At 36.3% G+C, this 144179-nt stretch overlaps 3 protein-coding genes across 5 annotated transcripts; 1 reads left to right on the top strand and 2 right to left on the bottom strand.

Moving 5' to 3' along the window:
• Nucleotides 1-41805: 41805 nt before the first annotated feature.
• LOC129283632 (uncharacterized) lies at nt 41806-123306 on the bottom strand. Of its 3 annotated transcripts, XM_064096142.1 has the most exons (13): nt 123182-123306; nt 96369-97304; nt 90881-91063; nt 90117-90363; nt 89697-89773; nt 89070-89274; nt 87028-87276; nt 86181-86358; nt 77401-77603; nt 75457-75764; nt 50224-50426; nt 47927-47991; nt 41806-45940 (listed from the first exon to the last, which is right to left on the bottom strand). In XM_064096142.1, exons 6-9 carry the CDS (start codon nt 89091-89093, stop codon nt 77527-77529), a joined length of 528 nt encoding a protein of 175 aa, XP_063952212.1. In that variant the 5' UTR covers nt 89094-89274; nt 89697-89773; nt 90117-90363; nt 90881-91063; nt 96369-97304; nt 123182-123306; the 3' UTR covers nt 41806-45940; nt 47927-47991; nt 50224-50426; nt 75457-75764; nt 77401-77526. The 3 variants fall into 3 exon arrangements, with proteins under 3 accessions (XP_063952212.1, XP_063952210.1, XP_063952211.1); XM_064096140.1 differs by lacking the exons at nt 41806-45940; nt 47927-47991; nt 50224-50426 and having other exon boundaries at nt 73303-75764; XM_064096141.1 differs by lacking the exons at nt 41806-45940; nt 47927-47991; nt 50224-50426; nt 96369-97304 and having other exon boundaries at nt 73303-75764.
• LOC135153081 (uncharacterized) lies at nt 96649-100423 on the bottom strand. The gene is made up of 3 exons (XM_064097877.1): nt 100404-100423; nt 97006-97238; nt 96649-96884 (listed from the first exon to the last, which is right to left on the bottom strand). Exons 1-3 carry the CDS (start codon nt 100421-100423, stop codon nt 96649-96651), a joined length of 489 nt encoding a protein of 162 aa, XP_063953947.1.
• Nucleotides 123307-134022: 10716 nt separating the features above from the next.
• On the top strand, nt 134023-140775 carry LOC129257984 (uncharacterized). The gene is made up of 4 exons (XM_054896436.2): nt 134023-134232; nt 135052-135348; nt 135687-136069; nt 137728-140775. Exons 2-4 carry the CDS (start codon nt 135186-135188, stop codon nt 138184-138186), a joined length of 1005 nt encoding a protein of 334 aa, XP_054752411.1. The 5' UTR covers nt 134023-134232; nt 135052-135185; the 3' UTR covers nt 138187-140775.
• Nucleotides 140776-144179: the final 3404 nt, after the last annotated feature.

Genomic DNA, 144179 nt, shown 5'->3' with positions numbered 1-144179 from the left:
CACACAGCTAACAAAAGGATACAGAAATAAGAGTAAAGGTAAAAAGAAGGGATTACAGTCATTAAAAGAAAAGAGGGAGAAAATCCTGATTTGGGGAAAATTGCCGCCCACTATTTTCACAAATGTTATTGCCCTCAGTAAAAAAATTACTGAAAAACCGATTGCATTGTCTCATATACTTTAGGTCATACAAAATATCATTATTAAAGCACTCTCATTGTGGCAAGTTGTATACCATGCAGAACAGTATCCAGCGCCCTCTTGTGTACACTGAAAAATAGGTCTCTCAGTAGTGATGTTACATATTGTGTGATTTTGTCAAGAAGACTCCAAGCTAAGATCAGGCTGCTGGCCATTTTGTTAGGGTGGGGTTTGCCCCATTGAATCAAGAGGTCAGCAGCTGCTATGGAACCTCCTTACTTGAATGAATCTTCTTGGCTGCTGGTCATTTTTTTTTTAAATAAAAAATCTTGGAAAAAAATTTGCTTGTCAGTTGTACGTCTGTATACTGTGGAAAGTGTAGAATGACCTTTTTAAATCCATTTTGGACCCCCCCTCTCCTCTAATTTTCTGTAAGCCAAAGGTGACATCGTCCCCCCCCCCCCCCCGGGCCCTGTTGCATAAATTTACAGGAGTAACTTGCCTCCCAATGTACCATTTGATAGCTGGTTTACTATAATAGTCATGGCCGTAAACAAGGGGGGAGGACCAGAGATTTTGAAAATTTTCATGAAATTCAAAACTGTGCATGAAACCTTTCAATATTTACTTTAGAAAAAGCAAAAGTGCTCATGACAAGCTTTATTGCCTCCCTCCATCCCTTCAATTTTGTTTATATTTTGGCTCCCCCATCCCCCTGCGTACGGCCATGAAAATAAATTATGCACATCATTTTGCTTGAGCATTAGTAAGAATTACACACCCAAGGTACCTTCGGAACAGCCTTAACTTTGTCTCGGGCATTTCAAAGGCAACAAGTGTGTATAATTTTTTCAATGCCTGGGCAAATTGATGCGAGTGGTACGTTTTATAAAAAAGTGATGTGGATCCTTGTTATTTTCAAAACCATGACGTGATCACGTGATCGGTTTTAGCCAATCATTGGATTAGGATCCATATCACTAATTTATATTATCTTTTATGCAACAGGGCCCAGGGCCGGTATACTGAAAATTGTGTCATCTTTACAATCATGTTGTTTTGCTCATGCGCGGGTCATATACTCATGTTGCGCAGTTCCGTCCAATCATTCATTCCATTTTCTAATTTGTTATGACAGAAAAGGTACATGTAATACAAAATATAACACAATTTTCAGAATACCAGTCAGCTTTAAGGTTTTTATTGTTGCAGTACAATGTGAGAAGGTAAACCAAATTTAGAGAGCTAATTCAATGACTAATTTCATTTTTTTTAAAAAACAAAATGGATTACATTTTCTAGATACAATTTCGATCTTTTCCAAATTTGACAAGAAAGCCCAAGATGAAACATTACCCTAACCAAGTGATTCGTCACTGAACATTTGGTGATATACACTTGACATCAATAAAAAACAGAAATCTCTTCTTTTTTTTTATTCACCCTCACGATTTGGATTACCTTTTCGAGGAACATGTCACACTTCGGCTTGCAGAAGGCCAGGCTCACCCCCCCCCCCAAAAAAAAAAAACACACCACACACACACCTCCCATCCATATTCTAGACTTGACAAAATGTTGCTAAGTGGATTGAAATTGATGGTAAACTATTTGTCTGTTAGAAAAAAACAATGATTTATACTGCCATGGCAGCAAATACCACACTTTCCTTTTATCTTAAGATGAAATACACTATGTCCATATCAACCCAAAAGAAAGTAAGTTTGGACAGCCCCGAAGTTTTACTATAATCCAAAAGAAAAATCTTAAAGAGTAAAACAAAATTGAGTCATTAGTGAATACCTCAATAACAATGCTCTTAACAACATTCCTGGTATAATTTCATTTGAAAATATGGGATATTTAATTGTTTTATTTTACATGAGTGAACTTCACACTTTGTGGAATAAATATTGATTTTGAAAACAAATTCTAGATTTATTTCAATAGTGTTATTCAGATAATGTGCTATTATATTTTTCACACATTTGTTTAGTATTTTTGAACAATAATCATCAATGGGCTATTAAGAGATGTAATCTTATAAAGAATATTAAAGGTATTTACAAATTAAGAATAAATATTTCTTCAAATTGGCAATGCTTGAGGTTATACATTTGTAATCTTTGTTGGAAAGTGAAGTTTTCAAATGTTTCTTATATCATAAGAGCATTTGGATCTGAGAAAAATTTGGAAGTAATTGTTGGACAAAGTTTATCAACATCATGCACTGGGATTTGTGGAAATTAGGGAAGGGGGCCTTCAAAATTGGCCGCAATGAAATTGTGTGCAAAATAAATCATAACCAAAATGGTTGCACAACAAAGTGTGAAAGTCCCTTCACTGGGTGATCATCATCATCTTATTCTCTGCTCATGTGCCATGAAGAGCAAGATCGAATCGGGGGGGGGGGGGGGGGGGGGAGGGAGGGGGGTAAAGAATGGGAAGGAGGGTGGGAGAGACAGGAGACAGACAAGAGACGGAGGAGGGACAGGAAGAGAGAGGGAGGAGGGACAGGAAGAGAGAGGGAGGAGGGACAGGAAGAGAGAGTAAGGAAGAGGTAAGAGGAGTGAGGAATGGAAAAAGAGTAGGATCGTCATAGAGAAGGTGATGAAAGCGTTTTACAGGGGAGAACGAAGGGCCATGGATTAGTTGGATGTGATTGAGCTGTTATAGACCAACAACAATTGAATTTCATGTTAAACAGAAAAACAAGAAGGGGGTTGAGAATTTAGTAATGACAATGCAAATTTAAAGAGAGAGGGGTAGGGGGAGAGAGTGATAGATCTTACATGAAACTGGTACGAGAATAAATACAAGTAGCCAAAAAAGATGTCACACGATCATTTACTGATCAAACGACTAGGCAAATTAAAGAATTCTAAAACATGTAGCCTAAATGTCGTTTGCATAGGAACTTCTTGTTAGGATTTACCAAGTGCACTTCAGAAAATATGCCTTCCATAATTTATTCTTAACCCAGGTTTTGTGAGAAACCAGCAGTTAAATGCATTGTAATTCAGATATAGTGAATAAACTTAAACTAAATGACTAAAAAAATGAACTTTTTGTAGCTGCTTCTACGAACAATCTGCGCACACTCATTAGACCCTCAGAGAAAGATATGAAACCTTGGTGTTGTATCAGATGACCTTGGGCAATACAGATAATTCCCTTGAAGAGGTAAACACATCAAAGCTCAATGGTCTGAAAGAGCGATCAATCTTACGTTTGATATAGGCCTACATCAGAAGACATAAAAAATTACATTCTCTTTTAATTTCATTTTGTCCATTTATTTCTCAATATTCATTCATTTATTCAAATCGTAATTCATATTTATTCATACATTCATATGAATGAATGAATGCATAAATCAATGAATGGGTGAATGAAGAAGTAAAGTTATTCATTCATTCACTCATTCATTTCCTACAAGTTTCAACAGATTATACGTGCAGAATAATCATGACCCAAGAGGAAATCACTGCAGTCATTTACAATTATATAACAGACATTGAGAGGTATGACAATTCTTAAAATATTGGAAAAAATCCAAAATCCAAATTTCTGATTGAGCTATTCTCGTCACAATAAAAGATTAATACCTTTGCCACGCATCCAAATTGTAGGCATATACTGTTATTAAGAGAGTTATAAACAAAAACACCTTGTAAAGTTCTTATTTAAATCAAATGACTATACAGGACATTGCTTTTTAAGTTTTGAATGTAAAGATATTTTGTATCAACTATGATTGCAATTTCTTTCTTAACCTGATGATCGTCATCAGTTTGTTGGTAGTGGTAAGCTTGATACTTATTTATATCAATCTAAGAAGCTCTAAAAAATGGTAAAAGACAGAGGTTTAATATTCTCAAAGCTCTTTGGTGACATAAAAGAGAGAATACTGGCAATTGCTTCAAAAATGCATATTCCAATGCAAGCAATACTTATACTTGTGATCAACCTTTACATCCAAAGCTCAATCTAATTATTGCAACTCAATAGAATATTCACATTTCATATAATATTGTGCAGTTTAATCATACTTATCATTGGACTATGACACAGTATCAACCTGATGACTCCCCCCATCTCGCTTGATGATTAGAAATTACATGGGATTTGTACATGAAATCATGTTTTTGAGCAATTTGGGTCAAACCATGTTCAGAACCATGTTCCCAAGCGTCAAAATCTAGTCTCATTAGTTGTTCGAGATTTAAAAGAAAAAAATTAATAAAATGTCACTTTGCGAGCTTTTCACATGAGATTTATCATGTAGAATGTGGAGGGTGAAACTGTAATGCCCCCCCCCCTGGGTGGGTGTTTCATAAAGCTGTTCATAATATATAAATGACTTTACGCACGACTGGTAACCCTTTCTCATGCTAAGTGATATATCCCTATGTAATTGAGTTAGGACCTAAGATCATGTTCCAGTCGTGCGTAAAGTTAGGCGTAACTTTACAAACAGCTTTATAAAACACCCACCGGGGAGCCGTTTCACAAAGATTTAAGTATGACTTAGAGTCGCACTTAAATGCCTAGTTGCGAGCGTTATATAAGGCATAACCGCATTGGTCAGAAGATGCGCACTACTGTGTACTGATCAATAATTGTGTGTTGTATTTCAGATACACGTCCGCATTTAAGTGCGATTTAAGTCATACTTAAGTCTTTGTGAAACACCCCCCTTTACTGATAGGGTTATTTCAATTTCCTCTTGGGATGTCCTGACAATACAAAGACAAAAAGTTTGGATGTAAGACTATGGAATATCAGGCATTAGTTTTTTTACCTCATTACCCTACAGCCACACCAATGAATGAATCAGACTTTAAACAAAATGATGGTACCTAATTGGTCATAACGTAATGGAGTACTGAAACGATAACATCACCAAAAAAAATTCTCTTTTTTTTGCATAACAGAGTTTTGGATACCATATCTCGGCTGAGCATGATGACTAAAGTTGGTGGGAATAAATCACTGATCCGAATACTATTTGGATGGGCAGTTGCACACTGATTGGCTATTCAGAAATGAAGACACTAAAAAAGAAACAAGGGAGCGAATACGAATGGATTGATAGTTCATAGATTAAGGCTTATACAAAAAATCAGAACTATTTGAGCAATAAGAAGTATGAGAAGTGGGAAGGGCTATTAGCCTTGTCTGCGATGCTAAAACACGGGAAAAGGCATGACAATCCTGCCCACAAGTGCAAAACAAATAGCTTTGTTCGCTGTGTTAATGGTCCCAAGATGGCGGACGATGGCTTCAGTCCGTGAAGCTTCACCGCCCATCCAGACAGTGTACAGATCTATGGAATAAATCCATGACTCCATGGGGGTGCAACATATGAGTACAATTCATACATAATTAGCCCAATAAAACCAATGTATTATTGGCCTGGTTGTAAGAAACATTTGTACAAATTGTAATTTGATGATGTCACACTTTGGTACTCTACAATGTATATAATGCATATGACATAAATATTATCATACCTTATTAAGTAAAGTTAGTATTTAGCCCTGCAGTTTACATTCCTCTCTGTCTCATTCCTTCACTTTTTGGTACTGCAAGTTGAGATTCAACATTAACATATTAATTGTAACTTCGGAAAATGAGTTGCATGATGATATACACATGTCAGAAGAATTTCTCTTATCACACACGATTCTATATCTTTTTTTGTATCATATGCAACAATAATACCAATGATTTCAGTCTATATTCTCCAATCTTACTTAAATTATATAGAATAACCTATCATATTTTTTCCTACCCTTAATATACATGTATTTCATTTTGTTCATGTAAATTCAATTACATACACTTATTCTACAAGTATCTTCTGCATAACTCTATTTTAGCTGAACTCCAGAACATACATGTAATAACTATATAAAAAAAAATTATCCATTACATTTCTATTTCAGACATAAAATATGCATTTTCATGTTTTCTAATTTTTCATTTAAAAGGAGTTGGGCATGTATCTCATCATTTCTATAAAATTGTGTATTCCACAAAGAAAATATATACCACCTACTACCCCTGAAAATTCTATGAAAATTGTACACTTGCCAAACATTCTTAATTTGACTGTATTCTGAAAATAATATTTGTGCTATCATGACAAGTCGAATTAATGAGTTCATCAAGCTCTTTCATCACATTGACTTGTCATCAGGAACTAAAGAATATTTAGAAATTTTTTCTGAAATCATTCACATTTAGCAAAAAAAAAAAATGAAAATCTTGGCCAAGACATTATATATTTATTACTGCTTCTTTAATACCACAAACCGTTAAGGTTATATTTTTCGTTTAGTGGTGAAATATGATCGATGACAGCATCAGAGCTGCCAAGTTATATTTTGCATTTTCAGTATTCTTATCCCCCAAAATCAGTATTTTTACCGTGTGAGATAAATATTTTGTATTTTTCCCAAAAAAAGTGTATTTCATAATAAAATGCTAGGCGCACTCGCCCATCACGGTGCTCAAGGTGCATGCAAGCTAAAATGTGCACTGCTCTTGCAGATGAAAAAAAAAAAATTGAAACTTGTGTATATCTCACCCTGGTTTTACAAAATGATTGAAAAAAAAAACAAGTTACCTGAAATTACATTGATCTAATAACCATATTTATGTACGTTTTATGAAATAGAGACATATAGAGATGATTTTTCTCAATAAATTTCGATTTTGTAAAAAAAAAAAATATATATATATATATATTTTTTGTTAATACAAAAAACATATTTTTTAAAGAAAAAACGTACTGCCATATTTTGGTTGCAAAAACGTACTAAATACGGAAAAAATCGTACTACTTAGCAGCTCTGCAGCATCCATTCACAATAGTCAGGCTCACCACCGGTTTCCTGAACAAAGTCTCTACTATCCATGCCAACTAAGGTAGGCATCTCTGCTCTTTGACAATGTATGACAGCAGAGCACCCATCTACAATAGTCAGACTCTTAACTAGTTTCCTACACAAACACTCCACTGTCCTTACCAACTCTACCAATCTAGCCGTTGAAGGAGAGCATCAGTTCATGACAGTTTGCCGTTCTATCAGCTTTCTGAACAACCCATCAGGTATCCTCATCAGGTCCTCGTAGAATCAAGGTACGAATGGATAAGTGGTTTTTCTCTTTCAGTCATGAAAAAGGAAAAAACGGAATTCAGCTCTGTGGTTCTGTTTCTAAAAGAGTGAAAAGTAAATCGTAACACGCTTTCCGCTCTGTGATTTTGTTTTTGCACAATCGCATCGCATCATCAAAATTGACGTCAACTCTCCAATTTGCTCTTCGTTCATCAATATTAAAGAGCACCATCTACGTCAACTAAAAGGTTAAAAGCGTCATATTTCATAATTATCTTGATAGAATTCAAAGTAAACCAACATTATAGCATATATACACTGGCAACCCATGGGTGTCGATCGGTTTTCATGGTTGGGGGGCTGTTTTGTTCTCTTACGAGGGATTTTTAATATTTTTTCATTTTACTTTTAGTTTGGGCGGAGGTCAGTGGCGTAATGAGTTTTAGGGGCAAGACATGACAAAAGGGCAAAATTAATTTCAAAATGCTGTGAGCGAGGGAAGCGAGCGAGCCAAAAGTAACCTTTTTCAATACAAAAATCAATTTGTTGTGACGAATTTTGACATGAGGTTTAAAACAAATATCATATCAAAATCAGTTGCAAAAATTTGATTATGTATTGAAAAGGCTATTTTTGGCTCGCCTGCTTCCCTTTCTCACAGCATTTTGGAATTAATTTAGCCCTATATGTCATGCATTTCCAACCACGTAGCCTTGATTTGCATCTAGATGCAGTATATGAGCACTATAAATCTGTGTAACAGAAGAAATTTGAATTGTAAAAAAAGGTTAATTCGCCAAATGAATAATCATGTATTGATGTCTTGTTTCCCCCTTCTGTGTGTTCAGTTTGAAATCACGATCAATAAGCCAAGAAACCGACGTTCTTGTTGAATGGAAACGTGGAGGACAGAACGTGGTCCCGGCCAAGGATCGAGAATGGGAGGGGAATCTACAGAAAGGTGGTGTTGTCATCATGGAATGGGAGGGAGGGAGTTCAATGGTATGGCATAGTAAAGGACTATGAAGAGCACGATTCTTCTGATGAACTGCAGCAGTCTATGTTCATCAAACGAAGAAAAGGTAAGGTATGTTGTTTTGTTAATATATTCCTTCAAATTTCCATGTAATTTAGTAGTATAAGTAGCAGCAGCATCAATGACAACAATAATGATGATGAATACAATGATGATTGTGATGATTGATACTAAGAATATACTAAGAATCTTGCTGTAGGATTGGTCAAAAGTTAATCACATGATTTAGTGTAGTATCCCCATTAATCATGGTATTTGTTTCGATAAGCCCATATGGAGTATCGCCCAGAGGGAAGATAGAAGTTAGAGTGAAGTTCAGAAATGTTGATGACAAATTGATTGTGTATGTCGAAGACACAGAATTTGTATCATTTGGTAGAGAATGGTTATACATTGTGAAGTAATTAGATTGGGCCTCGATAGTTCATTATGAGATTGGTCAAACTAGTGGGTCAAGACAAGCAGTCACAGAGAGATGCTGCTAATGCAGTAGTACGCAGTTTGGATGATCTGTTAGATAGGCATGTGCCCTTTTTGAAAAGCGTTTGGAAGAAGCTCCAGGAAGATGGTCACGCCGTAATTCAGACACCTGGAAGAGTAAGTAACACACATTTTCAGCACTTTGAATTAAATGAGACAATTATCTTAATTCACAGCTCATTGCCTGTACAAATGTAATACAGGACCTGATAATTTCTTTGGAAAATCATAATTTTAAGAATGGTTTACAGTCCTTCACGTTTATAATTTTGTGGAGCTCTATAAATCGCTCTCCTTATTTTTTTGAGGAGCTCAATTGAGCTCCTCAGAATCGCTCTCCTTGAGGAGCTCAAATCAATTCAATACAATACATATATGATAAATTGTAGATTTTTCTTAACATCTTACATGTATATGCAATAGCTGTGTAGCTATTAATTAAAGGAGAATGAAACTCTGGGAGCAAGTTAGCTTTTGTGAAAGCAGAAAAATCAAAGAATAAGATCAACAAAAGTTTGCGTAAAATAGGACTAGCAATAGAAGAGTTATGAGCATTTGAATGTCGAGATCACTAATGCTATGGAAATCCTCCCATTGGCAATGCGACCAAGATCTATGATGTCACAGATGAACAACTCTCCCCTTTTGGACACTGAAAATATACCCCAAAACATCTCTTTAATACACATAGCAGTACGTGCAGACGCGCACCCGGTTGTAACGAAGCCATACCGGGTACCATATGCGATGCAAGATCCGGTTGATAAAGAATTGAAGCATTTTAACTCCGATCGAATACAGCCAATGGAGTACAGGAACAGTTGCTATACCCAAGAAAGATGGATCAGTACGCATTTGTGGCAATTGTAAAACCACGGTAAACCCAAATTTGGAGAAGCTACCCCTTCCCAACATTAATGTGGAAGATATTTTGGCAAACCTTAGTGGAAGTAGTTTGTTTTCAACCCTTGACTTAGAGACACAAGATTGACAAGACAACAGAATTAAGAAAAAGTGTGATGGCATGTATGAGGAGGCTAGCCTAGCTCCCTCTATGTTCATTTCAAAGAAGCAGAGTAAGTTCTGGCTGGGCCCATATGACAGGTTTCACATAGTCATTAATGGGTGTTTTCAACTTCAAAAGACTGGCTTATTAGCTCACAGCCACATATGTCTGTTCAAAGCACATACTTATACATGGCTTTAGAAAGATCTTAATTCTAGAATTTCCTGTGGACCATCTGATCTACATGTAGGTCTATTTCTGCCAAGTTCTAGAATTGAAGCCACCCCAACTTTTCTTTTTTGAAGTTTTCCAATATCTGGTGATTCCTATGAAGATGCTAATCCTTTTCCATTACCTTCCCAGATGTTGAAGTCTTGACTCTGTCATTTGACAGTCCTTTTAATCTGGATGAGACTTTTTAAATGAAATACAGAGATGATAATGAGCTTCTATCAAGCAAACAGTCTTCTTCATGAATATATATATTTCTGTCACTCTCGCAGCTGAATGCAGAAGGCTATTCTTGTGGGATGAAATGTAATAATTTAGTACATATAATATCTATACATACATACCAAAATGGTTCAGCATGACCCATTTTATTGAATAAGATATATTTCTGGCATACATGCAATAATAATGAATTTGCCATATACCATCTCTGGTAAATTTTGTATTTGTCAGTTTTTCTAGGGTTAATAATGCAGCATTTAATCATTTCTATAATGACTGTTCTGAGTGGTGCAGAACTGGAACTGGAACAAGGTAAACTGATAATGTAGGACTTATTTTTCTTCTGAAAGTTACTCAAGTAAAAAAAAAAACTAGCTGTGTCTTCATAACCACTTTACTTTTTTGTTGATGACTGTCTTCTCTGACTCAACAATGGCTTGTTTTTGTGCGTAAAAAAAAAACAGCCAGCATTGTTATTGCACCGATACATCAGTGGAACAAAAAAAAATATATAAATAATTGTCAGCATGGAATAAACTAATTTTTACTGTCGTGTTTTTTTGCAGACACAAAGGATGATTTAAAGATGCCGCTGGCCAGGGCCTTAGACGGAAAGGCTATTAGTTCCCTCGATGTGGAATCGCCCTTGGGAAGGGGAAAAAGGCAACATGTTCCGAATGGAAAATTTACCATTTGCGACTCCTCGGACGAGGATGTTATTCATCAGGTTCCCTTGAAGACGGAAAAGGTTAGTGATAATCTTGCATCTTATTTTGACATCAGTGGAAAGCAAAATAATTGGAGAAAAAGAATGATGGTAGATCAGACACATAATCAAAGATATTATTAGCTCTTAAAGATGAGAATCTCATCTTTAAGAGCTAATGATATCATGAGATTAATTGTGATAGGGAGAAATTCCCTTTTTTTTATTGCCTCGCTAGAATAAAATTTTGGAGAGACCTACATGTAGTAGCCATTTTTCCTGATAGTCTGTTGGTCTGTTCCAAAATGTTAGTTTTTGTTGAACCTGCTGTTATTTCTTTGTTTTCTTCAGATGCTACATGTATCATATGAGATTATTATAATGAGAAATATCTTAACATCTTAACATTAATGGAATCAGGTGAATGGTGTAACTACATATAGTATGAGAGTTCAGCTAATTTGCCACTGATTTTCTTCTTAATGTCAGCTTAATTTAGCTTTCGTCTCATATCAGGTGAGTAATAGACATTGAATGTGTATTAAATGAAAAAAAAATCACCTGTAGCAAGACAAATCTGGAAATGCGTATTCCATTTTATGTACTCACAACCTTTTTATACTTCCAATTTACAAATTGTTTTCATATTAACAGAAAGAGAGAGAAAAGGCAGTAACAAATGGTGATGTGGCAGAGGCAAAAATGCTCGTGCAACAGATCCTCGGTACCAGCAAGAAAAGTACACGTAACACAGCACAGGTAAACAATGATACACCTCTGTATATGTACATGTTGCTAAAGGAATGATTTTTGCCTCCATGGGCAAGACAAATTGATGAATAATTGAGCATAGAGAGTAAATTTGAAATATTTCCAGACTTCAGACTTTCACAGTCCTTCAACGGTTCTGGCCGCAAGGTGTATATGGATAATTCTACTCCTCACCCGACCTCTTCGAGTACCTGCAGGAGCAGAACTTACTGCAACAGCCAGGGATAGTATAGTAGATGACTTTTACTCTCCAGAAGCCTCCAGGCTTGTCTGGTGTGCCCGAGGCCATTTAGTCATCGCACTCGTAACGTTAGTCATGTTAGTCGTAGACATGGCTTGGGCTGTGTTAGACTGATGATAAATCCGCTGTTTTGGAGGAGTTTTATTTTTTTTGTCCTCCTTTGTTAATAAATTGCTGGAAATAACCAAAACAAGGACTCCATACCATCCATCATCTAATGGAATGATTGAAAGATTCAACCAAACACTTGTCAATATGATATCTGCTTTTGTCGATAAGAAACAAGAAGAATGGGACATGAACTTATCGTTCTTGACTGCTGCCTACCGTAGCACCGTTCATGAGACAACTGGATTTTCGCCAAATTTTCTTATGTTGGGGTGTGAGGTTAGAACCCCAAGTGAAATTTCCCTCGGTGTGGACCAGCCCGACATCAATAACTATGACTATGACGAGTTTGCCTCCAATATCGTTTCTACTATGAAGGATGCATACAATATAGCTCGTGAGCATCTGTCCTCATAAACCCAGAGATAGAAGAGGAACTATGATTACCAGCCAGGGGACTTAGTCTACTATCTAGACACCACAAAACAGAAAGGACTTTCTCCTAAGTTAAAGTCTGCTTTTTGGATTGGACCATGTATCGTTACCAGAAAGCTAAGTGATTTGGTGTTTGAAATCAAATCTCAACAGAAGGGCAAACTTAAAGTCCTTCACCATGATCGTCTCAAACCCTTTCGAAGCACCGACATCCCAAAATGGGTAAAAGAACATGCTGATAGGGTCAGGAATGAGAATACTCTTTCAAACACTGCCTCTACTAGTACACAGACTAGCAAGAAGGACACTGTGACCCCTTGTCGGTCAATGAGAAGACGGCTAGTCCTTAAAAAATTTGGACATGAGGACATAAAAATGACCAAAAACATTCCCTCTGGGTGGATGGGTCACATTCTCCTTCATCCTTGCATCGGAGGCAGACTTATTTTGTTTTAGAGCACACTCAAAATCTACATATACAGAAAGTGTAATATATTCTTCTTCTTTTTTTGAAACTGTGACATTGAGGTTTCATCGTCCTTACCATTTGTGCTGTAACTTTCTTATTTTTTCTGGATCTCCTCAAGCTCTGTACTTGTATCATTATCATGGCGATCGCGACCAACTTCAATTGCTTTGGAGATGAACTTCAAATTGTGCACCAAGTTGGGCCACAGGGGCAGGACACACCTCTCCTAGATGAAAATTATTCGCCCATATCGAATGCTGGTGACGTGGCAGACCGGTTATTAAGTCAAGACACTCGGACGGAGATGGGGGAACATAACAATATGCCAACGTGTTTCCAACCGATACCCCTGCCAGTCGGCAGAAAACCACAAAAGCGTCAGAGAAAGAAAAATGAATCAGAGGATGTGCCACCAAACAAGCTAATCAAGAGGATTGAAAAAATGGAGTCAAAACTTTCGGGGGAAATGTCTGCGCTGAAAAGTGATATTCAGCGGCTGCAGAGCACGGTGAACAATCTTACTGAACTTATTGAGGGCCGGGAGGAGCAGCAGAGACTGTATATTGAGCACATCCAAGATAATTTATAAACCTTAGGTGTAAACCACATAGCGGCACTAGTAGGAAAACAAAAGAAGATACACAAAGCAAATTGGATTTCACTAGTTGTACGGAGGTGAAAGATCCAAATGTAAGAAGTCTAGTGTACCTTATCTATTTGCAAAATGACAGATTGATGATGTGAACTAAATAAAGTTTCAAATCACTTGTGAATTATTATGAAATCAAATTATTGCACTCTGTCAGTAATATTTGAAAATTGAGCAGTAACTTTTACACAATACAATATTTGCATCATGGAGTGGAACTAGATCTAGGCCTACCAATTCTGATTTACCATCTAACTTTAACTTAACTCTTACCCGTTCAGCGTGTCCAAAATCGTTCATATATGAACGATCCAAATGTAACACGAAACTAAATCTTGAGTTGAATAGCCATGTATAATCGTAAATAGCCGAATGACATATCACTCTCTTCTGCTATTTCTAAGCTTTCCGATGGTACACCATATATGGAAATAGCCGGAATACTTCGGAAACGATCGGCAAATACGTCAACCCCGAACCCCTCTAAAAGATCATTCTCAGCAAGCGGTAATAAATTCACACACTACGCGCCTGTATGTGCGATGACTGTACGGGTTTCGGTGAGACATAAGCATCATCTATCGTAAAAATTTACGCTCAAATCATCAAATATGGCCATGAAACTGGGATTATTGTCAAGTAATGACACCAATTTACCATCGGATGACATCGACTATGGAAATAATGCCCCAGATTTGTCAAATTCAAGCGAAGATTTGAGTGATTGTTGCACTAGCAGTAGTGACGATGATGATAACTCTTCAGTAAGTTCAGCTTCACGTGACGGGACAGACGTGTTGTCTTCAAAACGGCCTAAAATCACGTAAGTAAATCGCTATATTTTATTGAAAAAAGCTATACAAATTATTCGAAATGTATTTTAAAACTTCGATTTATGATCTTTTGGCAATATTCCTGGCCAAATTGTAGAAAATGTTTGTTTTTGTTTGTTTACATTCGAATGTGTCAACCCGGAAATGGGGCTTTTGCATCAGCCAACAGCTGTTTTTGTGTACGATCGATCGGAATATTCAGTACGTCTAGAATGTTCTGAAACCAGTTTTTTCTTTATTTTGGAACTTATTTCGAGGTCATAAGTGACATGATTCCGCTGAGTAAACATTGATTTTCATATTAGACCCACTATTCCAGGTTTGTTTTAAATGTCTGACAGTAAATTATGTCATTTCTTCACTGTGTTCATGATGCATGGATCAGATTGCTGTATCACAGTAAATGCCATATCACGGTCCCATACAGTATGTAGTACATTGTGTAAGTTATGGTCAGATTAACCACAGCGCTAATGCAGTATCGTATTTTGAATTTCACCAAACGAAATTCCACCCAAATTACAGAAATTCCTGAATTTCTCATTCCCAATCACTTTAATAAATTGAACCTAACTCGGACATTGGGAAGAATCAAATCTGAGGTTGTTTCAGACTACGGTAGTTGTTGCTCTTCATTCTTGGCCATCCGCACAAAATGAAACAAAATGTATTGGCCATCAATTTTACAAGAATATGATAAGGCATCGTGTCTTTCAAATAACGGCTTGCTTTACTAATCCTTACAGTGACTTCTTTGCTTCCCATATTTAAATGCCAATGTAGGCCTACCTCAGCATATTCCCATGAAATAGCTAATTACAGTTTCATTTTGCGCAGACAGCGGCCGTAAGCCACGCCGGCCGAAAGTGAGGAGAAGTGACAAATAATGTTCAACACATGCCGATGTCCGATTTGATTTCAATTTACTTGAGTGATTGGAAATGAGATCATGGAAATACTGAGTTGTTTACTTTTTAAAACTTTATCAATAATAATAATAATAATACTTTTCTTATATAGCGCATAATAAACTGTAAGTTTCTCTACGCGCTTTACAATAAAGGTTACAAAGTAAACATGCTACAAACAAAGAAAATAGACTTGTGAATTACAGAATTACTTAATATTTAAACTTACAATTATTACCTATAAAATAAATACCTATACTACACCTAGTTATGAGTTTCGGAAAAGATGGGTTTTGAGTAAGGATTTGAAAGTTGAATAAGTTTTTCTATTTTCTTTTTAATTTATTATCAGAATCAACATTGGGGACAAAAGCTACAATGAGACGGATCATGCAGGACCATCAAAAAAGGAGGTTCGGTTTTTCCTACCCCATCGTCAAGCAGGCGTACAAATTTCAATTAGCACCCGAAAATCAGCATCATAGTTCACCAAGGCAGTTGACTTCTTCAAGTTGTTTTTTACTCTCTCAATAATTGAAGAAATCTGCTATTTCACAAATGCCTATGCTCTCATCAATGCAAGAAAATATCACGGGCAAAGTTATCTAAATAGTGATGGATCTTTCACGTATGTTACACCGGATGAATTGTATTCTTTCATTGGTCTTCTGATATATATGGGCTTTGTCCAGCTGCCAAATATAGAGCGTTACTGGTCAACCAAAACGCTCTATCATGGGATGTGGGCGCGTTCCTTTATGACTAAGAATCAATACAAATGAAGGGGAAGGTGATCCCTTGGCAAAAGTCTGCTTCCTTATTGACCACATTAACAACATGTGTCAGGAATTGTATCAACCATTTCAAAACATCTCAATTGATGAACGAATGTTCCGTTCAAAGGGACGTTCAAAGTTCAGGATGTATATCCGCGATAAACCAACAAAGTTTGGATTTAAAATTATGGGTCCTCGCGGATTCGGCAAATGGTTATACATGCAAATTTGAGGTCTACACGGGTCGCAAAGCTGAAGGGGTGCAACATGGTCTGGCATATGATGTCGTCATTCGTTTATGTGAGAAGTTTATCAATCAGGGGTACCATCTGTACTGTGACAATTTTTACACTACATCAAGACTTTTCAGAGATTTGAAAGCTAGTGGTATATTAGCATGTGGCACGGCCCTCGCCAACAGGAAAGACATTCCATCGCATTTCAAGAAAACATTTAAATCATGGGCAAAAAAATCAAAGGGACAAATGCGATGGGACAGGGATGGACCTGTTTTGACTATGCAATGGAAAGACAATAAAACGGTGACCTTAATGTCTACAATTCACAAAGCTGATGCAGCCAGTCATACTCTCCGGAGGGTAAATGTGAATGGTAAATTTTCACGCCATATTGTACGCCAACCTAATGCTTTCCAAGACTATAATCGTTTTATGAATGGCGTTGATCGCTCGGAACAGTTAATTGGTAAATATGATACTTTGAGAAAAACAATAAAATGGTGGAAAACCTTGTTTTACCATATGGTGGACATAGCAGTTGTGAATTCATATATCCTATTCAAATTATTTCAACAGCAGTACCCAAATAATGTTGAATTACAACGTGGATCCGACTATCTGCAGCTTGAATTTAGGGAAGAGCTTGCTCGTCAGTTAGGAGACATTACTGATGAAACAGAAGTCCCTTTGTTTTCACAAACCAAACATGAAAAACAGGACAAGGATGATGCTGAGCCTAAGTATATGCCAGATTATGACGCGAAGAAACTGTCATGTGTGCTTTCGGAAACTAAAGGTTGAGGTGAAGTAAAGTGTAAAATGTGAAACTTGTGCTGTATTTCTCTGTTTCAATGCCAAAAGAAACTGCTTCAGAGAGTGGCATAAATCCCAGGCTCAGCATCATGAAGTTTGAATTTTGTTACATGTATGTTTGCATTATTTATGGTATCAAACTGGGTTATATTTCATTCCAGATTGAGGAGGTTAAAAAACCTCTCAATTTAAAACATTGGTAGTCAAGTTCTTTTCAGTATGTGAATGAATGGATTTTAGAATTCTTCGTGTGAATTGGTACAACTCACATTATACATCATCAATGATTGTAAATGTATTGGGATTTCTGCTTAATGTGACATTACTAATTTGATTTATTCTGAAGAATTGTTACAGATATAATGACACAAAATGGTACTGTAATTCAGGAATGATAGTAAAAGTTTATTACATAATGCAAACTAATGTTTGAGGTTAAAAAACCTCTCAATTTAAATTTTAAAACATTGGCAGTCAAGTTCTGTTCAGTATGTGAATGAATTAGAATTTTTCGTGTGAATTGGTACAACTCACATTATACATCATCAATGATTGTAAATGTATTGGGATTTCTGGTTAATTTATTCTGAAGAATTGTTACAGAAATAATGACACAAAATGGTACTGTAATTCAGGAATGATAGTAAAAGTTTATTACATAATGCAAACTAATGTTTGTACGAGTGTATACAGGACATACGTTTGTGCACATGGAGACGGTTTATGAATATTCATATACATGTACATTATGTATCGTAATTTGCATAAATTTGCATATACATGCAAATATTTGTCATCAAAATAACCTCCTTATCTTGCAGAGTTAACTTAAAAGAATAATTATTTTATTCCTAAGAGTTCAGACTTAATTGTACTGTTATAACTGACAGGCCTTATTTCCATCATTGGTTACAACACAGTTTATGACAATCTTTTACCCAAAAAAGGTGAAATATTAAATTTAAAAAAAATATGTTTAGTCAAAAGTATGTGATAATTGTGACATGCATGTATTGCTGAAGAGTTGCTCTAAAATCTTGTAATGCTTGTGTGAAGATTTTCTAATAATAAAATAGTTGTCAACAAAAGTGGAAAATCTGAAAATTTCTATATATTTTGTGTATTATAATTAGCTCATTAATATTCATAACTTAATTTGCATACGTAATTATGCAAAAATATTCATATTTTTAAATTCTACACATTCTAAGCTTTCATATGACACATAGGTTTACATACTCTGCTCCATAAATTTTGCACCCTATACCCACTTTAACAGGAGTAAGACAATTACATATGCAAATTAGCAATATACCCCTGAACAGTTAAGAGTTAACTGAAGAAAAAAAAAAATGAAGATAACCCCATCTTATGACAATGTCAAATGTCAGGTTACAATTTATGAAGACCATTACTAACAAAAAGGAAGGTTAGTCTTAATCTGCTATGTTTACATCTAATGAAGATCAATATAATAGATCAAGTAATGTAGCGTTAGGTTTGTAACGTTACTTAAGCAAATTAAGTTAGACCCTATAACTAAGTCTAATTAAGCAAACAAGAATCACACAGTCACAGGCATAGTATATTTTAGATCTAACTAGGTCTATGTCACTCATAAGAACCTTTTTGTCGTTAGTAAGATAGATCGAGACCTAACATTAGACCAAACTTTGTTTAAGTTGAATTAAGTAATTTGGATTGGCAGGACTAGATCAGAACTAGAAATGTTTAGCCTCCCTTACTCCTTCGCCTAAACAATTAGATCTAGGCCCAGTCCAAACTAATCAAACTTAAACAAAGTTTGGTCTAGTATCAAGACAACAGTTAGTAATTTGGAGTAACATAGTGGTCCACATCTACTAACGACAAAAAAGGTTTTATGACAAAGACCTAGACCTAGATCTAATCTATGCCTGTGTGAATCTTGATTGCTATAGGTCTAGTCTACTGTTAAACTTTAGTGACCCTAAAGTTTAGGGTCCTTAAACAGTTGAGTTAAGATGTAGGCCTAGTCCAAATTACTTTGTTTTACTTTTATTAATTAGGACTAAAGTTAGATCTAACTTACTGTTTAAGCTTAGTTGTCCACATTCAATTCAATTCAGCGTTTATTAAAAACACGGGTCGCAGCCTTGGCTGAATTATTCATGTGCAGGCCCGGAACTAGGATTTTTATGGGGGGGGGGGTAAAAAACCCCTGAACCCCCCCCCCCCCCCGGTTACGGGCCTGCATGTGTACAATAAAAGACTTCTCTGTAAATAAGGCTACAAGTGGTAATTTAAGAAAAATGATTGAGATTGAGCTTCTTTTATTTGAGAAAAATAATCAACAAACTTTAGTATCTGTGAACATGATTGAAGAAGCATAAAGTGTAAAATATGGATTTTTTTTCCATTGGGGTTATACATTTATTACATTAAGTAGATCTGTCAAATATGGCATAGGGCTATTTTGAAAGAGGTTGATTCTGCATTTGAATTGTTTGTATTTGGCAGTATGGCGCAAAGATATTGTTATTTCTCTCAGGAGAGGCAAGGAGCTTCGGTCCAACAAACCAGTGTGTGGGTGGCAGCCGCCTATGAGTGTAGCATTTGTCAGACAGGACATGTCAATAGTGGGCATCGGGGCATCCACCTGCTCCCATGAATTGCATCTTCCTTTTCCTCAGAATCATACACAATCGCTACCCTCCAGGAATGTTTTCTTTTCGCTATTCTGCGCATCCTTCCCTGATGAGTTTTTTGGAAAGGATTAATCCTTGCACCATCACAATCCAGTCCGAAGAAAGCCCCTAATAAAATCCCCTCCCCAAGTAGGGATTATAGATGCTGCCAAAACATTCCATGTTGATAACTCATTGTTCTGTTGCAATTTTGCCAAAGATTGGCTGTTTTCTTGCCTGGAAATATATTTTGATAGACATGTATTTCTTAACATAGTAATACAGTATAGTGTTATGAAACCTAATTTGTAAAAAAGATTATTTATGCCTCCAGATGGTTACATGTGGATCTTTTGGGGCAGGGAAGTTCTTGGGTACGTCTGTCTATAGGTACAGCCTTCTCTTCCACTTTCCCATGATGATATATTTCAGGAATCATTTGAATTAGGAAATGCCAGATTCCAAATTCATCTCCACAGGTGACCCACAGGGGCCCACAAACCTCTTGTTCAGTATTCTGATTGAAATTTTGGTACATGAGCTTATTTTCATTTTGCATGTCACTCCCATTAGAGACTAAGTCCGAAGTACAAACAACTGTACACTACTTGAAAGCTACAAATACTCAGAATACAACAATGCAAATATCTTCTGTGTCCCAACATTCAGTGAGGCAGTTGTTATGCAGTTTTAGAGTATAAACCAAAATGGATCGAGAACACTCAGGATTATGTGTATCGAAAGATCATTACTGTTGATGGGTGCATTTCATTTAGTGTTGTTTCTGAAGACACTGAAGAGTACTTGTATGTAGCTGCGCATACCTGGATTTCAAATTTCCATGCAGGCCTCTTGTCCTTTCTTGCTTCAAGGAATTTACAATTTAATTCAAAAGGTCAGGCTATGTTGTGATCTCGGATCTATTTCCATCTTGTACTTTATACCTCTGTCATTTCTGAAATATTCTTGTGTGTTTATGCAACCAAATACCTCATTACCTGTGTTTATCAAAACTGTATCAAGGACTAAATATTTTAAATAGTTGTAAATAGTAAATGTAGTGGGAGAATGCAAAATGACACAAATTCTTTGTCAAGTTCATTAAAGGAAAATGAAACCTTTGGAACAAGTTGGCTTGTGTCGAAACAAATCAAAGAATAAGAACAAAGAAAGTTTTAGAAAAATCGGACAAATAATGAGAAAGTTATGAGCATTTGAATATTGCAATCACTAATGCTATGGAGATCCTCCTATTGGCAATGCGACAAGGATGTGTGATGTCACATGTGAACAACTTTCCCTTTGATCGACTATAAAACGGGCTTTAAATACCCCCAAAATGTCTCTCTTTGCATTTTCTTATGGTGATACAAACTCTTCATCCATGATGTATTCTTTAAAAATCTGTATTACATGCTCTCCTATAGAAAGAACACATGATCTACTGATAGATGTGATAAAAGAGGCAGTTTAAGTGAAATATATACTAAAGTAAAGTTTGTCGCATTGCCAATATGAGGATCTCCATAGCATTAGTGATCACAATATTCAAATGCTCATTACTTTCTCATTATTTGTCTGATTTTTCTCAAACTTTCGTTGATCTGATTCTTTGATTTTTTCTGTTTTCACACAAGCTATCTTGTTCCAAAGGTTTCATTCTCCTTTAAGACTGCTGTAAACTATATTTCACTCTCCTTCAATCGACCCTTTGCTCTGGTGGTATCCTTGATTAGTTTGAATCAAGTCAACGTACACTTGCAAGTGAACCGTGTTATGGGACTCGGTTTTATAATTATAAGGGGAGCAATAAAAAGCTCTCCTAGAACTTTTAAGGAGAGCGGTAGAGGAGCACTTCAAAAAGCTCTTCTTCAACATACAAGGGGAGCTTTTTGCCCAATTAACAAAATGGATGGAGGAAATGTATGTACTATAAAATTACAATCAACAACCAAAGGAAGTATTTATAATTGTTTTACAATGTATTGTAATTAGATTGTGTGTTGTAAAACCTGTTTTAGTTAGGTTTTGACTTTGGCTAAAAGTTAAGTCACTGACAATTTTTTTTTTTTTTTCGGGGGCTCCATTTTAATTTTTTTGTCAAATTTCGGGGGCTCTTTTTAAATGCTACTTTTTTGTATTTTGAGGAATACCTGTTCACTTATTAAGGAATTATTACTTTTTGTTTAATATTGTATGATTTTTAAAGTTATTTATCATGTTTAGAATCTTGGATGTGGGTGTGTGTGGATGGGTGGGTGTGTGTGGGTTTGTGAGTGTGTGTGTGACTGTGAGTTGGACTTGGATATAAATGAATTCAATATCTAATTTATACTCCATTTATTCCAGTACAATACCCTAGTCAGCCATGTACATGTAATAAAGGCCCACAAACCCTAACTTTTCCTGAAGTTCTTTGAAAACGCAGATCTCCATGAAAATTTAATTTCTCTATGGGGGAGTCTAAATTTGGTGAGAATGTATTCATTAAGAACTTAAATATACATGACAATGAAGAAATCATCAAACTTTATTGGCAGTTTTGAATAATATTCCTGAAATGTAAACTCTGTCTGAAACAGAAAATCACCATCATTGAGGCCTTTACTGAGCGAATTGTCCCCCAGAGCTCTGGCAGAGAGACAGAGCTCCAACTGGCTAGCTAGTAAAAGCGCCAATGCGTGAGCCTGCCGCCGTCCTTGTAAAAAAGATGGAGCTTTGTTTGATGATTTATGGTCTGATATAATACCTCATCCCCTAGAAAAAGAAAACAAATGATTTTTTAGTTATAATTGATAAATTAGATAACTTATTTTGGAAGTTAATAAGCCGTTTTGAAAAGCAAAGCCGAATGACAACTCACCAATGCTAGGTTACTAGACTCTGGGATTTATTTCCTGTGTAATTCGAATTATTTTATCACAGAATTGTGATATCTGTAGGGGAAACATGTGCATTCGAAATGGCACACGGTGGTAGTCATAATGGACCCCTATACATGCAACTCTTTCCCGACCGTTGCGTTGATTTTTTTTTTCCATACCTGGTATACCATGTGTATGGAAATACGTGGTACAGAAAAAATAACGCAACTTCGGAATTTGAAACTGCGCTACTCGCTACTTTTAAGGCTTATTCGTGATTTTGAGTGTGGATTTTGGATGGTTTTTAAATGGTAAGCGGAGCTCGAGCATATGGCACTAGTGGGCCGTTGAGTTGTTATCACTCGGCAATAATTTCGGGGGCGACATTCAGATTTTATGTCGTTCCCGAAAGCATGATTTTGGGTGATTTCGAGGGCGACTTTAGGCATTTTCGCGCAGGTCAGCTATCGCGAGGCCGGGCGCGCTATTAATCGCGCTACCAAAAATGGATTAAGGCGCGCATGTAGCGCGCGATCGCTCTCGCGCGCCTTAAAATCGAGTCCCTGTTAAAGTTATCTTGTTTTCATATAAACTGTATTGGTTCTTTATCAATAGCCATGTTTGGACATAATTTATCATACAAAAGATAGAGGGAGGCTATAAGGCCTTCCCCATCCTTCGGATTGATTTTTCTAAGTTTTAATTATTTGATGGCAATATCATGAGAATGTCTAGCTTGTTTATTTTTCAATATTTTTTACTAATTCATGCATTTCATTTATAACAGCTTCCATGTCAAGCTTTTGAACCCACTCAGGTACAAGTACATTCAGGCAGCATTTTGGAAGCCATTGCTTCAATGACTTCCCCCGACATGACAGCCTCCACATCAGCCCCTTCCACAGTTCAAGATGTGCAACAATCGACACCTCCTTTGCAGACTCCCATCACATAGACGCTAGCTTCTCAGGTTCCCTCCATGCCATCAACAGATAGGCAGACGTACTTACTTGAAAATATCAATAGTACACTAATCAAAATTCTGGATTTAATGAAATCCAAGGCCAAGGAGCAATAGTTAATTAATTAAGTCTTGCCATTGGAAACATATATATTTATTTTATGAGACAATTCTAATTTTTAACTTGTCTTGCCAATATTAGAATTTTGTTTTCCACGTGGATAACATGCAAGTAAGATAGTTAAAAATGTCACACACTATATTTAAATTTTGTAGATTTGGCAATAAGGAAGTAGTTTCATTAATCACTGTAGGTTGCAATAGTGGCAAATTGACTGTATATGGATAAATCAAACAGAGTTTCTCATTATAATGAGGAGCAAATTTAAAAAGTAAAAGCTAAATAGTGAGTGGGTGATGTCATTGGTACCATCATTTTTACATACCAATCAGTGCCATATTAGAAAGTTCTATGGTGTTTTGCAGGTAGAGGCTCTCATGTGTGAACCAGTGTTAGGTTACCTAAACCAGGCCTTGCCATTTGTCGTACACACAGATGGTAATAATGTACGTAGGTTTAGGGGCTATTCTAACTCAGAGACAGGAATCCCAGACTAAAACCATAGCCTATGCAAGCAGGATCCTTTCAAGTGCAGAGAAAAAACTATAGTACTACCGAGAAGGAGTGTCTTGCAATCATCTGGGCCTTGAAAAATGGAGGCCTTACTTGGAGGGCAGACCCTGTAAAGTAGTAACTGACCAAAAGGCCCCGTGTTGGCTCTCCCATAAATTTTTTCCTGTATTCTTTGGTTTAAAGAAGACTTTTATTTTATTTTATTTCTGGGTAACAGTGATAAGGAAATTTTATTTAAAGTATCCAATATAAATCTAATTAATTATTTTATTTTGCATGTTAGAATTCTATTTTCCAATAGCATTGAGATCAACATCCAAGTCTAGCCAAGGTTAAGTCTTGGAAATGTCACATTTTTCCCCTCACAGTAACTTACCCGGTAATTAGGTGGTCTGTCAACGACAGATCACCTATTAGTTTTGTCAGAATTTTCTTTCTTCTTTATTATTATTATTATTATTATTATTATTTATTTTTATTTATTTCCGCCAATTTTTTGTTCCAACTCCAGATCGGTTTTGTCAATTTCTTTCAATTTTGGCACAGTCAAAGGTCATTGTCATAAGACGTGAAAATAACATTTTCAAGGTCATCAGGTCATCGTGACGTCATCCAGGCGCCATTTTGTGAAATCACATTATCAATCATATCTTCATGATGTGCAATCAAAGGTCATTCATATTCATATCACATATACTTCAAATCAAGGGTCAACAGGTCATGTCATCAAAGGTCACATAAAAGGTCATGACGCGCGCATATGCGCGCGTCAAAATTTTAAGCTGTTCAAAATCACTTTTTATTCAAATGAGAGTACGTTTCAGGCCATTTTAAGCATTTTGCAAAAAAACACGCGCGTTTGATACCTTGTTCACCTTTTTCTGACCAGTAATAACGGAATGAGCGTCCGTTCAAGACATGTCCGTGCGCGCGATCTCTTGTAATACATAGCATATAAGGGCAAAAACATGCCTATACAAAATTCATTGTTACTCTTCAGAATGGATGGGAACTCCGATTTTTTTTTCATATTTGGATAGATTATGAATCGGAGATATGATTTCATGTCTCATTTGACCCTCAATTAACTCATGAGGTCATCATAATGGCCTCCGAACTCAAAATTTCAATTTGCATATTATGACGTCAGCACATTTTTGGAAAATTAATAGTTTCTCTGTAAATATTGATTGATTTTCTTCCAAATTTTGATGCACTTACCATGATTTTTCATTTTGACAAAGGCATCATGGCGTATTTTTGCGATTAAAGGAGGCATGTCAATTTTTCACATTTTGCGTGTATTCTCTATGGGACATGACTTTTTCTCAAAACTGGATTCTACATTACCGTCTTTCGCGAGCAATATCTCCGTCGTTTTAGTTTTGTTTTCGCCGAGCTTCGAGTATGTTGTAGCTGAGACAATAAGCTATCACAAATGTGCCCTTTTTTTCCGATCAGATGCCGGGATCATGCTCATATTTCACTTGCAAAGTGGGATTTGAGAATTCCATTTTCCATTTACGTGTAATGTCTATGTGGATTATTTTGTTATAGTGGTCATAGCACTTGCCTCCCATTCCGGCGACCCACGTTCGATTCGTGGTGGGTGAATTTTTTTTTTTTTTTTTTTTTTTTGCCGTCGTTTTAAATTTGACTTAATGATCTTCTTCGACTATTATAACATATTATCATATAAAATTACAAACAATGAATTAAAATGCCTAATTTTGCGTGTTATAGCTATGGGAGAGGAATGTCAATCGTTTGAGTACAACCCTATGGGAAATTTGGTTCCTTGTCATGTATTAAACCTAATATAGGGTTTATCCCCCAACTCTGCTACAATATCAAATCACCTTGCTAGTCTCCTTCCCAGACGTTTTTACTTTTTCCAGTTATTCAGCCCAGGTATATATGCATGTTTACGTCTCTCCCGTGGACATAGAATTGTTTATACATGTATATGCTTCTCTCTTTTTCTATATTAAATTCTATTTATGCTGGATATATTGAATGCATCGTTCTCTATTGCATCTCTCTCTTTTTCCTCTCTCTTGCTCTGCATGTTTCTCTTCTCCTCTCTTGGTACTAAATCCAGGCTTTGGGTGGGAATTTTTTTTTAAATTCATGTGTACTGTTTTGACATAAAATTGCATGTTTGTAATATTGTACGTAATTGTTTTGTAATGTTATTTGATTTTTGTTACATTTGTACAGTTCAAAAACGAAATCTGGCTGGACGGAATTGTTGCTGGCATCAGGAGCAGAAGGTTTGTACTTTGTTGACATATTTTGTTGATTTATTACGACTATTTATGTTTTTATTTTACAAAGTGTAAAAAATGTTGTTTTGGGTCTGTTAACAAAAGTGGGACACAAAATGTGACAAGTGTTGTAGTTTTAAAAGGATGACTGATATAATTATGACATTTTATATCGTTATTAGTTGACCTGAGCTCAAGTGATCTATTGTCATCCGTTTTCATCAGTTGTCTGTTGTCTGTTGTCCGTGGTGTGTAGTGTAAATAGTATGTGTGGCCCCCATGGCGCAATCATTTGCATCGAGCAAATATAATTATTTCTGTTTGGCGATTAGCGGGATATTTCTGTTTGTCTGAACAAGCATAAAAATATCTTGGTATTTGAATTGCGATACAAATCTTGATTTTTATTATATATGAATGCGTCCACAGTTGCCTCTGTTTAATTGGGACAGCCTGAGAGTTATAAATCTGTCTTTATTAAATGCAGTTTCCCATTAATACATGTAGGTAGGAGGATTTGTATACTAATTACCAAGGAATCTGATAGTGTGGATGCTCGCTGGGACTTCTCCTGGCGATCCCACCAAACTTGTTGGGTTTAGGGATGAGATAGTGACGTTGGGCTCGTAATTGATATTGCGCAGCTGTTTTCATCAGATGTGTGCATTAAATATGCTATTTTTACCTCGTTAACCAAAATCTCAACAACCTCTGGTTGCACCCCCGGGAGTAGATGAACTGATTAGATTTTGGGCGTAATCCGCTCAATGTCAAAGGGCAATCAACTTGGTCTCAATATATGCTAGGAGTGCACTCCCGAGAGTAGATGAACTGATTAGATTTTGGGTGTGATCCGCCCAACGTCAAAGGGCAATCAACTTGGTCTCAATATGCTATTTTTACGTCGTTAACGCCAAATATCAATAACGTCTGGGTGGATTTTCATCAAACTTGGTACAGGGGTGCACCCCTGGGAGTAGATGAACTAATTAGATTTTGGGCGTGATCTGCGCAATATCAAAGCGCAATAAACTTGGTCTCAATATGTTAGGGGTGCACCCCCGGGAGTAGATCAACTGATTAGATTTTGGGCGTGATCCACCCAAGGTCAAAGATCAAAGGTAGGCTGTAGGACTAACGGGCTGTAACTCTGAGGGTTATAAAAAGGGTCTATCGAGTATCATGTGATGTCAGAGGCATACCCATCAACTGCCCACAATCGAATTAATCTAGTTATATCTTGAATTTGTAAAATAGATGCCTATCTTTTTAGTAGTAAATTGGTCATTTTTTAATTAAACTTTTTGGAGTTTGATGAACTTTTTTTTTTTTAAATGTGTAAACTAACTCTTCTCTCTTCAATTGGGTTATATTAATTTGAAGTGTGCAAATTTTGTTTATTCCAAAGTTATTGCATTTGACTATTTTGATACAAAAAAAATAATAACATTTGTGTGTGTGTATTAGGTTTTTACAGACGTGTATCAATCAGATATGATTATTTACGTCTGGGGACCGACCTTTAACGTCACCATCCGAAAGACGAAATGTGTTTAGGTTTTTATCAATGGAAATTGTTATTTTTATTTTATACAGCACTCCTGTGCGTGTCATCTTGACTAACGGGACAACCATCAAGGTCTCTGGGGAGTTAGTACTGGACTTTGCAGAATTCCTTGGTCAGACAATCCAATACAAAGTTGGCAAAGATGGGTTGGCTTGTGAACTGAAAAAAGTAGAATGATTAAGGTATCTGTGTTGTGAACAGGCGCGTACTCAGGGGGGTGGTTTTGGGGGTTAACCCCCCCCCTTTGGCTCTGAAAACGTCTGAACCCCCCCCATCTTTGACAAAAAAAATAAATAAAGAAATAACCTAACCTAAAAAAAAAGTTATGTTACTCTATCTGGACCTCAATTTTTTGTACAGGATGGGTTGGTTTGTGAACTGAAAAAAGTAGAATGATTAAGGTATCTGTGTTGTGATCAGGCGCGTATGCAGGAGGGTGGTTTTGGGAGTTAATCCCCCCCCCTTTGGCTCTGAAAACATCTGAACCCCCCCCCCCATCTTTGACAAAAAAAATAAATAAAGAAATAACCTAACCTAAAAAAAAAGTTATGTTACTCTATCTGGACCTCAATTTTTTGTACGAACCCCCCCCCCCCCTGTGAACTCTTTCTCCGTTGATTGTCATTATTATGGTTGCGCTTTATCATATTTGTTAATTTCTTGACAGATTTATGAAAATAAGAAAATTTTTGTTATACAATAGGGATTTCTTTGTTCTTAGCAATAAATATGTGGTCTTTGTTTTTAATGGGTTAAAAAACTAATTATTAAAAGTGATTGTCAATGTTGAAATAATTATAAAATGTACGTAATTGTTAAAAGAATTACATGTTACTTGAATATTATGAATAATGTTGCAAAAGTGATATGATTGTTGATTTCTTTATTACAGTCATCCATGTTGGCTCCGGGATCAACATGTAGCTACTGGGCAGGCTTCTGGCGTGATCATTCGCACACCAGTATATCCGTGATAACAAAAAATCAAGCCTACGCAATTTTATGTCCCAGAGTGTATGGATGGAAAATGATCCATACCACCCGTGGAAGGCACCATGTTGCATCTGTGTATAAACCACTGCGAGCCCCCTATTAAGACCAGCATCCTCTAAGTGCAAAAAGACCAGCATCCTCTAAGTGCAAAACTCCCGGATATACTCAGTGGCTACACAGAAGGAAAATGGTACCTTCCCGGAGTGATACGGATCATTTCTCATCCGTGTACTCCAGGCCGGAAAATCACTTTTTTCCCCGGATATGCCGGTGCGCCAACAACCACGCCGGATGCCTGCCGTATGTATACACGATGATGCCGGAGACAACAAAGATGATACCTGTGCTATGATGCAGGATGATCCATGGTGCAATCGGTAAATATGTCTAAGGTTCAAAGCCCTTTTAAAATGCTCATATTTGTTAATTTCTTGCCAGATTTATGAAAATAAGGAATTTTTTGTTGACAATTTGGTGTTACAATAGGGATTTATTTGTTCTTAGCAATAAATATATGGTCTTTGTTTTTAATGGATTAAAGAACTAATTATTAAAAGTGATTGTCATTGTTGAAATAATTATAAAATGTACGTAATTGTTAAAAGAATGACATGTTACATGAATACATGTATAATGAATAATGTTGCAAAAGTGATATGATTGTTGATTTCTTTATTACAAAATTATTGAGGGCTTTCACTCATTCACTGATCATAACATACGCCATCCTGGGTCATTGCTCCAGTATCATTTGTGTTGTTTCTGGCATCATCCATGTTGGCTCTGGCATCACCATGTAGCCACTGGGCAGGCATCCAGCGTGATTGTTGGCGCACCAGTATATATCCGTGATAACAAAAAATCAAGCCTGCGCAATTTTCCGTCCCAGAGTGCTTGGATGGAAAATGATCCATACCACCCGTGGAAGGCACCATATTGCATCTGTGTATAAACCACCGGGAGCCCCCTATTAAGACCAGCATCCTCCAGGTGCAAAACTCCCGGATGTACGTACTCAGTGGCTACACAGAAGGAAAATGGTAACTTCCAGGAGTGATACGGATCATTTCTCATCCATGTACTCCAGGCCAGAAAATCATTATTTTCCCCGGATATGCCGGTGCGCCAACGACCACACCGGATGCCTGCCGTATGTATACACGATGATGCCGGAGACAACAAAGATGATACCTGTGCTATGATGCGGGATGATCCATGGTGCAATCGGTGAATGTGTCAAAGCCCTTTTAAAATGCTCATATTTGTTAATTTCTTGCCAGATTTATGAACATACGGCATTTTTTGTTGCCAATTTGGCGATACAATAAGGATTTATTTGTTTTTAGCAATAAATATGTGGTCTTTGTTTTTAATGGGTTAAAGAACTAATTATTGAACTTTATTGTAATATGATTATTATGAAAAGTGATTGTCAATGTTGAAATAATTATAAAATGTACATAATTGTTAAAAGAATTACATGTTACATGAATATAATGAATAATGTTGCAAAAGTGATATGATTGTTGATTTCTTTATTACAAAATTTATAACATTTTACATTTACTTGTTTGTGTTATGACAATTTGAAAAGAAATTTTGAGTTAGTATCATTGATAGCACTTTAAATTGTTTAGTTTTTGTCTGTTCTGTGTTTTGTTTGGATAATTCAGTTGATGTGATTAATGTGGGACTCAAACCTACATGTATGAAGCAATGAGAATAAAAGTGATATATTTTGTTAATTACTGTTTTCTAGTGATTTGTAAATGTGAATTGAAAATGTATTTTATTAGATTTTAAAGAGCACTTATTTGAACATGTATGTGTGTGTAAAGTGTAAACAGTCTTGTAGTCGTAAATTATTCTGGAAGTATATGGTCTTTTTGGTAAATTAAATTAAACTTACAAATTAAACAAAAAAGGTTTTGTGGTGCGACACATGATATTTTGGTATACTGATCCATATTGTTTATGGTAAATTTTGATTTAACAATTGCCAAAAAAGGAATGGGTGGGGGCGAGATGAATGTGGTGTTTGTGCTCCTTCTAACGTTGTTTTATAGTGATTGAAAGGTCTTTATTAAAGGTTTTTTTTCATTTGGATGACGTCATAGTCAAATTTTCGATTAAAGGCGACAATGCATAATTTCTCATATTTGTGTGTTATGTCTATGGGAGGTCACTTTTTTCAAAACATGAATCTGCATGACAATGTTTTTTGACCGGGTATCTCGATTGTTATTCCACAGTTTTCTCCCAAATTTTAATATGTTGTAGCTGAGACTTTGGGCTATCGGTAATGTACGTGGTCTCCGTTTTTTGATAACATGTCGGAAACATGGTCAAATTTTCAATTCAAAATGTCACAAGCATATCGCCTTAATTTGTCAGCGTGACAAATTACCTCTAGTTTTCTTTAATTTCCTCTAGCTCTTCATTTTGCCCTTTGTATTCTTATTTCACCCCTACCATGTTTCATTACACTATCCTCTCTGCTTCCAAGTGTATGCATTCTGATCATGATTCCTCTTTCATCCTTCGGTCCACCTCATGTATTTTTACATGACTATAACCCGTCTCTCTCTCTCCTTCTCTATATCTATATTTTCATTAGATTTCATTATGATCATGATTTTGATCATAATCATTTCTCAGTATTTTGTTCATCAGTTAAGTTATCACTTCAGTTCAGGTCACAGTTCAATCTATCAGTTCATCAGTTCATTCATCAGTTTAGCTCATCAATTCAGTTCATTTCACATCAGTTCAATCTATCAGTTCATCAGTTCATCAGTACTTCATTCATCAATTCATATCTTAATACATCATTTTACATTAACATTATATTGGATCATTGAATTGAAAATGAGCATGATCATAAAAATTGAAGACAGACCACCTAATTCGTCCTCATGACGAATTAAATTTCTAGTTTTATTTCACTTTGTATATTATTGTATATCATTGAGGATTGAGAGCGCATGGACGTCTAGAGGAGCACGGGTAGCAATTCAATGACAAAGGGATTGTAGCAGTTTTAGAAAAGATCGGACGTACGAGAGTGAACACGCTGTAGCTAACCCGGTGGAAAGTGGCGGGAATTCCGAAAGGGCTATCCAAACCACGTGGACGCCAGGATCACAAACAGACAAGTCCTGACAGCCTTAAACTTGGAAGTTTCACTGAGTTTTACTCAAAGCCTAACACAGACTGTTGGCTCCAAAGTCTATGGTTTGTTACATTTGTTTGCACAATATAAGTTAAGATTTAACCGACTTGGCGTTTCCATTTATTCACCCATTAGCACCTAACTTTATAACATTAACAAACATAACAAAGAAGGATAACGAATGTGTCTGTGATTATTGAAATGGCTACTTCTGCCTCCTCTGGCAAGGAGTCGTATGAAGATCACGCTAGCGCAATTTATTACCAATCGCAAGAATTCACCCACCATCGCCTATGGTGGCTGACAATGTATTTAGTGATCAAACTATCACCGAAGCTAGGGATACAACAGAAGAAGAAGGAGAGTGGCATACTATTCCAAAGAAGGTTAGAAGTACTCAAAGAAAGTCTAAAAGAGCAAGGATCAGTACAATTAATGACTCGCCTGTCAAGCAACAAGGGCTGACAATCACCTTAGAAGGAATACAATCGAATGTAGTCAAAATCCGATCAAATAGCAATGAGGTCAACATCCAAGTCTAGCCAAGGTTAAGTCTTGGAAATGTCACATTTTTCCCCTCACAGTAACTTAATTTTTATTTCACTCTGTATATAATTTTAGGAGGAGGACCCGCACCTAAATCTCCACCAATATACGATCGTATACTTGAGGTGCTGGCCCCAGAGACAGCGGAGTTGATTGTGGGATCACAAGAGGCAGGATTTGAGGCAAGTGTGGTGATATTAGATTTTTGCATATCTGGAGATGTGGTGGTAGAAATTTGAATTTTTCTACAATCGATTTGACTGAAGATTTTGTTGACAGTGATTATCTTTTCACTAAGGACTTTGTTCACTTGAATAAAGTTGGGAAGGCAGTTTTCGCAAATTTGTTGGATACACATGTAATCCATGCCATCCATTTAAACAATACCCCCAGCAACCTTACAAAGAGGACATTATGTGCATATTCCTCCAGAACTTAAAATTCTACATCCAAAGAGAAGGAAATGTATGAAAAAACCTGCTCAAAACAAGTCAAATGTAAGAAAAGCTCATCAGATTCCAAAAGGAAATATACGTAATAGGAGGAGGAAGGCCAAGAAGCCAAGAATTGCTGGAGGGGGGTACCAGTACCCAAGGAAGACTGGAGTGATTCCCCCACCCCCTCAACTTCCTCCAAACCAGCACATCCCAGAGAAGATTTTGGCATGGATACCCTACATTTCCACAAATGATTCACTGTCCTTCAAGGGAGACTTAGACAATCTTCCCGCCCAGAGAAAACCGTATGTCAAAGAAAAGTTGAAGGGGAAACTACGTATGCGACGGAAACATCAAGCTGTACATCAGCGCAAGAGGAAGAAGGTATACTATGCTGTGGAATTTCCTTTCAAATACAACAATACCCTCTCGGGCCTCTCATAATATAACAAGCACAATTTCTGTTTTTCTAGTTTGATATATTATAATTAGAATCCTGACATACATTGGCCTTAATCTTGACCAAGATAGAGGGAACACTTGTTGAACTGTAATAAGTTTTGTCATGGTAAACATAAAAAAACAGCCATATCATTTAAAGGAATGGAAGCTGATTTAAAAGAAACAAGTTTCGATAGAAGTAGTGATGAAATGGTGTTATCAAAAATACTTAATGAAATATATTTGTATGTGTGTAAAGTTTGTCAGGAAGATTGCTGTTTTTATATGAACATTTTCTCACACTTGTTAAGGCTGAATCAGAGGATGAAAGACAGGAAGACCATTTACATAAAAGTAGTATATTTATAAAAGGGAGGATTATTCACCAGTTTGGCGGTCTTTTAAAATCACAGACAACTACTCGTAAGAAAGCAACTTTCTTTTATAAATCAGATATGTCTCAAGATGAAATTATAAGTGCTTGGCATTTATCACATTCAAAACTTAGATCTGTGACACAAAATGTCAGTAGTGAGGACAGAGATCCTGTGACACCTGAATTTACACATTCTAGTTCATCAGCAGAGGTCAATCTACAATTTCGAAATGTCATTCATGAATGTAATAATTCATTGCGCCTTCAAGCAAATGGTATTACAAAAGAATTTATACAAGATCCATTATAACTTTCTGATTTTGACATGAGCTTATATCTTATTTTGATCCACTTGTGTGGAATACCATTTGTATTTTGACAGCAACTCGTGATGAAATGAATTTCTTCAGACAGTCTTATCTTCAAGTTGATAAAGAGTTTTTACAGTTTACTTCTGATAAAACACAAGGTGGTGCTCGAAGAAGGCAAAGAAGGATTGCTTGCAATTTTCTTATGCAATACATTTGAATGATGAAAATGGTTATCCATTGCATATCATTATTGCTAATTGCGTAAAGAAGCTGTCCCATTCTTCAAAGTTGCTTAGGATTTTAAATCATATTGGTTTAATTAGCATGCTCAGAAAGCACGCTAGATAGATTTTTAACTGTCATTCATGATCAGCGATCTGAGGCTGGTCCACTGTCACAGCTTTCACCGTCTGCAGTAACATTTGTTTCTATAGATAATGTTGATGTCTTAACACCTTATGCTGCTGTCACCGTTGATAAGTCAAGGAGTTGGCACGGGACATCTGTAATGGCACAGCAACCTAAACCTCTCACAGAACATTTGCACTAAAACAAAAAAATTAACAGTGATCCTCCAGTTGCCCAAATTACTGAAGATTTTGATGTTCCTAGTACAAGTAGTGAACCTCTCTTGTCAAAGCTCCCTGCAAAAATTAAAAAACCTAGTGTTCGTAGACGATTAGCAAAATTTGATTCTCTTGATCTCCCTGGGCCAAAGCAAAGTCCTTTAAACATCCGCTTTTTAAAACTTCAATCAGATCTCAACTCTCCTCTGAACATTTTTCATTCACTGCAGAAGATGTCAACAATGAAAAGGTGCAGTATGATAGCATTATGTTGTATGTCATAGAGAGGCTCTATTATGTTATAAGAAATGAATCACCTGTTATTCCCAGTTTTAAATGCAAACTAGCACTTGAAGATACGGTAATCAAAATGTTGAACATTCCAAAATTTCATACATGTATGTCCTAAATGAAAAAGCAGATTCACCAGTGACTATTAACCATACCCTTGGACTCCTTTATGAAACATTCAAAATTAATGAAACTTTGAATCATCTAGTAATTGCTGGGGATGGAGCCACTATACGTTTACTTCTTAATGTCAAAAGAGAATATGGGGAGACACTTGATTGGTTCATTCCATATTTGGGGGATTGGCACATCCTGAAGAATTTTCAAGAAGTTCTAATGAAAGTATTTTGGGATTCTGGTTTAAAGGATGTGGCAAAATTAACTCATAAACAATCCACACTCAGCAGTCTTGCCAGTTGCTCAAATTTTAAGCGAACTCACAGATTTCTTTTACAAGTATACAAAGCAATTTTCATGTTACACTTTCATACTTTTCTTAGCTATAAGAGTGATAATGATGTCTCGTTTGATAATGAAATGTTTATAGACAAGTTAAAGATGTTGTGTCATGTTTAGAATTTGAAGCTGGTAGTTTTTCAGGGATTCCCAAGTTTCTAGATGTTCAGCAGGAATTTTACACAGTAATGTAATTAATTCTTTTATCTTGCGTGTTAGAATTCTATTTTCCAATAGCAATGAGGTCAACATCCAAGTCTAGCCAAGGTTAAGTCTTGGAAATGTCACATTTTTTCCCTCACAGTAACTTAATTTTATTTCAATCTGTTTATCACTGTAGGAGGACCCGCACCTAAATCGCAGCGAGTATATGATCGGATACTTGAGGTGCTGGCCCCAGAGACAGCGGAGAGAATTTTGGGATCCCATGAGGAGGCGGGATTTGAGGCAAGTGTGCTGATATTAAATTTTTGCATACTTGGAGATGTGGTGGTTTATCGTCACAACAAAAGGAGTGATCTGATAATCATTGATAAAATGCAAATGCATTAGCCAACAATTTTACACTCTTGCTGCATCTTGTTTATTTACTTTTTTTTTTCTTGAAATTTTGTGAAAATTGAAATTGAAATATGTCAATATTTTCAAATGCAGGTAAAACCTTTGCTCTTATTGGGACATGTTAACACTCAAACATTATTAAAAATTATATTGAATAACTGAATGATGATGAAAAAAAGTTGTTTTTATTTAATATATGAATTGTTGTTAAAATTTTAATTGTTATTCCGGTTGCAGCATGGAATGACCACCTTTCGTAAAAATTCTCATTTTTAACTTGTCTTGCCAATATCATACAATTTTGTTTTCCATGTGGGTAACATGCAAGTACACTCTTATTAGTTTTTATTTGTCAAGCGGGGGCAAAGATTTGTCAAACTGGCAGTAAAAATCTTTCACGCCATTATGACGATTACTTTATGTCAATTGACAAATCATTTTAGTAGTTTGACAATTTAAAAATCGGGAAATACTAATTCACGTCTATACGTAACGAATGTAAATCCTGTTTTGACAAACTACTTTAACTGACGAATCTAATAAGCACGAATTGACAAATGGATATTCAGTCCGATTGCAGACGACGAATCTTATCAGACTTGACAAATTGAGGGACGAATTTAGACATACAATACAAATTTTGGAATGAAAGTTTTTGACAAATTTAAAATGGGTTTCCTTATCTTAAAAGATTTGTCAAAATTCACATCGTGCGCCCTAGAGAGCATATTTTTAAATTTTGGTATCGCCATTCGCTTCCCTGACTGTCTCCAGGCCCGGCACTTCAGATCTATAACGTTAGGCCTACCGGCAGTGACAATCGACGTAGAACATCGGGTATGCACGACTTAATTTTTAATTGTCACACAAATATTGACAGTTACAGAGCTGTATAGACCTAACTGTTGCACATGTAGACTGTACTAGGCTGTAAGTTAGAACTCTATCGCCTGGTCGCTTAGGACCTACAGTCTGTGTGCATAGCCATAGGCCGGCATAGGCCTACCGGTAGCCTCTAACGTTAACTATTATGCCATAGCAATACACACAGGGTTTTTTCGAAATTGTAAATAGATCTCTAGATCTAGATCTAACATTAGATCTAAGCAAAGAAGTTTGATGTTCTGAGTCTGACCCCGTTCTAGCGTGGTCTGATGCCGTCGGACTAACAGTCTGAAGGTCATTATGTCACACCTAATTAAAATAAAATATTCAAAAATAATGAAAAAAAAATGAAGAAAATATTCAAAAATAAGTTGCGGAAAAGGTGGAAAAATCTTTTAAGATTTCAAAATTTGTGATACTCTACATGATGTAACATAACTAACCGAAACATAACTAACCATGTTTTTGTTGTTACATTCAGAAATTATGAAGCTATACCTAAAATGTATCCAGCAATAACATGAACATCAAAGTTTGTTTTGGTTGAACCCAGTTTGAGGAATTTTCAGGGACAAACTCATGTCTCAACTTTTCATGTCCTTTGTGTGTTAAATTAAAGTTCCTATCATTTTTTACTGAAATGTTTGTCAGGATTTTGTTTGATGGTGAGAAGTAGGTTTTGTCTACAGGTATCAACACTACAAAAATAGAAAATAACATCAAAACATCTTCACATAGAAGCCAACCTTAGAGTAAAAATGACTCTAAAGTGTAACGTAACTAATCATGCAACTGCCCATATACACGCAGACTCAAAAGATGAAATTGCATGGAATAAATGCATGCTAACCATTTGGTGTATCACTAGTGGGTGATCAGTGATCTGAAAAGTATTTTGTCATATCTTCACATATTCTCTTTTTGGCAGGAGCAGGGCATGTGAAAGCACAAGACACCAAAGGGAATTGGATACAATGAACCAGATTTGGAAGCGAGTGGTGCCTGAATCAGACGATGAAGGCAGTGATACTGATACAAGTGATGTATTGCCAAATTTTTCTAGTCTTTGCAGGTACATTTGAAGGTAAAGATACACAGGAAGGAATAGATGCACAGGAAAAAAGAGATACAGAGGAAGACACAGAAAAACAGGAAGACAGAGACATACAGAACACAGAAAGAATCAGACACAGGGAAAGAAGCACAAACAAGACAACAAATAATCTGGAGCTCGTAACACAAAGCAATAGCAATAGGTCAATGACCTTAATATACGTGTATAAGAATAATGACTTGGATATTAAACAAGACTATCCTGTACATTAAATGGCAATAGAATCTATTTCACCGCAATGCATTTCGATGAAGTCCCAAAAATGACATACTAAAAGTTCAGAAAAATTCTTGTGGAAAGATGTATAATTTGCATAAATCTAAGTGTATGGTATGTTCTTTCCTGCAATGCCAATGTAATAAATTTCTTATTCATTATATTTATTGGAAATGAATAGGGATGAAAATGCATGGAAAAGACAATACATTTTCCTCCTTTGTTGAATGCTGAACAGCGCAAGCAGGCCTAGGAGGAGATTGCTAAGCAGCTGTCAGCAACAGGATGCCCTAGGAGTGGGGACGATGTGCGGAAGGCATGGTCCGACCTCAAGAAAAGGGCAAAAAAATACGAGGACAAGAAGAAGATCGGTAAGCCCACTTTTCTCATCATGATAATAAATTGACAAGAGGATGCCCTAGGAGTGGGGACGATGTGCGGAAGGCATGGTCCGACCTCAAGAAAAGGCAAGAAATACGAGGACAAGAAGATCGGTAAGCCCACTTTTCTCCTCATGATAATAAATTGACAACAGGATGCCCTAGGAGTGGGGACAATGTGCGGAAGGCATGGTCCGACCTCAAGAAAAGGCGAAAAATACGAGGACAAGAAGATCGGTAAGCCCACTTTTCTCCTCATGATAATAAATTGACAACAGGATGCCCTAGGAGTGGGGACGATGTGCGGAAGGCATGGTCCGACCTCAAGAAAAGGGCAAAAAAATACGAGGACAAGAAGAAAATCGGTAAGCCCACTTTTCTCATCATGATAATAAATTGACAACAGGATGCCCTAGGAGTGGGGACGATGTGCGGAAGGCATGGTCCGACCTCAAGAAAAGGGCAAAAAAATACGAGGACAAGAAGAAAATCGGTAAGCCCACTTTTCTCATCATGATAATAAATTGACAACAGGATGCCCTAGGAGTGGGGACGATGTGCGGAAGGCATGGTCCGACCTCAAGAAAAGGGCAAAAAAATACGAGGACAAGAAGAAGATCGGTAAGCCCACTTTTCTCATCATGATAATAAATGGAAGAAGAACACATTTTAACTCCAATTGTAACAGGGTATAATGAGTCTTGTCGGTCCAAGGGGGATGGGGTAGGATGGTGTTGTTATGGTCCCCTAAGATCTTGACTTTGGATCACAACAAAAATTTGCACAGTATTTAGAATTCTATTTTGTGTGCTTATTCGTTCAATGTAATTAAATCGCGGGGCTTGAACTCGTCCTGCAAAAGGTGGTTTTGTGGCATTTTTTCCCCCAAAGATTATGGAAAAGACACATTTCAACTGTATAAAACATTGATATAAGATTGCTATAGTACACGGGCTAAAGATCAAATTTGGTCTCATTTTAAGGCTTAATGTGACAAGCGGAATATTCCAGCACTCTCAACAATGTATTTTGATTTAGTTGTATTAAATTAATAACTATTTTTGAAAAACTTGAAATTCCTTGTATAATTAACACCAAAAATAATTGCAGAGGAACTTTTTACTTTGTTGGGTAGGGAGGGGGTGTATTAGGCATGAAATTCATGAATGCATACCATTTTTCATACAGGCGGAGGCCCCTAAAAGTTTAAACCTCTGTTAGAAGAGGTTCTCCTGACTATTTGCGATAAGTCCTTATATGGAATAAAGGGACAGAGTAGTGAGACTGGGGCAACTCAACCAGTAAGCATTAATTATTGACGGGTAGTTGGAAAGTTAGTTGCAAAGTGGAAGTATACATGTCATGACGAAATACCTCCGTTTGAGAAGGCTATACCCCAGATCGTTTTCACCAATTCTCTTCTCCAACCACTATAATCCCGAACTGCCCCCAAGCAAGAAATTCAAGTATCAAAACACCTGTTTCTTGACCTCGGTCTGAAGATAACGCGACAGCCCAGCACAGCAGGGGGTCACACACGATGGATTGCAACGTGTCTAAGAGCCTGCTATGGAGTTCCGTGTATACACGCGGTGAATGCATCGTGTGCGCAGCGCTTTAAGGGCAGTCCCTGCATGCAAAGCATAACCTAATTTTTATTCGCTTATTTTCCTTATTTCGAGGTCGATTTTCTTCGTTCGAAATTGAAAAAGGACTAATATTGGATGTCTGAATACAATATGCCTTTGAAAACGTGATTAAATATCGAAGACAATAATTTAATTCCGAAGTTCCTTCTTCAGGCAGAGAAGTCTTACGTAATAGCACAGCTGTTGTTTATCATTTCGTCCTTGGCTTTACTGGCCAGTGGAGGTGAAATTGAGACAACGGGGATTACCTGGCCAAGATGGGTTTATCGGGGCTTGGAAATGTTCAAATGAGAAATGAGAGTTTCAAACGAAAAATGGGGTCTATTACCGCAGTTTGCGACCCCAACAGCGGTGAAACCCCAAACGGTGTATTTTCGTAATGTATGTAGAATGTTCAACCTATGTTAGCTGAGCTTTTTTGTTACCAACATTGACATCTACACCAAGGTTAAGTTATGAAATGATGTAACTTTTAAAGTAAATGGATATATTTCATGCAACATAGACATGAGAATAATCAAGGCGTTCCACTTTTTGGGAGGAAAGATATCCTGTGCATTGTTCTTATCAAGTCTACCTCTAAAAATATGAATGCGTAATTGCTGAGAAATGAGCACGGAATTCCATGAAATGTTGGCATTTTTTGAAGCAATATTAATACACTGTCCCACATTTGCTTTTCTGTGTTAGTGATCATCAGAATTATCGATTTTGAGCTAAGATTTCATGATTTTACAAAGATAAAGTTTACATTAATGTACCAGATCTGGATGTAAGATAGTATTGTGACAACTAACCTTGATTTCATAGTCTTTCTCATGGAATAATTGTTTGCTGCAACTACTGACTTTTACCTTTACAAATCTCACCCTAGTATGATAATGAAGTTTTACATTGTTTTAATATTCATTTCTAAATTATCATATCCATTTAGTGCTCACAGAACACCAAGGCCTGCAAGATTTCTCAGCAGATGGGGGAAGAGGATGGGCTAGAGGAAGGTATGGAGAAAGATCGAGAGGAAGGTATGGAGAAAGATCAAGAGAAAAGTCAGGATGAAGAGCAAGAGGAAGATAAAGATAATCCCCTCAAAAAGAAAAAAATATATAGTATCCCAAGGAAATGTATACCAAGAGATGCTTTTGAGGAACCAAAAAGCAATGCTTCAGACCCAGCAAGGCATCCTAACAACCCTAAATGCCATGTTAGGGGTCTTCCAAGAATTTGTTAACAAACATAATTGATTTTTTTTTTCTTAACTGGATTACAAAAGATTTTTTATTATTTTATTTTACTTCTTGGTTCTGCATTAGCATTCCAGAAGTGCAACAATCCACATCTTCTCACATGGTCCCCGCACCTCCTTTGCAGACTCCCTTCATACAGACACCAGCTTCTCAGGTTTCCTACATTCAGTCTACAGATAGGCAGACGTACATGTACTTACTCGAAAATATTAATAGCACACTAATCCAAATTCTGAATTTAATGAAATCCAAGGCCAAGGAGCAATAGTTCATTAATTAAGTCTTGCCATTGAAAATGTATATATTACTATCTATGACACAATTCTCATTTTTAACTTGTCTTGCCAATATATTACAATTTCGTTTTCCACATGGGTAACATGCAAGGAAGATAGTTAAAGATGTCACATACTATATTTAATAACTTTTGTAGATTTGGCAATAATGCCGATCGAATGCCGATCTTCAACGGGATATTTCAAATTTCTCGAACAAGAATTTAGAAAAGCTTGACAGCATTACTAGAGAGATTCAATCTATGAATCGTCGTTTGAATGATGTAGAAGCTACCGTGGAATTGAACTCTGCTAAAATCATTGAGGTCAAGAATGCTATTCCTACCAAAATCACCCCTCTACTAGAAGAAATTTCGAGTTTGTAGGAAAAGCTGTTGCTGGCCGAGATCTACAACCGAAAATCAATTTTACTGTTTTATGGTGTTGAAGAAGTAGACCAGGAAAACATCTATAACACTCTACTGAAGGTTTTTACTTTTCTTGGCATCGACAAGGAAAAGGCCAAGGAGATACAACTTGTAAACGCCAACAGACTACCCCGAATCAACCCGATTGGAACCCCAGGTACCCGTCCATCAGGCCAACCAGCCCCCGCCCCGAACATCGCAAAGTTTGTACGGATGCCCGACCCGGACCTGATCCTCTCCACCTTTGAGAACCTGAAGCGACCTACTCCGCAGCCCGCCCCCGCAGCCGCAAGGATCAGCCTCAGCTATGCTGCCACGCCCCCCTCGCATAACAGTTAGGACCGAACTCCCACCGACCTTGAAGGCTCGACGCGGTCACCTCGCCGAGGTTGCCTACAAGCTACGTAAGGTGAAAAACCTGTCAACTAGAATTAAACTACTAGGAGTCAAAATCGTCCTCTAGTGGAAAGAGAAAGGTACAGCAACGTGGAAACCCTACGAAGAGTAATACTTAGTCATTCGTTACATCATGATTATTACATGTGATATTATCAATCTTCAAGAGGAAATAAAAAATGTCAATGTTAACGAGAAATACGTATTTTGAGATTACCTACAAGGTTACCTACATGGAATGGAGAAAAACCTGTCAACTATTTTTAATCTACAAAAAATCAAAGTCATACAGAAGAAGGATAAAGGGACATCAACATGAGATCCTTTGAAAAAACAGCTACCCTGTCATCATTTTAAGGTGATATCTACTCTTATTTTGAATTATACTTATAATGGAATAATATTGAATCAATATGCATTCATAAAAGGATGAATTAACCATATTTTCACTTTCGCCTCCTGCTAACATTTATCAGAATGTCATTAACATTATACGAGAATGGAAATTCCATACGAGCTTTGACACCAAGTCTGGTTTAGTATACATTATTTTGATTCATGCTAACTTCAAACCTGCCAACTGTCCCGATTTTATCGGGATTGTCCCGATTTACAACTTTCAAAATCTCAAAAAATCGGGACGTCCCGATTTTTGAAATTTCATGTGAGAAAAAAAAATATTGTAAACTTAACCGAAAGAGGGCGTCATCATATTACCGGCGTATTTTTTTCATACTATGCTACGTACTGCGATTCACACAGCGCATGTACAGTATGCACTCTGCAGTTTAGCGTTCAGCAGTGCGTAATAGGTAATACATGCCGGAGATGAAAAAATGTCAGCCGTGTGTTGCTGCCCTCTACGTTCAATGAGTTGTGCTTTTATCAAGGCTTTCCGATTAATTTTTGATATCCTGGCGAATCAATGCGAGCGACAAGTTCCGAACGCACGCACATCTACAAACGCAAAGCAGCGGCACAAATCGCGATATATAGCGACTGGTAAATACGTCTGTATGGATGATGACGTCATCCAAGATGGCAACTTACGTTGACCACGGAAAGGATCGAAGATGACGATGTTTCGATCATCATTTGAAAGGAATTAGCGGTAACTGCGGTCTAAGGTACGATATTTCTAACTTTTATACTTTTTTTTGTAAATATGAATGTAATTTCTTTTTCATAATGTGACATTTCATGTACAAAAAATGCAAAATGGGATGCGGAGTACGCATAGTCTTTTATAGCACGGGGTTTTTAGAACTGTTGACGCACTTGCCGCATGGCTTATGTACATGTACGCGTGCACGATTAGACTGCACAGCTGGTAACGAGACCACATGCATCGTACGGTATATTATGTGTACTAGGCATGCACAGAATTGTATGCGATCAGCTGGTGATTGTGACAGCGCTGATTATAGACATCGTCAAGTCGGAGTGCGAGATGGATAAGTTTCAAATTCAAGTTCAACCTGGCTCTGCCAAACGGCCAGAGCCAGCGCCAGCAGCCTCTCCAAATCGAGATACTGTTGAGAAGGATAAGCCAAAAAAGAAACAGAAAAAGAAACAGACTGTACAGAGACAATCGACAATAAAGTCTTGGGGCCTTGATTGGCTTGAATCTGAATCGACATCGTCGAGTCGGAGTACGAGATGGATAAGTTTCTAATTCGAGTTCAACCTGGCTCTGCCAAACGGCCAGAGCCAGCGCCAGAAGCCTCTCCAAATCGAGATACTGTTGAGAAGGATAAGCCAAAAAAGAAACAGAAAAAGAAACAGACTGTACAGAGACAATCAACAATAAAGTCTTGGGGCCTTGATTGGCTTGAATCTGAAGTGTGTGAAGCTGAAGGCGACTCTTGGGGGATTTCTTTTAAGCGTCACAGTGAGTCTCGGAATGTCAAAAGGTAATTGCTGATATGCGATAAAAAAAAGTAGCCCCAAGATATTCAGTGGTAGCCCCAATGTAAAAAAAAAGTAGCCCCTAAAAAAAATAATTAATTCCTACCCTGATCCATGTTTGAAAAATTTGTCTTGTTTTCCCTTCTTTAATCATGCTGACAGGTTAATGATACATTATCTTTTTTATGTACCTTTGTTATCATTTATAAAACAAAATACTTTATGTTCTTTTGAGCATAAAAAGTCACGTCGGTGTAGTCGGTAAATTACCTTGATGCCCTTTATGAATTTTCATAACTGCCTTGGTGCCCTAAAGAATATGCAAAATTGCCTTGATGCCCTTCATTTTTTATTTATTCAAAGGCAATTTTTAGAGTGCCCACAAAAAAATTGCCTTGCTCCCTGAGAGCTTACTGAAAGGGCTGTGATATAGGACTCCAACACATTTTAGAACTTTGTTAAAAACATGATCAATGTGTTTTTTCCATTTTAAGTTTTCATGGATAGTGACACCTAAAAAGTCAATACAATCTCTTTTTTTTGGAATGGAAGATGACATACTTTGTTTTTTCAAGATTAAGTTATAGTTTATTACATTTGAACCAGACATTTCAATCCCTCACAAGAGAACAAAACAGCCCCCAACCATGAATACCGATCAACACCCATGGTCTGCCAGTGTATATATGCTATAATGGTGGGTTTACTTTGAATTCTATGAAGATAATTACGAAATATGGCGCTTTCAACATTTTGTTGACGTAGATGGCGCTCTTCAATATTGATGAACGAAAAGCAAATCAGGGAGTCGACGTCAATTTCGATTGCTTGCGGCGCGATTGTGCGAAAACAAATCACAGAGTGGAAAGCTTGTTGTGATTTGCTTTTTGCATTGTTAAAAACAGAACCAGAGCTAAATTCCGTTTTTCCTTTTCCATGACTGAAACAGAAAAACCACTATCCATTCGTACCTTGATTTCGTTGGTACCCATCTCTGCGAGCCCACCAGAATCCAGGATGGCTATCACGTCTGCGTTCTTGATGTTGACAAGATGGTGATGGCTATGGTGATGACTGTCCTTCCAACCATCAACCTCTCACGGGCGTCATGGACCTAGTACTCACTCTCAGCATCTAAGGCACTTCACAAAGATAAATAGAAAATGGTGGATAAATTGGTAGAACTTTACAAGTAATCTATTCAAGCATTAAAGTTCAGTTATTAAGTCAATATGAACCGGCACCCTCGTATAGCTTCACCTCAAGTACCCAACTTCTCAACCACCAAGCTTTTAATATAATGCAACATTTTCTATTCACTACCCGATACATTTATACCGCAATAATTACATTAAAGTAGCAAAACAAGTCCCGTAAACTTCAAAGTACTGTAGTTTCCCTAAATTAATATCAAAACTATTCTCAAAAGGAATATCTATATGACTAGCTTTAGTAATGCACAGTCAATGAAAAACCAGTTAAGTGGGGTTTTACTTCAATGAAAATGACCGATTCTATATCAAGAAGAGAAAGAGCAGAATTATGAAACAGAATACAAAGGTTAAATATAAACACACAACATACTTGGATACAAAATCATAAAATTATGTCATTAGGGAGATCAGAAGAAATAATGGAATTTCTCATCTTTTAATCCATATGCAGTTTAATCATTTCTGAATGAAAGATTACGTTCATTGGCAGTCAGTCTGCAAGCCCCTGTGTTAATGAGCAAATGAGCAAGATTTATCCAAGTCCTCTCGTGGCTGAATTCATGTCCCTGCAAAATCTCGTGAATTGTGAGACTTTCTTTCTCAAAGAATTTAACCACTTTTTCCTTGAGTAATATTGATTATTTTTGTACCATGGGCAAGAGTAAATGTTACTCTTTTATATTGGTCATTTCTTTTGAATGAAATATTTTGATAAATAAGTGAATTTTTTACCTGAAAAGATGCATCAAACAGAATTTTCTTCCTCTGTTTTCACTTGCAAATTGTGCAACATTTTGTGTTTTAGGCACCAACATTATTTATATCATCAGAAAGCTCAAACTCTATACTTTCTTACAATGTCACTCTTGATATGTGGCATCTTTTAGATGGGTCAGCAGCCAGCCTTTTCCATCAAGATGCAAGACGAGATTTCTGAAATTTCTGAGTAACATAAAATCCAGAGTTCTGATTGGCTGAATACTGTTTTCAAAACAAACAGGCACGGGTAATTTGAAGAGATTACCACATGGTGAGTGTGACCTTGCAGAGGCCCAGTGTGGGGAACATTGGAATTTGCGTGGGTGTGTGGTCTTTATGACCAATCAGAGCACAGTATTCTTGTTTTTGAGCTGCAAAATGTACTTGGCCTATGAAAAGCTGGCTGCTGACCCATCTAAAATACTTCTTCTTATAAAAATTATATCATATTAAAGCTTAGATCTTCAGCTTTATCATGAGCTAAAAATCATTTGTGCCCAAACAGAAATTAAGTGTGAAAACAACAACTTTTGTTGCATGAAAAAATATTTTGTTTCATGTTTTAGATCAAAAGTTTTTCCTATATTACAACATTCTTTTAAAAATCAAAACACATGACCTGAAAGAATGATTCTTCTTCTTTACAAAGATACCAAAAACATGAAATTTGGTCAATATTTAGAGCAGCAATGGCCGAATAAAAAGAGGTGTTTTGGTTCGCACCAAGCTCATTAACTATGCAAAAACCCTCTAGTCATGAATATCACTTGGATAAAAGAAGCTACTTTTTCAGGGCTTGCGGACTGACTGTTGGAGGCTATTTATAATTAGCATTGCATTAAAAATACGCCTTTTTTACAGATAAGTTCAATATCGAGTTACTTTAAGCCGAATAAAATGAAGCCTAGAAGTGAATGAATACCTTTCAATAATTATTTAGGCAATACCATTTTTCTATCAAAAGGGCAGATTTCTATATTAAAGCATAAATTGGCACATTAAAAAAGGGTAAAATAATTTGATTTAAGTGGCATTGAGGTCAATCAATAGGGATCCTCAGGCTATGGCCCTTCAATTAATTCAAACCCTTTTATCATTCATGTTAAATGACATAAGGTGAGACTGAATGACATTAAATATCAAACAAATAAATACCTTGTAGCTTCATCTAAAAGTATTATATCTTAGGATTCTTCAGTACTGCTTCATTCTTTGACCACCTGATAATGATGGGGGGGGGGGGGGGAGGATAAGGAAGCGAAATAAAAGATAAAGAAATTAACAAATAAATAGTTAATAAGTATGCATATTTGCTTAACAGAAGAGAGTACTGTAACACTGCAAAAAGTTGCATTCCTTCCAACTTGTTTACCAGTATGTACATTGTAATAGATTTCATGGTGTGATCAAAGGCAATTTTTGTCAATTTCACCTCTCTTGATGAGCTAAAGAATTATGCACCTGGAAAGTACATTTCATGTATTGTTTGTTTTCATAACTAAGATGTTTATTTCAACCTGTAATATACACAACAGGAATGTCTACATCTGTCATCAACAGCAGTGCAGTATTATGCAAGTCTTGCCAGTCATTATCATTAGTTACTATTTTTAGGACAGCTTAGAAAAGCTAAATTTGAGACCTATGACATAAGTGGCACCCCCCTTTACTAGGGAATATTTTTTCTACAAGAATTAGAAGACAGTATTAAAGACAATATGACATTGTCATCATTGCCTAAATTCTATAATACAGATTTTTCTGAACTGTCCTCCAATATTCCAATTTTGAGGACAATCTTTTAAGGTTTTAACTGCCCACCTATGATCTGGGCCCCGTCTTACAAAGACTTATAATTGATCCAATCAATCGCAACTACGGAAAGCCAGCAAAGTCAACATCTAAAATGCAAGTTTGTTTTTAAAAATTTTCTAGATAAGAATGTATATTAATAAATTCATTGACTTCTTGACATTTTGGTGTGTTCTTTCTTTGTTTACAAAGGACATTTTTCAAATTTTCTGTAGAAAAAATTATGACACTGATGGATTTCCATAGAGTTACGGTTGATTGGATCGATCATATCTCTTTGTAAGACGGGGCCCTGGATTTTAAATTGATATCACAGTGTGCATGTACAAGTTGTGAGTAGTAAAAATGACATGGAAAAACACTTTTTGAAGTTGATGTGGATGATTGTGAGAGTTGATAGGAACAACAGTCTCAAAAAATGTTGTTTGATGTCATACAGTGCGTCCCACAAAAAAGGAAACCCGTTTTCAGATATAGATTTCACAATTATTAAATACGTTTTTACTATAAATTTGATATTCATGAGTGGAATCTCATCTCTAATTTGAAACCAAGAGCTTAATAGCAAATTGTTCATGCATGGCAGATAACAAACAATAAATAATGAGACATATCAGAAACGATTTCCGCAGAAACTCACATGTGAATCAGAATCCACTCTCATTTCAGGGATCAATGAGAGAATCCTAACAAAAAGTACAAAAGAAATGCTAATGAGCTAATCGTCGAATAAGCACGGTCATCGTATCACAAACTAATTTTGTCCAATTTTTCTGTGCAAACCTGGTTTTTACTTTAAAATTTCATCAAACTCATTTTGCTCATTAATGCGTGAAGTGTTCATCTCATATTTGGTCTCAAATTAAAGAGGAATAATTGAATTATACGATTACGTATGTAAAATATCATTTGCCCTTAAAAAAAAAGACATGATAATCCTGGGGAGTGTTTCATCAACATTTTTGTCCGACAATTTGTCAGATCTGACATCTTTCCTTGATTCTGATTGGCTAAGAAGCACTGTTACTATGGTAATTGTCGGATAAATGGGACTTGTCGGATAAAACGTCTGACAAGTCCTTTGATGAAACGCCCACCGGGTCTCCTTTTTTCTGGTATGCACTGTATATTCACTACAGAGAAAATATGCATTTGTATGTATTTAGTTTATGCCTATGGGATTGCAAACATGGAATAATAAAATACCATAAATTCAATAAATGTAAAAGATCTATAGGGCCAGCATTACGGTTGCTTTGTACCTTCCACAAGTACAACTTTTTTTATGTCAATGATTTTGTTTATATATTTTCAATTATGGAAATAAAGTGGAATTGAAATGAACTGAATTTCAATCTCAATCCCATTAAAAAATATGAGTTCATACAAATCCTTCAAGAAGCTAGGAAGGCTTATCTAGAAGGTCTATTTAAAGTTAAAGACACCAAATTGTGTGACAAGTATGCCAAAAATATATTTTTCGGCCTTGTGCACAGGTTGATATAAATAAATGTTCTCAATCACACAGAAAATATCACTATGGATCCCAACACTTATTATTATAAACAAAGCAAATGAAAATATTGAAATAAGTGAAAGAGAGCCTTAAAATAATTATCAATACATTATAGAATACACACCTGAAAGCATGAGGTCCCTCTTTCCTACGACTGTTTCATACTGATTAAGGAATGATTTGATGAAGTAGTAAGCGCTGGCTGTCTTGGTGGCTTCCTCTATCATGTCTATCATAGAAACATCATCTGGATCGACGGCCCCATAGGCTATGTTCTCCCTGATGCTACATGTAGAGGGTTGGCCCATTCCATGCTTGAGATGTGGTCTTATGATTAAACAAATATCATATACAGTATTCTATTTTGATTGGGTGCCTGGTAAAAATAAATATTGATGTTAAATCATCAAATTTATCCAATGAATCACATTATATAATATCTTTAACATCATACCAAAACTAAAGATAAACTTTTATGTACAAGAAAGTCAATTGTGCATTAATTAGGCTAGATCCAAAGACTCTACTTGACTGACAGTTCCAATTTGATATCTTAGTCATTCTGGGCTCAATGAATTAGTGTCGTATCCATAATGCTGGGAGCCCGGCCGGGCTGAAACTCGGACACCGGCGAGTGGGGGAGGGGGATTTCCCTCGAGCCAAGCCGGTCCGTGTTGAGAGCTGAAACAGCAAAGATTGGAAGCTGTTATATCTCAGAAAAAATACCAAATAAACAGCGAGATAATGTGACCATTTGCCTCCATTCGTGAACTAAGCTCATATGTTTTCCCATACAATCTAACTTAATCGATCCCCCGGGGGGGCCACTTACATTGACGAGTGGATACCATGCGCGACCAAAAAAACACGTAAAAAGGATGTCTTTTTCAAGATAGGGCACGTTACGTACGTAACGTGATAAGGGTGTCAAAAACACAAAAATATTGAAAAAAGGGTATCTATTTCGGTCGGAAAAATATACGTATTAAGGGTCAAATATGCGGGGATGATAAAACAAAATCAAAATGTTTTATAAAGGATGTCCTTTTTGCCCCAACACTACGTGTTTAGAGTCTGATTTGCGCGAGGTGTGATAGGTGGGGCCGTACTAAACCAAAATAATGGTGTGTAAAGGTAAAACCGACGACCGACGGACCCGTGACATAACAATAAAATATCGCTGTAGTATCCCTAAATTAGACCCCAAAATAGCCAATCTGGAATAAAATTATTGGAAATGGTTTTTTGACTGATTTGAGTAGGTATGGGTGTCAACATTTACCAAAAAAAAGTTAGGAGGAATACGGGTTGGGGAAAGTGCTTTTTTTCAAGGTCAAAGGTCAATGACCTTTTCGTACATACTGTATAATGGTATCTCTGAGATGGAAAGGCGCAGGTTGGTGATAATGGTGTCAAAATGCACACATTCTTACCAGAATATCAAATAGAATAAAATTAATGACCTAGAATGCACATTCACCTATCAAATTCAAGGTCAAAGCCTTTCAAAAGGTCAATGACCTTTTTTACATTATATACCATACCGTATAATGGTATCTCTGAGATGATAAGGTACATGCTGGTGATCATGGTGTCAAAATGTACAGATTCTTACAAGAAGATCAAATAAAATAAACTTAAGTACCTAGAATGCACATTCACCAATAAAATTCAAGGTCAAAGCTTTTCAAAGGTCAATGACCTATTTACATTATATACCATACTGTATAATGGTATCCCTGCGATGAAAAAGCACAGGTTGGTGATCATGGTGTCAAAATGCACAGATTCTTACCAGAAGATCAAATGGAATAAAATTAAGTACCTAGAATGCACATTCACGCATAAAATTTAAGGCCAAAGGTCAATGACCTTTTATACTACATATACCATATTATATAATTGTATCTCTAAGATAAAACGGTGCAGGTTGGTGTTCTTTGTGTCAAAACACGCATATTCTTACAGGAAGATAAAATAAAATTAAGCATCGAGAATGCACATTCACCCATAAAATTCAAGGACAAAGGTCAATGTCCTTTTTAACATTAGATAATAATAATAATGGTATCTCTGAGATAAAACACCGCAGAATGGTGATCTTGGTGCCAAAATCAAAAGACTTGTACAAGAAGATTAAACAGCACTAAAATAAGTATAAAGAATAAACTTTCACCCTTGAAATCCTAGATCAGAGGAAATATATAATCTATATGATATAAAATTAACCAAAAACAATATCTTTTGTGTTCATATTTTATATCTGAATAATGTTAATAACCATGGCTAATTTGTAATGAAAACATGGAGGTTTCATAATTTCGGTCTGAAATAATGAAGGCCATGGAGAATGTATTTAGGGGTCAGAGGTCAATGAGCCCTTTCCAAAATATCAGTGGAAATTAAGTTAAAAAAGTTGATAACCAAATAACACTTTTTCATATACTGCGATGCATTGCCAAAAGCACTGAAAAAATAAATGAAATCAAGTATATAATTTGAAATGATTTTTATCTTAAGTAGCAGCATTTAATGCATCATTATATCTAAATCAAGGTTGTCGTGTCTTTTCTCTCCAGCGATAGGCCACTCACCTCAATGCTATAATAAATACTATAAACTATTAGCTTAATCTTCTGAAAATGGATAGGACAGGTCTAACTCTCATGTCACAGCTAGCATCATCTGAGAGCATTTCCAAACAGCAGAGGGATGATGATGATGATGAAATGAAGGCCATCATTAGAGCTGCAGCTTCTGTCATATACATGTAGTAAATTATATATATATCAACTTCAACAAAGGTGAATTCCCGTATTATTAGTACCTTTCATCAGTTCATTGCGAGCTGGCAGAATCTCTTGTGATGCTAATGCTGCAAGACAAAACTCCATATCTGCTCTCTGCCGTACGTCACCCATGATGCTATTTCTACTAGGTATCAGTTTGTACAAGGATCATGTTTTTGGTCCAGAACAACTGATTATTATCATGCACAAATTAGGCATATAACAATGAAGTTCAAAAGGAGATGATAGCTTACAAGTACACATCCATCGACCTAACAAAACTCCTACAGCACCACTTCCAGTTCTTGAGAATCAAGCTGTGCAATTATCAGTAATAATATAGATCCTGGTCTGATATCCCTTGACAGAACGTTAGGCTTTCATTGAATGGGCCAGATCAAAGTCTTGAAAATGTCAGAAGGTTTTCAAGAGTTCAATTACTCTTTGCTGAAGTTGAGACACTTAACTTCATCTATGACAAAAAAGCTGCAGCTCTAATGATTGCCTTATTTTAATTCTTCGTCATTGTCCCTGGCTATATGAAAATGTTCTCGGATGATGCTTGCCATAAGACTTAGGCCTATCCTTTCCATTTACAGATTAAGTTATAGCGTTATAGTATTGATTGTAGCATTTGAGGTTAGTGACCTATTGCTACAGAGAAATTAGTACCTTGATTTAGATTTATAGAATGCATATCTAAATGCTGCTACTTTAGGTAACTTCACCATTGTCACCATTTCAAATTATATCACACATTATTTTTTTTTACACTTTTGTCAATGCATTACAGTATATTATAAGAAAAAGTGCTATTTGATCAAATTTTACCTCGAACTTGTATTTTGACATCATCATTGGTCAAGGATTCAACTATTAAATTTGTGTTCTTTTTCCACGCAGGTCAGTCTTTTTCCCATCAGAATCACTATACCTACATGCCACAATCACGTTATATCGACCTATTTACTTAAATTCCCTGACGCTATTGACATAGTTGATTGACCTTTAACTCCTAAATATATTTTCCATGGCCATTTTTTATCCTTATTTCTTTCAGAGTGAAATTATTAGACTTCCAAGTGTTCATTACAAATAGTTATCTTTCTTTCTATTATTCACAAATAAAATGTGAATATAATGGATAAATTTCTTTTTTGGGGGAATCATGCATGGATATATAAATATTTATCAACTTTTGACCTTTGACTTTGGATATTGGATTATTTTGAGTCTTTTTTATCTTCTTGCAAAAATTGCTTTTTGACATCAAAATCACCAACATGCAGCGTTTTATCTCAGAGATACCTTTATACGATATATAGCCTATGTAAAAAGGTCACTGACCTTTGACCTTGAACTTTATGGGTTAGTATGCATTCTAGGTGATTAATTTTATCTTATTTGACCTTCCTGTAAGAATCTGGGAATTTTGATACAACGATCACCAACCTGTGCCGTTTCATCTCAGAGATACTATTATACAGTGTGATACATAATGTAAAAAAGGTCATTGACCTTTGAAAGGCTTTTACCTTGAATTTTATAGTTTAATATGCATTCTGGGTAATTAATTCTATTTTATTTGATCTTCCTGTAAGAACCTCTGCATTTTGACACCAAGATCACCAACCTGCACCTTTTCATCTCAGAGATACCATTATACCGTATATGGTATACAATGTAAAAAAAAGTCATTGAGCTTTGAAAGCTTTGACCTTGAATTTCATTCATTTGGCGAATGAGCATTGTAGGTACTTGATTTGATTTCATTTGATCTTCTTGTAAGAATCTGTGCATTTTGACACCAAGATCACCAACCTGCGCCTTTTCATCTGAGAGATAGCATTATACCGTATATGGTATATGATGTAGAAAAAAGGTCATTGACCTTTGAAAGGCTTTGACCTTGAAATTTATTGTTTAATGTGCATTCTGGTAATTAATTTGATTTTATTTGATCTTCCTGTAAGAACCTCTGCATTTTGACACCTAGATCACCAACCTACACCTTTTCATCTCAGAGATACCATTATACCGTATATGGTATATAATGTAATAAAGGTCATTGAACTTTGAAGGGCTTTGACCTTGAATTTCATGGGTGAATGAGCATTGTAGGTACTTGATTTTATTTTATTTGATCTTCTTGTACGAATCTGTGCATTTTGACACCATGATCACCAACCTGTAATATTTTATCTGGGAGATACCATGATACAGTATATTTAAAAAGGTCATTGACCTTTGACCTTGAAAAAAAGCACTTTCCCCAACCCATATTCCTTCTAACTTTTTTTTGGTAAATGTTGACACCCATACCTACTCAAATCAGTCAAAAAACCATTTCCAATAATTTTATTCCAGTTGGTTACTAATTACGGGATACTACTGTACTTGTTTAGGGGTTCATTTCAGGAAATACTTGCCAAGAGTATCGTTTTGTTTCTAATACTTGTTAAGGGGTGCATTTTCAGAATATGGAAAATACATCGCTGTACTTGTTTAGGGGCTCAATTCTGGGAATACTTGCCAATAGTTTTTGTTTCCAATACTTGTTAAAGGGGAATCCAGCCTTGGCCATAAAATGTTGTGTTGGGAAGGAGAAAAATAAATTAAACAGAATGGTGAAAGTTTGAAAGAAATCGGACAAGCGATACGAAAGTTATAGCTGCTTTAAAATTGAGATCACTAATACTATGTAGATTTCAAATTGGCAACTGGGTAAGTAAATTATGACAAGGGGCAAGGACAACTTTCCCATAGGCCATGTACTTTATTATCAGGGATTTGTGGTTTTCTCCTAAGTACCCATTCCCCTGGGGCAATAAGCTAAATATAACCAAGGTAGTATATTGTTTTATGTCCTCATGAAAGAAAAATATAATTTGAAATAAAACTTTAGGAAAAAATGACATTTTAGCCATAATATGTATTGGAGTACATGAAAGAGTAGTCCTTGCCTTACATCACTATGACATCCCATTTGCGGCCAATTTGAAGTCTCAATGGGTATAGTGATTACCAATATTTACAACTTTTAAAAATTCATAACTTTCTTGTTGTTTGTCCAATATTGTTCAAACTTTCACCTATCAACTTTTTTCATTTTTCTTTTCCTTATAAAAACAAGTTTTTATTTGGGTTGGTTCCCCTTTAAGGGTAGGGTTTCACACGCCAATACTTGTTAAGGGGTGCATTTTCAGAATATGGAAAATACGTGTTTAGGGTGCTTTTCAAGACCCCGTGGTCGCACATGGTATCCACTCGTCAATGGAAGTGGCCCCTCCGGGATCGATCCTTAAAGAGGGTGGATAGTTTTGGTAATTCCTCGAAATTGGCCTGTCACCATTCTAATTAATTTGTATATTATATGAATGTGTATGTCCTAAAACAGTCGTGATGTGGATGATATGAAATGAAAAGGTGTTTTTCATGATAAATTATGCTCTTATATGTGTGAATTTTACCTTCTCGGATATCCCGACAAAGTAATTTCAAAACTGTAACATACCCCCTCTATCACCCAAATCCAGTTATCCACCCCTCTGCAGACACACCACCACCGCTGCCGTGAGTGTGCTACGCAAGAACGATAATGTAGTCCGCTACATTGCCTTGTCACTCGGTGAACGGCAGAGCAGAAAAAGCCTTGATCGCGTATCGACATTAGGATCATCGATCAGTACGTTCCTCACATGCACAACACACAACACCATTCTGTTTTCCTACCTTCCTTGCTCTTGCCTTGGCTGGCGGGGGCTGGGGCTTGCGAGTACATCCCCTATTGTCTAAGTCTAACTTCCAATATAACACGGGAACAATTTAGAAAAGTGATTTCAGAATGAACACTACGTACAGCACAGAGTTGGGAAAAAAAACATTCTTTTTCGGTCATATTCTCCGACTTCCCGCGTTTTAGTCTCGGCTCATATGTTGTTTCAGATTGATGAAAAAAGTTTTATTATGATTCTGATGAATCAAGAGAAAAAAAGGGCAGTGAAACCAACAGAAAGAAACCCTTACATACAAAGGAAATTCCAAGATTATACATCCTGTTTATGTTTTGGAAATGCACTGTACTCTCACTAAAATGTTATGTAAACCGTCTTTGGGTAAATTGTGTCTGAATTCATAGACTAGTACAGTACATTATCCACGTTGGTTGCACTGTCCTTTCTATGTATGCAGTAGGCCTGGCGGAATTGTATTTACTTGTGTGTGTGTGTGAGGCCGGAGTGTGTGTAAGCATAGAGCTATATGGTGTAAGGTCAACAGCATTGTATGACACCATGAACTGTATAGGCCTACTATATCGATATACTCGTGTGTGTAGCCAGTGTAGGCATACTAGTAAAAGGCCATGAAGAGTTCAGTCCACTGGTCATGTACAGGGAGATGTAATTACAACCCATTGCTCCTGACCATAATACATTGGTCACATTTGTCATACGGCGGCCGTACGGCGAGTCGATCGAAAACAGTCGTTTTATTCATTTTTATTCAAACCATCTATATACATGTATATGTAGCTGGTACAAAAAAATGTTAAAACTCGCCGTACGGCCGCCGTAGAACAAATGTGACCAAGGTATAAATGAGTACGTGTCCTGAGATAATTCAATCGAGCTCTAACTAAACCATGCATGGACCTATAACTAGCATGTCAGTGTCAAGTTGCGGAAAACTGGCAATCCTATGGAATTAGTAATGAACTTCATTTTTTTGTAATTAATTATTGGATAAAGTTCTGTACATAATTCAGTTCGATCGTATACTTTTCGATAATTGGATGAAGACCATTTCGGGGTAATAACCACTATATCACTAATAAATAGACCTACCAAAAAATAACAATGTGCAATATATAGAAGTCATGTCGGATGTAACGTCGATACTAAGGCCGCGATCATCATTTTCGCCCATATTTCAAATACCTTTCTCTTTCGAAAACTGGCAATGGGGAAACACTGACGCCATAATTTGTTTTGTGGGACGCCAAAGTGTTACTGTCATGCAGAGCTGTCTCACTAAGTCTCAGGTCTCTATTATTTAGTGATCGATGTGCAGGATTTTTCCTTCTCTATTTCAAACTGAAATAAATTTATGATTTTTATAAAGTTTTTTTTTTTTTTGGGGGGGGGAGGGGGGCAGGGGAGCAGGGGGTCATTTTCACGTGAAAAATATGGCGAAAGCTGAGTCATTTGATCTGCTACTATATAACTTCTAGTTTTGTATCTAAATGAAACATGAATTAGGAAGCACAGCGATGGAACGATCAGTCCATATCCCAACAAAAAGTTTATTTGATTAAAAAGGAAAATCCAACAAGCACTGGAAATTTCATCAAAATCGGATGTAAAAAAAGAAAGTTGGACATTTTTTATGATCAAATTTCACAGACCAGTCATATGCACATCCTGGTCTGTATGACTGCATGATGACGTCGCACACTTAATTGTATTCTTTGTCAAATATAAATAAATATTCTAATTTTCTCCTAATTGTATGTGACATTTTCATTAATATATTATCGCTGTGGATTATATTTCTATGGTTCAGTCAAGTAATTGGTCCTTATTATTTTGAAATCTCTAAAAATTGAAATATAATTCAAACAATAAAAAAATAAAAGAAAAAGTGATCGATCGGACATCATCAACTCTCATTTTCATATGATTGAGTTGTGCATAACTATTCTGTGAAAAATGTGTGCTATGCGAAATTTTGAAATGTCATAATTTTCTCATATTTTACATCCGATTTTGTTGAAATCTTCAAAATTATGCTTGTTGGATATTTCTATTGATTCAAATTAACATTCTTTTCTGGGGTGGACTTGACCTTTAAACATTGAACTATGGTCGAGGTGCAGCGGCGTACCCAGGATTTTCCAAAAGAGGAGCAAATTTTTTGGAGGATATTTCGTGCGCGAAAAGAATTGACAAGCAAAAAAAGGAAAGGTCTTCAACCACAAATAAAGGATTTCGTACCACAAAAAATTGACAAGCCAAAAAAAAAGAAAAATAAGGTCTTTAAGTTCAAAAGAGGGTCCACACGTCTGTTTTCATTGCATTTTTACATTCCAAATTATTAATTTTGCTTCTCAAAAGGGGGGCATGTCCCCTGGATCAGTTATGACTCGTCAGGGGGGGGGGCACCTGTCCCCTGGATCAGTTGTGACTCGTCAGGGGGGGGGGCATATCCCCTGGATCAGTTGTGACTCGTCAGGGGGACAGGGGCATGTCCCCTGGATCAGTTGTGACTCATCAGGGGGCAGTCTGCCCCTTTAGGTATACGCTAGTGGCGAGGTGCAAAAAAAAAACAGGGACAATGATTTACAAGTCATTATATAAGCACTGATTTTCAAGTCATAAGCACAAGGAGGTGAAATTGAGAACGGTGCGAAGAGAAAAAATGCAATGAAAGAAAGAAATTAGTATAAAGAAAGAAAAAAAATGGAGAAGGGATGGGGGCTGCATGGGATTGCGTCGTTGGGAATTTCTTTAGTCTGACAAACTTTATTGCATTTTTTTTTCGTTTCTAACTTGACAAACAAGCCATGTACACGCCCCTCATTATAAAAGGGAGAAATATCCGGATATTGTCAATCGGACTGTTATGAGAGAAAAGCAAAAAAAAAAAATGTTGTGATATCGGCATCATAATTGATAGTGCATTGAAATAATGTTATTTCTTCATAAAAAAAATAACACACTTTCTTGTGAATAGGAACATGGCTTACCGCTCCCCCAACCTCACCTTCGCAGAGGGTGGACAAAATTATACTGAGCAAGTAGTTGACCTTCCTGTAAAATATCCTATATCCTATATTAAACGTGTAATTTTTGTTTGTCAACGAAACATAGCACGAATCTCTTGTAATGAAAAAATCTCTGAGCTGACTTTATAATTTTATAAATTACAACATATTTTATTAATTGAGAAAGAGCAGAGGTCAAAAATACAGTATATAATTGAGGGATCCAGGCTGGGGGCACCCCAGGAATATTTTGAAATTTGCTCATGGACTTACATTTTTTATTTATTTACTTTAATGCATTTTTTAATCTATTAATTAATTCATTCATTTATCATGTATTCTGTTTCATTTACCCAAGGTAAGAGAGTCTTGCACAAGAGAGCTAAATGTTCGAAAATGGCCATTATGGGCCCGTCTGTTTGCTATTTCCACCACTTTTTATTTCTTTCTTCACAACGTTAATCTTGTATAAGAATCTTCTACTATAATTGGCGTGCTTGCCTGACACACTTTCATTCCAATTTGATATTGACCGAACATTGCCATAAACATTACCGATAAATCGTTCTTGTACCATGATTGTTAAGAAAAAAAAGAAGATGTTCACCTATACCCTGGCAAAATGGCATTTAATGCATGCTTAGTTTCAAGTTTCCAATTTGCACCTTTCTAATGAGTCTAAGTAGAAACACAAGTAAAGAACTATATAGCTCTTGAGGCCTGTTCAGAAATAATATGTTGGATACAGGGGCAGCCTTCGCTGATGGGGGGGGGGGGCGAATTTTGTCAGCCCAAAATTTTCCCTGATCGGCCTCTCGAAGTTGATTTGTTTATGTTTATTTGAAGGGGTAGTCCTAACAGTGCATCTCTTAGCTTTATTTTAATAAATCATCATAAACATAATCTCATAAGCCTTAGTTCGTGCGCAAAGTGCGAACTAATTTTTTTTTTTAATGTATTTTGTCCCAAAACTTGAACATTCTGGGCAATGTTTGTGAGCCTGAACGTCATGTAACTGATTAATATTACTGCGTATAGCGTGAACAGAAATTATAATACGTTTTGATCTGATCGAAAAGGGACCACCTGTCAAAAACTATACTTGCAGCAGGGGCGGATCCAGCTTTTTATAAAGGGGGGGGGTTGGGGTGGTATGCGAGGGAGCGTAGCGACCGAGTCCAAGCGAGCGGAGCGAGCGAGGGGGGAGGGTGTGGGAGGGGGGTGTCCCCCCTCCCACAGTAGGGAAAATTTTTGAAAATCTGTGTGTGAAAATGGCGTTACAAGTTTTTAAAAAAATATAAGATTTTAAAAAATGGTCCCCGGATTTTTTTTTTTTGGGGGGGGGGGTTGCAACCCCCCCTCTAGATCCGCTTCTGTGCAGTTGGCCATGAATGCGTTGCATATTTCAACAATCAAATAGTGCATGCAAGCGCGAGCTGATTTTTTTTTACATTTCTACCTAAAGAAGGGAAAATCTAAGCTCTTTTTGTCAATTTGTGAACATGATAGGTATATCACTGAACAATTGATGCGTGAGAAAAGCGTGAGCGTAAAAAATCGAGATTTAGCCTAAAACGGGACACATTTTTCATGTTTTGTAAATCATGAAAAGGATGAATAATTGGGAATCTTTCTACATGAATAATGCGAGCGCGCTAAACGCGAGCAGAAAACTTTTGGAAATCTGAAATGAAAATAAGGGTCCATCTAAGCTCTGTGTTTTAAGTACTTTGGTGGAAAATTGCTAGGTGGATATTGATCGCACTTAATAAAAAGCTGATATTTTGTTTTATTTTCAAAGTCGTCCACTCATCTTATTTTATTCTTTCGCCTCCTTTTATTTCTTTTTCTTCTCTCTTTTCCCCCTTATTTTTCAACTTTCTTTCTTTCAACCTTTTTCTTCAGTTTTTTTTTGCTCCGCCAAGGGGGGCAAGCACCTCGCCCCCCTTCCTGGATCCGCCTATGTAAATATTCAAAGTAAAAATGTTCTGTAATGAAGACAGGATCATTCAGAATTGTGCTAAAAGATGTACATGCATAGGCAAGGCATGCAGATCCATGGGGTCGAAGCGGCCGCGGGCAACCCCCTACCTCTGTTGGCGGCGGAAAAGGAGGTAAAAGAGAAAAGAACGAGGAATGAAAAAAGGAGTAAGGGAAGAAAAAGAAGAAAAGTAAGGGAAGAAAAAGAAAAAGATAAAAGAAGGAAGAAAGTGTAATAAAACTGGGGAGGGGATGATAAGAAAATAAAGAAGGAAATCAGGCCATAATGTAAAAAAAAAAAACGTTTAAAGACGTTGCTTACACTTCGCGCTCGCATTGACTTGAGCGGGCCTATGTTCAACATGTTTAAGAGGATATCAACTGCCCTAAAATATTAATTTTCAAGTCTAGTCAATATGCACAAATTATTCTCGCCACTCGAATATTAATTATCTTCTTTTTATTCAGCGATACACATTCTCTTCATGATTACAAGAAAAGTTCTAAATTCATATTGCAAAAATATTAGCTCGCGCTTTGCGTTCACAAATTTAGTAAGTAAGTGCGATCAATATCCGCTTCACATTATTTTTCTAAAGTGGTTGAAGGTAGCTGAAGGTTGAAAGGTAATCTGAAAAATAAAAATATTGCACTAACTTTTTTTGTGAGAATGAAATTAAGCAAGCGAAGCGAGAATGCCGATGGTACTGAATAAAAATATAGCACCGCAGAATAGAAAAAAGGAGCTCGAGTTAGAATCTGTTATAACAATGGCAATATATACAAAACATACACAACACAATATATTTAAATTTCATTTTTCATAATAACATATTTTATGAATTTCCATATACATCTGTTCACACTAAAATTACACTACTGTACGAAAAAATAACACCTAGAACAAACTATGAATAACCCATTTTCCCCCCTTTCAAATAATTTGAGATCCATTTACGCACATGCACACGCCTTACTCCCCCTTTCCCCATTTTCTTTCTCCTGCTCCTTCAATACCCTCCAGGAATTGCTCAGGGTTCGGGGAGGGGGGGGGGGTGTCGATCTCCCTTTGATCATCATACTTTTTAATGAATCATAATGGCAATCTAATGGTAGCATCTAAACTCGCTCGTCGCGCTTGCATAAACTTATGCAGTCCTTGTGAGCATAGCTCACCCCCCCCCCCTCCTGGTGACTTGGAACCCCCTCCCCATTGAAGAGAAAAGAATGATAAAGAGATATGTATCACGTCAAAATCTATCACAAAGTTAGATTTTTGTATTGAAGGGTGATAAAAAAATTGCTCGCCTGCAGCTTTTCTAGTAATAATTTTATCCTTTATGCAATTCTGTCCCCCCTTGAAATTTTAGACTGGTAGTGCTACTGACCACCCCCTCAAAAAAAGTAATGATAATAATAATAATAAATTACAAGTAAAAATAGGCCTAAATGTAACAAAAAAAACTTTCAGGGACCAAACTTAATTGTGTCAGTTATCCAATCTCCTCCAACCCCGTAAAGACCGACCCTGGACACCCATGTTATTTTACATACACCGCGATGAAAGCGAAAATTGGGGGGGGGGGCGTGCCCCCAAATTCTTTGGCTAGGATTTAACATTATCTAGGATATGTTAATGCTTGTATGGTATCTCCGCGAAACCTCTTCGAAATTCAGCAGGGTTTTACGATCGTTATTACATTAAAAATTAGCAAGCTGATTTAGACTTCGTGGCACATACATGTACGGCATCACATTTTTTCCTCCCGTTCGTTTTTTTTTTGTAATCCTCGATCGTCAACCTGGACGTGTTCTTATATGCCTAATTCCACTTTTCCTTAATCCCTTCTCTTCCTTTTTTTAAATTCAGCTTTATCGCTATCTCATAGGCGGATCCAGGGGGCGAAGTTCCCGGGTCCCCGTAGTGGCGGAGCAAAAAAAAAGGAAAGTAAAAAAAAAAGGAAAAGGGAAAAGAGAGGAGAAAATGGGGAAGAAGACAAGTGAATAAAACAAGGCGAGCTGTCATTATTGTTTGATTTATAAATTGATTTTTATTATGTGCAGCCATAGTCCGTTTTATGGTCCAAGTATCAATGCAGCTCCCGCTACGCGCTCGCATTATTTGTCAAGTACCCTAGTCTTCGTATATTCAATGAATTCTCAAAAATATTCATATTCAGGTCTGATTGTCAAAACCTATCACATGATTGTCAAAAGACAATTAAAATAAAATCGGTTCGTGATTTGCGCTCGCATTAATTGTTAAAGATTATATCAACCAATGTCTTCTATTCATAAATACAATGCTTACAATATCCAGTTGTCAGAACTTGATATTAACAAATTTCTCGCTTTCATCGGGCTTATTAGTTATTAGAGTAACAAATTAGGTAAGAACATTTTCATGAATTGCTAATTACTATATTGTATTTTTTTCAGAATAGAATGTCGACAAGTTTCATCTCGCGCTTTAATAGGTAGATAATTACCATTTTCATTATGATGACAAAATGTCCTTAGAATATCCCCGTGCTAGGTCAAAATAATTTTACAAAAATATCAGCTCGCGCTCACAGGCTCGAATCATTTTATTAAATGCAATCCACATCCAATTTTCATTTTTAGTGATTGAAATAGTGCTTATATTAATTGAGATTATAATATAAACAATATTCTGCTCGCACTTCGCGCACGAATTACAAAACATGAATAGTGTCCAGTCCCGTTTTTAGCTCTAAATCTCAAAAATTTTCCCCATCTCGCTTCGCGCTCGTATTTTTTTAGTGTTTAGTAGTTCAGGATTACAAAAATTGCTTAGAATATCAATTTTCTTGGTTGGAATTTCAAAAGCTCAGCTCGCACTTCGTGCTCACATTATTCGATTGTTGAAATAGGCCAACAAGAATGTATCGTCTTCATGAAAACTACAAGCAGGTCCCTTGTTTATCAGGCCAGGGGCCCGTTGCAGAAAGAGTTGCAATCAATCGCAGCTCTAAAAATCATGCGCAAGTCCCAAATGCGCGTTGTTGATTGGTCGAAAATCAAATTGCGCGTGATTTTTGTTGAGTTGCGATTGATTGCAACTCTGTAACTCTGTAACGGGCCCCAGAACAGTGGCTTACCTAGGATTTTCCCAGGGGGGGGGGGGCAAATTCGTCCGCCCAAAAATTTGACGAGCAAAAAAAAGGACTTCAAACACAAATAAAGGAATTTGTACCAGAAAAAAAAATTGACAAGCATAAAAGAAAGAAGAAAAAAAAGGTCTTCAAGTTCACAGGAACAGGCCACTTGCGGGGGGGGGGGGGGGGGGGGGGGGAGGATACGTTCCTTGCATGGGTTGTGACTCGTCAGGGGGGGGGCAGTCTGCCCCCCTCTTGGCCTCTGCCCCGGCCCCCCGTAGGTATACGCTAATGGGCCAAACATATATTTAAACAATTCTACTCGTGCTTCGCATTTGCAGTAGCAATTACATATACGAATCTTGCCCATGATCAAAACATTACTCTTTTTCGTTATCTTTCCCTCTCTTTCTTTTCTCCCTTTTCCCCATTTCCAAATTTCCCTTCCCCAATGCATGCGCTGAAATATGACGTGAAAGACATGAACACAATCGTTGTACACGCAAAAAATGTGTATGATGGGAATGTCAGGAGGCCGAGCTGAGCGAGCGTGGCCACTGTCCATCGCATCGCGCAGTGCATGCAGCATGAATACCGTAATTTCAATCAATCCTCTCCATAGTTCAGCCAATGAACTAATCTTGTCGCACGTGGAAATTTGTAGCCAAAATTTTGACAGAAACATCTCCAGTACGTTTTCGTGAACCTAAAAAAAAACTAGAGTAACATGTGAACTACAGGTTAGAGGCACAGCATAAGGGTAAGTCAGTCCCCATGTTTTTTTTTTAACTCTCTAACCAATCTAACGCAACGTTATGGTCGCCTGCGCTCCTCGCAGAACTCGCCGCCGGGGGAGAAACTCGACGGAAGTCATGCTATAACAATAACCGACGAGCATATACGGAATTAGCAGACTACGCTCGCAGGGATATTTCGGTTTGCTAAAAGTGGAACGGAATAGCGATCGACGAACAGGGGGAAAAAATCAGTCGTGGACGAAAGTGGGCGCTATATCGGTGCGCATAAATTCAGCTAATTGTCAGTGAATTCAGCCGAGGAAATTGATTTTATTTCTCAGAGTTTATTTAAAATTTTGATATTTCCAAGATGAAATTTTGTCACTTTCACATTGATTTATTATCAGCAATTGTTATTCAACAAAAAAGATTCATTCAACTGGAATTTTTGTATCCTTTACCAACACTATCCACGAGCTTTAACATGAATTTCAGCCACATCGTGCATTAGAAACGGCATTATTTTGGCTTTGAGCTCGGACATCTTCGTTTGAGTTTCTGCCTAATGAACATAGAGGGCAGCAAAGCTGTTTGTTTACTCTGTGCTTGTCGCATGTAATCGATAATTTCAGCACATATCAAAATGAATATACGGCGGACTGAGACCCTAAATCTGAGAATTTGAATAATGAAATCAAGAATGGAGCCAAAATAAAGCCGTTCCTGATGCTCGATGTGGTTAAAAATCAGGTTAAGATCAATACTTGGGAATTGATTCAAACAAAAATTTAGACTAAATTAGTTCGCTTATACCCCCATCTCACTAGATGGCGATTCCTTAATATAAGAGAAAAACATCCTTAATATAAGAGGAAAAAATCCTTATTATAAGGAAGAAACTTCCTAAATTAAAGAGAGAAACACCCATAATATAAGAGAAAAACATCCTTAATAGAAGAGAAAAAAATCCTTAATATAAGGAAGAAACGTCCTTAATATGAGAGAAAAACGTCCTTAATATAAGGAAGAAACGTCCTTAATATAAGAGAAAAACGTCCTTAATATAAAGAAGAAACGTCCTTAATATAAGAGAATAACGTCCTTAATATAAGATAAAAACATCCTTAATATAAGAGAAAAACGTCCTTAATATAAGGAAGAAACGTCCTTAATATGAGAGAAAAACGTCCTTTATATAAGAGAAAAACGTCCTTAATATAAGGAAGAAACATCCTTAATATAAGAGAAAAACATCCTTAAAATAAGGAAGAAACGTCCTTAATATGAGAGAAAAACATCCTTAATATAAGGAAGAAACGTCCTTAATATAAGAGAAAAACATCCTTAAAATAAGGAAGAAACGTCCTTAATATGAGAGAAAAACATCCTTAATATAAGGAAGAAACGTCCTTAATATGAGAGAAAAACGTCCTTAATATAAGGAAGAAACGTCCTTAATATGAGAGAAAAACGTCCTTTATATAAGAGAAAAACGTCCTTAATATAAGAGAAAAACATCCTTAATATAAGGAAGAAATGTCCTTAATATAAGAGAAAAACGTCCTTAATATAAGAGAAAAACATCCTTAATATAAGGAAGAAACATCCTTAATATTAGGAGTGGGCTATAAATGGGTGATTTTTGGTTTTACTGTGGGAACAGTTTTTTTGTGTTCCTTTTACCTTATCTCAACATGAAATGACAATATTTTTTGTCTCGGGTCCGAGAAAAAAGTGTGCTGGGCCAAAATCCAAAATGGCCGCCAAAACCCCCCAAAATCACAGTTTTGGCCACAACTTTTTTATTTGGTGGTCATTTTTTCTGGTTTTGATGTCTATTCATATGCTTTGGGGGGCAGGCAATTTGTTTTTCCTATAATTAGTACTTTTAAACCATTATTTGTAGAGTTAAAAGGTAATTTACCTAAATTTTCCCATTTTTGTAGCCTTTTTTCAGCCAAAAAGTGGGTTTTATCATCCTGGGGTTCTGGGATATTAGATGGTACGAGGTCAACAATAGCAAGCAGCTTCATGTAGCTATATTGCTTTTATTCCTCCACTTTGGGTTTTACGGATATTTGTGAAATATATCTTATCAAATAAAAGAAAATGTCATTTATCCATTGGGGCTATATGGTGTACAATGCGCTGTACATACTACACTAGCTGCATACAGTATATCCATACATTGACCACCATGGCATATGACGAGGCCTGTATATAAACTTTAGTGTCATAGAAATGAGCTTCAAAGGTTTAGAATTAGATTGTAAATTTGATTCCTTGTCAGCTGATGTACATGGTGAAACCAGCAACGTAAATTACACTTACATGTAAATATCACATACATGTAAATATACGTACATCACATTTTTAGCCATATCTTCTTCATTTGGAGGCTTTTTTTTTAACCTGGTTCTGGTGTCTAACTGGCCTATGTTTATGAGGTCAGGTAACTACTAATATCATGGTAACTCTGATCAACAGCCAATCACAATAAAGGATTGCATGCAAGTTACCATTAAGTTAAGTTAACATAATGGTAAATTTTTATGCAACGGGGCCCAGAATAGCTACAGTGTAAATTACCTCTCTCCGCCCCCTAAATTAGCATATTTGACAAAACATGTCCTCAATTTCTGAGACAAACATATCTTCAATTTCTGAGGCATCTAATTCTAAACCTGAGAGCTCATTTCTATGACACTATAGTTTATACAAGCCTTGTTATCTGTCATGGTGGCCAATGTATTTATGCAGTGCAGTATGTATGTACAGTACATTGTACATACATGTATGTATACTGTATAGCCCCAATGGATAATTGACATTTTTTTTTTTTTTTTTTTTTTAATAAGATATATTTCACAAATATCCGTAAAACCCAAAGTGGAGGAATAAAAGCAATATAGCTATATGAAGCTGCTTGCTATTGTTGACCTCGTACCATCTAATATCCCAGAACCCCAGGATGATAAAACCTACTTTTTGGCTGAAAAAAGGCTACAAAAATGGGGAAATTTAGGTATAATTACCTTTTAACTCTACAAATAATGGTTTAAAAGTACTAATTATAGGAAAAACAAATTGCCTGCCCCCCAAAACATATGAATAGACACCAAAACCAGAGAAATTGACCACCAAATAAAAAAGTTGTGGCCAAAACTGTGATTTTGGGGGGTTTTGGCGGCCATTTTGGATTTTGGCCCGGCACACTTTTTTCTCGGACCCGAGACAAAAAATATTGTCATTTCATGTTGAGATACATTACAAGGAATAAAAAAAAACTGTTGTCATATTGAAATTACAAAAAAAGTATTTTTGACCCATGTATAGCCCACTCCTATTAATATAAGAGAAAAAAATCCTTAATATAAGGAAGAAACGTCCTTAATATGAGAGAAAAACGTCCTTAATATAAGAAACGTCCTTAATATAAGAGAAAAACGTCCTTAATATAAGAGGAAAATGTCCTTAATATAAGAGAAAAACATCCTTAATATAAGAGAAAAACGTCCTTAATATAAGAGAAAAACATCCTTAATATAAGGAAGAAACGTCCTTAATATAAGAGAAAAACATCCTTAATATAAGGAAGAAACGTCCTTAATATAAGAGAAAAACATCCTTAATATAAGGAAGAAACATCCTTAATATAAGAGAAAAACGTCCTTAATATAAGAGAAAAACGTCCTTAATATAAGATAAAAACATCCTTAATATGAGAGAAAGACGTCCTTAATATAGGGTAAAAACATCCTTAATATAAGAAAAAAAAGCCTTAATATGAGGAAAAAACGTCCTTAATATGAGAGAAAAAACGTTCTTAATATAAGAGAAAAACGTCCTTAAAATAAGAGAGAAACATCCTAAATTAAAGAGAGAAATACCCTTAACATAAGATAAAACCATCTTTAATATAAGGAGGTAAAGGTCCTTAATATAAGGAAGAAACGTCCTTAATATAAGAGAAAAACATCCTTAATATAAGGAGGTAAAGGTCCTATATAAGGAAGAAATGTCTTTAATATAAGATAAAAACATCCTTAATATAAGATAAAAACATCCTTAATATAAGAGAAAAAAAATCCTTAATATAAGGAAGAAACGTCCTTAACATGAGAGAAAAAACGTCCTTAATATAAGGAAGAAACATCCTTAATATAAGAGGAAAAACATCCTTATTATAAGGAAGAAACTTCCTAAATTAAAGAGAGAAACACCCATAATATAAGAGAAAAACATCCTTAATATAAGAGAAAAAAAATCCTTAATATAAGGAAGTAAAGGTCCTTAATATAAGGAAGAAACGTCCTTCATATAAGAGAAAAACATCCTTAATATAAGGAAGAAACGTCCTTAATATAAGAGAAAAACATCCTTAATATAAGGAAGAAACGTCCTTAATATAAGAGAAAAACATCCTTAATATAAGGAAGAAACATCCTTAATATAAGAGAAAAACGTCCTTAATATAAGAGAAAAACGTCCTTAATATAAGATAAAAACATCCTTAATATGAGAGAAAGACGTCCTTAATATAAGGTAAAAACATCCTTAATATAAGAAAAAAAAGCCTTAATATGAGGAAAAAACGTCCTTAATATGAGAGAAAAAACGTTCTTAATATAAGAGAAAAACGTCCTTAAAATAAGAGAGAAACATCCTAAATTAAAGAGAGAAATACCCTTAACATAAGATAAAACCATCTTTAATATAAGGAGGTAAAGGTCCTTAATATAAGGAAGAAACGTCCTTAATATAAGAGAAAAACATCCTTAATATAAGGAGGTAAAGGTCCTATATAAGGAAGAAATGTCTTTAATATAAGATAAAAACATCCTTAATATAAGATAAAAACATCCTTAATATAAGAGAAAAAAAATCCTTAATATAAGGAAGAAACGTCCTTAACATGAGAGAAAAAACGTCCTTAATATAAGGAAGAAACATCCTTAATATAAGAGGAAAAACATCCTTATTATAAGGAAGAAACTTCCTAAATTAAAGAGAGAAACACCCATAATATAAGAGAAAAACATCCTTAATATAAGAGAAAAAAAATCCTTAATATAAGGAAGTAAAGGTCCTTAATATAAGGAAGAAACGTCCTTCATATAAGAGAAAAACATCCTCAATATAAGGAGGTAAAGGTCCTATATATAAGGAAGAAACGTTTATAATATAAGATAAAAACATCCTTAATATAAGATAAAAACATCCTTAATATAAGAGGAAAAACATCCTTAATAAAAGAGAGAAACGTCATTAATATAAGAGGAAAAAATTCCTCAATATAAGGAAGAAAAACATCCTTAATATAAGAGAAAAATGTCCTTCATATAAGAGAAAAACATCCTTAATATAAGAAACGTCCTTAATTAAAGAGAGAAACACCCTTATTATAAGACAAAAGCGTCCTTGATATAAGGAGGTAAAGGTCCTTAATATAAGATAAAAACGTCCTTAATATAAGGAAGAAACGTCCTTAATATAAGAGAAAATAGTCTCATCTATAGTCTCGCTCTGCTAAGCAGGCGAGTCAAAACCCTAAGAAACTTAGTCAATACTTATGAAATTTAGATATTCACAATTACATATTAAAAAAAAAAGTGTGTGCTGCTTTTGACGATTGATAACGAATTTAATACCTAAAGGTATCAAAAACCTCTTTAGAGGTTTTGCTACATAGTGTTGCTACGTAGTGTTCATTTTTCACACAGGTATACCAATAGAAGAAATGGAAGCCTGTCATCAATGCTTGCACTGTTCTATCCACAACCATTTAGACATAAAGTTTAGTACCATAGTATCCCTGACTGAAAAAAAAAAACATTTGACAGAATAACTGAAGCCATAAAGAGAGAAATGAAAAGGCGAAAATTGGCATGAAGAATGATGAATATGGAAATATTCCCAATGAAATCCAGCCTGGCATTTCTGGTATTCATATGACCCCATGCTACAAGAAGTTTACCCTCTTTATTTCCAAGTCAAAGAAAAAGAACATGATGAAGGAAATGGAGATGAGCAAAGGCCTCGTTCACAGAGTAAAGAAGAAAATCTGCAATAAAGCACTGCTTTTTTTGTAAATGTGTCTAGAGGAGAATAAAATAGACAATGAATCCATGTCTCTTGCTCACGACATAAGCGGGTGAGAGGAGATCAAATGCCAAGCTGAAACAATAAATGACAAAGACATATGTTTCCTGTAAGGGATGTTGATTCAATTGCCAAAGAATTTCAAATGCATGACACATGCTATAACAAGTATGTTAGAAAGGGTAATGATGAGATACAAATGAAGAAACCGTAGGCAATTTTGAAGCTGCTGAGGCATTCATCCAAGAAACAGTACTTGAACTTAACCACGCAGTATCCATGGCAATAGGACATGAAATATATAATGATGGTCATGAATGTGACATGATAAGGTAGAGTAGAAGGGTGGTTTGGAGATGATGTTATCAAATTCGTTGTTATTGATCGCTGAACTCCGGAAATTATAATCAATGCAAAGGGGATAAGTGAAGCAACAACAGTACATAACAAAATGCAGCCAAATATCTAAAATGTAAGAGAAGACATTCAGCTATGAAAATCAATTACCTGATCTATGTTGGCCACCTTCTGTAGATAAACAAGAACAACAAGAGGAGGGTATGCCAAGTAAGGACATTTCTGGAAACCCTTTTGTGCACACCCGGACATCCCAATCAAGAAAGGGACAAACTGCTTGCGCTTTCTTTTTTAACTCACATTATCTCATCCATGGAGTGGCAAAATGCAAAGTAATCACACTAAAACATTCTCTTATTATAGTGGGAATGCATAACATGACTGAACAAGACATCCATTCATATCCTTTCACATCTAGGGCATCTTTGGACTACAGCATTGTCCGCAGAAGCAAGAGCAGCTCAAGAAATGTCACACAAAGGGGCCTTTTTGCCTATCAAACCAGCCTATGATGATCCAGTACTCACCATAGCTTGGGCAGACAATTTCAACATGCATCGGGATATGATTTCAATGGAGGCTGTATTCGATATAACCGGCATGTTGCCTTTCAATAACAGGAACCTGAGTTATAATTGTTCAACACAAAGCTTAGCAATCATTGTAGAAATCTTTTCTATGATTGGTTGCATTGACTACAATGTACAATAAAGCATACAATTAATTGCGTACCTTTGTGTTACGGGACCCAGGACAACAGTCCCAAAAGATATCATCAAAAGATTTCTGCCCAGTGATCAACCCTGCCAAGCAGAAAAACCAAGAGTCGACTCCAAGAAAGAACCTGCACTGTTTTAGAACATGACTGGTCGAGGAATCGATAAAAGTGAGGTTGGGAAAGTCAACAAGAAATTGTAAGAGTGGAGCATCTTGTGGCTCATAGCATCCAGAGGTCAAACATTGCCAAATGAGAAATAGGGAATCCGACATCCTGCTAAATAGGACATGTGAAACATATCCAATGAAATCCAATGAAAACGCCAAAAACTGACAATGGAACAATTTACAGGGTCTTTGTCTGTTCCTTCACCAACAGTGTACTGAGGTCAACACACCATATGTGAATGTCATTGTCACCACAGATGTCGTAGCTGCAATGAATGCCTACAAGCTCTTGTGGAATTTCCCAATAAAATTCAAGAATGCGGTGTTACATTTGGGTGATTTCTTCTTCATGAAAGGGAACTTTGTAGTAATTGGAGGCCTGATTGCTGGATGCTGGATCTGGCTTTGAAGACGTTACGTTTTATATCAAAATTAAAAACTACTCTAGGGCAGTTTTTTTTTTTTTTTTTTGGAAGCAACTTTGGGAATTTCTTTTACAGTGCAGCCTTTGAGTCAATAAAAGGTGATTTAACAAATACACATACCAATGTAATAAATTTGTAATTATTCAATGTATTTATAGTTTTCTCATGTGTGTGAAAGAACTTATAATAAAGTGATTTCCAAGAGGGATCAGGCGTGACAAGCACTTGTGCTATTTCTGGTTCCATTTTAGCAGCTACTACATTTACCATATGTATCAAATGTAAGAATTTATTGTGTATGAACTTCTTTCTCATTCATGTAAATACATGCATGTATATTAAGTGGTGCTCAAAAGTGAGTGAATTCCACCAGAAAATGTTGAAGTTCTGCCATGCTTTAAATAATTTATTGTGAAGTCAGGTGATAAACTATTACAGTCAATATGGTTTGTTTCTCTGGGCTTGCCGAACATTGTAGTGTTGTTGTCAAGATTCAACACTCGGCATGAGGGAGTGCATTGTGTGGTGGGGTTCACTAACTTTTGAGCATAACTTCATGTTGTTCTGTTGGTGAAAAAAAAATCAAATCAAATCAATCACACCAAGTATATATTCTTCTCGTTGCCTGAATGGCATTCTAAGTGGTACGTACACAATACAACCACTGCTGGGCAATTCACAATTTGTTCCAAGAAGCTTTGGAGAGACTGCTTCTGAAAGAATTCATTGGCCACTTGAATGGTCTTAATTCTGATTCCTTGATAAGTGTAAACAATACGAAGACTTTAAATAACCTACTTCATGACAAGAGGAACCAGCAATTTCTTGATGATTACAAAAACTTTAAGTCCAATGCGCGCGAAGGAGCTCACGGAAGAACAACATATTTTTTATTATTGTACCATCCAGACCTGATGAAATGTCAACACATGCATCACACCACAGTTCCAGAGAAAAACATTGACCTCAGGAAGTATGGTCTCAATATGACTTTGCTTGTCAAAATAATAATAATAGCTGGACTTACAAAGCGATTTTTGCCTAAGAATACAAAGCGCTGCTACATGTATATCTCCCCCCGTTTTAGCTCAAACAACTACATGAATGGTAAATGTATGTAGATATCTTGTAAACAACTCCCAACGCAAATTAATCACTTTTTAACAATTTTTGGAGCCTGGAATATAGTTGTAGATTGTATGGGGTTCACTCTAATAAATTCTTTGATATCCAAAAAGAGATCAAATGTGCATCATCTGTACTTATTTAACCCAGTCATTTTTTTTCACAGAAAAGTGGTCATGTGACCTGAAACCCAGGCAGGATGTTCAGTCATACTTGATTACCCTTATGTCCAAGTTTAATGAACTAGTTCTATATACTTTCTTAGTTAGGATGACATTTCAGAAACTTAACCTTGGTTAAGATTTCAATGTTGACGCCACCGCCGTCGGAAAAGTGGTGCCTATAGTCTCGCTCTGCTATGCAGGCGAGACAAAAACTGGATTAACTTTCTGCTTTTCAGATTATGCATTTTATTTCCTTCAATTCTATCACATCTAGAGATATAATAAACATCTTTTTCTACAAGCTTGAATTGATGAAATCTACAGCTTTGGAGTAGTTTTTGCCATAATTTATTTCCCGCTAATAGTGGCAGCGGCTTTCTAATTCTATCTGCATTCAGATCATGTGTAACAACTTTTCCTGACACAGCAAATTAGGTCTGATAAGAGCCAAACATGGAAATCACAAAAATTCTAGTCCAGTGAATAGTTATAGGTTTCCAGCCACAAAATTTTCAGTGCCATTTTCCTCTGCAAATTGAAAAAATAAAATGGAATTCATAATCTTGAAAAAAAAAATTTACATACATGTAATAACCTATGGAATCACAACCCTCCTGACAGTTTGATGTCACATATTTCAGGTTGAAAAAGCCTATTGTCAAAACCTGTTAATTTGAGTTTTTTTTCTTATTTCTCAGCTGTCATGCAGTGAATAGTCATAAAACTTTGATTGTTGCATTATAAAGCTTATATATTTCCCATTTGCCAATTTCAATTTTAGCTCTGGTATGGGTCTTTCAAAATGTTCTCTTTCTCTTCCTCTATTATTTTTCTCCCCACTCTGATCATAACAAGTTTTGCCAATTACCCCCTTCCTAGCTCCATCACATTAAGTGAATGAACACACTTACTATATCACTTATCGTTGACTCCAGGCTTAGGGGTGTCTAGGGAGGATCAACGACAGGTTTCATCCATGTCCTCGTGTTGGTAGGAGATGGAGGGTTCTCAACGATCCCTGGCGGACCCTGTCGACCTGTGGACTGAGAGGATGATGGGGAACGGGTCTCAGATCTCATAGCAGAACTTGGAAAAGACTGGAAGCAGATGGAGGATGGGTCGTGTTCCTGACTGGAAGGTTCAAGGCTTTCTGGAACAGCCAGACCAAGGTAAGACTGGGCCAGGTTGTGGACCAGCTTGAAGGCCATCTCAGGGTCAGCTGAAGAGTGTAAGAGATGAAATGTTACGTTTTGTAGAATGAAAGATAGCAATGACAGAAATTACAGTAATACATGTAGTATTAATATGGTCTTCTAACAGCATAATTGAGCAGACCTTCAGTTCACTTTTAACTTTCTAGGCAATTCTTTAATTCAAGACAACTAAAAATATAACATGAAAAGTTTTCTCCAAAGATCAAAAGTGTAATTTCCTTTCACTAAAGTGATGTGACCATGCAAAATGTCAAACTACTCTTCGTGCAATTTGAGAGCAAATTTAATTCATTGCATTCAACCTGAGCCCCATTGTGCAAAGCAATGGACTCAAATCAATCTTAAATTGTGATTAATCTAAATTTCTCAAGCTAATATAGTGTCTCTAATAAAATTAAACCGGGAATCACTGATGAATAATATCATAACTTAATCACCTATATAACAGATAATGACCTACATGTATCATCATGATAAAGCTTAGAATCTCTTCTTTCACACAGTATAAGTCCACATGCGTGAGTAAAAACGGTTTGAAGAAAGGATACCAAAAAGTCACTTGGCAGGTGGTATCTGAATTACAAGAAAGAAATCACGTCTACAACGTTCAAAATTAAATCTTTAATGTGGTACCTCAGTCACAGAATATGGTCAAGAAATAAAAAAGTTCTGTATATTCAAATTAATGCTTGAATCCCAATAAATAAATAATATGAAGACGTTTTACAGGCAAGCTGTCGGAATAAATTAACAGAGAGTTGTACTTCTGCACATGACATCACAAATCTTGGTTGCATTGTCAATGGGAGGATCTCCACAGTATCAGAAATTTTGACATTCAAATGCTCATAACTTTTTTATTGTGTCCAATTGTTGTCAAACTTTCAATGATCATATTCCTTTTTTTTAATGCAATCTAACCTACTAGAGTTTCAATCTCCTTTAATGAAATAATGGAAATAAAAGCATTATTTCAAAGAATCAGAAGTTCGCTATTTGACCATTTTCTTTGATTGAAGTATTAACCTACGATCAGATTTTGAAGTTTTAGACAAATGTTTTCTTTTTGAAATTCAGATACCACCGACCAAGTGACTTTCTGGTATCCTTTCTTCAAACCGTTTTTACTCACTCATGCAGATTTAAACCATGTGATTCTAGATTCTAAGCTTTACAATCAGAGGTCATTTGTCTATTGAACTATGATCATTGAAAATTCTCTGTTTCAATTTAGTGGGACACACTGTATAGGGACATTAGATATGCCTTTATTACTATTGACTTGAATCCATTACAGCTGTTTGTAAGACAGGGCCCAGATTAAAGACAGGTATTAATTTGTCCAACTATGAAACCAAGAATGCAAGGACTATCAATAATTTACAAATACAAAAACCTCAAACAAAACAAATTAAGGACCATTTCAAACCTTACTTTGAAATGAACGCATAATTACTAACAGTTTAGTAACAGTTGTCAAACAAGCTGCAATGTTTCATTTCTATGAAAGTGCAAAAAAGCATGAGAAAAGTACAGCAGGACTTTGTCAAGATGTAAACTTTTTTTATATTGGTACGCACTCATATTTTAATGTGGTTTATCATTGTGGATGAACTTAAAAAGAGAGGTTCGTTGTCTTACCATTGTCAAAGCTCCTGTCAGAGGAAACCTGGTTTATTCTGATGCATGTGCTGGTAGAGGTTGGTCCTATCCATTGCAAACTGGACCTGAGAGGCGGAGAGGTTTCTGACAGCCTGCAGACGTTGTTCATGCTTGGTCTGATCCAGCGGATGGAGGAGGACGTAGCGGGGCTGGAAGTGGGTTGGCTTCATGGTCACGACATCCTAGAAAAAAAAATCAATCAGGACCATTTGGAATAAATTCTCTAGACAATTATCCTTTCTCAGTAACATCAAGATATCACTGAAAACCTGGTTATTCATGCAAGCTTCAACTTCGGATGTAGAGTCTGTAAATTGCCAGGTGGGTGTTTCATAAAGCTGTTCGTAAGATACGAATGACTTTACGCACGACTGGTGACCCCTTCTTGTGCTAGATGATACATCCCTATGTCATTCATTTAGGACATAAGAACATGTTCCAGTCGTTCGTAAAGTTGTGCGTAACTTTACGAACAGATTTATGGAACACCCACCAGGTTTGGTGTAAAATAGCTTTACATTCTGTTTGGTATGACCTATAAGGGTCTAATCTTCATTTGGTCCATTAAATTGCCATTTAGCCCATTCCGTCTGATATTCACTAAGTCTAACACCACATGAATCAGATTTCATGTGACAAAGTGTAAAATGATTAATAGATAAAATGAAAACTAGACCATTGGGTAAAATGACAATTAAGAAAACGTTTTTTTCTATGTTTGAAGTCGTAAGTATGGTATTGTGATTATCTTTTTTTGTTTATTTCCATTTATGTCTTCATGTTTGCGTTTGCGTTACAATGTGAACTCGCAAATCTGGTCCTATAAATATAACTTTTTGAAGTCCAAAATGTGAATTGTCCGATTTGTCAGTATCTAATCTTCATAGTAATTTTGTTGTGGAAGCTCTTAAGATTCATCTGGTGCAATTAATCGTTGGACCCATCAGTAGAATTTATTTTAGGTTGATTTTTTCGATACTGCATATTCTGTGTGTGTAGACAATGTGACCGCCGCAACTGCTGGCGCCGCAGCGCTGGGGGATTATAACATATGGGCCAGACACTGCACATTTAAAGGGATGGTCCGGGCTGAAAATATTTATATCTTAATACATAGAGTAGAATTCACTGAGAAAAATGCCGAAAATTTCATCAAAATCGGATAACAAATAATAAAGTTATTGAAGTTTAAAGTTTAGCAATATTTTGTGAAAACAGTCGTCATGAATATTCATTAGGTGGGCTGATGATGTTACATCTCCACTTTCCGTTTTCTTATGTTATTACATAAAATCATAATTTTTTCATTATTTCATACTTGTGTGAATAATATGTCTCCCTTATAATGAAATAAGTTGCAGCAATAAATATCTAATGCACTAAATCAGTTGTCAATCCAATTTTTCTAGTTCTTGGAGGAAAAAATTTGAATAAACCTAATTTCATATAATAAAATACAAAAGAACAAGTGGGGATGTGACATCAGCAGCCCACCTAATGAATATTCATGACGACTGTTTTCACAAAATATTGCTAAACCTTAAAATTCAATAACTTTGTTATTTGTTATCCCAAATACTTCCAGCCCGGACCATCCCTTTAAGCTCACTGTATTATTGCCCTATTTTTTGTTAAAAATCAAACTTGAAAATTCCAGGAAATGTATAGATGAATTTTGGGAAATTTGGGATTCACTTTTGGATAGACCTCTGGAAAACACTGTCCCATCCCACTTAAAGGAGAATGAAACTCTTGGAGCAAGTTAGCTTTTGTGAAAGCAGAAAAATCAAAGAATAAGATCAACAAAAGTTTGAGTAAGATAGGACTAGCAATAGAAGAGTTATGAGCATTTGAATGTCGAGATCACTAATGCTATGGAGATCCTCCCATTGGCAACGCAACCAAGATCTATGATATCACAGATGAACAACTCTCCCCTTTTGGACACAGAAAATATACCCCAAAACATCTCTTTTTGGTCATTCTAATCTTATGACAAACGATTCATCAATGATATAATGTTGTGAAACCTCTGTACTTGTCCTCTCATAAAGAGAACACCTCACCTTGTGATAGATTCTATATAAGTGAGAATATAAGTGAAATAAGTACTAAAGCAATGAGGGAGTTGTACGTGTGTGACATCACAGATCTTGATAGCATTGCCAATGGGAGGATCTACATGGCATTAGTGATCTCAATATTCAAATGCTCATAACTTTCTTATTATTCATTCAATCTTCCTCAAACTTTCAACAATATGTTTCTTTGATTTTTCTCTTTGATATGGATTCAGCTGGTTTCAAGGGTTTTATTCTCCTTTAAGCTTGGAAGAGCTGCTTTAAGGGATTTCTTCTTCAAGGTTCAGTCTTCTGTGAAAGGAAAACATGAATGGATCAGTTAAATTGATTTATTCACTTTATGTGCTGGAAGAATCAGTAAAAGAAAATAAAAGAATAGGTCTAACTTGTTACTTTAACAAAAAAAATAAATATGTATAGGCCTACATGTAATTATTATTATTTGTTTGGCATAACCTGTGCTTGGGAGGTGAAAAGCGAACTGAATCACTATGACCCACAGGTCTCTCCTCCCGATATAACTGATTGGGGGGGGGGGGGGGTTGCAGGTGGACCACTACACCATGGTTTCCCCATATTCTTATACGAATAGTGCAGTGGGTTCTTAACGTGCAAAGGTGGTGACTCTCCTCTACACGGGACCTCCATTTAACTTCCTATCTGAGGGACGGAGTGTTTTCCATTGTAACATAACCTGCATCTATGAAACATGGGAGAGACGTTTACACACAATGCACTGGCTTCAGTCATCCGCCCAAGGTGGACTCGAACCACGATCTTTGGTTTGACGGGCAGATGCATTACGACTGAGCCAAAGTACATGTACATGTAACAGTATCACTAACAGGTACAGCCTGTGCACACTACATCTAACTTTAGATCATATCAATGGCTTGGCTTTGTAATGCAGATTAAGATATGAAATAGACTAGAGGTCTAATAAATTATGAATTAAGAAGTCCAGGTTAACCCCGGGATAATATCACTTTCAATTACTTTTTAGAAAACAGAATTTGGGGGAATTTATATCACATGATTTATTCATGATCTGCCCGTCTGTAACATCACAAAATTAAATAATTTAAAATCTATATCTCCAATATCCTGACTTCTCCTGCTTCCTCTCACTTCTTCTCTGTTCATCACATAATAATTAATAAATAAAACCAACATTTACAAGATATATGAATGATAATATTACATGCAAAACTTTAATGCATGTTATCAAAGAGTATGTTCATATCACATCAGAGTATAATTTTGCATCATATATCAATACATCACAAAAGAAACATTTGAAACAACTGTTTGCCAGCAATTACACTTTTTCATATATCAAATAATTTTTTGTGAATTTATATCACACAATTTTTGATGATCTGCCCATCTGTGATGTTACAAAATAAAATAATTAAAAAATCTCCAATATCCTGACTTCTTCTTCTCCCTCTCACTCCTTCTCTGTTCGTCACATAATTAGCAATAAATCGGATCAATATTTTAAAACAAATAAGAATGATATGCATGCATACATGTATTTCAACCGGTGTGTTGACTCAGTTGGTAGAGTGTCTGTCTCATAAACGGGAGGTCAGGAGTTCAAACCCCCGGCCACATCAGACCATAAGACAAAAGATGGGAGTTGCTGCTACCCACAATCAACTGCGCAAAATTGATTTTCAGAGAATTTCTGTTTCAGATTTTTTGTTGTTGAAACAATGAAATATGGTTTCCTTTTTAGTAACAATAATACTGTTTTCTTTGAATAACTCTGCAGCTATTACCTTATAAGTTCCCCATTATTGCTCTGAACAATAAAAAAAGTTATTAATTTACAATGCACTTTAATAGTTGGTCTTTATAAACCAGGGGAATCGGATTGTAGATCTTGAATTAACTCTTTAAGAGCCATTGGCAGCTATGCGTGCCCTTAGCCCTCTAGTGCCATTGGCACGTATACGTGCCCAAATATTTTTTTTTGTTTATCCAATTTTACAGCCAGAAAATCAACACCATATTCTGTGTTTTTAATGTTGTTATACTGGCAATTAATTCACAATTCATTTTATCATATAAAAAATAGTGGTTTACATAGACATTTTTTGAGTAAAATTGTATTTTTGCATCATTATTTTGAAGAGTTGATTTCGGATATTGCCGCGATCTGAATCAAGATTTCCCCTATAGACACGTGTGATATAACGGTTGTGTGTAGCAATACACATACACTTCTATGGGCAGAGCAAAGGCGAATGTGCGAAGGCATTCAGCTCGGAATTGACCAATGACAGAGCGGTACGATGTTCCTCACCCAACACTACTCGCCCATTCGCTATTGTTACATGAATATTCATGAGCTATCGATCGGGTGTTTTGCAGGCCCGTATGGTAGTATTCTTGTGTCAAGGCTTTTTCTGCCTGCAAATGTGCACGGTTTGGGAGTTTTTTTTTTTGGGGGGGGGGTGGGGGAGGGGGCGGGGGAAAGGTCTTATACTTTGTTTTTAGCATTCTCACAAAAATGTTCTCGTTATAAATATATGAGTAAAGAAGGCTGTCATTTCCAACTCTCGTCTGCGCACTGCAATAATCACACTCATTATTTATTTATTCATTTATTATTGTTATCATTATTATCATTATTAGTATTACTATTATCATAATCATTATTATCATTATTTTTATTGTTATTATTATCATTATTCTTCTCCTTCACCTTCTTTTTATTATTATTAATGTTATTGCCATCAGAATTATCATCATCATCATCATGATTATTATTCAAAAATAATTGTTGTAATCATATCAATTGCATTCCTTCTGCAGCCAAACTCTCTCTTCATAAACTTAAGATCAGGTAAATAACGGTTCATATTCGTTTGTGTTTTTTTAGCCCAAATCATAGAAAAAATGATTGTTATGCTTATCAATATCATATTCAAACTTCTCAAAAAAAGATGAATCGTTCAATATTTTCCTCGAATTAAATAGGAAGAAGCAGAAAAATAAATGTAATAATTAAAACGGCCGATAATACCGCTTTATTCGTCTCAAGATTTATTTTTTTTCAAGGTGGATGTTTTTCCTTTGCTAAATCAAACCATTGGTCAGAGAAAAAGTAAACGGAGTTTATAAAGTGATATCAGATGTTTTTAGGAAAAGAAAGAAAGGGATACATTAACAAAACCGATTAGACCGACCTGTTAGTTGCTGCATCATTGACGTCACTATCAAGGGGATTTTAAATCGACTTTAGAGAGTAGAAATGGAAATGATAATGATGATAACGGGTTGAATATTACAATTCTTTATACCACGCATATTATTGTACACTATGTTATCTGAACAAATTATTTCTTTTACCATGGATAGTGCTACGAGCTGGGGAGGCCCTGGGCGGATGCAGGATTTTTCTGTAGGGGGGCAAATTGTTTTCTCTTTACCTGGGTCACCCATAAGAAATCAATACCGGAACCTTTGAAAGTATTCAAAAGTCAAATCAAAAGACATGCGTGAGCCCAGATTTCTATGAACATCCTGTGCTAAATTACTCTTCTTTTAGATAATAGGTCAGGAGGGAGCACGGATTAGAGATTCCTCATGAAAGAGAGTCTGGGCATCTATTGTTCATGACTTGGTGGCATGAACAAAAGAATGTACTCACGTAGAATGTTAACAGGTGGCTACTTTGGTCAGACCAGTAATACAGAACAAATAGGCCTATTTTATTTTTGAAAATTTGTATTGATTTTTTTTGTTTGTAACTGATCTGCATTCCCTCTTCTTTGATTCACAAAAATATTTAAACTTTTTTTTTCTTACTTCTGTGCACTTTGCCAAGAACGCCCATATTATTTTGTGGGATTTTATACCCCAAACTTGTAAGTATTGAATCTGTCCGACCCCTCTTTATCTATATTTCAATATATCATCTTTAGTTCTTTTATACTTTGTCTCCTTCTGACTGGCAATAACTTTGTTTTTTACACTACGAATAAAAAAAATTACAGTCTTATTTTGAAGACTACACGAATGAAAGGCAATGGTTGGCCGCACTTTGAAGATACATGGCACTAATATATTATTGTGTGTGTTTGCGTGGGGATCGCAGCTGTGCTGTGATTGGTCACTTGATCGAAGACAATGCCTTTATACATACTCTCTCGTACTTCAGAGGAAATAACTTGAATAGCAAAATAGTATTTCATTCAAAAGAGCATACTTTTTCGCTATTTCTGTTTGTTCAATTTCATAAATAGATACGTCATTTGAAAGGTTAAACATTGAACTTTCATTTTATCTTCGTAATTTCTTGGTATCTCTACAATTCCTCAGGTTATTTACTCTTTGAAATGTTCATGAAATCATTATTTTCTAGGTTTTACTTATTGAAAAAAAACGATGTAAAATATTACATATTTTCTCATTTTTTCCAAACGCGAATATGAAAGATAATAACACGATCATAAAGCCCATGAACCATGCATCATTTCATGTGCAGAAAGTTTTATTATACAACGTACGGGTAAAAAAATATGACCGTTTTAAAATCAGTCGCTGCTCACATTTCGGTCAATTTAGGATTCCATCGAATACCCCTGGCAGTTAAGGGGTATTCGTATTGGCACAGTAAGAGTTAAAGAAAGTATGAACCAGCAACCTAGCATAACATCACCTCTAGTCTTCAACTACTCTAGTCTGGCAAGGTTCCAAACTCGTAATGTAATACTCTGAGCAGTATTTTTTTAATAAAGGCCCAACTGAATAATTACACTCTTATTCAATAAATACATTTGTATCAAAAGTTTCAAGACCTTTTCTTCTTAAAACATTTAATAGTCTATGATATTGGGCTACTTTATTCTCTGTATTATTAATAGTGTTCTTAACCCTAAAAGGACGGGGGGGGGGGGCTGATTCAGCCCCCCCCCCTGAGTCTTCTTAGGCGTTGATATAGCCCAGTCTACATGATGGTTCATAGTTCCCCCAATAGTTCCCCCAATTAGAAAATTCAAATAAATAAGTCATATTGAATTTACAATTACAAATATTAACATTTGTATGCTATACCACCTTATAATCCATTGTGCTCCAGTCACCTTGAACATCACAGACTCAAATCGATCCATGATATGCCACCAGTAAGTTTCGTTGGTATGTACGTATGTAGCAGTATACATGTATCATGTCATCCTGGCAAAATCCACTCTAAACCAACCAATGAGATGCCATCGGAAATAACATAACATCCTTCTTTTTTTTGTTTTTGTTTTTTTTAATGTTGCTTAAGGATTCAAAGGTAATGTATTCAGGGTCAATAATACATTATTCCTAATGAAAAAATTTCCTCTTTATTGGTTGTCTCTGTTGAGATTTAATTGTCGGTAGTGTGGTCATGTGATGTGCTCTCAGCATGGAAATTATTATGTTGTGTGAGTTGGTTATTCCTAACATTCTTCTGCAAAATTGGTTGAAGTTGGCGTGCATGGACTCGATCCCTTGCTCATTTAAGAGCTCCAGTCCCACTCTGAACTTGTGAAGCGGATGGATACTATGATCCTCTAGGATATGCAGTTTTGGCGATATTGATATGCCCGCTTTCCAAATCATTCTCATGAAGATGTCAATTGCCTTTTCTGTATAAAACAAATAGTATGGCAAGTTCCCCAAAGTCTGCGCAGTCCCCTAAGTCTGCGCACACGCGTATCTGCACGATTCTAGTAAAAGATATGCAACAAACACAGACTTTACACATGCAATACATAGACAGATATTCATTAAAAATCTGACTCAAAATGGTGGGAAAATAATGAATTTAGGGCATTTCATGTGACAACCTCAAAATGCAGCCTTTCTCATCAAAATCCCTGAATTGTGTGCAAAGTGAATGGGTGCGCAGACATATGAGGTACCTTTTTTTTCAATCTGAAAATGACTGCCCGAAGTTTTTTCCAAGAAAATCCTACATTTCTTTCAAATCTTTATGAGATATTTGGTACACTTTCTCATAATAATATAAGGAACATTATTCACTGAAAGATTTTGTGAAATAAAAAGAAATTCATGTTAAATCTTAAACTCAAACTGTTAGGTGCGCAGACTTGGGGACCACAATCATAAAAGTAATTAGAAGTATACATGTAGGTGAGAGATTTGTTTTGTTAAGGGGGGGGGGTGTAGAATTCAGAATGGCTGCACAACCAACTAACACCATGACCAGCCACTGTTCATTTTCTTTTTCATTTTTTTTTCTTTCTTTTTCCCAAACGACATGTCAAATAAAATTTCGATATTGAATTTTGTTTTTCACTTCTAGGAAAATTTAGTCATATCATAGCTAGAAGAATTGAAATGAAAATATGTGTATAATAAAATTGATTAAACAATAAACAAAAGAATCAATCAAAATTGCCAAATTTTGTCTTGATAGAGATTCTATCTATTAAGGCTCATTAAAATGTAAAAAGAAAAAAAAAGCTTTAGTATCATAGAACTGTATTTGAGAGAAATAATTACCCCCTGAAATTAAAATGCATTTCACTTGGTAATTGGTATTACAAATTCAAAACAATTTTGCCTTGTGAAAGAAAAAAACATATAGCTGAAAGCCATACATTTGACATACAAGTGTAATTAAATTGAAATATTTTGTATTGATTGCAATCATTGCATTCAGCATACCTGTTTGTTTAATCTCTTCTGCAGACATCTTCTTCTTGGTACTGATTGCGGAGTGGCAATCTGCAAAGCCAAAGAAGAGCTTTTTGTACTTCTCTCCCATGGTTGCTGCTTGCCTAAAGATGTCATCCGGGATGTCCATCTCATTTGGACTCTTTGTGAACGTCTCAATGACTTCAGGCTATGAAATAAACAGTGTATATTTGAAAATTGATTAAAAAAATAGAATGTTAATACTAATAGTGTCAATTGAAGACACACTTATCTTTTTATCAATTTCTAATTTCCATAAATGTAAAAAGTTATCTATTTTAGCTCCAATTAAGGTGTCTTTTCCATAAAAATATTTTCTAAGGAGTTTCATCTTCATCATTTTTGCATTACTTTGTAAATATTTTGCTTTCTGACGCAGAACCAACACAGATTTTTAATTGTCCTATATAGCAGCGACAGTGATCGGAGCAAATTTTGTTGTCACATTGTCAATCGTCTACATTCATTCCATTCTTTATATTCCTTACATTTTTTTTGAAATGCATGAAGACAAGTTGACAATCAACTTTATTCTTGGCTCATTAACGCATCTGGGAATGACAATTATCTGATTATATTTCTGCGGAGTGTTTCCTGAAAGGACTTGTCAGACGTTTTATCCAACAGTTACTATGGTAACAGGGCTTCTCAGCCAATCATGATCAAGGAAAGTTGTCAGATCTGACAATTTGTTGGTTGAAAATGTTGATAAAAAATGCTCCCCTAGTGTCACATGATCGACTCTCAATGGTGACACAAGTCATTGTTTGACATTTAAGATTTTTTAAAGATACTTAATTATCTTATAATTCATTACCTTGCAGCATACGTTCACATGATTTCCCACAAAAGCTCCTCCATTGTACGGCTGCCTGTAGACATGGAATACCTGCAAGATATTCTCTAGCCCTTGAACAAGCGGGCCCAACTGTGGATGGAGGCACTCTACTTCTGGCAGCTCTTGAAGGTGTGTGATCTTTTGTTCAATTGCCAGGCAATCCCGCTCAAACAAGTCATAAATCTTCTTAAATATACCCAAAGATACATGGAGGGTTGGGATAACGACCTACATTAAAAATGAGAAATTGCACACAATTTTGAATTTTTTTTTTAATGCAATCATAACTTTGAAGTGGATCTATTTCATAAAACTTACACATAATCATCCAGTATTGGCTTAAGTATTGCTGCTGATGATCTTGTTCTTTTGGCACACACACACCAGCACATACAAGAGAAGACATCGCATCTTGAGAAATACTGCCAGCATTTTGGACTAGAATTAAACCAAAAGAAGACAGAAGTATTGACTCTCAATGTTCCAAATTCACTGCCACTACAGGTATATGGAGAAGATCTACCATTCACTGAAGATTATTAGTAGCAATGTTAGCTATGGAGGGGCAGGGAAAGACATTAAAAACCGACTCAACAAAGCCAAAACTGTGTTCAGCATGCTTAGGAATGTATGGAGGTCGCAACAGTATAGAGTAAAGACTAAGCTAATAGTATATCAGAGCTGCGTAATTTCAACACTTTCATATGGCTCAGAATGCTGGAGGATGACAAGACATTACTTCCAGGGACTGTCAGGCTTCCACATCCAAAGTATATACTTCATATATTCTGGCGTAATACAATAACAAATGAAGAGCTATATGAAAGATGCCAACAAGAAAGTATGGAAGACATACTTATGAAAAGGAAGTGGAGCTGGATCGGACATCTACTAAGAATAGAAGAGGATGACATTACAAGGACAACACTGCATGGACCCCAGAAGAAAGGAGAAAATAGGCTGGCCCAAGAACACCTGGGACGGACCGTGGAGGGCGAAATGTTTAACCTCCGACAGACCTGGGGATCACTTGAGAGACTGACCCAAGACAGACGGGAGTAGAGAGCTTATGTTGCTGCCCTACATGCCAGGAGACATAACGGGCAGTGCGTAAGTATTGGTTTAACAGATGAATGAATTCCATGTCACTAGACAAAGGTGTTTTTAAGGTCAACAAAGTTAGGATTTTATCATTAAATGAACTGATTTTTTTTAATAGTAAAATTATATGAAAGTTGATTTTCAAGTCGGTACTGCTGCCATGTTACATGTAAATCATGTAATGCAGGCTGTCAAAGCATTCCACATGTTGTTTCATTACATCATTTTCTTTAAAATCTGGGTCATGGGCATAAAATTTGTGTTAAAGGGATGGTCCGGGCTGAAAATATTTATATCCTAATATATAGAGTAGAATTCACTGAGCAAAATGCCGAAAATTTCATCAAAATCAGATAACAAATAATAAAGTTATTGAAGTTTAAAGTTTAGCAATATTTTGTGAAAACAGTCGTCATGAATATTCATTAGGTGGGCTGATGATGTCACATCTCCACTTTCCGATTTCTTATGTTATTACATAAAACATAATTTTTTCATTATTCCATACTTGTGTGAATAACATGTCTCCTTATAATGAAATAAGTTGCAGCAATAAATATCTAATGCACTAAATCAGGTGTCAATCCAATTTTCTAGTTCTTGAAGGAAAAAATTTGAATAAACCTAATTTCATATAATAAAATACAAAAGAACAAGTGGAGATGTGACATCATCAGCACACCTAATGAATATTCATGACAACTGTTTTCACAAAATATTGCTAAACTTTGAAATTCAATAACTATGTTATTTGTTATCCGATTTTGATGAAATTTTCGGCATTTTGCTCAGTGAATTCTACTCTATTTATTAAGCTATAAATACTTCCAGCCTGGACCATCCCTTTAATAGTGGTGTGTGTATTTAAGTAGCTTTGATGATACATATGTAGTAATCATTAAAATATCAAAAGAACTTACATCATCAATCTCAATTGGTATCATAGCTTTCCGGATAATGCTATGGGGACCTCCTTGGAGATTAGTTTATTTGAGCCACTTTTGCGAAATTTCCTGAAGTCTGATTTGATCTTTTTTAGGCTGCATTTGACAGAGGGCACCCGTTCTTCTTTGCTCCTTTGCATCCCATCTCTGGTAAGAAGACAGTATATACAGCAGTACCTAGCTGTATACATGTAAGTATAAAGTCATAAATTTATATTGTACAGGTAGAAATAAGAATTTGTCAAGCTAAAACTTGTTTGAGTATTATGAATTTGCAGAACACGGGTCTTATTTTTCATTTTGAGAAAATTAAATGCATCTTGCAAAAGATTTAATTGAAAATGAATTTTTGGTTATTCATTCGGTAATCTACAGAACTTCTGGACAATTAAGGGGTAGTCTTCAATCTTTGCCTATTTCTCTCAAAATTAGATTTAAAAAAAGGTCTGTGATCAGGTAGGGAAACTTTATATCCCCCAATTTCACAAGAGATTAACCCATGGGTGGCTACAAAACCATTTCTACTGAAGATTTTTTTTGTACAGTTAACGAGCATTCCTTTCATTACCAAAATGTGATTATATATTATCATTTTAAAGTTACCATTGCAGCTGAATATCCCATACGTCTTCACCAAGAATTTGTAGTCTACGAAACATCGGATGTGTATCTTTTTTTCTCTGCAAAGTTAAACCCAAAACCAAACATTAAATGCAGTCCTATAAGTATTATGTTTGAATATATAACTGGAATTTATTTTAAACATAAGGATTATCATTATTAAGGAAAGATATTCAAATGCATCACATGTTTATGGCATGTTACAATCAAATACGATAGATTAACATACATGTAGTTTAAAGTATGTGATTCACTTTACAGGTTAGAACTGAAATTTAGAAATTGTTATTTTTATCCTGATAGTCCTATGGGCCGGGTGGGGGGGGGGGGGGGGTGTAATGGCCCACCCTCAACGCCTTTTTCTTAAAATGATTGAAGATGATGCTAGTTGTTGATAAATACCTCCATTTACTCTTCTTCATTTGTTTCAGTTGCCTCCCTAGGGGATGAATCATTATCTGAAGGGATGACGTGGAATCCGGACCTTCATAGTAATCGACAATCAAGGTGTTGTGAGAGGCATTTGGATTTTCAACGTTGCAGACCTCTACTGCCAGCTTGAAGGACCCCCCACCATGGTCCCCCAAAAAACTTGATCCACACTTTATCTTCAGGGATCGCCCCATCGTGATTTGTGACAAATCTACTCCTGTGGAAAGATGGGATATGGAACATGAACATATATGGTAGGTTTTAGTGATTTCTACCAATTTAAATGCCTTAACTATAACAAGACTGGCCTCAACATTTTTCAAGATATTTGATCAATGTGACAGGCCCCACCATGCCTTTTCATTACTTTTTTCTTTCAAGTATAATGCAAATTTAAAGCTATGTTTGTGGCAATTGGCACAAGGTTCTAAAATTATGCAACATTATGCAAGTGCCTATCAGATGAAAGTTTGCTCAAAAACTTGATTTGATATACAAACCCCATGCATATTCCTGTTTGGAGCAAAAATTTCTAATTGTATTTAATATTTTTACTTTTCCTGAATTAAATCATGGCTCTAGCCATGGAGGACTATCGATTGTCATTTTGGGATGTAAATGACAATGGCCAGATCACTGAGTTGAATAGATTAATTTCATGTTGTTTATGAACAGAAAAACATATAAAAGGCAATAATACATGTATTTTATTCAAAATAAAGCAATATACTCACTTTTCATTGTTTTCCAAGAAATCCATGAGTTTCTTGCAAATTTGAAATGTATACATATGGGTGTTTGGCTGTTCTAGTGACTGTTTTCTTGGAGTCGATGTGAAAAGTTTCCTCCTCGTCAATGTAAATTGAGAATTAAGAGCTTGTAGTTCCCGTTCAGAAGAGAATTTCCCATTGTTGTATCTGTATGTAAGATAGTGATATTTGAAAAATACATCATCTCCTAAAACACAAATCACTTTTGAACATGAGTACCCTTTTAAACATAATTATGTCATAAATATTCCTGTGAAATACACAGTATAAACATTATTGTAATGTCACATTTTGATGGCCATTTACTAGAAACATGTTTATAATAATAATAATATAGGTATATTTATCCAGGGAAACCACTTCAGTTCTGAAAACTGTTCTCCCAGCGGGTCCTGCTATTGTTACACTTAAAAAAGAAAGATTTGATCCTTATGCATATGCCCACAAAAGAGATAAATAGCCCCCACTCACTTGCTTTATACAGATAGGGGGCATGGCTCCCCAAAATTTTCATGAAAAAGAAACCCCCCAAAATGGGGCAAGATATATTAATTTCTAAATACTATGTCAAATGCTATCACAAATGTGTTTTTTTATATGGAAGGTCATAAATGTTTAACATTTTAACCCTAACTAGGCTGGGCTTTTTTGGCTGTTCTGTGGCCGGGGGGGGGGGGGGGGGGGGGGGGGGGGGGGTTGATTCAACCCCCCCCCTGAGATCTCGGCCGCCGATCGCGCGAGCGCCGCAAAAATTTGCACGCTGGTAGTGTGCGATGTAATCTACAAGGCTGTATGGTAAAATTTTCCAAAATAATGAAATTTTTTTTTAATATGAATTAATTATGCTAATTTATGCATAAATCATACTTTTTTGCTCTAATTCACTAAATAAAGCTCCTAGAATGCTAATTTTTGGTAAAAATATTCTTTGTAGCATTCTTACAATAGCAATTGAAAAAAACTTCGGTTTGGAAATCAATTTCTTATGTATTTTATTGTTTTATGAATTTCTTATGTATTTCCCTGTTTTTCAACCTTTTGTTTTTCTTTGTTTTTTTCACCAGATTTATTGCACAACCTTTTTTAAGCATAATTATGCTAAAATCAATTGCTTTCAGCTGTTTAAAGTAAAAATAATCATATCTTTATGAATAAGATGAGAAAACTCAGTTTGCATTGACTTTGTACACAAAATCACGTTTTGGAACAATTTTTGGTCTGACATGCACTTACAAAATGTTGCGTAATTTCGGAACCACGTACCCGGGCGTCGTAAATTTGGTCTCAAAAGATGCGCGAGACTTAAAAGTATACACTCTGCGAGTGGCGCGGTCAAAAAATTTCGCGCGGTGGAATGATCACAGAAAATGTTGAGGGGGGGTTGAATATTCAACCCCCCCCGGCCATTTTAGGGTTAAGAAAATGTGTTGAAAGGTAAGATATCCAAGTGTTTTGAGTATCTTTAAAGTATACATCCAAAGAAAATTCACGAAAATGATGATTATAGACAAATTATATATGAATGGAAAGGTCTTGTCTTTTTATACACAAATATGTCACTAAAAAGTCTTATTGATGTCGTGGAAATGCAAGAAATGAAATTATTAGAGACCCTTCTCAGCCCCCCCAGCCGCCCCCAGACCGACAGTTCACGCAGTGAAAACAGTCGAGAATAATGACGTCACACAATAATCGAGCTCATTATCCCTCTGTGCATAATACACTGAATCACCTTACTGACCTCTTCAATATCTTCCGAATTTACCGTTTTCTTCATGTAATGTGACATCCGAATTCTGTTTTCGACAACTTCAGACTATAAGGGAACCAGAACTGTGTTATTTTGCCCGTTTTTTATTGAATTGTGAACTGGAAAGATCGATTTTGTCCACTCGACAGTCTTCGTTGTGTTGCTCTACTAACTATTGAAAAACTCCAAGCTGCACGGTCCCATTCACTTGCTCCCGATGCATGTTGCAGGCTACGCTGTTTGATCCAGTCAAAAGTCAAGGTAAGCATGTTTGGAAACTGTACTTGTTCTGACGATGCATTCAGGTCAGATGACAGATACAGATCTGATATAAGTTTAGAATCATGCATTTTGGCATAACTACTATTAAAATTAAAAAGTTTTTATTTTAGAAATAATGTTTTTGCACAATTCCACCCAAGGGTTCATTACATGCCGCCACGCACAGAAAAATCAAGCCATAGAAGTCGTGTGTTGTGGACCCAAGAAGTGAGATCCCAGACGCCTCCAGGCTAAGCACGCGCGACCCACTAGTTAGAAATCCACTGCCAAACGCGGTTCGTGGTGCGAGGTTAGTATACTTAATACGTGTGAGTGGCACAATTCCAGCAGATTTTTTCTTCAGATTTCTAAAACTGGTCAGGACTCAGGCAGGCGATTAAATTATTTAGGAGCACTGAGTGGTATGGACCATGGCTGAAAATCTGCTGTTTCAGAGGAATGTTTATCACCATGATGCCGATGTCATGAAGCCAGACAAATTTTCAGCAGTGATTACCCTGATTCCTGGCCAAAATCACTCACACATATTGAGTGGTTAGTATTAGTATACTACTAGTACGTATTGTGAGGTTAGTATTAGTATACTAACCACGAACCGCGTTTGGCAGTGGATTTCTAACTAGTGGGTCGCGCGTGCTGGGATCTCACTTCTTGGGTCCACGACTTCTATGGCTTGAATTTTCTGTGCGCGGCGGCATGTAATGAACCCTTGGGTGGGCCAAAATTAGAGTCTGGTGTTTCTTTCTGATTAGAGTGTTGCTGCATATATGTATGCGTAATGCCTTCAACAATGAAGATAAATGCAATCTTTGTAATGACACAGAGACACAGAGAGCACCGTACCTCAAGTGATGTTCGTGTAGTCTCCACTTCACTACTGGAGTACTGCTACAGCCTACACTACGCTACACACCTACCCGGGTAGGTGTGGCGTACATGTACGGTAGTGTAGCGGTAGTGAAGTGGAGTGGGGCCTACACAAACATCACTTGAGGTAGAGCACCAGTGTTCTGAGTGGAACTTTTCAGGTGTCTAAACCTACTATCATTTGTTGTTGACCGGGAATTACATGCCACCGCACGTCATCAATCATCACGATAATTAAATTCATACTTTGATTTGATTATATCTTTTTTTCTCTCTTCTACACACAGATCTGCACACTTGCTGACTCTGGTGACTTCTGGTCTCTGCTTGCTACCTCAATCTGGGAGATTCCATCATGTCCTTTTACTATGATTTGGGTATAGCCATTTTTTTCTTCACTCTTTCCAGGACCTACGGTTTGCAAGTTGTGGACTGATAATGATACAAAAGAAAATTTTTCTTTATCAATCTTGGAAACAATTTTGAGCACAGTTTTGGAGAGAACTAAGAAATTTGACTTGGACAGGAATACAGCTTGTCAAAAATAATAACACACAATTTAAACGAAAGAACAATTTTAATGTTACTAGGGCATTTTGCGAGAAATGTTATACTCAATCTCACGTCCCAAATCAAGGGTAAGTCCTTTGATTAAACATGTAGTTGAATTGCGATTGCAACTCGACCTTATTACGCTTGAATTTGAATTTAAGACTTACGCTTGATTTGCAATTGAACATAAGTTTCTTGCAGTGCCCCATAATTATGTTTTGTTATCAGATATTTAACGTGCTGATTTTTCTCGAAAGGTATAATATATTTGTCCTTTTAAACGGTATTTGAATATGGGTACGCCTTTTATTTGTTTTCCACAATATTTATTGCATGTATGAACAGAAGTGAAATATTTATTGTGAAGCACTGTGAATGTTGTGTGATGGTTCATCATTTTTGTTATAAGACGGAAAGCCTGGTGGATGTGAGGAAGTGGCCTGGATGAAAGAAAAGTGAACATGTGTCCAATTACTGATTTGCATATTCTAAGACAATTTTGTTTCTGGATAAATTTTGCTATGCATTCCCTACATTAAGAGTAAAGGAGAAGTCCACGCAATCAAAAATTCATTTGAATTTAAAGAAAAATAACAAGATATTGCAGGAAATTTCATAAAAACTTTGATTCAAATTTATATAATTACTATTTTAACAGTTCCGTAAATATAACCTATTGTGATCAGATGAAGAGTTTTCTATCGTCAAATCTGCAAAGAATAAAAAACAAAATGCCACAAAAAATAGAAACGAATGTGATGTGAGTGACAACTCTAATTTGCACATCATTGTTTTGTGTATATGACTGTTTTGAGTAAAAACAACAAGGGAAATTACTCTATTCAAATAATTTTTAGTTGATGTGGACTTGACTTTTAACTCTACCCCTCCCATCCCAAATAAGAGTAGAAATAATCTAATCAAGAACTTGAAAATCAAAAGCAGCAATTAAGAAGCAAGATTTGATAAATACAGGTCTGAATAGAATTTCACAAGAGAATAAAAAGAGAAAAAAAAGATGGGTAGGGACGGGGAAGGAATAAAAAAAAAATACCCAGAAAAAAAAACCGAGTTTCGAACCAGGGTCCTCGCACATGACAAAACAATGGCCAACGCATTTGGCCACAGACCATCGCCCTAACGGGAAGGCATTTTTAAGATATATGAAATAAAAGTCCGCTTGCCGCTGTTTCCTAATAATGCTTCGGCAATTCAACTGCAATTTCAGTCATTTCGCGATGGATATTGCCGTGTTTTTTTGTGGTTCCTGACTTTGCTACTTAATGAAATTTCATAATTTTTGTTCAGTCATAAAGAAGAATGTCTATGCTTTATATTGACTATAACATTAATGTGATGCAAGTGTGATTTCTACGTGAAAATATGCTTTGTTTATTCACATATATTTCTTGAAAAAAAAAAAAATTCTAAGCTAAATATCGGTTACCAAAATACGTTAAATGTGCACTTTTTTTCACTGTTCAGTAAATTCAAACTTTTATCTATATAACAAGACCAATCTTAAGAGGAATAAACAATTCTAAGAGCAAAAAACGCTGATTGGAAAGATCGTCTCCAATGGGCTGCTGTCAGCTCAGCTGCTCACTGCTCATTGTGTGACGTCACTCAGCTGGAGCTCGCAAGAGGACCGGTGGAAGGCAGAAATATGGCATGAAAATAAATCATTTTTGAGAGCTGATTTCTGCAATCTCTGATCACTATTTTGAAAAGTGAAGTTATATATCTGATTAGTAATACTTCCCCTTTACAATGATGACCACATAAAGTCATTATAAAATACTTTTGATTCTTTGGATGTATACTTTAAGGGGATAATTTTTTTGTAAATCTATATCTGTAAACCATTCTTAAAATTCATGTTTTACCTATGATTTTTCAAAGAAATTATCAGGTCCTGTATTACATTTGTACAGGCAATGAGCTGTAAATTAAGATAATTGTCTCATTTAATTCAAAGTGCTGAAAATGTGTGTTACTTACTCTTCCAGGTGTCTGAATTACGGCGTGACCATCTTCCTGGAGCTTCTTCCAAACGACGAAACTGGAGGCCCTTTCCACTGATCTTTGAATATCTACACTATGTCGTATTGCTGCTTCAGTTGCGACTCCAGCTTCTTGAAGAGCTCCTTTTTGACGTTCTACTGGCCTTAATTTCTTGTAGTTTGCATGTATGTTCTGAGAATGTTTGCAGGAGGCCAGTTTTACCACAAACACAGTAAACCTCAAGTTCACATAAAGTTGAAAACGTGGACTACATCATCTAGGGAAATGTTCCTGCTACAAATTGGACATGGTGTGAAACTTTACATTTGTTTTTTATGAAGTATTTACCGAGGCACTCACTGCAAAAGTTATGTTCACAGCTTGTTTGTACGCTTGTACCACATCCCAAAATACACTGACATATTGCACAGGTGAATATATTACAGTCATGTCCATGAATAGTTGATAATAGCTCAGAATTAGGAATGACAATACTTCCTTTAGCTTTATGTAAAAATGTTCAAACAAGTTGCCAGCTTGTTTAGTATACTCTTGAGATTTTGTCTTGTGTAAGTGATCGTATACATGTGTACTTCCTTTTTTTTCTTTGGAATTAGTCTTTAGTTGTGATTACAGATGCGGCAATTGTTTCTCTGATGTTCAGTCCACTGAATTGCTGTAAAATGCTGTGAGTCGTAGTTTCTTTTTCCAGATGACTGGTGCTGATCTTTTCTTAGACATTTTCGGCATAGATGTTTGGGATGGATTTCAACTTGATCATCAAACGTGCTTACATCAAACACTGCAAGAATTTCTTTCCTGTATCTTTCAGTTGCACATTCTTTTAATTTCTCTGTAGCATGTACCCTTCCAGCACATAGATGTCAGTACTTGTACATGTTTCTCAAAACTCTTATTTGCTGATGTTGTTGTCTAATAATGAACAAAAAATTATCATAATAAATTTGTCAGATTTGATGGCGGAATATTCAATTAAAAAAAAATGTTAGCAACTGTAATACATGTACAGCACATTTGGCTTGTTGAAATAAACTGTCCCAGGAATATAAGATCTTCATCTAAGCCAGGTGCCCATGAATTACATAAGGGGCCCGTTGCATAAAACTTTTTACCTGAGAAAACTCAGATTGTTTTTACCAGAGTTTTTGCCCTGTGTTAAAGTCAATGGCAGAAATCAGACTAACCTTAGTTTTCAGTTTTTACTAGAGTTTTCTCAGGTAAAAAGTTTTATGCAACAGGCCCAATGTCTATCAAATAAACTCTTCGCTCCTTAATCTTATCTACATGTAGTCAGTTTCTTGTTGAGGGGTCTTATATCAAACATTATGCAATTTTATAAATAATGCCTTTGGTGACGTTTTTTTAAATCAAGATCATATGATCAAAAGGGGGAATCCAATAAGCCACCACTCCCGACAAAGCAATTTTAAATTTGCCTGGGCTTTATTTGTTTGAATTAATACGGTATGCTGTTAAAATAGATCAAATTCCGAACAAAAGCTGACAAATTCATTCTTCAGGAGGGCATTAAAATCTTAAATTAATGTATTTTGAAGTCATGTGGAATGGCTCTGGTAGTCTTGCCTGCATTACATGAGTCAATGCAGAAGCAGTGCAGTCACGGAAATCAACTAGGGTGAATAAGAAATACCATTCATAAGATAATAAAATACTAAGTTCATTGATCCTAAAGTACCTTTAACCTTGATGATGTGACCTGAAACTGGTGCAAAATGATCAGTGATACTAATGTCCAGGTATAATGAAAAAGGTCAATACATTGATACATTTTAAAGTTATTACATTTCAAAAACTTAACATTACGGTTAAAGGGTAATCCAGCCTTGGTCGTAATATGTCGTGTTTGAAAGGAGAAAATATATATAACAGAAAGGTAAAAGTTTGAAAGAAGTCGGACAAGCAATAAGAAAGTTATGGCTGTTTTAAAATTGAGATACCTAAGACTATGTAGATTTCAAACTGGCAACTGGGTAAGTAAATAATGAGTAATGACAAGGGGCAAGGACAACTTTCCCTTAGGCCATGTACTTTATTATCAGCATGGACCTACTAGTAGGTCCAAGTTATCAGTGATTTGTGGTTTTTTTGTAAGTACCCAATGCAATGGGGCTGTAATTGAAAGATAGCCCAGGTAGTACGTATATTGTTTTACATCCCCATAAAAGAAAAATATAATTTGAAGTAAAACTTTTGAAAAATGACATTTTAGCCATTTTATGTATGGAAGAGTAGGGGAAGGCGGGGTAAGTTGAGCATAGGGGCAAGTTGAGCCACCGCCCCCAGGCCAATAATGAATTAGTTAGACATTATGGTGGTGTCATGTATTGATGACCCATTACATAACCCTTAACCCCACCACATTGTTTTCAACTTTGAAACAAAAAGTACTTTTTTAGAGGGAAAAATACAAATTTCAGCCAAAAAAGTAAAAAAGGGTGTGAAATAGATAAGTGTTTTTTACACACACACTTCTTTACATATAATAAAGCATATGAACAACATTGTCAGTCCAAGTATGGATCTTCATTCTTGTCACAGTTTTTTACATGATGGATACATAAGAAATGTGTGGATGCGAAATTATCGCATTAAGTTCGGACTGGGGTAAGTTGAGCCAGCAAACATGGGGCAAGTTGAGCCATGGTAGTTCGTATGGTAATGTAAATGAAAACACAATCAAACCTTAAAAAGCCATCGATATGCAGGCAGAAAAGAGCAAATTCACATGACAGTTCTTTTACTTTTAGAGAATGTTAGTATTTTTAGAGAATTAGCAAGTGAAAAGACTTTAAATAAAAAATTGACATGCTGGTTCTTCCCGCATACATTTTGTACATAGTTTTTGTGGCTCAACTTACCCTCGAAGGTGGCACAACTTACCCCACAGATGGGGCAAGTTGTGCCACTTGACATCGTTTTTTTTCAAAGGTCACAACGACTTTCAGTGTGGGGGTAGAAAGTTGAATATAGGTGAAAAAGATTTCCCAATTATCATATTTAAAGGCAAGGTACTTATTTCTACAATATTATTAGTCATATCAATTCTATCATGCAAAATGCAAAAAGTGTCACAACTTACCCCGCCTTCCCCTACTTGTCTTACATCACTATGACTTCACATTTATGGCCGATTTGAAGTTTCCATGGGTATAGTGATTACCAATATTCACCACTGTGAACAATTCATAACTTTCTTATTGTTTGTCCAATATTGTTCAAACTTTCACCTATCAACTTGTCCGATTTTCCTTTTTCCTCTAAAAGCGAGTTTTTATTTGGGTTGGATATCAGATTTTAATGCCCTCCTGAATAATAAATGTCAATGTTGATACCCCCAACATGGTCAAAGTTCATTTACCCTTTGACTTCAATCATACAAGTGTAAACTCTTGCAAGACTATAAGTGATACAAGATTACCCTCTAGGCAACCCCCCTATACTGGTACTTACCTGTGTTAAGAAACTGGCACTCGATTCACGCGCATTTGGGCCGCCCTAGCTTAGAACTTAGCATTAATATCATGAATTTTTTTTTATCTACAAGGTATGTATAATCTTATGAATACATTAATAATGTTTAATCGGTACTCACTGGTTCTTTTGTTTTATTTTCTGTTAATTTCCAACGCTCTGGTCCCAACTCTTGCGACTAGTCCTGTCGCGGTAGACAGCTGCACATTATTTTTTATTTATAAATAGAGCGCCCCTTACGATAGTTGATAACAACGCGGCCAAATCGTTAGGTTTTTTGCACTGTGTTCAAGGCTTTTTTTTTGGTGGTATTTTGTTAAATAGCGCCTTTTACGTCAAGTATGAAATTAATATTACAGAATATTTTTTAATTGTAGAGATATATAAAATATTATACAATATGTTATTCTATATATATTTTATAATAAAATTTATAATTATTGACGTCTTTCAAAAAGGATAACCGACCGATCAGGTGACGACTACACGTATCACGTGATCTGAAAATCAACTACGTACCTCTTGATCGCACTCGACATGACTGGACCGATTGCCAAGAAAAGCTGGATAAAGGACTCAAATGTAAGTTTCCCTTTATTTTAATACAATGAAAGTAGGAATAGGATTACATGTCATGGGCAATATTTTAATCAATCATTAACATCTATCGCTGGGGATTTATTCGATCTTGGTATTCCTACAGTTTCAGCTTCTTTAAAGTTGACTGAACTTATTGGGGGCACTTTTAAAATGGTATAAAACGCCCATTTCGGCCTGATTATGACTCGTGTGCAGTAATTAGCATGGGTCTTTAATGGACCCCTGTCAATTAACCCCTTGATTAAAAATTTTTGTGCCACCTCTATCGCTGGGGATTTATTCGATCTTGGTATTCCTACAGTTTCAGCTTCTTTAAAGTTGACTGAACTTATTGGGGGCACTTTTAAAATGGTATAAAACGCCCATTTCGGCCTGATTGTGACTCGTGTGCAGTAATTAGCATGGGTCTTTAATGGACCCTAGGGTCCATGGTTAGATGCACATCTTTTTAATGATAGCAGAAACCTGCTCGGAATTTTTATTTTCATTTCTTATTGAAATGCCCTAAAGTTTGAGATTGTGATGCACACTTGCAACATCTCGCAATAATGCCATTTTAACAGTAATTGACCCCAAAAATGAGTTTTATAACTTCAGCTTTGATTTTTTTCCAAATCGCTCGCTCATTATGTTCTCTCGCGAAAAATAAAGCCCAAATATAATCTTTCCATAATCAGAAGTCACTTCAAAAAGGCTTTTCTCTACTCAATTACAAAAAAAAACACAATGACCTCACGCAGATGATAATCTCATGGTGAAAATATCACCAAAGTGCCCATTTTGACGCACGAGTGTCATTTTTGGCTTTTCCCCCTAAACGAAAATTCGTTCGGCAGCCCTTGCCTTCCCATCCTCATAACAATTGAAAATCAACGGTGTTTCACCCCCCCCCCCCTCCACCACACTTGCCCTTCCTCTGCTTTCCCGGTTTTCATTTTTGGGATTAACGAACCTTCGGAATAACGAATCTTATTTCGTTTTCGGATTAACGTACCTTCGGAACAACGAACATTATTTCGTTTTCGGATTAACGAACCTTCGGAACAAGGAACCTTATTTCGTTTTCGGATTAACGAACCTTATACGTTTTCGGATTATCGAACCTTCGGAAAAACGAACCTTATTTCGTTTTCGAGTTATCGAACCTTCGGAATAACGCCACAAAAATTAATGTTCGGATAAACGAACCCTTTTTCGTTTTCGGAATAACGAACCTTCGGAACAAGGAACCTTATTTCGTTTTCGGATTAACGAACCTTCGGAACAACGAACCTTATTTCGTTTTCGGATTATCGAAACCTTCGGAAAAACGAACCTTATTTCGTTTTCGGGTTATCGAACCTTCGGAATAACCGCGGCCACAAAAAATAATGTTCGGATAAACGAACCCTTTTTCGTTTTCGGAGTAACGAACATCGAGGTATATGCAATTTACGTGTTTCGGAATTACGAACCTTCGGAATAAAGAACCTTCTGAATTACGAAGTGTAACCCATGTAAACAGTCACACATTTCAGTCTTTGACTGCTTGTGATTGTATTTTGATCGTTTTTATTGCAATAAATAAACAAAACATTGATAAACTTTAAAATTCAAATGACTTCGTTATTTGTTATCCGATTTTGATGAAATTTTCAGCATTTTGCTTTGGAAATTTTACTCTATTTATTTAGCCTGGACCATCCCTTTAATATGGTTTATTATTACCTCTTGTCCAGTTTCACCTTATACCATACAATCTGGAGTAAATCTATTCACAAGAAAATATTTTTCTGTGTATAATTTTAAAATATGGTCTATGCACTCATTGCCCAAAACTTCACAACCATACAGTTAAACAGATAAAATCAGATGATCAAATAAAAACACTTGAGTGTCCACAGAGAGCTGAAATTAAGAGTCATAATCAGGCCCAAAAAATTGGCGTTTTATGCTCTATTCAAAGTGCCCCCAATAAGTTCAGTCAACTTTAAAGAAGCTGAAACTGATAGGATCCCTTCTTCGAATAAATACTAAGCGATACTGGGGAGACAAAAATTTCTAATTATAATAATAAACAGCTCTTGTATAGCGCATATCACGATTATGAATAATGTCTCTATGCGCTTCCAAAGGACTTGGATATTATTACCCCAGCTGTAGCTTGGCAGCCGTAATTACTAAGATTACAGCGCACACGCATTTCAAGGAATAAATTCCTGCCAGGTACCCATTCACCTCACCTGGGTTGAGTGCAGCACAATGTGGATAAATTTCTTCCCGAAGGAAAGGGTTAATTGACAGGCGTCCATTAAAGACCCATGCTAATCACGGCACACGAGTCATAATCAGGCCCCAAAAATGGGCGTTTTATGCTCTATTCAAAGTGCCCCCAATAAGTTCAGTCAACTTTAAAGAAGCTGAAACTGAAAGGATCCCTTCTTCGAATAAATACTAAGCGATACTGGGGAGACAAAAATTTCAAATGAAAGGGTTAATTGACAGGCGTCCATTAAAGACCCATGCTAATCACGGCACACGAGTCATAATCAGGCCCCAAAAATGGGCGTTTTATGCTCTATTCAAAGTGCCCCCAATAAGTTCAGTCAACTTTAAAGAAGCTGAAACTGAAAGGATCCCTTCTTCGAATAAATACTAAGCGATACTGGGGAGACAAAAATTTCAAATGAAAGGGTTAATTGACAGGCGTCCATTAAAGACCCATGCTAATCACGGCACACAAGTCATAATCAGGCCCAAAAAATGGGCGTTTTATGCTCTATTCAAAGTGCCCCCAATAAGTTCAGTCAACTTTAAAGAAGCTAAAACTGAAAGGATCCCTTCTTCGAATAAATACTAAGCGATACTGGGGAGACAAAAATTTCTAATGAAAGGGTTAATTGACAGGCGTCCATTAAAGACCCATGCTAATCACGGCACACGAGTCATAATCAGGCCCAAAAAATGGGCGTTTTATGCTCTATTCAAAGTGCCCCCAATAAGTTCAGTCAACTTTAAAGAAGCTGAAACTGAAAGGATCCCTTCTTCGAATAAATACTAAGCGATACTGGGGAGACAAACATTTCTACTGAAAGGGTCAATTGACAGGCGTCCATTAAAGACCCATGCTAATCACGGCACACGAGTCATAATCAGGCCCAAAAAATGGGCGTTTTATGCTCTATTCAAAGTGCCCCCAATAAGTTCAGTCAACTTTAAAGAAGCTGAAACTGAAAGGATCCCTTCTTAGAATAAATACTAAGCGATACTTGGGAGACAAACATTTCTAATGAAAGGGTTAATTGACAGGCGTCCATTAAAGACCCATGCTAATCACGGCACACGAGTCATAATAAGGCCAAAAAAATGGGCGTTTTATGCTCTATTCAAAGTGCCCCCAATAAGTTCAGTCAACTTTAAAGAAGCTGAAACTGAAAGGATCCCTTCTTCGAATAAATACTAAGCGATACTGGGGAGACAAAAATGTCTAATGAAAGGGTTAATTGACAGGCGTCCATTAAAGACCCATGCTAATCACGGCACACGAGTCATAATCAGGCCAAAAAAATTGGCGTTTTATGCTCTATTCAAAGTGCCCCCAATAAGTTCAGTCAACTTTAAAGAAGCTGAAACTGAAAGGATCCCTTCCTCGAATAAATACTAAGCGATACTGGGGAGACAAAAATTTCTAATGAAAGGGTTAATTGACAGGCGTCCATTAAAGACCCATGCTAATCACGGCACACAAGTCATAATCAGGCCCAAAAATGGGCGTTTTATGCTCTATTCAAAGTGCCCCCAATAAGTTCAGTCAACTTTAAAGAAGCTGAAACTGAAAGGATCCCTTCTTCGAATAAATACTAAGCGATACTGGGGAGACAAAAATTTCTAATGAAAGGGTTAATTGACAGGCGTCCAAAGACCCATGCTAATCACGGCACACAAGTCATAATCAGGCCCAAAAAATGGGCGTTTTATGCTCTATTCAAAGTGCCCCCAATAAGTTCAGTCAACTTTAAAGAAGCTGAAACTGAAAGGATCACTTCTTCGAATAAATACTAAGCGATACTGGGGAGACAAAAATTTCTAATGAAAGGGTTAATTGACAGGCGTCCATTAAAGACCCATGCTAATCACGGCACACGAGTCATAATCAGGCCAAAAAAAAGGGCGTTTTATGCTCTATTCAAAGTGCCCCCAATAAGTTCAGTCAACTTTAAAGAAGCTGAAACTGAAAAGATCCCTTCTTCGAATAAATACTAAGCGATACTGGGGAGACAAAAATTTCTAATGAAAGGGTTAATTGACAGGCGTCCATTAAAGACCCATGCTAATCACGGCACACGAGTCATAATCAGGCCCCCAAAAATTGGCGTTTTATGCTATATTCAAAGTGCCCCCAATAAGTTCAGTCAACTTTAAAGAAGCTGAAAGTGAAAGGATCCCTTCTTCGAATAAATACTAAGCGATACTGGGGAGACAAAAATTTCTAATGAAAGGGTTAATTGACAGGCGTCCATTAAAGACCCATGCTAATCACGGCACACGAGTCATAATCAGGCCCAAAAAATGGGCGTTTTATGCTCTATTCAAAGTACCCCCAATAAGTTCAGTCAACTTTAAAGAAGCTGAAATTAAAAGGATCCCTTCTTCGAATAGATACTAAGCGATACTGGGGAGACAAAAATTTCTAATGAAAGGGTTAATTGACAGGCGTCCATTAAAGACCCATGCTAATCACGGCACACGAGTCATAATCAGGCCCAAAAAATGGGCGTTTTATGCTCTATTCAAAGTGCCCCCAATAAGTTCAGTCAACTTTAAAGAAGCTGAAACTGAAAGGATCCCTTCTTCGAATAAAAACTAAGCGATACTGGGGAGACAAAAATTTCTAATGAAAGGGTTAATTGACAGGCGTCCATTAAAGACCCATGCTAATCACGGCACACGAGTCATAATCAGGCCCAAAAAATGGGCGTTTTATGCTCTATTCAAAGTGCCCCCAATAAGGGAGCTTGTCAAAAGTCCATGCACCGTTTTTGATCGTTTTTACCGCATCCGGGTTTTCGCTTCGGCTTTTCCGCCCAACGCTCCCTTGTCTTCAAAGGAACGGCCGCCATCAAAGGCCCATTGATGCCACCGTTCTTTTGTTCGTCTTTCCTGCAAGTCTTAATTTCTGTCGAAAGACCGAAGAATCTATTCTAAATAGCTCCCTCTACGACCAAAACAAAGGCGTGCCTTCATATTTACTGTCGGATCGGAGAGTTCGGGTCACTGTGGTTCGCATCTATAATGGAAGTTCGGGTGCAGTAAAGCCACGGTAGCTTAATCAAAAATCACGCACGTGTCATAAATCGTTACTGATCTTTCGAATTTGCTGCAATAACCATGAAAACCTCTTTTTTTTTGCAATTGGAAGAGAGTCAATTCAGGATGTTTTAGGTGGGAAAATAAGATTCCACACATTTTCGTTTCGTAGGCCCAAGCCATTCGTAGAATTCACTTCAACTTGGAATATTTATTATTACTCGCATCTGAAACAAGTTTGGAGCCCCCCCCCCAAAAAAAAAAAAAAAAAAAAAAAAAAGGAAATGGAAAGATGAAATGACTATGACCGGAACAGCTTGGCACTATTAGGCATAGATAGATCAACGATTTATTAGAAACTGTAAGAAATAGTTTGTTCAATTTTTGGACGGGCAACCATTTCCCCAGGATAACATATTGTCTCAGTCTTAAATTTCCTTATCTCCTTGTTTTAAAGAAGCGGGACCAAAAGAGAAGATGAAAAGAGGAAGAAGAAAACTAAGAAGGATAGGGAGAGAAAAGGAAGGGGAAACAGAGAGATAATAAAAAAAATAATATTGGGGTGGAGGAAGAGGAAGGATGAAAAAAATATGGAGGAAAAACAGTTGAACGAGAAAAAAAAACTAGGAAATTTGAGAGGGGAAGAAATTTAGGATCGACAATCAACGGGAGAGGGGGGACAAATTGAAATATGGAAATGGATAGAGACAGAAAATAAGGGGAAAGAAGAAGAGAGAGCTGGTGGACGATGGGGGGGGGGGGGAGAGAAAAAAAGGGGGGAAAGGGAAAGAGTGAAAGGGGAACAGAGGGGAAGACTTGCAGTGGCGGAGGCTGGATGTGTGAAAAGGGCTAAATTTTCCAATAAAATTTGATTTCATACCTATCACATCACAATCATTTTAGGGCCATGCTCATATAACCAAGGAGATATCATCTCCTTGATATAATATAGTACTCAAGAATGGAATGGTGACATGAACTTTTCTGACCGGGATTTACCAATGTAATTATAAACTTAAAAGCTTTGAATCATCATCAAGAAGGAATGTAAGCGGACAAAATTCAGTTAAAAAAATAAGAATAAACTAAATGGGAGGCTTACAAGTTGCATAAATTGTGTGTGATTTTTTTTTCATCAAAAAGTATGTTTCTTGGTATTATTCATTGAATGTGTGACTTTCGTGACGTTCAGTATTTTTCATTTGTCATAATCACCAAGGCTACCACTACCACATTCACCATCACCGCCACCACCACCATCATCATCATCAGTGTTGATTATCATCAGCAGCATCATTATCGTCAGCAGCAAATCATCTATGTCATTATCATAGTTATTGAAATTAGGATCATTTTGGTAAGGAAATAATGAAAGGGACTGAAAAAAGGGTTGTAGCGGGAAGGGAAGGGGTGAATTTGTTCTAAAGTAAAATCAATGTGAGTAGAATTAACTCTATGTTTTTATCTATATTGCAGTGATGGTAAAAATCAGTACAATACTAGGATGCCATGATGTTCAATAATTTAAACTTCAAATTTCAATACTTCACGGGTGAAGATATGGGGCCGTAAGCTTCAGGGTAATTATGTAGAATGATATTAACATTAGATCATTACTCTAAAATAGATGAAAGATAATTATTTATCATCTATATCAGGTTGTACACAACTGGCCTACAGCAAAAGCAAATGGGGCCATGGTATAGTCTTCTCCAGCAAGATAATTTAACATTATTGACCTTTCAGGATTACTTGGCATTAATACTCATCGAACTGTTCTTAGTCATTGCCCAGTCCTATGGTCATGAAAGAGCAAGATCACTCACCCGTGTAGAGAATAATTAATTGACAATGGCATGCTCAGCGGGTTCGCTATAGACCACAATGAATGGGAGAGGCGCTCAGAGAATAGTTCCCCATATCCGCTGTCGTGATTATTGTCATAATTTCAATAGACGAACCTACTTCAAAAGACCGTTGGCCCGTCCGATGGGGAATCTTTTGTACTATAGTATATTAAAGTGCGTGTATACAGTAACTACCGTCCCGACTTCTTTCTTTCACCATCATCGAGTAGCGATTAGCACGTAAAACCGCATAAATTATCTCACAAAACGGATCTAATGTTCATGATTACCATAATCATTACTATTATCTTTCATATATTCTTAATTATATAAAATATAAAATTGATATTGGAGAACGATTGTAAATAGATAATGAATGAATGATGATGGTGATGATGATAATGATAATTATAACTTTGAAGTGATATTAACAGACATGATAATACGAATAATAATATCAGTGATAATGTTGATGATTAAATGATAGCAAATGAAGATGATTGGTATATTTTGCGGCAATGAACCATGTATAACTTGAGACGCGTTTTTTTCTTTTTCATGTTTGTTTTAAAAGGGTTTTCACATCATGATCCTGAAATACATAGATTATATTCAAATTAAAAATAGAGAGAATGGATGGCCTTCATCTAATTTTGGAAAAGATTTTGCGGGTTCTCAAGTCGAACGCAGTATCAAACATGATTGCATATCGAGGTCGATGCGATTTTTATATCGACATCATTCCCCAGAGTCTATCAAGTTATGAATTTGTGTGCATTTTCGCAAAATTGGCATTTGTAATACGAGATTATTATAATGTTAGAGTACTGTAACATCCGAACTGCATGCCATCCCGGCTACGTACGTTTTGAATACATCGGCCATTTCGATTTCTGGATGCATGATACCATGCAATTAAAGCGGTGTACGCCTGAATTATATTGATTGTATTAATTTTATTATAACGTCGACAAACATAATTCATCAGATTCTTATGCACATATAGTCCTACGTCTTCTGCTTGATAGAACACTGACCCCCCCCCCCTCCCCCATTAGAGCGAGAACAATGAAATTGCGCTCTCTCATTAATATTGATTTCGATACGCACGCCATTAATTAATAATAATTTACATTATTTGTATACCACTTAGCACAAAACGTTTATCTAAACGCTAAGGAAAAAATATATAGAGAGAAGGAATTTCACCAAAAATAAAGTAGTTGTACAGTTCACAGTAGGCTGTAAACAATTGAGGGGCTTCACATGCGGAGAGAAAGCTATATTTAACAAAAAAGGGTTTTAACACGGATTTGAATTTCTCTCTTGAATTTGAATTTGTTTGTTTAATACTTTTTGGTAGATTGTTCCAGAGTTGGATCCAGGGGTGGGGCAAGGGGTCCGCCCTTCCTCCTCCCCCTATTGGCAGAGCAAAAAAAGGGGGAAAGGAAGACCAAAAAAAGGAAAAGAGGGGAGAAAAATGGTACACATGAGAGGAGGAAAACGAGTGAATAAATAAGATGAGGGGCAGACTTCGAAAACAATAAAAAAAAATCTGTCGTCATTATATAAAATTTTCGCTCGTGCTTCGCGCTCGCATTACCTTTTAGGTGATTTACATATATGGAACTTTAAATATCAAATTTTGAAGTCGATATACATATCATATTTCAGCTCGGAAATCGAACTTTAAAAAAAAAAGGTGTTTTGTAAAAATTTCTTTTTTATTGTCTGAATGTTTGAATATTAACATTTTCTGCTTGCGCTGCACGCTCACAAAATTTGATTTGTCAGGTACCTATTATTTTCCTGTATGCCATATATAGCGCGCGCTGCATGCTCGCATTTTGATTGGTGAGTTATAAAAAATTAAATATTAATTCTATAACAAACTACTTAAAATCTCCATTTTATGACAGTTTATCAACAATTTTCGGCTGGCGATTTGCGCGCACATTGATTGTTAAATATATTAACTCATGCATCTTATTCATTATTACAAAAGTGCTTTAAATGGCCAATTTTCAGGCTATAATATTGACTGATTTCTCGCTCTGATTAGGCTTATTAGATTAATAAATTAATTTAATGATAAATTGTCCCTTTTCAGAATGAAATATCGACAGGTTTCATCTCGCGCATTGATAGGAAGAGAAATAGGAAGACAGTCATAATTTTCATACGATGGAATAATGTTCTTAGAATGTCCCGGTCCTACATGTATGTCAAAACTCAAAGTAATAATAATGAAACATACCAGCTCCTTTAACTGTGATCCATATCCACTCACAATTTTCCTACAAATCTCGAATTTTCCGCTTGCGCTTCGCGCTCGCATCAGTTGCTTTGTTATATATTAAACTTTTTCATGACTACAAAAATTTCAATTCTTCAGGTAGAAAGGTCAAAATTCAGCTCGCGCTTTGCGCTCGCATTATTTGACTTTTGAAATATGTAACGTCTTCATGGCTAACTGCAATCAGCCGTTAACAGATTTTTTTTATCAAAATGATCAAAGCGTATATTAAATTTATTCATCTCGTTTAGGATTACAAGCATTGCCAGAATGCCATTTTAGGACAAAATACATGGAATAATAATAATTAAAAAAAAATAGCTCGCGCTTCGCGCTCGCACTATTTAAATAAGGCTTATGAGATTATTTTACATTTATTTAAACAAACAAAAATCAGATTTGAGCGGTTGATCGGGGGTAATGTGGTTAAAAAGACCCCCCCCCCCTTTGGCGAAGGCTGGATCTGCCCCTGCAAGTGTACTCACTTTTTGAGAGTCACAGCAAATATCTGTAATATGAATATGTCGTTCACACACAAGTAAAGACCTTAATTTTTTAACACCACGTTTTAAACGGGTCAAAATGCCCTATTTTAGTGACAGCTTTTTTGTCTAAAAAGTGTTCAAGGTAAAATGTGCCCCCACCCTTAAATCTGCCACTGATTGAATACATCTAAATCATTCAATTATAGACACGTGTTGTCCAGAATAATGCATAAATCAGAATGATTAATATATATATAATAAGCTTAACGTTTTTACTTCTACTATTTTGATCCTGTTCAAAAACACAATTCGAATTAACTTCATCGCAGTGGTGCCAACACTGAACAGTTCAATGTTCTTGCTCGTGAATAAATGCTATTTTCCCGAAAGCACGAATCCAATTAATGCTTATTTAACCACATGTCTATCCCTGCTTTTGTATGAAAAAAAGAGATCAGGCTCAGTGGGATTGAAAAAAAAAATCTTCCCCGCGCCTGAACAAATCACGCTTGCATTATTTAGTCTGATACTTACCCTCTCGATGACTTTGAATTATTTTGGTTGTAATTAAATCGAGTATAACATCTGTTCTATGAAACTTGATTTTGTAACATTTATTATAAAAATACTTATGAACAAATCATATTTGGTTTACATAAAAAAGCGCCTTCTCATATTTCAATTTTACCTTAAACGTACACTGTAAATATTTTCAAACGAAATCTATGAAAAGGGTGGAAGTTAGACTTTCATTTTGATGCCAAATAGTCTCATTAATTGGGATTAGTTGCAAACACGGTGTTCGAGTAAAAGACACATCGGGGACACACCAAAGTATCAAGACAGTCACCCGCGCTGACAAAGTGGTAATCTCCCATTGAAATACCCCCACCAATCAAGGGGTCATCCTTCTATTGAAATCCGCCACCAGTCAGACCACCTCTATGTTCAACAATAGGGTAATCTCCCCAATCAAAAATGGGGTAATTTAAAGGTAAGCCGCGCTCTCCCATTAAATACAGCTATAGCAATGCACTGGCCCAGGTCATTTTCAACGTCCGGCTTTCGGGGAATTAAAATGAGCATCAAATGGGTAGTTTTCTTGTACTCGTTTTGTCCCCATACTAGAGCCTTGATTTTGGTTCTTTTCGTAATGTTTATTTTAATATCTTTTCCATTATATTTATCAGCATTTCGACATTTAATGTAGTTGAATACTTGTCTTTATAAAGAGCAATATTACATAAAACCTGTTTGGCGCAGGAAATTATAACATAACGTTCCACCGATATTTCATCAACACATTTTTAATTAACCTTACCATGTAACTTTCCTCTTTATAGGTCTGTTCTTGATATATACATTCGAGTTATATTCTTTGCCTATCATCTCTCCGTGCATTTTAATAATCAAATATATTTGGAAAAGGGGTGTTTACCAGGCGAAAGTAAAGGTCCTCACTTGTGCATGAACGACATATCTTCATTAAAATACATGCTGTGAGTTTCAAAGGGGGCACACTTGTGTAAAAATGGCATATTTACATTAACAAATTGATAATGGCTCTCAAAGGAGGAGGATGCCGGATGCCCCCCCCCCCCCCCGGAATCACTACCGTACCCTCCAGGTGCAGAATATAGACCCACTGACTTCTTTTAGTAGAGGTCACAGAATAGAGCACAATACTTTTGAGAGGCCAACTATTGTTCAAAATAAATACAGCGCCTATTAGATTGTATTGTGTTACTTCGGCAGGATCTGCGCCAGCATACACTCCATCCTTCTTGATCTAGTATGCCTAATACCTCGGTCACATTTTTTTCTACGGCGGCCGTACGGCGAGTCGAAAACAGCCGTTTTAACAGTTTTCGTACCAGCTAAATATAGGTGGTTTGAATAAAAAAGGAATAAAACGGCTGTTTTCGACTCGCCGTACGGCCGCCGTAGAGCAAATGTGACCGAGGCATTACCATTTCCTGAACGTTTATTGATTTTTTTTTGTGTGTAAAAGTATTTTAATAAAAAAATAAAAAAGCTATACAGAATACAACTATGCGATTAAGAGGTGAAGTACAAAGTTAGAAGGGAAACTAGGCCAAAGAGCCTTCCGTATTACTTACTTTACGTCGGTAAATTATGTTTACCTTAGACACTGGGAATCTAATTTGCATTTTGACACACACACATTGCAGATAAATTCAGATATTTGATAGGAAGAAGAAATCAACGGCAATATGCACGTACTGCATAAGTCAAACGTGAAGGTTAAAGAAATAAGTATAGAAAAGATTTAGACAAATTCAAAGGAAGAAATGAAGTTGGATGAAAAAAAGGAGCCATAAAATTAAGTTGAAAAAATTAAATATTGTGAGTAGAACTGGAAAATTGAAAGAAATAATTAAACCTCCCCAACTGCAGAACGGTTTTGAAGGGGGATCACCATGCATAAACTCATGGTACTTTTTACGTTTTGTACGCTTTTTGGGGGAAAAATAGTGTGGAGGCTTCAGCCCAGACCCCTTCGGTTCTGTGGCTCCTGGATGGTAATCAAGAACACTTGGTCACTTAGTACTCTAGATCACAGGGGAAATTGATAAGAGAATAAAGACAGATCCAAAAATATAATATAGGTTTTCCTGTCCGATTTCATGTCGGAGTCACTTAAATGTGTTAATTTGCATTTTAATTCACGCGATATTTTTTCCCCCGGAGACATCGGTCATTCAAAGTTTAGAACGGGATTCATTAAAAGATGCTATAATTCCTTTATAAACATTTAACTAAATTCATGGTCAAGACTACCTCAAATATGATAATTTTAATACTAATTTGTTAAGTGCTTTGATTTCGTTTGAAGGTAAAGATGTTTGAAATGGTCTTACAAAGTAACGAAAGTACTTTTTGTTCTAAATTTCGGGCAATGAAATTCAAGAATTGTGCATTTAATCAACAATGACCGATATGACTGCTTGAGCATCCAATTTATTTTATAAAAGTTCAAATTAATGATATTTTATTTGTTTGTTTTGCACGACATCTGCATTATTTGTGAATATATTAGTTTCTAACATGTTAATGTTTAAACATATGTACAATAAATTAGATATAGGCCTATGTTTAGCTCAAATATGAATTTCAACGATGCCCTTAGTTTTATCTTTTTTCCCATAAAAAACGCTTGCATTTTATGTGTTTATTATTTTTTGTCACAGTAGCGTTTCAATGTAGAAATTTAAATGCCATCATTTTGGGACCCAGGTATGATTTATATTGCATCTTTCGCGAAGGGTTTTGCATTTCGTTTACAAAGAAGTTAAGGACAATTCCAGATTTTTCCTTTTCACCCGACAATGCTGACTGTGTGGGCTCAGTGTGATGAAAAAAATCTTACCCGCGCCTGAACATTTACTTTTAGAAAGTCAATGTCTTAACGGTATATTCTTCAAAATAAAACAACTCGTGCTAAAGCTTAATTGTTCTATTTAAAAAAATCAAATCTAAATCTAATTGAACTTTGTCACTACTGAAACGAAAAATTATCAAAATGAATTGTGAAAGCGTAACTTTGGAAAATATATACCCCATTGGACTAGGCACACCGATAAAAGGACACAACGATATTCAGATCAGTGAATACAGATCGGGCGTTTAATAGTTTGCCTAAAACGCCGAAATCGTGGACATAGAGGGCGCTCATGCAAAAACATCTTATCGGAGAGCCAACCGGGGGGTGTCAAAAGAAAAGATAACAGCGCACGCTTCCGTTTTCGCTGCAAAAGGGCACGCTGGCGTCTTGAATGGCAAGAGCACTGACCCGTAGAAAGAAAAATGGACAACTGCACGCTGAGCGGGTTCGCCGTAGAATATAAAGGTAAAGACGCACGCACACCTTTGACAAGACGCCTAAGTTCAGTCAACTTTAAAGAAGCTGAAAGTGAAAGGATCCCTTCTTCGAATAAATACTAAGCGATACTGGGGAGACAAACATTTCTAATGAAAGGGTTAATTGACAGGCTTCCATTAAAGACCCATGCTAATCACGGCACACGAGTCATAATCAGGCCCAAAAAATGGGCGTTTTATGCTCTATTCAAAGTGCCCCCAATAAGTTCAGTCAACTTTAAAGAAGCTGAAACTAAAAGGATCCCTTCTTCGAATAAATACTAAGCGATACTGGGGAGACAAAAATTTCTAATGAAAGGGTTAATTGACAGGCGTCCATTAAAGACCCATGCTAATCACGGCACACAAGTCATAATCAGGCCCAAAAAATGGGCGTTTTATGCTCTATTCAAAGTGCCCCCAATAAGTTCAGTCAACTTTAAAGAAGCTGAAACTGAAAGGATCCCTTCTTCGAATAAATACTAAGCAATACTGGGGAGACAAAAATTTCTAATGAAAGGGTTAACTGACAGGCGTCCATTAAAGACCCATGCTAATCACGGCACACGAGTCATAATCAGGCCCAAAAAATGGGCGTTTTATGCTCTATTCAAAGTGCCCCCAATAAGTTCAGTCAACTTTAAAGAAGCTGAAACTGAAAGGATCCCTTCTTCGAATAAATACTAAGCGATACTGGGGAGACAAAAATTTCTAATGAAAGGGTTAATTGACAGGCGTCCATTAAAGACCCATGCTAATCACGGCACACGAGTCATAATCAGGCCAAAAAAATTGGCGTTTTATGCTCTATTCAAAGTGCCCCCAATAAGTTCAGTCAACTTTAAAGAAGCTGAAACTGAAAGGATCCCTTCTTTGAATAAATACTAAGCGATACTGTGGAGACAAAAATTTTTAATGAAAGGGTTAATTGACAGGCGTCCATTAAAGACCCATGCTAATCACGGCACACGAGTCATAATCAGGCCCAAAAAATGGGCGTTTTATGCTCTATTCAAAGTGCCCCCAATAAGTTCAGTCAACTTTAAAGAAGCTGAAACTGAAAGGATCCCTTCTTCGAATAAATACTAAGCGATACTGGGGAGACAAAAATTTCTAATGAAAGGGTTAATTGACAGGCGTCCATTAAAGACCCATGCTAATCAGGGCACACGAGTCATAATCAGGCCCAAAAATGGGCGTTTTATGCTCTATTCAAAGTGCCCCCAATAAGTTCAGTCAACTTTAAAGAAGCTGAAACTGAAAGGATCCCTTCTTCGAATAAATACTAAGCGATACTGGGGAGACAAAAAATTTTAATGAAAGGGTTAATTGACAGGCGTCCATTAAAGACCCATGCTAATCACGGCACACGAGTCATAATCAGGCCCAAAAAATGGGCGTTTTATGCTCTATTCAAAGTGCCCCCAATAAGTTCAGTCAACTTTAAAGAAGCTGAAACTGAAAGGATCCCTTCTTCGAATAAATACTAAGCGATACTGGGGAGACAAAAATTTCTAATGAAAGGGTTAATTGACAGGCGTCCATTAAAGACCCATGCTAATCACGGCACATGAGTCATAATCAGGCCCCCAAAATGGGCGTTTTATGCTCTATTCAAAGTGCCCCCAATAAGTTCAGTCAACTTTAAAGAAGCTGAAACTGAAAGGATCCCTTCTTCGAATAAATACTAAGCGATACTGGGGAGACAAAAATTTCTAATGAAAGGGTTAATTAACAGGCGTCCATTAAAGACCCATGCTAATCACGGCACACGAGTCATAATCAGGCCCAAAAAATGGGCGTTTTATGCTCTATTCAAAGTGCCCCCAATAAGTTCAGTCAACTTTAAAGAAGCTGAAACTGAAAGGATCCCTTCTTCGAATAAATACTAAGCGATACTGGGGAGACAAAAATTTCTAATGAAAGGGTTAATTGACAGGCGTCCATTAAAGACCCATGCTAATCAGGGCACACGAGTCATAATCAGGCCCAAAAATGGGCGTTTTATGCTCTATTCAAAGTGCCCCCAATAAGTTCAATCAACTTTAAAGAAGCTGAAACTGAAAGGATCCCTTCTTCGAATAAATACTAAGCGATACTGGGGAGACAAAAAATTTTAATGAAAGGGTTAATTGACAGGCGTCCATTAAAGACCCATGCTAATCACGGCACACGAGTCATAATCAGGCCCAAAAAATTGGCGTTTTATGCTCTATTCAAAGTGCCCCCAATAAGTTCAGTCAACTTTAAAGAAGCTGAAACTGAAAGGATCCCTTCTTCGAATAAATACTAAGCGATACTGGGGAGACAAAAATTTCTAATGAAAGGTTTAATTGACAGGCGTCCATTAAAGACCCATGCTAATCACGGCACATGAGTCATAATCAGGCCCCCAAAATGGGCGTTTTATGCTCTATTCAAAGTGCCCCCAATAAGTTCAGTCAACTTTAAAGAAGCTGAAACTGAAAGGATCCCTTCTTCGAATAAATACTAAGCGATACTGGGGAGACAAAAATTTCTAATGAAAGGGTTAATTGACAGGCGTCCATTAAAGACCCATGCTAATCACGGCACACGAGTCATAATCAGGCCAAAAAAATTGGCGTTTTATGCTCTATTCAAAGTGCCCCCAATAAGTTCAGTCAACTTTAAAGAAGCTGAAACTGAAAGGATCCCTTCTTCGAATAAATACTAAGCGATACTGTGGAGACAAAAATTTTTAATGAAAGGGTTAATTGACAGGCGTCCATTAAAGACCCATGCTAATCACGGCACACGAGTCATAATCAGGCCCAAAAAATGGGCGTTTTATGCTCTATCCAAAGTGCCCCCAATAAGTTCAGTCAACTTTAAAGAAGCTGAAACTGAAAGGATCCCTTCTTCGAATAAATACTAAGCGATACTGGGGAGACAAAAATTTCTAATGAAAGGGTTAATTGACAGGCGTCCATTAAAGACCCATGCTAATCAGGGCACACGAGTCATAATCAGGCCCAAAAATGGGCGTTTTATGCTCTATTCAAAGTGCCCCCAATAAGTTCAGTCAACTTTAAAGAAGCTGAAACTGAAAGGATCCCTTCTTCGAATAAATACTAAGCGATACTGGGGAGACAAAAAATTTTAATGAAAGGGTTAATTGACAGGCGTCCATTAAAGACCCATGCTAATCACGGCACACGAGTCATAATCAGGCCCAAAAAATGGGCGTTTTATTCTCTATTCAAAGTGCCCCCAATAAGTTCAGTCAACTTTAAAGAAGCTGAAACTGAAAGGATCCCTTCTTCGAATAAATACTAAGCGATACTGGGGAGACAAAAATTTCTAATGAAAGGGTTAATTGACAGGTGTCCATTAAAGACCCATGCTAATCACGGCACACGAGTCATAATCAGGCCCAAAAAATGGGCGTTTTATGCTCTATTCAAAGTGCCCCCAATAAGTTCAGTCAATTTTAAAGAAGCTGAAACTGAAAGGATCCCTTCTTCGAATAAATACTAAGCGATACTGGGGAGACAAAAATTTCTAATGAAAGGGTTAATTGACAGGCGTCCATTAAAGACCCATGCTAATCACGGCACACGAGTCATAATCAGGCCAAAAAAATAGGCGTTTTATGCTCTATTCAAAGTGCCCCCAATAAGTTCAGTCAACTTTAAAGAAGCTGAAACTGAAAGGATCCCTTCTTCGAATAAATACTAAGCGATACTGGGGAGACAAAAATTTCTAATGAAAGGGTTAATTGACAGGTGTCCATTAAAGACCCATGCTAATCACGGCACACGAGTCATAATCAGGCCCAAAAAATGGGCGTTTTATGCTCTATTCAAAGTGCCCCCAATAAGTTCAGTCAATTTTAAAGAAGCTGAAACTGAAAGGATCCCTTCTTCGAATAAATACTAAGCGATACTGGGGAGACAAAAATTTCTAATGAAAGGGTTAATTGACAGGCGTCCATTAAAGACCCATGCTAATCACGGCACACGAGTCATAATCAGGCCCCAAAAATGGGCGTTTTATGCTCTATTCAAAGTGCCCCCAATAAGTTCAGTCAACTTTAAAGAAGCTGAAACTGAAAGGATCCCTTCTTCGAATAAATACTAAGCGATACTGGGGAGACAAAAATTTCTAATGAAAGGGTTAATTGACAGGCGTCCATTAAAGACCCATGCTAATCACGGCACACGAGTCATAATCAGGCCCAAAAAATGGGCGTTTTATGCTCTATTCAAAGTGCCCCCAATAAGTTCAGTCAACTTTAAAGAAGCTGAAACTGAAAGGATCCCTTCTTCGAATAAATACTAAGCGATACTGGGGAGACAAAAATTTCTAATGAAAGGGTTAATTGACAGGCGTCCATTAAAGACCCATGCTAATCACGGCACACGAGTCATAATCAGGCCCAAAAAATGGGCGTTTTATGCTCTATTCAAAGTGCCCCCAATAAGTTCAATCAACTTTAAAGAAGCTGAAACTGAAAGGATCCCTTCTTCGAATAAATACTAAGCGATACTGGGGAGACAAAAATTTCTAATGAAAGGGTTAATTGACAGGCGTCCATTAAAGACCCATGCTAATCACGGCACACGAGTCATAATCAGGCCCAAAAAATGGGCGTTTTATGCTCTATTCAAAGTGCCCCCAATAAATTCAGTCAACTTTAAAGAAGCTGAAACTGAAAGGATCCCTTCTTCGAATAAATACTAAGCGATACTGGGGAGACAAAAATTTCTAATGAAAGGGTTAATTGACAGGCGTCCATTAAAGACCCATGCTAATCACGGCACACGAGTCATAATCAGGCCCAAAAAATGGGCGTTTTATGCTCTATTCAAAGTGCCCCCAATAAGTTCAATCAACTTTAAAGAAGCTGAAACTGAAAGGATCCCTTCTTCGAATAAATACTAAGCGATACTGGGGAGACAAAAATTTCTAATGAAAGGGTTAATTGACAGGCGTCCATTAAAGACCCATGCTAATCACGGCACACGAGTCATAATCAGGCCCAAAAAATGGGCGTTTTATGCTCTATTCAAAGTGCCCCCAATAAGTTCAGTCAACTTTAAAGAAGCTGAAACTGAAAGGATCCCTTCTTCGAATAAATACTAAGCGATACTGGGGAGACAAAAATTTCTAATGAAAGGGTTAATTGACAGGCGTCCATTAAAGACCCAGGCTAATAATTATCCAGCGTTGATTTTTCCAACCATTACGTCATTTTAGGTACGGGTCTAAAGGGGATTCCCGAAATTCCTGGATCCATCAGTGGCGTGCTTCCTATTACATATCAGGGTCAAATAACTTAACAACTCTGAACGACGAAAAAAGTCATCTGAATAAGGGTTTGGAGACAACTTCAATTGAAAATAGAAATAAGGTTAAAGGGGAATCCAACCCAAATAAACACTTGTTTTTATAAGGAAAAGAAAAATCAGACAAGTTGATTGGTGAAAGTTTGAACAATATTGGACAAATAACAAGAAAGTTATGATTTTTTAAAAGTTGTAAATATTGGTAATCACTATACCCATGGAGACTTCAAATTGGCCGCATATGGGATGTCATAGTGATGTAAGGCAAGGACTACTCTTCCATGTACTCCAATACATATTATGGCTAAAATGTCATTTTCCCCAAAAGTTTTATTTCACATTATATTTTTCTTTCATGAGGACATGAAACAATATACTACCTGGGTTATATTTAGATTACTGCCCCAGGGGAATGGCTACTTAGGAGAAAACCACAAATCCCTGATAATAAAGTACATGGCCTATGGGAAAGTTGTCCTTGCCCCTTGTCATAATTTACTTACCCAGTTGCCAATTTGAAATCTACATAGTATTAGTGATCTCAATTTTAAAGCAGCTGTAACTTTCTTATTGCTTGTCCGATTTCTTTCAAACTTTCACCATTCTGGTTAATTTATTTTTCTCCTCCCCAACACAACATTTTATGGCCAAGGCTGGATTCCCCTTTAAGGGTCTGCGAAAGAGAGACTACACGTTACTAGTACGGTACGGGGAAATCGCCGTGTGTTCACATCGGCGGAAATTGGACAATCTGTGATATCGCGATATCAAAGTGTCCGCTGAGTCTGTCCGCTCGCTTCAGGTTGGTAAAAAATTGCACATGGCGACTCACTGCGCATGAGAAATGAGGCGTAAGAAATGAGGCGTATAAAAAAATGAAGAAAAATCTAAGCGATCAGGATTATGACACGCTTTCCAAAAGATACAAGAAATTAAGAAATATGGTTCAAAGAGAGGTGAAAAAGGCCAAATTAGAATACCTACAAAATAAAATAGAAGAAAATAAAAATGATTCTAAAAGACTTTGGCAGAATCTAAAAAGTTTGGGATTAAAAAAGAAAAATGGAAAGGACCAAGAATTAGTCGTTTCAATTGACGGAGAATTATGTCATGATAAGATAACTATTTCCAATGAATTCAATTCCTATTTTACAAATGTCGCAGCTACGTTGGTAGATAAACTTCCATCTTGCAAAGACATTTTCAGTGCAGACAGTGAAAACATTCGTAAATTTTATGAAAAAAAGGGTATAAGCCAAGATAAATTTGAATTATTACCTGTTAGTGATCAATTCATTTTTAATGAGTTGCGTAAATTAAATGTATCAAAAAGCACTGGGTTAGATTTGATACCTGCTAAATTTCTAAAAGAAGGAGCAAAGAGTTTGTACAAACCATTAAATTTCTTAATAAATCTATCTATCTTTACTAGCACTTTCCCAGAGGATATGAAAATTGCAAAAGTAACTCCTATTCATAAGAAGAAAGATAAAACTGCTGTTGAAAACTATAGACCTATCAGTGTTTTAAGCATAGTATCCAAAATTCTAGAAAAGGCGGTATGTGTTCAGATCGAAAAATATTTTAAAGAAAATGATATGATTTACGAATATCAGTCAGGTTTTCGACATGACTATTCGACTGAGACATGCCTTATTCACTTGACTGATTATCTGAGAACAAATATGTCTAAGGGACAATTCGTTGGGATGGTACTCCTAGATCTTCAAAAAGCATTTGATACAGTTAATCACGGCATCTTATTGAAAAAATTACAAATAATGGGTTTTAACCAGGCTACTGTAGCATGGTTCAAATCCTACTTGTCGAATCGACATCAAGTAGTGGCTATTCGCGATATTTGTTCCAAAATTATGCCTATAACGTGTGGAGTTCCACAGGGAAGTATTTTAGGCCCAATCCTATTTTCAACTTATATCAATGACATGTCTATTTGTTTAAAAGCTGACTGTAAATCATTATTGTATGCAGATGATAGCGTACTACTTTGTTCAAATGCCAACCCAAAATTTGTTGAGGAAAAACTTAGCGAACAGCTGTCTACATGTGTCGATTGGATGACTGATAATAGATTATCGTTACACTTAGGCAAAACCGAAAGCATTCTGTTTTGTTCTAAAAGTAATCATAAAACTTCATTTGAATTTGAAGTATCATACAATAATAAGATAATTCATAGGAAAGAATCTGTAAAGTATTTAGGCATTGAGTTGACTAGCTCCCTTTCATTTTCATCTTTAGTAGAATCAATCGTAAAAAGGGCGAATGCCCGTTTGAAATTTTTGTACAGGTATCAAAGTTGTATGGATCAAAAAGCAAGGCATATTCTTTGTTTTGCTCTTATTCAGAGTTTATTTGACTATGCCAACCCTGCTTGGTTTAGTGGCATAAGCGAACTCGATAAAAAGAAGTTGAAAATTATACAGAATAAAATGGTTAGATTCATTAGCTGTTCTGGTCCCAGAACCCATGTTGGCTACACCGAACTCTCTAGATCTGGAGCAGGTTTTCTTGAATTCAACAAAAGATCAAAACAGCTTATTTTGCACCACGTGCATAAAATCTATCACAATAGATCGAATCATTACATTGGATCAAACTTTAATCTAGTTACCGAAATACATAACTATAATACAAGAAACAGCCATTTCAATTTTTGCTTACCAGAAAGGGTAGGTAGTATTGGTAACTCATTTTATTACAATGCTATAAAACATTGGAATTCCCTTCCCAATGATATAAAGGAAATAGGAAACTTTTTGCATTTTAAGAGGAAATTGAAAGAATATCTTTCACTTGAGAGTCAAAAAGAAGATGCAAATGATATGTTGTACGGTTGATTTAGCCTGAATACTGACCTAGTTCTTTTCTCTTCTCTACTAGGTATTATTATGTATTTTACATAGTTTGATTGAAGCTTCGATATGTCCTTTCTTCTATTCTTTCTATTTCTTTTATTTCTTCCTATTCTCCCCTTCTTGTTGTTATTGTCGTCACGTTTATGCTGTTGTTCTTCTCCTCATTTATTTCCCTTCGTTATCAGTTTCTTCCGTCTCCTTCTACTCCTCGTCCCCTCTCTTCTTCTGTTCCTCCTCTTCCTTCTCCTTCTTTTCTCCTTCTTCTTCGTTATATTCTTGTATATATCTTATTTATTGTCTATATATCTTATTTATTGGTAATAGTAAATTCTGATTTTTTTTTCTTCATTTTTAATATGTAAATGGTATAATTTTAACATTTTATTATCTTAATTCTGTATATTGAGGACCCCACTGGAAATAAGCTTTCGAGCTTTCGTGGGTCATCCTGTGCAAGCCTGTTGTTTTAATGCTACTGTATATATGTTATGGTGACTTGCCAAATAAAATCAATCAATCAATCAATCAAGCATGGACGTTAGATCTAGTTTATTCTAATTTCCACAATGTAAAAACAGTACACCATCTTCCGTAGGTGGGGCACACATTAACGATCCTGCCTGACTCCATGCAATCGGCAATTAAAATCCACATCAAATTACACTTTACAGATGTATAAGAGATATAATAAAGAAGATAAAGAACCGACTCACTTGATTTATCACTTTTTCCGCTGTCCATATATTGTAATGTTCTAAGACTAAGGTTCAGCATTTAACGTTGACAGTGAGAGTATCTCAGCATTTAAAGTACGGCGGCATTATTAGCGGACGCATATGCCGGGGCGCGCGCGGGGTGTGTGGAGATTTGCCCCGGCCCCCCCCCCCCCCCCCCGTCAGGCAGGATAGTTAATCGCTCCTCCCCCCCCCCCCGAAATTTTGAAAACTGAAAGAAAATTATTTATATCAAATGCTGTCAAAACATATCCTCCTCAAGCTGTAGAGTGCTCCAATATTAAAAACAGCATTTTCACTCTGCAAAGTTTGAAAATTAATTAACGTAACATATAATTTTTCTGGTCATAAAATTCAAAATTTTGCACACACTTCATAATCGCAGTGGCTGGTGATAAATAAATTTCTGTTGAATAGGATAACATAATATGGGGCTTGAAAATATATAAAAATTAATATAGATCGAGTTTTTTTTTTACAATGTAAACAGCAATTAGCGGCATCAAGATTAAAGTGGGTGGAGGCATGAGGGCAAATGAAATGTTGGGAGGGGCAATAGGAATCAGGGCCGACAAGAAAGAAAAAATGTGAGCAGTTTATTTCAAGTTTTGAAGAATAGGGCTACTATATAGCCGGTGCACTGGCGTATACAGATAAGGAGGAAGCTATATTGGGTCCCATTATGAACCCGGCATGCTTTGGACCCCCAAATTTCACGACTATAAAAAAGAAAAGAAAAAGATATAGTTATAGTTTTTAAAATATTATGTCAAAACTTAGCTATCAAAAATTAGTTATAAAAAGGTCAGCGGCCCGCTCGCTTGCAGCTTATGAGAAATTTTGCCCCATATACGCTATTATAATTACAATATGTCTGGCCCCTCAAAATAATATTGTTGGCTCATTAGACATTACAAGTTTACGCCACAGAGATGCTGATTCAGAGCATGCTTTTTTTTCATTTTTTCAAAATTTCGAAAGGGGTGGGATCTCCCAACAGTGCCCCCTCCACTCCAGGTGACAGGTACAGACTGAAACTCCTTCCCATTATACCAAATTTAAATCAACTGTATACAAAAAAATTAACTTAATTGTCAAGGCCAAAATCATTAGATTGAGATCGGGAGCGGAGCGACCGCGCGTGAAATTTGGCATTTTTAGAATGCAAAATTGCATGGGCAAATTTAAGCACTTTGACTGCATTTAAAGATGAATCCACACATTAACAGTAGTATTATTCATTTAATAATTAAAAAAAAATATCGCTCTGTCTTAAAAAATGTGTGTGTGTGTGGGGGGGGGGGGTGATTGTACATATGCCACCCCCTCTCCGAAAAGTGCACGGGGGATGTATATATCCTCCCATCCCCACTCCCTGGATTGATTTCAAACCTGGGTTAATTCAACCATATTATTTTGTACCACAAGCACTAGCGTACCTACGGGGGAGGGGGGGGGGGCAGAGGGGGCAGACTGTCCTCCTGACGAGTCACAACCAATGCAAGGGACATATCCCTGCCCCCTTACAAGTCTTGACCTTTTTTTTTTTTTCTTTTTTTTTTTGCTTGTTAAATTTTTTTCTGGTACGAAATCCTTTATTTGTGGTTGAAGACCTTTTTTTTTTTTGCTTGTCAATTTTTTTTGGCGGACGAATTTGCCTCCCCTGTGGAAAATCTATAGGTACACCACTGACCACAAGCCCATATCATGTAAACCGAAACGTAATAAGGGTGTCAAAAACACTAATGAAAAAGGGGATATATACCTTTTTTCGGAAGGAAAACTACGTGTTATACGGTCCAATTTGCGAGGGTTTAAAAAGACTACTTTTGGCCCCAACACTACGTGTTTAGGATCCGATTTGAGCGAGGTGTTGGGTGGTACGAAACGCAATGAAAGTAAAGGTAAAGTTGACGACTGTGATCACGTGACGTAACAATTAAGATATCGTTGTACTTGTTTTACTAGGGGGCCTAGGGGGTCAATTCAGGGAATTGTCAAGGGTTTTGTTTCCAAGGGTTTCACACGCCAATACTTGTTAAGGGGTGCATTTTTAGAACATGCATGGAAAATACTTGTTTAGGGTGCTTTTCGAAACCCCATGGTCAAGCATTGTATCCACTCGTCAATGGAAGTGCCCCCCCCCCCCCGGGAAGCGAAATTATTCTGGAGTTCTGGACCAATTATGAATATTCATGACTTGCGTCTTCGGATTAAGAGTACGCATGCGCGTGGACCAGTGCCGGTCGTAAGCATTCACGTTCAGTTGCTCAGAATTAGCATCGTCAAATTACCGGTACCCTTACATAGGCCTTACATGCTTAGATCTATACATATATATATCCAATTCTTAAACACTTATCAAACTAGCTGCCATTAATGGCAATACATGTGCTAGGCTAGGGCTCGCTTAGGCTAGCGCATTAACTTTACCTCAAATCTGGACCTGTCTAATGCCTAGTAGTAATCAGTGTTGTAGTGCCTTAATTGATGCTCGGCCTTGGCCTTAAGGCGCCTTAAGGCCTACTTTTTTCAAAGCCTTGGCCTTGAACATTCAAACCTTGGCCTTGAGAGGGCCTTAATGGCCTTGAGGATTTTGAGCCTTGAAATTTCAAGGCATTTTCAAGGCATTTTGTACTTTCATTAATTTTGTTTTAAATAAGTAATTATAAATGTTTTAATTGTTTTGTATATTTAATGACACTAACGGTCAATACTACCAGTCACCAGTAACATTAGCAGCAGCAGTAGTAAGTGTACTATCAGTGTCATCAATTGTAATTGTCACCATTATCAAGAATTTTCAGACAAAGAATACATCAGTTATGAAAAATAGCATTATGTATTGGTAATGTGTTGTAATCATGACTAATGATGATAATGACAGTAAATAATAATGATCATGATCAAGATAATAGTGCTTTCAAGAATAAATTTTGTCATCTGACTGCAATTTTGACAACAATTTTCATACTTTAAACATATAGCTAACTCTAAAGAACGATAACAAGGTTGATTTCTATTCCATTAGGATTTTCCTTGTATTATTTTCTTTGGCCAACAAGAATGTTTTAAGTCATAATGATATTCTGAAAAGATTTGGTAAACTTGAACACAGTCTTCAATTTTGTCATATCCAAATGGCCAATGGGTTAAGTCAATGGCATGATGAGCCAGAAACTTTGAGGGGCCAAGCATGGCATATAGAGCAAAATTTCTGTCAAAAAAAGAAGAAAGCGATTGAAGCGAGCGAGTGAACAAAATTTGTCCCCCCTTTCTATAGGAAAAGCTAATTTTGCGATAGATTGTTTAAAAAATAATCACATTTACTCCATCTTGGGTATTGAAGCCCTTACCTTGGAGGTTTGAGCCTTAATTGAGTACAACACTGACTAGCCGACTAATGCCATGATTAACTTCGAACTGGTTAATTCCGAACTTTACGTTTAATTAGGTTTAGACAAATGTTAGCTTATTTGCCATGGTTTGTCTAGTCCGTATACGAAACCAGTCCTAGATCTAAAAAAATTATCTTAGTTCGAGTCTAGTCTCTAGATCTAGACTCTGATCTACGCTGTATCAGCATGGAACCACTAGTGTACCAAGGGGGGGGGGGGCAGACTGCCCCTCTGACGAGTCACAACTGATTCAGGGGACGTGCCCCCCCCCCCTTTGATAAGCCAAATTAATAATTTGTAATGTAATTAAATGAAAAGACGTATGTCCCCTCTTTTTTTTTTTGGGGGGGGGGGCTTGTTACATTTTTTCGCGGACGAAATTTCCTCCAAAAATTTGCCCCCCTTTTGGAAAATCCTAGGTACGCTAGTGCATCAGTGGCGTAGCTACGGGGGGGGGGGCTGGGGGCACGTGCCCCCCCCCCCTGAGATTTGGTGTGCCCCCAGAAAAAAATTGGCAGAGCAAAAAAAGGGGGGGAGAAAGATGAAAAGAAAAAGGAAAATAAGAATAAAGACAGGAGAAAAAAAGAAGAGGAAAAAAAGGGGAGGAAGGCGAGTGAATGAAATAATGTGAGGGAAAAAATCTTTCATGTTACTATATAAAATTTTTGCTTGCGCTTCGCGCCAGAATTGCCTGTTCGATGAGATTCATTTCTTGCTCAATAGGCTGATATGGAGCAAGTTTTGAAGTCAATATACAAAACATATTTTAGCTCGGACTTCGTTCGAGCTTTCTTTATTTTTTTTTCATTTACAAATTTAAGTGCTCTGTAAAATGTCCGTTTTATGGTCTACATATCAGCATTTTAAGCTCACGCGGCGTGGTCACATTGTTGGATTTGCCAAGTTCATAATGTCTACGTGTATTCCATAATGTTCCATTAAACAAATGTATTCAGAATGCCCAGATTCTAGGTCTAAATCTAAAACATGCGCGATAGCCTGCATGTTCTTTATTTAAAATGTACTTAAATTATCAAGTTTCACATCAGAATATCAATAATTGTCTGCTCACGCTTCACGATCGCATTACTAATGATACCCAATTAATTATATCCTATTTATGATTACAAAAATGAATAGAGTGTCCTGCTTTTAGGTCTAAAATCTCAATTTTCTTCCTCTCGCGCTCGCCTCAATTGTTTAGTTACGTACATATCCCATTTATTAATACAAAAAGTGCTTAGAATGATCATTTTTTAGGTCGGAATGTCAAAAATTGCTCGCGCTTCGCGCTCGCATTATTGAAATATATACCGTCTTTGTGGGTAACTGGAAGCAGTCCTTAACAGGTCCCTTTTCGATAATGCTAGAACAGTTAATACAAATTTCTGCTCGTGCTTGGCGTTTGCAGTAACCATCTAGTTACATACGAATCTTGTTCAGGATCACACATACCATTGCCCATAATATTTTTTTTAAAATCAGTTGGATCAGTTGTGAATCGTCAGGGGGCAATCGCCCCCCCCCCCCTTTGGTACACTAGTTGTTCCATGCTGATACAGCGTAGATCAGAGTCTAGATCTAGAGACTAGACTAGAACTAAGATATTTTTTTAGATCTAGGACTGGTACTGTATACGGACTAGACGTATTAAACCATGGTAGATAAAATCAAACGTAAAATTATAAGTTCTGAATTGACCGGTTCAAAGTTAACCATGGCATTATTCGGCTATTACTATTAGTATTAGGCATTAGACAGGTCCAGATTTGAGGTAAAGTTAATGCGCTAGCCTAAGCTAGCCCTAGCCTAGCACATGTCTTGCCATTAATGGCAGCTAGTTTGATAAGTAATTAAGAATTGGATATATATATATATATATATATAATAAACACAAGTTCACAAGGTTGACTGGAGGTTCATCAAATTTAATTGCAACTCTGAGTTTCACGCAACCTACGTGAGGTGCGATCTTCAGGCAACTGATAAAACTTTTCAATACCATTGAACAATGCATGTCGCGATCGCGCGAAGCGCGTTACACCAAACACGCACATACTGTGCGCAGGAAACTAGGTAACCAGTGCGCGCTGAGGTTTTTATAATTTGAATTTAATTTCACAGCTCTTCCTGTGAAGGACATCGAGCACTCTATACAAGGATAGTATTCCCGAAGTATATATATATATATATATTTATAGATCTAAGCCTATAAGGCCTGTGTAATTTGACGATGCTAATTCATTCTGAGCAATGTCAAACAGTAGTTTGACAACTCAGCAATCAGACAGTATAGAGCGGGTACAGCGTAGGGCTCTCAGGATGATATCGTACCCTGACCAACATCACTATGAGGAACTCCTGAGCATTTTTAACATTCCTTCCCTTGCCAAGAAAAGAAAAGACCTGCTGACCAACTTTGCCAAGTCAATCCTTGTCTCATCGCGACATCGTCATTTGCTACCTGCTGAACGGCAGCATGTCTCGCGAGGTAGACTGAGGAATTCCCATCACTTGGACCTTCCTTATACTAGAACTGAACGATATAGGAAATCAAGTGTACCATCACTTGTCAAACTGGTCAATGCTCAGTTGTAAATGTTTAGCTATATGAATGATTTTTTTTATATATTTATATGCATGTATTTGTTCTCATTAATTGTTAATTTTGATTTTCTTTAGAATTATTATGAATTATTTTATCAGCCTCAATCGCATATCTCAAAGTAATCTTGGTTCCATTCTTAATGGATTTCACATCTCAAAGGTTATTATTATTATTTAAATGTTCTATAACTATGATTAATCCTGTTGCAATAACTTGATTCTAAATCTCTTCATAATGAATATCAAATCTGAATTATATTTCTGACATTTTTGTTGTATAATTGTAAGTTTAAAACAGGTTTTTCCCCAATACACAATTATCAGAATTCTTGCTAGTAATATCTACTGAAATCTCACTTATGCATGACTCAATTAATCAACCAACTGTTTCTCATTTATATGTGAATCATTTTTTTAAGTGTATATACAATCTTCAAATGTAAATAATAATCAATGTAAACATTGCACAATTAGTCTTCGGACTACAGCATTGTATTCTGTTTTATATCTAATAAACCGAATTGAATTGAATTGAATTGCTTACGACCGGCACTGTACATGGTCGAGGCAAAGTCCACGCGCATGCGTACTCTTAATCCGAAGACGCAAGTCATGAATATTCATATGTTGGTCCAGAACTCGGTGGGAAAAATAATTTCGCCCCCGGGAACGGCACGGCCTTTCAAACACTTCGCACGTACAATAGTAATATGACAGTAATGACAGTAATGACAGTAATATTTATTCTCAGATCACCCCAACGGGTATTGGAGAACATAACAACATTTGAAACATATTTACATTTGAATTTTAAACATATTTACAAAAAATATATATGAACAAAACATACAAACAAGAAACCCACATATTTCACTGAAATATTATGATAACATAATAAGATATAAATAAATTATTTCTTGAATTACTAAATTTTAGAAGAAAAAAAAGTAAAACATGATGCGTACAAAGGCACCAGCAGCAAACTAAATACAAAAAATAAACAGTTTATCAAATAATACATATGTGATATCTATATCTATATAGTAATCAAGATAAATTATTAAAAGACAAATAGAAACATCGAAGAGAAAGTTCCCGCGCTGTCAGTATTTTGGAGCCACGTATTCGTACCTCGCTTTGTGATTGGTCGACAATGATGTACTTCGGTGTCATTTCATATAGTCTTTGATGAGCAGACACGATTATATCTATGAGGTGTATTTAGGCTTATCGAATGCTGCCCTTTTCACGATATAAACAGTTTGAAATCATAATCTCTTGAATTTCAAGGAAAGCGAATTGGCAATATAGACCGGGAATATAGATGATCAAGATTTTATTAATCAAGTTGAACAATTTTCTTAGTTAAATAATGGATTCTCGTATAATTTTGTTTGTAGATTCAGACTATGTAGGTGAATCATCTCCACCATCAGTAACAATATTCAGCATAGAAGTTTCGAGATCAGCTCGATAATGTTTTTTTTTCGCCGAAACTCGACCAACATGATAAACATTCTAGAATATTCTTTGGCCTATTGAGGTATTATATAGGCACCGATGATTTAAAAACGACCATTCCACGATTCAGATCCCCTGCATACTGCTGCATGGGAGATAACATCAAGGGTCCTAGGCCAATTAACAATAGCAATGTACTATCGGCCTATACGCGTGTTTTGGTAGCACCTTAGAAGAAAAGTGCTTCTCCTTTCCTCATGCAATATCTCGAAGAATATTGATTTTGGACAAATTAATAACATTGGCCTATTAAACGCTCATAGAGTATCATACTGTGAACATGGATTTTGTGGTGCTCTTTAATCTTATCACCTTTTTACAGTAATACTTCGAGCGGGGTAGTGAGAGATATACTCCCTGCTCTTGGAATATTGATCATGGAGATTGTGGAGTGACTTGTTTGAATCTTTCTTCTTGTGCATCACAACTTCGCTCAAGTTCGCTGCTCTAGGATTATTTTTCATCGGATCATCAGTGGAAGTTCATGATAAAAAGTAAGCAATCAGAACATACATCTTATCGTGTCAGTTGCAGAAATCATAAGAACGCAATATTTATTTTTAAAACATTAAGTTCCGAATGCCCGTACCTCGACTGATCGATTTAAAATCAAATTTTCTTTGTAAATTGACTGCCCCTGGTTCAAGTTTTTGTGTTTTCTTTTAACAATTAATATAATAATAGAGCTATATGTTAAGCAACAAAACAAACCCTAAATTCTGTAAGTCGAACGGTCATTTAATTCTTCGACTACTATAGTATTACAAACACATTATATATGTGCCCCCTGGCATGCAATCTATCTTCTGGACAGATTTGGAGTGTATATGGGGCTGGGGGCAAAAAATGTCATCCGGCCCCTTTCTCTGTTTCCCATACAAGGTTTCGGCAAATAACAGGGACAGCGCGGCGGGGGGGGGGGGGGTCAAAACCGGTTTAAACCGTGTCCTATATGCCCCCCTTCACAAAAAAATTAAAAATAGACTTTCCTAATCACTTTCTGCATCCCATTCGATCGCTCCTTCAGTGCTATATATATACACACAACGTATACACACAAGCTTCATTTAATGTCAGAAATGAAGTTCAGGCGGAACCATGAACATGTTCATTCATGATTAATTATTTTCCGTTTTGCTAGTCTAGATATCCACACTCTTTTATAACCACGGTATAGAATCTGTCGCCATATCAGAAGGGAGAGAGAGGAAGAATAATTGGGTTTGTAGTTGGGATGTAAATAAAACCAAGTACATGAAAATGGAGATCATATAGGATCATTAAAATTTCACTCTTCTCGCTGTTGCTATGTCAGGGAATAAAGAAAATGATTTGCACTGTGTAGGTCCATGATTCTGCAGACATCTGGAATTTCAAGTATCGCGATCATAATTGCGAAGCTAATCCTAAAATGACAGCATATAAATGGTTGGAACTGAAATTGCGATTTTTTTTTTTTACAAAGTAAAACACAAAATATATAGAATATCAATAATCATGACAATATGACATGTGAAAGCAATAAAATCAGTATAGTTTCAGAATATTCTTCGTGTATGCATTGGTATATATATTTTGTCAGAAACCAATAACAATCTACGACCTGCTTGCATCTGCCTGAAAAAATGTTTATGTATCCACAACTACGGTGGAATGGGGTATTTTTTAACATGTAGGCCTATATATATTATAATAAGATGACGTGAAATATTTTGTGTGTAACAGTTGATGACGTCAAATCAAGTTTTGTTCTCGATTCATAGACTTGGTATTCGAGTTCACCTTGGCCTATCGAAGCCGGCTAATTGCACACAATATTATGACATCAGAGTATCCCCACAAACAGAGGCGTGATTAGTCAAACATTTGGAGGGAGCAATTGGGCAGAACATTTCCAATTAGTCACGAGAGAGCGTATCGAGGGAGCCAATAACCGTTTTTGTGACAGATTTTAATATAATACTGTGTATTCAGAGATTGATTATAAATTCTTTTCATTATATTTTTTTTCCAGTATGTTACCTTTCATTATTCCCTTGTTTGTTTTTTCTCGGTCGTGGGGGAGGGGGGGGGGGTGTAAGTCCCCAAAGCCCCCATTTTGCACGCCAGTGCCCACAAACGAGAATAAGCCTGTCCATAATTGTTTTATACTACCGCCGGCCTATCAGGAAAATAAAATTATGCCTTTATAGTGCCCTCTCCACTTTAAAATGAATTGCATGTCCAAGAATTTCAACGTTATTAGCAAATATTAGGCCTATATAACAATCATCAGTATACTAATCATTATCGTCATTATTATAGTTGTTGCTTCTGTCATAATTTCACAATATTCATTATAACAATTCCTCTTCTTCTCCTCCTCCCCCTCCTTCATCTACTTATCATCATCATCATCATCATAATCATCACCACCACCATCATCATCATCATTATTATTACTATCATCATCATCTTCATCATCATTATTACTATCATCATCATCATTATAATCATTACTACCATCATCATCATTATTATCCCGCATACCATCTACTACAACATGTTCACGAGAAGATAAATAAAAGTGAATTAATAGGCCTACATGATATTTATACTGTTTTCATAAAAAGTTGCGAGCGAGCAAAAAATTTGACATTTTTATATAATGAAAATCCAATTCATATTCATCAAATAATATTATATTCCACCCTTCCCTCTTTCCCTTTTTCCCCTTTTCTCTTTTTGTTTCTTGGTCGTGTTTATTTTTTTTTGGGGGGGGGGGCGGGGCAAGTACCCCAAACCCCCATCTGTACGCCACTGCAATAGATCATATCTGTGTCCTTAATATGTTTCAATTAAAAATCTCTTAAAAACTATAATGATTGAAATATGGATTTATTTATAAAAATCGTATTTTTGAAAATATATATTTAAATGAAGGCAATCTATAGTATTGCACTATCCTGTATTTATCATTTCTTATATTTCTCCAATCAATTTTATTTATGGCGATCTCAGAACAGAATAAATCTTTAAATAACATTAATATCACGAAAGTTCATATAGGGAGCCCCATCTCCCTGATCAGAGTATACGAACAATACGTCCATTTCAATTGACAAAATAGAAACTATAAAATATGAAATATATGATAACACTTGTCCAACATGTGTATACATGCATTTCCGTCGTCACAACACTCGTATCAATCCCGCTTCAATGATAACTCATTACCATATGAATAACTTATTTTCGGTCGATTTCGAGTGTTTTGATTGGACGGCAATGAAGTAATGTATGAAAATGAGCCTTATTGGCCAAAGAGTAATACATCACCTGCTATTTTCGGCACGGAGATGTCGCAATATATTGCAATGAAAACCCATACACTGTACCATTTGACAGAAGATCGTTGTTGCAAGTAAATGGGTCAGGATTCGCGGTGGAAAATCCGCGAAAGGAGAGCGAAAGGCGACTTACCGGCGATAAAAACCGGTTTCTCTGACGAGAAGTGCTAATAAGGTAGTTAACCATTATATTATGTGCCATGAATTTTGCTTAGTTTTTGTGTTTTTTGCAAGAACATTAGACCATGTCATCGGGAATGCCGTACAAGATGTACGTCGCTCACTGTGAAACGCCCATAGACATGCACACAAGACAGACGTATCTCGACTATACCGCGCCCGCGGCTATATATATATAGCGTATGCTAATCATGTTTTTTTTTCAATGCCATGGTGCTATATATAATTTGTGCGATAATTGTGATTTCCGATGAGTGATTTTTCCTGTAGCAATTAAATATGATACCAAAATGATATAGGCTCCTGATCCTGCTTGATCTCTATTAATAGTATTATTTTGAGATGAAGTTTATTGTTGATTATGATTTGCAAAATATGAATCATTGAATATCACTTCAGAGTAGTACAGTACTACACGTACAGAGCTAGTATTAACTATCATGACTATATATATATTCTGAGCCCTGAACTCTTCATATGCCTCGTGTAGTGTGTGTGTGTGTGTATTTGAGTTTTGTCAGACGTGTATCAATCAGATATGATTATTTACGTATGGGACCGACCTTTAACGTCACCATCCGAAAGACGTGACCAGGGCTCGAACCTCGAACCTCTGCATCAATTTGTAACTTCCCCGCATAGCTTGGATTACAGGCGCACGCCACAACGCCCAGTGAAATTGAGACGCCAATATATAATATTATTGATCCAAGAATTATTTTACATTGTTCATGTCAAAATTTAATAATGTCTATCATATCACTCAATATAATACTAATTGTGTTGTTTCTATATTTTTTCTTTGCATCTACAGGGGTCAACATTAACCCCCCGGAACTTCCAGATTTTGGAACCTTAGATTTTACAGTGGCTACGTACGAAGACGATTCATTATTTGAATTACCATGGCAATCTACGTATCCAAGCTATCACTCAAGGCACTCATTGATGATGTCGCCAGTAAAAGAAGTCGACGGGATTGGGGCGACTTGCCCTTACCCTGTCGACCTGGTGGAGGGTATAGAAGTGAAGAAGGAGGTATTTTTAGTGGAGCAACAGTGGGAGAATGCTGCACCACAGAGCGTCACCCATCTGAGTGGCCTGTTTAACAGTAAGTATTTCATAGATTTGTACGTAGTATTTGAATGAAGAAAAGTCTATGCATCTTGCAGGCAGAATTGTATCCCAAGAGTATGAGCGTAGGTAGCACCCCTACATGTAATACCAGTGGTCTAGATCAAAGCTAATCAGGTATGTCATAAACTGAGAAAAAAAATACTCATTTTACAAGAAGGCCTATGCTCAATAAAGCTCATCCAGCAGGAATAGTGTAATGGGACCCTTAGCCATGAATGTAGCTTTAGTTTGTCCCCGGAATTTCCCGTTCAAAAAGGGGTATGAAGTGAGGTTCATTTGAAAATCACTTCACATCACTTTATCCTATAATAGCGGAAATGGACATGACTTCAGGACTGACCACAGCGGATAGTGTCATCGACGGTACCAAGATGGACCCGTCGGCAACAAGCACCGTGGACCTCGCAGAACTCTTCCCAGACCTCCAGGAAATCCTCAACGCCAAGCCTGACGTTGAGGGTGTGTCATCGCCCATAGCAACTGAAGGAGACGGAGTGGCGGACCTCAGCGACTTCGCCCCGTCTCCGGAAGAACCGAAGGGTGGACTCGATGGAGGCAGAAGGGGCCAGCTCGCCTCGACCTCATCTTGCAGCGAGATGAGCGATTACGAGGAAGGGCTGAGCCCCGCCGAGGTGGACTCCACGTTGGAGCATTTCTTCAACACGTTCACCGACTTGGAAGAGTTTCTGGTCCCGGTAAGTTTCTAAAATTTAATATTTTCATAGTTTTTCATTGACGTCACGGTCAAACCTTGTCTGTATAACTTTCATGTGTTTAGAAGGATGCTGAAAAAGGAATATCAAGTAGCCCTCTGTTTGCCCCAAATCATATGGGGCATATGATGGAAAATTGAGTAAAATATAGGTCAAATTTCGAGGTTAGAAATGAATCTCTCCCAACCCTCTTCCCCCCCCCCCCTAAAAAAAAAATCATATTAGTGTCAATGTTAGGGTTAACAAAGCATATGACTTATCTAGTGGTTAAATTCCCAGGGAAGAGGCAGGTTCCCTGTTCTTAAGTTAAATCACGAGGAAGAATCATGATGCAATATCCATCTCTGTATGCAAGAAAGCTTTTATAGAGTCAGTGAGTCAAGTCAACCTCCATTTGTCAGGAGCAATAATCAGATTTTTGGCTGATGCAATACTGATACCCTGGGAAAATCCTTGGGGTCTTGTATTGTTCAGTATCTGTCATTCAAATTTCAGATGAAAGGGCCTCTAAAGGGGGGGGGGGGGGGAGTCAATAAGTCAGTTGAGAAACATCAAGTTCAAGAATAATGCCAGGTTTTATAAGACTATGCCAAAGCCAGATAGAAGTAATATTTTATTAAATGGGGTAAACTAATTAGATTAAGAGTAGATCCTTGATCTGGTCTGTAGATAAAATGATACAAGGAAAATTATTTGAAAGCCTTTAATGTGTAATCTACTGTCACTTTTCACCTGTCATGTTTTGAGTACATGTTCATCATTATACTATAAGCCTGAACTTCCAGGCTAGGCCACACAGTCAGCTTTTGACCGGCATCACTATATTGTCATAGATTTGTGGGCGGGGCCTATGCTACCTCATGAATATTCATGATGCCATAGCATTGCAAAGTGATGGTGCAATACTCGCGGTGTGCAAATAGACATGTCAGCTCTTGTGTCCCCTGTGCTATTAATATACAGGAGTGAATAGCGACTCTGCACTCTCTACTTTGTCCTTGCAGTCAGCTTCCTGGCTTTATTGCCTGGACTATTTCCTGCTATTTTTGCATTGATCGGGTATTGCACAATGCAGTGAAATGAGAAACACACAGCTATTTGAAGCCAAAACATAGTTGCTTTCTCCCACAAATATATTTGTTGATAGTTTCATTCAAGATAGCCTCACTACGTACAGTACCTCACTATCTCGTATGTTTCAGTTAATCGACTTTATATTATGATATTATTCATTTATATAAGGATCTAATATCGGATACTTGCCATTTCCTGTGGATCGTCTGCATTTTGATGCCTGCTTTATGAATTAATTTAACTTTATTTCCAGTTATGAAAGTTCTATCCCAAATTTGTTTGTATTTGTTTATCATGGTGAGACTTATAGGATACCGAAGATTTTTTGGAATGGTAAATATATTGTGCATTGTTCATTCGCTGCTATTCTGTTTAATCGTACCTTGAACTGCTTGATAAAAACAAAGTGATTTTCACAGTTGTTTACTTTTTATCTCATTGATAAATTATTATCTTGTGTGCTGGTACTCTTTCAGTTAACACCAAATGTCAATTTACTCATCGAGTTTAGTTCAGTTGAACCTCGTGCTGATTTTTTTTTTTTTTTTTTTCTCTTGACTTTTTAGGCTGAAGAGACTGGTCCTACATCTACTGTTGATGCTGCTGCTGTGCGAAGCCTGATTGATAACCCAACGACTACTGACAACCAATCGTCTCTTGATTACCTGTTGACTGTGAAAGATGATTCTTTTGCTCTGTCTACAGCCAACGTCACAACACAAGTCAAGTCTGAAGATGTGGAAGAGGAGAATACCTGCCACGTAGCCAAGAAGTCGCGAACCTCGAAAATCGGAGCCTCCAGAGTGACGGCTTGTTCCGAAGATGACGTATACCGTCGACGCCGAGTCAAGAATAATGTCGCGTGTAAGCGAGCGCGCCAAAACAGGAAGAAGCGGGAAAATGGTCTGGCAGTAACGGCTGAAACCCTGGAGAAGGAAAATGCAGAGTTGAGAGCGAAGATTGAAGAACTGACGGAGATTGCTGAAATCTCAAGACGTGCTTTGATCACAGTGCTAGCTAAGTAAAGGGAATGTATCTTCCCTTTGGAGCAGAGCTCAAATGCATGTTGCTTATTTGATGGTGAAAAGGTGTTAAAAAGAGCTGTACAAGTGAAGTCTTGCATATAGCTTGCCTGATATGGCACTTATCCTGTTACATCCCTTCTGTCTTACTTCATGACGTAATCTTAGAGTAAAGATTTGCCCCTGCCTAAAACAAAAAAATATGTAGTATCAGTATGATACATATGAGTGCAGGTAATGTAATTTCTTGCTATGTTAATGACAGGGTGTTGTTGCAGTCTCTGCAGACTGAAGCTGAAGAATTGTTGGGCAAGACAAACTTGATACATGGCCTTTGACCTTTTACACCTTAAGCAAAGGACAGTGTCATTAAAACCTGTGATGCACAGTGCATATTTGTGTTCATATAAAAAATATGGATTGTTAAGTTGTAAATAAGATTTATGATTTAAATAGTTTTAAACAAAGAAAAAAAAAACAGTTTAACTCTACATATGTTTTACGATTTTTAGTTGTGAATATGAGATTACTCAGATTAATTACACTTACATTAACATAATGTGTTATATGCCATAGTTTGGTATTTTGGAGAAAAAAAAACATCGCATATTTGTTTGTTTATGTTTGTTTCTAAAGTTGGTAGAAATAACTTGCTTAGTTTTGAGATTCTTGAAAGCAATTTTATATTCATCAATCTAATCTGAATTAAACTGATATAATCCAAGCAACACTGATACATTTGCTCCTAAGTGTTGCTTGGAAAAATACCACCTTATTTTTGTTACTTTTATTTATGAGGCCATTGTGGGGTCATTGACCACATGTGGTGGATTGAATTATTTTACAGATACACTATTGTGTTTTAATAATATAATTATGTGTGCGTTTTGCACATGGATGGGGAATGCACAAAAATTTGTATACATCCCTCTCTTTTTTTGGGGGGGGGGGGGCATGCAGTGAAAAATACATACAGGAAGATTATGTTTGTTTTCAGATAAACTCATGATGAACTCAATTACAGATTCATTATGGATGCTTTAGGTTGAAACTTCAGTCTATGTTTTGGACAGAAAATTCACTTTAACATTTTTTTAAATGATAGTGTGAAAATAATGGGATAATTGGGATATTTCTGTACATATCTATATTGCATCTCAGTTATAGGAGGGGGGATAGTTAAGTATGTTCAAATTAAATGACTTTTGTTTACTATGATTCATCAAATAAAGAATATTTGTGTGCAAGTTGTCAATATGCAAGAAAATAATATCTGTTGGGCAGAATTTTGGGGATAATCACTGATGCAATATCATTTTTTTATATTCCTGTTGAACAGGTCTTTTTCATATGAAGCAAAACTCAATGTGTCACTTGGTATCTCGATGTTACAATTTATTCATCACGGCATGGGTGTGTGTCATTTATTTTCACTATGTGGAAAGAAATAATGTACAAAAACGCTAAATGACTGTCACTTCATTATAAGAACAATTTATTCCTTTCCAAACTAAATGTAATTAAAACAAGATGTACATACGTGAGAATATGTGCTTGTTGGGATCATGTTAATTTGCCATTTCAACTGTGATGAAATTTAATATTCAATTAAAGTCTCGTATCCGTGTACTGCCATTAAAAAGGTTATTCTCCCTATTGTATGGATTTCCATATTCATGTGAAAGCATACATCCTGGCTTTCTTTACTGTGGGTCAGATGCTAAAAAAATGATGAAAATTTTTCTTTAGCCTATTTGATATATTTATTAACAAGTCCCAAGTCAGGGAAGTATTTTTCTCCTTGACTTTAAATCATGCTTTGGGAATCTTATTCATTTGCTGCGATCATGTACTAGTATATCATTCTGCAACTTCCATCCTTTTAAGCAGCTGCAAAGATGAATTTTCGTTCGGTACAATCATAGAACTCAACAGGATTTCTGAAAAAAACAAACACAATGTTTAATTCATGTAAAATTGATTGTATATAATTGCTCAGGGAAATGTATTGTATATATTTGTGATTTCAAAATAAATCAAATATCAAGGTTAGAGCAAGCCATTTATAAATGAAATTGTGAATATATTGATTTGTATGAATATTTCCTATAGCTTTCCATTCCTTGTATATTTGTAGTTTGTAGAAATGAAAATAGACCTTGAATTTTGTGATTTAATTTCTTTTATGTTTTCAACAAAATGTGTCTCAAACGTCAACTGAATGATTTAGATGACAGTCAAGCAGTTACCATGCAATGTCATTTGCGTATGTGATATGCACAAATTATTATTTAAACTGAAGTACATTTCTTAAATTTTATATTTGGTGGGATGGGGGGTAAAACACACGGCAGTGACTCTCATTTGGTAATTTAAGAATACATCTGGTACCAATAGTATGTAGGCTTTCCCATATCCATTATTTTTTTGTTAATATGTGAGTAAAAACGATGTGTTCAAAATATGAAAAATGTGTATAATTACGTTTTTCCAATTACCAATACATATATACTATTGTGTCTTCTCAAATTCTGATTATCTATTCTAATTTGATAATGTGAAAAGATAGAATAAACTATTCATGAAAGAGAATATGTTATATTTGTGTTAGTTTATTTTCATATGCACCTGTTGTCGAAAATATTATTTATGGAATAATTTCAAATATAATCTAACAGTTACGACAACTAAAACAATATAGCGTATTTTGTGACTGTATCGCAAACCGTCTTTATTATCAAATGTATCTAAAGGTCTGTCTATACCTGACTGCCCTCACGGTGGATTTCAACTGGAAAATCTACAAACCACCGGGAAATGTGAAAGGAAGGGAGAGAGAGTGGGGGAGGGGAGAAATTGAAACAAATAAGAAAAAGGAGAGAGAATTTAAAAAATACAACAAAAAAAGAAACATGAGGAAACAGGAAAGGTATTAAAGGGAACGAAATGTAGGAAAAAGGGACAAACTGGAACTGAAAGAGAAGGAAAAGTGAAAGGGAAGGAAGAGGATGGGAAAGAAAATGTAAACGAGAAATGAGATGGTATCTACGCTTCAAATGAGGAAAGAAAGGAGGACATGATAATAACGAATGACGCGCAAAGAGAGAAAAAATGGATGAGATAACTATTTGGCAAGAAGAAGAAAAACAGAAACGCTCAATGAGAACATGGACCTATAGTATTAGGTCCATGATGGGAAAGAACAAATAGCGGAGGAATCAATAAGGAAAAGGGGGCAGTAGAGGATTTGAAGGGGAAAAAGGGCACAGAATCGAAACGATGCGAATATTAAAAGGTAAGTGACAAGGGAATGAAAGAAATAAAAGTTAAGAGATAAAAAGATTAGAAAAGCAAAAGAAAGAAAGGGGCAGTTACCCAGTGGTGTATGGGGGGGGGGGGGGGTCAAGGTATATAAAAGACAGAAAATGAGGTAGAAACATGAAGAAAAGGAACGGGTGAAATATATCATTTCTGAATAATGTGTAAAAAATACCACAAAATTAGATTTTCAATATAAAACAGGTCAAAATTTTCCGCTCGCTCGATGCGACCACTTTCTAGAGATTTTGCGCCCAATCATCATGTTGTGTCCTATATGAGAATAATTATGATGATGCATAGCATTATTACGTGTCATAATTTTAATGGAATGATTGCAAAAATCTGCAATATGCTTTAAAAATGTCTTCAGGTGTTTCTTTCAAACAAAGTGTTAAACTCTATAAAATGCTGAAAAAACACCGAATATGTCTATGAAAAGTAATTCCAGCAAATTCAGAAGTGTAAATGTTCGGGTGCGAAATTATGAAAATTATGCTTTTTGTTTGAAACACACTTTATAGGCCTACTTTGTTCAAAATTACACTATGTGTGTATGATATGCATTGTATTATGTCAATTATATCATTGTTAAAATGTTTATGCAAATATATGCCCTATTGGAGGGAATTTAAAATAAAATGAAAAAGAAAAGGTTGTCACTCCTCCAACCTTTCAATTGTTAATTTAAAATTTCAGATTTTAGGGTGTTCTTTCTTTCTCTCCATTTCTCTCTCTCTCTTCTTCTTCTTCTCTCCCTTTTTCCTTCCCTACCCATTTTTATAACCTTTTTTAACATGTGGCGACCAGACGCCATCTCGGGCTCAAGCCCCTCCCCAAAATAATACGACCACCTGAAAAATAGATATAACGTACGTAGACCCTATATGCGTATATTGAATAATGTAATATTCATCGTCAAGTGCTTTAAAATTAAAAGTTTCTCGCTCGGGTGCTATAAATATATACAAGCTCCCTCGCAAATCAACAAGATCTAAATGGGGAGCAAGTCAGTGATCTCCTAAAATGAGATTGCCTTGCAACTTCTTCTTCCCTCCTTTACCCACCACAATATTGATGCCGAAAGTTTTATTTCTAAATTGTTCTATAATTTTGTAAAACGCACTCTGAAAGTTTGAAATTGATTGTATTTATTCTTTTTCATTCCAAATTCAACAAAAGTTACAATGTAAAGCAAAACACAAAAATATAATATACAGAAATTAAAAAAAGGGAACCCACTGGAAAGCAAAGCTTGTTAGTATGGGTTCCTTGCAATTAATAGTATATCTTTGATCAATGAAATTAAAATCGTAAATTAAAAAGGTTTGTACAATGAAAAAGAACACTAGTGAGGTCAAGCTTTTTGTGCCTACTCACTTATGTGACAATAACAACAAAATATTATATTAGGACATGTTAGGACATTATTTAGGACATGTTTCCTGTGTTGAGAAAATGGCTCGGTCGCTATATTGTCCCTGATCGAGATTTTAAACATATAGTTTAGAGTCAGGATGTCGATCCATAATTCGGATGGAGGGAGGGGGGGGGGGTGAATAAAAAAAATATCAACAATTTTAGGCGTGCTTTCAGTGCGCCGAAAAATATTGACAAATTTGTTATTATAATATTTTAAAGCTGTTAAAATGATTTGAGGGGCCAATAGATATGTTTGCCTCCAATATTTTCATGGGGAGCGATTGCTCCTCCCCAAGGATCGACGCCCTTGTTTACATATTTTTTTTACTCTATTCTCTACAATACTCTATTGGGGTCACGTTATTTTGCAGCCTATCTGCCTATTGAGTATTCCATTCATTAAAGGTCAAACCCCTCAGAAAAATGTTGATTTGAATAAATAGAGAAAAATCAAACTAGAATAACGGCGCTGAAAATTTCATCAAAATCAGATGTAAAATAATGAAAATATGACATTTTAAAGTTTCGCTTATTTTTCACAGAACAGTGATATGCACAACTTAGTGACATGCAATGAGACAACTGATGATGTCCCTCACTATTTCTCTTGTTTTTTTTTTTTTGAATTATACAATATTCCATTTTTACTGATTTGACCATAAGAACCAACTTGACTGAACCATATACAGATATAGTATAAACAATGCTAATTCCACATGTTCAGGGAGGAATTAATCGTTGTTTCACTTGATAGTGAGGAGAAAATCAGAATATTTCATATAATAAAAAACAAAAGAATAGTGAGTGGATGACGTCATCAGTCTCCTCATTTGCAATTAAGCGAAACCTAAAAAACCTCATAACTTTCATATTTTGCATCCGATTTTGACGAAATCTTCAGTTTTATATTTGTTGGGTTTTTCTCTCTTTGTGTATATCAACTTTTTGTTGGGGTGGACTTTTCCTTTAAAGATGTTGTAGGCTAGTATAGACGCACATTCGTCAAGTAGTTCATAATGAAGTGTTCTAAATGCTTGGTATCACTCCTAAAATTCATTCATACCGGGGGGGGGGGGGGGAGGCACTTCCATTGGCGAGTGGATAAGGAGGTTGGTTGGTTTTTATTCACGATTAAAAATGCATAAATATAAACAAAATAAACATTACATGATCAAGTAATTAAAAACAATATAACAATGTAACATTAATCAAACAATTAATTAATTAACAACGCATGTAACACAAAATCGTAGGGA

The sequence above is a fragment of the Lytechinus pictus genome, chromosome 3, assembly GCF_037042905.1.
Source record: "Lytechinus pictus isolate F3 Inbred chromosome 3, Lp3.0, whole genome shotgun sequence".
NCBI lineage: Eukaryota > Metazoa > Echinodermata > Echinoidea > Temnopleuroida > Toxopneustidae > Lytechinus > Lytechinus pictus.
Note: the sequence above shows the minus strand (reverse complement) of the source record. Positions and strands in the feature narration are given on the sequence as shown.

What these genes read in the sequence shown, in the direction of transcription:
- LOC135153081 (XM_064097877.1), bottom strand. Translation starts at nt 100,423, where the DNA reads ATGTCGAGTGCGATCAAGAG. An exon ending in ATGTCGAGTGCGATCAAGAG is followed by an intron (nt 97,239 to 100,403) that starts GTACGTAGTTGA and finishes ATGTGCTGGAAG; the next exon opens with GGTACATGCTACAGAGAAAT. An exon ending in GAGAAACAATTGCCGCATCT is followed by an intron (nt 96,885 to 97,005) that starts GTAATCACAACT and finishes TTTGAACATTTT; the next exon opens with TACATAAAGCTAAAGGAAGT.
- LOC129283632 (XM_064096142.1), bottom strand. Translation starts at nt 89,093, where the DNA reads ATGATACCAATTGAGATTGATGAT. An exon ending in TACCAATTGAGATTGATGAT is followed by an intron (nt 87,277 to 89,069) that starts GTAAGTTCTTTT and finishes TTTTTAATGTAG; the next exon opens with GTCGTTATCCCAACCCTCCA. An exon ending in ATGTGAACGTATGCTGCAAG is followed by an intron (nt 86,359 to 87,027) that starts GTAATGAATTAT and finishes TTTATTTCATAG; the next exon opens with CCTGAAGTCATTGAGACGTT.
- LOC129257984 (XM_054896436.2), top strand. Translation starts at nt 135,186, where the DNA reads ATGATGTCGCCAGTAAAAGAAGTCGACGGGATTGGGGCGACTTGCCCT. An exon ending in TCTGAGTGGCCTGTTTAACA is followed by an intron (nt 135,349 to 135,686) that starts GTAAGTATTTCA and finishes ATCCTATAATAG; the next exon opens with CGGAAATGGACATGACTTCA. An exon ending in TGGAAGAGTTTCTGGTCCCG is followed by an intron (nt 136,070 to 137,727) that starts GTAAGTTTCTAA and finishes TTGACTTTTTAG; the next exon opens with GCTGAAGAGACTGGTCCTAC.